Source organism: Eucalyptus grandis, chromosome 10 (assembly GCF_016545825.1).
Source record: "Eucalyptus grandis isolate ANBG69807.140 chromosome 10, ASM1654582v1, whole genome shotgun sequence".
In the NCBI taxonomy this organism is placed as follows: domain Eukaryota; kingdom Viridiplantae; phylum Streptophyta; class Magnoliopsida; order Myrtales; family Myrtaceae; genus Eucalyptus; species Eucalyptus grandis.
In genome coordinates, this window is record NC_052621.1 from 21,119,003 (window position 1) to 21,263,181 (window position 144,179).

Genomic DNA, 144,179 nt, shown 5'->3' on the forward strand with positions numbered 1-144,179 from the left:
CCTCAAACTAATCATATGAATGTCATAGGTTGTAAATGGGTGTTTAAAACTAAGCTAGCCCCTGATGGGAGTCTTGACAGGTTAAAGGTTCAATTAGTAGCTAAAGGGTTTCATCAAGAAGAGGGCGTTGATTTCACAGAAACCTTTAGTCTTGTTATTAAACATGCCACAATTCGCATAGTCCTTTCTGTGGCAAGGATGAAGCATTGGTCAATACATCAACTTGATGTTAAAAATGCATTTCTACATGGAACATTAAATGAGACATTGTATATGGAGCAGCCATCGGGTTTTACACATTCTCAAAAATCTCAATATGCGTGTCTTCTTAAGAAATCCTTATATGGTCTTCGACAAGCACCGCGTGCTTGGTTTGACAAATTTAGCAATTTCCTTCTTGAAAATGGCTTCTTTTGCAACACAACTGATCTTTCACTTTTTGTACTTCATAATGGACCAGATACAGTCCTTTTGCTGCTCTATGTAGATGATATTATGTTAACTGGCAGCTCAGATCAGCTCCTATCTAAATTGATCCAGTCCCTAAGTCTTTACTTTCACATGAAAGACCTTGGATACCTTCACTACTTCTTAGGTATTGAAGCCAAATGTACATCTCAAGATCTGTTTCTATGTCAAACCAAGTATGCTCTTGATCCTCTTACCCGAGCTGACATGAAAGAATGTAAACCTATTTCAACTCCTCTGTCTCCGAGACTAGCTATCATGATCAAAGATGACATACTCTTGACCAATCCACTTGAGTATATAAGTCTAGTTGGTGGTCTTCAATATCTCACCATAACTTGACCTAATCTTGCTTATGCAACAAATCTGTTATGTTAAAAAATGCAGCAGCCAACACTTGGAGATTTTCATAGGCTAAAAAGGCTTCTTCGCTATGTTAAATGAAATGTTAGTCTTGGTCTTTTTATCCATTCTAACACTCTCCGTGAATCTATATGGATTTTCTGATGCTGATTGGGCTAGGTGTATTGCCACCAGGCGATCGACTACTGGTTTCTGCAACTATCTTGGTTCTAACCTCATTTCTTGGTTAGCTAAGAGACAACCTACTGTGTCTCGTTCATCCACAAAAGCTGAGTATCAAGCCCTTGCATCAACTACTGTTGATCTTACATGGATCAGCTTTGTTCTCCGTGACATTGGTATATGTCTGTCTACACAAACAATTATGTTTTGTGACAATAAGTCTACTATTTCTCTTACAGCTAATCCTATTTTACATGCTCGCACTAAACATATTGAAGTGGATTTTCATTTTGTTCGAGAAAAAGTTTCCTTAGGGTCTCTAGCTGTTCATCATGTTCCCAGTACTCATTAGCTCACTGATATCTTCACTAAATCCTTATCCCGTTCAGCACACTCTACTCTTCGCATCAAATTGGGTATGGGGTATCGACGACTTCCCAATTTGTGGGGGGATGTTCAAGATCATGAGGAAACAAAGCTCGTGGAAGTAAAGTCTGCTACAAGAAAGGGAGCAAGCAGTAAGTCGACAGATGTATTACCTACAAGTGCACATGAAGTCACTAGTTCAACTAAGAAGAATGGAGTCAATGGTGTCAGCTCTCAGCTAAGAGTCAGTGGCACAAATAAGAGCCCCACATGTTTAAATATGAATGGAGCTGTATTACTAAAGAACAGTTATTCTGTTTTACAGAACAAAACAGAATAAGCAATAGTTTGTTATTTTTATGTTAGTTCTGTTTTCATTCTTCTTTACGTTTAGATATTGTAATATAAAAGGAGAGAAGAAAGGGAAAAGAGAGTATGAGCTCTCAGATGAATGTTTTCCTTCAACTGATCATTGAATATAGAATACAGAGAATCAAAAACTCTCTCAATTCATCGTCATTCTTCTCCTCTGTTCTTTCCATTTTTCTTCACAAGATTCACCTCCGCAGAATAGTAGCTCCCTTATAGTCCCAGAGAATAGGGCATTGGTGGCATTGGGCAACACAAGCTCAATTTTTTACCTCGAATGGGTGAAATCAAAAACTCGGAATACTCGCAATCCCCAACTATCCCGCCAAGAAGATTGAATAGTGAAGCAAAGTTCTACAAATTGGCCAACTAGGTCTCTCTACCGTCATGTATTGACTAGCAGCTGACCTGGCTGGAGAGCAACGCCCAAGTATGGGTCAGAAAATAATTAAAAAAACAAATTTCCGGGAGCCAGTCTATGAGTTAAAGAGCTTCATACGAGATCAAAGATGGGGGAGGTCACTTGTCCATATCTTCTCCGTCGGCTTCCGTCTCTATATCCGCATTCCTGAGCTGACCACATACATTACACTCCATTGTCCAGCCGTTGCCTTGCTGGTGCACATATACCTGATGAAGAAGTACACATGGAAGAAGTCGTTCTCTTTCTACCATACCCGCCTATGAAATTTTTTGGCCCATTTAAAATCGCGAAAATTCCCCATATAAAAATTCTCAGCCGCACATACACATGCGTGTATCTATGGGCTAAAAAGCTTTCGGACATGCCTCGCTTCAAGGGATTTTTTTTTTTTAATTTTTATTTCAGAACAAAATCCGTATGAATTGGATCGATTGCAACAGTTGGTTATGTGGGTCCTACATGATAGCCGCATACAGATTTCACATTATCAATGATTATGATTCCATTCGCTTCACAAAAACAGTTCCAGGAAAGGATATTTTAGGCGAATCCACTCAGAGGACGGGCAAATCTCTTAGGCCCGTTCAGTCACCTGCTCATGATCAGGTATATCTGAGTGGTGGATAAGCCACTTGTCGATCTGGCCTAATCTGGTCGGAAAGTTCCTTATCAAGAGTTTGACAGGAGTCTTTAGTATCAGAGGATGAAATCCTTTTTTGTGGATTAGCACGTAATTGCTTCTCTTTCTAAGAGAGCCTATACTAATAGTTGGAGGCTGATCTTAGCTTTTAAGGTGAAACGCGCAAAGGTACACTGTCACTTGAGATCCTGCTGCTGCTTTTGGGGGAACACCGTCTCATATAGTGCCAACAACCAAAAAAATCATATAAACTAAAAATCTCCACAAATAACGTGGGCGACAAAGTCATTTACAGCACATGATACGCTTGTAAAACTACATTTACTTTAATGTAACATTGACTTAACCTAGTACAATAATTAGGAAATCACATCTTCATTTGGACAACATTTAAATAGTCTCACATTTACAACTCATTAGCCATTCTACTAAATTGTATCCTTTTCCCCCTTCTTACACACGATATGTGTTCCCTAATGCTAATGAATTTACTTTTTGTCTTGTACCACCCCAGCTTCACAAGGATACTTCTCAGAGAAAAAGTAGTGAACTGCCTTTAATCAGTTATTATTTTTTTGTTAATCAATCTTTGAGCAAGAAGGGAATTTCCTCCAGTTGGTTTATTAAAACTGAATGTGTTCCCTTGGCGAAAGGGACCCGGAATGAAGACATCAATATGCGTAATTAGAACTAGAACTTAATATGGACAACCAATTCATCAAAGTGATGTATTAATCTGATTGGGCGCTGGAATTAGTCATAATATATTTGTGTTTTGAGTTGACTAATTATGGCAGTTATTATAGTCACAATATATTTGTGTTTTGAGTTGACTAATTATGGCAGTTATTATGGATCCAAGTGCTTCTCTATTGGAGCTGAGAAGTTATCATTGATTCGAGCTCTTCTCGATTGGAGCTCATAAATGCTTGCAGCCAAGTGGAAGTATATGAGTTTCACACAACATGGTTACAGCCTATCTATTCCATGTAAAGTTAATTAACAAGAAGTTATATGATTGTCATGAGCTAATTGTGCACACATAATATTAGAGCATCACTATTTGTGGTAATTTTTTTTCTTTTTCCTATGTGCGATGTATGCATGAAAGAAGTGTGTCAAGTATTAAGTATGAGACTCAAGTAAAAGATCAAGAATATTTCAAATATACAATGCAAAAATTATTACCAAATATAAGAAAAAAAGTACCATTCTAAATCTATTGTCACGTCAGGCATGCAAAGTCCGTATCCAAATTAGCATTACATGTATTCAACCTATACACACGATCGGAAGATTACGTGCGTTGCGTACTCGCAATTCGAATCCTCTGGCACAAAACTTTGTCCCCCCAACCCTCTTCACTCTTCCCACCTCTCTCTCCATGTCTCTCCATATATTCACCTTTTCTCTCACTCCATTCAGCTTAAAAAAATAGAACACAAGCCACTCGAAAATAGGAACTTGCGGAACCATGCCACCGCGGGACCCGTGCGAGGCCAACTGGATCGTCCAAGTCAACGAGAGCCTCAAGTGCATGCCCACTGACGAGCGACATAATTTCCCTTTTCTCTCACTTTCATGGCCGCCATCTTCCTCTGCGCCCTCGCTATTATTCAGACCATATATTTCGTGCTCAGAGCCTACTCTTTGCCTCTCTGTACAATAATTTCCCCTTTCCAGTCATGTTCATTTCCCACTTTAAATATACCGAATGATGGACATTTGGCTGTTTATTTATCATTATCATATTATAATTCTCCTGTTTCAGACTTCTTCATTTTTGTCCAATCGTGTGAAGGATGATCAAGTTTTAGGCAAATGGAATCTTCCAACGCACCAATTCTTGATTAAAATTTTAACGAGTTGCAGCGAATTTAAGTGAACAACGAAGATGGCCTTCAAAGACATCTGTCTTCCCCATCGCCTTCAAATTTCAGAGTCATCTATATATTTTCCGGTCATCAAGGAATCAATCATTAACACAGAGAACATACTTTTATGACTGAGAAAAAAATATTTTGAAACTTCCAACATCCTTCCTGAAATAAAAAGAGCTAAAGATATTCAATGTTCTAGACCACCATTATAGAATCCTAGATCGAAATAAGCTGACAGCAAACTGCTAATTATGTTTAAAGAACGTTGAGAATATCTCTCCAGTTAGGGCAGGTTTCCTAAATTGAATGGTTTGAACAGTTGCTTGTCGTTGACACCTAAATTTTTATGACCCAATTTGACATTTATTACATAGAAAAATTAGGGATTGACACCACCCAAAACAAAAATATTACTTAAATTGCATATAGATATTAGAAGCATTTTAATTAAGCCCAAATAATATTGCATTGGAGCTAATGGACTAAAGCAAGGGGGTTTTAAGCCTAATCGAATTATTTGAACTAAGTCCAGGATAACGAAATTAAGTTGATTCAAGTACAAGCACATCTTGATATTCATAATCAAAATATGTGGGAGCTCCAAAAAGTAGTGGCAATGAGAGGTCCATCTAAAATGTTTGTAAAAATAAAGGGGTGAGTTAAAGCTTAGTAAATGAAATCCTTAAGTCTAAATTAAAAAATTATCTTACCACTCAACTTGGTACCGACAAACAACGTGAGTTCAAGATAAGTACAAAATAACCATGTATGACTAATGTAGAAGTAAATGCACTATCTTCCCATCATAATATGCCCATGGAAACCATTAAAAACATTGCATAAGGTTATTCACTCAACTACAAACAAATGGCATATTATTTCATGATGCATAGACACCGTGTACCAGTCATATACATACATACATACATACATACATACATACATACATACATACATACATACATACATACATACATACACATACATATATATATATATATATATATATATATATATATATATAAAAGTGAGTTTCTAACTCCTACTTGTCACTAGCTAGGACCCATTTAATAGAGGATGAAATCATACATACCCATTTGCCACACCTCTTAGCCCATCCATCAAAGTTGTCTTCTATATCAACGGTGATAAATACACAACTGTACATTTGCATAATGATTGTCATTTCATCGTCACCATTAACTCATGGGGGATGAAATCATACATACCCATTTGACACGCCTTTTAGCCCATCCATAACGGGTGTCTTCTATATCGACGATAATAAATATACAACCGTACATGCGCGTGATGATTGCAATTTCTTAACATCATACCATAGGTTATACAAGCCATGTCATCATAGGACTTCATATCCTCTCAACCTTGTAGAACCATCTCAAATAGTAGAATATCTAGCTAACTCCAAAGTCTCATACACATACTCATACAAGAGAATTCACTTTGTGGCGAGTGGGCCAATACAAAGTTCCTTATCATGTGGCATCAATGACATACAAATCATTATAACATAACAATTACCACATGCATATGAATAATTTGTCATTTCTCATTCAATTAATCATTAACAAATAATTATATGCACTTCAACACACATATCCTCATTCTTTTCTTGCTAAGCCATCATCATTTAATCTGAAGCAATAAGTACGTGATCAATAACTTAAGAATCGATACTTGCAAATCGACAACTCGGAATGAACACTTAAGAACCAACAACTTTGAAATTGATGTCTTAATCCACAAATTGACAACCTTAGAACTAGACAATTTTGGTTGATATCGACAGTTTGAAATGGGCAACCTTGGTCAGAAGTCAACTTCTTCTAAATTGACTGCTTGAAGTTTGACACATAGAAATGGATAACTTGGATAAAAGATTAGTTACTTAAAAATCGGTGAGTTGATTAGGAAATCGATTTACCTAGAAAGTTGATTGGATTATCAAAATTGGCAAAAACACTAGAATTGGTGAATTAGTAAGAGAAATGACAATTGGTCAAGAATGGTGATTCTCATGCAGAGGAAGAAGGACAAGATCTTCATGATATTGAAGAAGAGCAAGAGCAAGAAGAGTATTTTTCTCCAACTGAAGGCACTCAAATAGAGGGAGTTGTTGATAAAAGAGGTACTTCTTCACTTGCTTTTACTAGTGATGATGTTAGTCATTCTCTTGCCGATCTAAAGGATGTGTATGCCTCTCAATTTCCTAAAGATGGTAATGAGGCTTCATCTTCAAGTCTGGATCTTCGTGTTGAAGTTCCATCATCAGCCAACACTCCACAATCTAATCATGTTGAAGCTTAGTACTCAAATGACAATTTAGCATACTTTAAAAGAATGCTTGAGCTTCTTCTGGATATCAAAGCTTAGGTTTATGGGTTGGGGTGTGAATTTCAGACCATGTAGAATGCTTTTAAAGCCATTTTAGTTTTTTTTTGCACGACTAAGTACAAGCCCTTCATCTTCAAGTTCAAGCAAATGCAAAGGGTGAGGATATAGAGCAACTGAATGAGGACTTGAGGAAGCTGGAGGAGACTGTCAAGTCTATGGGGGATTTCCAGCTTGTTCACATCCCCAAGCAACCCTGATTTTTATCCAACTTTTTATGTTCTCAACTTTTTGCTGTTGACAAAAAGGGGGAGAAGTTTGATGCAGATTTGACTTTGGTTTGGATTATTTTACCTTTGGACTTATCTTTTGTTTGGTTGTGGATTGGACTTTTTGACTTTAGACTGTTTGATTTGATCTTTTGATGCTTGCAGTAACTTAGGCCGTGATAATGATTATGGAAGGATAGTTATTTTGAAGGACTAACATGTTTTCTATGGTTGCAGAATCGTTACTATCCATGTGCTAATCTACTTATTTATTTATTTTTTTATTATGAGATATCTTGTTTTGTTTAAGTGTTGTTTTGCATGACAAAAGTGTTCAAATTTGCAGGAAAGTTTTGTCACCATAAAAAATGGAGAGATTGTTAGAGAAAACTCCTTAACTGTTTTGAAGTTGACAAAATCTTTCCAAATGTCTAGTCTGAAGACTTGCGAGACTCAAGTGCTATAGTCTAAAGATCTCAAGACTCTTTTGATCGATTAGACTTTATTCTCAAAGTCCGACCTCACTAACAGTTTCTAGACCGATGAAGAGGAGACTTATCCAGATGCGAGTTAATCTTGAAGGATTCGCTTCGTACAGTTTGAAGAATATCTAACGGCTGGAGATAGCACATTGTGATCAATTATTCTTATTGAAATCAATTCGGATAATTAAATCTGTTGATTGACGAAGTATACTTAGAAGGTCCTACTCTAGGTAGCACGGACACTCTCGGGACCCTTCGTGTCGTGTCCGACACTCCAACACGTGTCTGACACGCTCCGACACGCGGTCAACGCGAGTTGGAAAAGTCGACACGCGGTCAACTGTCTCTGACACGCGAGTCGAAATTTCGACACGCGACTCTGACACGGACGGGGTTATTTTTATAAATTTTCAAAACTTTTGAGGTATAAATATAAATATATGAAAATTAAAAATTAAAAAAATAAAATAAAAGGTAAAAGTTCAGTTGACGACTTGATGCACGGGTTCCTTCCGGACTCTTCTCTTCCCTCTTCGGTCGGACTCGCACGCACTTGCAGCAGAGCACTCCAGTTCTCTTCTTTAGCCGTGAGTGTTGCTGATGTTGCTTTGCCGGCTGCGCGCCCACCCCACCGGTCGACGTCGCCGACTCGTCGTAGGCCCCCGCGTCTTAGCCCCACCCGTCGCCGTCGCCTCGACCCCGCCTTCGTCTCTCTCGCAAGCATCGAGCCGTCGTCTCTACCTCTCACAAGCGTTGCCGCGTTGCTCTTCTTCATCTTGCGATTTCGCTCATCTCAGGTTAGCATCTTGGATTTCTTTATAATGCGATTTGGGATTTTTCGGCAAACCCTAGAGTTTGTTGATGTCGAAAAATTGGAGCAGGAACCCTCTGTCTAATATTTTTTCTTTTCTTTTCCGAAGAGGAAGCCCATCGATTCGTTGAGGGCATTGTTTGGCAACAACTACATCTGTCAGTTTCAGGTGAGTGATGATTAGAGACGTGATTGTGGGTTGATTCAGTTATGTTGACTTGATTGACCTTGTTTATGTGGAGATTTTTGTTGGTTTTGGGATGTGTAGCGAGTGTTTTGCCTAAATTGAGGCTATGAATCAATGGAGCTGACTATAATTGGTTACCAACGATGACCTGATGGTGATAAAGTTAATGGCTTTGGTTTTGTGGCTTCTAATAAATCTGTGATAAACGACTTTTCCTTTTAAAAAAGTTGTCTTGACTCTTGAGAATAGAATTGGCTCTCAAATTGGGTCACCTTGAGTTTGTTGTGGCACCATTTGAGTAGATGGATAGGCAGATACTAGTATACTACAAGAAAACTGCTATGACACTTTGATCTCATCTTTTACTGGCAAGAACAGCTTCTGAAGTTCTTCATCTATTTGTTTTGCGCCTATCATATCGCTAGGATTATGTTCAGAATATCATGAGGGAGGACAATCCGCTAGCTAAGTAAATTTTCTAGGTTTGGTTACCTCAATAGTTAATGTTGTTTCCCCTGCTTGGACCTTGGCTATTTTGTTTTTGCATTTTATCAGCTTTTATTCTCCAAATAATTCCTTTTACTATTTTAACGATTTACTGCCATTATTTTGAGTCATCCTTTTTCTTGGTTGTTCATGCTTTCCTGTTGATTGATTAACTGCCGTCGAAAGTTTTTTTATCTTCCTGTTGAAAGGAAGTGTCCTTATGAAGAAGTTAAATGAATGTTTTCCACATTTTTTCTATAATGTTGTTCAGGTTGGTTTAAATAGATATGCGGATCAATGGATCATTGTGTACTGGCATGCAGCTAAGTGTTTAGTCATGTGAGACAGTGAGAGCAACATAATTGGATTGGGTCCAATTATGGGACCAACTCATAATTTACTGCTTTGATGGTTTGACTTCACTTCTTGTTTCTAATTGAGATGCTTTGAATTTAATGTGCTACCCATGAATCAGACACAAAAGAGTTCCCTTTCTATCATCACAATCAATTGTGTTTATATGTGTTAAGTGCACATGTGAGATGTGAATGCATATAACAGTTTCGCACAAGATGCTTGAAGTGAAAAATAAGCAATATAATGCACCCGGTTTAAGCTTTCAATCCTTTTGGATCTCTCCATTATTAAAGTGTTGGACTTCGCTATGAGCACTCTAGCCCTTAATTTGTGGAATGCCTAAAATTGAAGTCTTTCACCAGTTTACAGCTCTAGAACCAAAGCAAACTGAATTGATAATCTGCTCATTCTTGCTGCTATTCTTTGTCATTTGCTGCTATATAGCTGCTGTTCTTTGCACACTAAATTGATAATTTGCTCATTCTTGCTGCTGTTCTCTACCATTTGCTTGCTATAGTTGCTGTATTGCTACTATATTGTTGTTGTTCGCTGTTGTTGGCTATTGTATTACTAAAAACTTTATAGCAATTGATAATAACATGTTTATTTTTATTTATTTATTTATTTTTTTTTTTGCAGAATGTCTTCAAGTTCAAACATGGCTAGTAGTACTTCAAGCACACAACAACCTACCTCTAGCAATGAAGTTGTAAAACAACCATTGAGGTATGTTACTAAGTTAGTTAATCATACCGATGCGGGGGAAATTTGTCTTGGAGATGCAACTTTTGTCAAAAAGATTATAAGAGTTCATACATAAGAGTGAGGGGCCATTTGATGATGATAAGTGGAAAAAGAATTGGAAAGTGTACAAAAGTAGAAAAAAGAAGAAGATCTTTTGGATATGGAAAAATTAGAGGAAGAGGTCCATACTCAATTAATGAGTATTGCAACTAGAAATGTACATTTGCCTCTTGCTAGTTATTCACTTAGTAGTGGTGGTGGTGATAGAATGGATTTATCATTGAACTCCAAAAAAAGGAAAGGTGGAAGTGGGAGTGGAAAATCACTTGAAAATGTATTTAATATGACTCAACGGGAACGTTTGGATTGTGAGATTTTTAGGATGTTTTATTCGGCGGGCTTGCCATTTAATCTAGCAAGGAATCCTTATTTTCAATCCGCTTTCACTTATGCCGCTAATCATAATATTGCGGGTTATGTACCACCAAAATATAATTTGTTGAGGACCACTTTGTTGCAAAAAGAGAAGGCAAATATTGATAGGTTGTGTGCACCTATCAAAATCATGTGGAAGGAGAAAGGTGTAAGTATTGTGAGTGATGGATGGAGCGACTCACAAAGAAGACCGCTTATTAATTTCATAGCGGTATCGTATGGAGAATCGATGTTTATAAAATCAGTTGATTGCTCGGGAGAAACAAAAGATATACATTTCATTTTTAACTTGCTGAAAGGAGTTATCAATGAAATTGGGTATGAGAATGTGGTCCAAGTAATTACGGATAATGCTTCAAATTGTAAAGGTGCGGGACAAGTCATTGAGCAAGAATTTCTATCCATTATGTGGACGCCTTGTGTGGTGCACACTCTTAATCTAACTTAGAAGAATATTTGTGCCGCCAAAAATATGGAGAGCAATTAAATGGTTTATGAGGAATGTAGTTGGATTTCAGATATTGTTAAGGAAGTTATGCAAATCAAACATTTCATCATGAACCATTCTATGGGATTAGCAATATACCATAAGTTTGTTAGCTTGAAGTTGCTTTCTGTAGCGGATAAACGTTTTACTTCAATGATTGTGATGCTTAGAAGATTCAAGTTGATAAAAAGTGGTCTTCAAAGTATGGTGATTTGTGACAAATGGAGTATCTATCGAGATGTTAATCAAGAGAAAGCTAAGTTTGTTAAGGAGAAGGTGTTGGATGATTTTTGGTGGGATTTGATTGATTATATACTTTCCTTCACGGCTCCTATTTATGATATGCTTAGAACTTGTGACACTGATAAGCCTTATCTTCACTTAGTTTATGATATGTGGGGTTCAATGATCGAAAAAGTGAAGAAAGCTATATATGCACATGAAGTGAAGAGGCTAGATGAGAAGTTGACATTTTATGAGGTGATTCACACAATTCTTATAGATAAATGGACAAAGAACAATACTCCACTTCATTGCTTGGCACATGCTTTAAATCCCAGGCAAGTTCTAAAATTATATGAGATTATTACTTTAGTATTTTTTTTTTAACATGATAATATAATACTCTTCTTCTCTATTGTTGTTTTCTAATTTTATTTTATTTTATTAATTAAAGGTACTATAGTGATCAATGGCTTGATGAAGATCCTACTCGAATTTCTCCATATAAGAATAAGGAGATCAACTAAGAAAGACTGAAATGCTTCAAGAAATACTTTCCTAACTTGGATGAGCGCAACAAGGTGAATTTGGAGTATGTAGATTTTGTGAGTAAAAATGGGGATTTTAGAGATTTTGATTCTATTCAAAATCGATATTCTATGAATCCTAAGGCTTGGTGGGTTAATCATGGTGCATGTTCACCGATGCTTTAAAGCATAGCCTTAAAGCTTCTTGCACAACCTTCTTCTTCATCATGTGCTAAGAGAAATTTGAGTACTTATTCATTTGTGCATTCGGTGAGTAGAAATAAGATGACCCCAAAACGTGCAGAAGATTTGGTTTTTATTCATAGCAATCTTCGTCTTCTATAAAAAAAAAAAAAGCTCACAATATGCAGAAGGAGAGACTAAGATGTGGGATATTGGCGGAGATGCATTTGACTCGTTTGAAGATGTTGGGGTGCTTGAAGTTGCAAATCTTTCACTTGATGAGCCGGAGATGGAGTCTTTTTTTTTTTTTTTTTTTCAAAAGAAGTGGATAATGTGAATGAATGACTTTTGTTATATTACTTAATGGAATATTGATTGTTTTTTTGCTTATTGTTAAATTTTAAATTTAATAGTGGAACGTGGATTTCTTGTTTTTTCCTTCAAGTTTTATGGATTATTACAATGAAATGTAGTTGAATTTGTCAAATTAAAAAAATGAATGATATTAACAAGTGTAAGATTAATGTTTTTAGTATAGATTAATTATAGGCTCTTATTATTATTATTATTATTATTATTATTATTATTATTATTATTATTATTATTATTTATTTAATATTTAACGTGTTGGAACGTGTCGGAATTCTCTACTTTTGAGAAATGATGTGTCGCGTGTCGTGTCGTATCGTGTCGCGTGTCGGTGCTACCTAGGTTCTACTTATGGAAACCTAGATCCGATTGTATGGGCGAGCATGATTGATGGGCTATTATCACATTCCTTAAATAACTCGAGATCTCCTTAATTGATTCTATCCAACGGGTAGATTGGAAGAACTTCTTTGGAAAGTGCTAACGATTATAAAGTCATGGAGGAGTACGTAAGGAAGACGCTCAAGTTATTTAAGTGTGTACGTGAAAGAAAAATTCCAAAGTCTGAAGTTCTTAATTCTTTGCTGATTCATTTGTTGAGCTTAAATTGTACTCAAAAGAGAGATTAAATACTTGTGAGACCTTAAGGAAGTGTAGCAGAGTTTCTACACTATGGAGTCAAAGACGTGAAACTGTAAAATCTCTTTTGATTCTTAGTGAAATTCAGCCAATGGGCTGTCAGTGTGGGAGAGTGGACATAGGCTTGGTCTAAGCCGAACCACTATAAACTTTGTGTTTCAATTTTCTTTCCTTGAACTCTTTACTTTAATTCGTAGCTTTATATAATTGTTTATAGTCTTTTACATCTTCAGTCTATTGTCTTCAAAAGACGAGTTAATTTATTAAGTCTTGCAAAACTTCTTTTAACACTTATTCACCCCCTCTAGGTTTTCTTTCTAGCCCTATCACTTTTCAGTTAGAGAGCAATCAAGGGACAATGGCATGCATCTGCTACGATCATACTGGAAAAATGGTAGATGGCTTTACCAGGGGATTTGCGGCCTCGTCGGCATTGCAAACAGAGTTCATGGCGTTTACACTCACCCTCCGCCATTTGCTGGAGCTCGGCAGAGTTCACGATCCATTGATAATAGAATTCGATAGCCTGGTGTTGGTCAAATCCGTTCATGTTTCCACCCCGCCACCGTGGGAGGTCCAAGCTCTCGATGTTGAAGCTGTCGATCTCCTTCTCAAATTATCTCACCTTAGGGTTCAGCATTGCAAACGTGAGGCCAACTACGTAGCTGATTGGGCACAAAGGCCCATAAAAATGGTACCCTACCTCAAAATTGGGCCATTTCGCCTCCTTCCTTATTGCTAGATCTACTATGCTCAAACGCTTTGACCACTGGTTGTACCTATCCTTTATCTTAAACGAATTTCCCTTTTATGACCCCAAAAAAAAAAAAAAAAAATCTGGCCTAATCTAGTCGGAAAGTTCCTTATCAAGAGTTTGACAGGAGTCTTTAGTAGCAAAGGATGAAATTCTTTTTTGTGGATTAGCACATAATTGCTCCTCTTTCTTAGAGAGCCGATACTAATCGTTGGAGGCTAATCTTAGCTTTTAAGGTGAAGTGCACAAAGGTAAACCTCACTTAAGATCCTGCTGATTCTTTTGTGGGAACACCGTCTTGACATAGTGCCAACAACCGAAAATCTCATATGTACTAAAATCTCCACGAATAACATGGGGGACAAAGTCATTTATAACACTTGATAGGCTTGTAAAATTACATTTATTTTAATGTAACATTGACTTAACCTAGTACAATAAGTAAGTAACCACTTCTTCATTTGGACAACATTTAAACAGTCTCACATTTACAACTCATGAGTCATTCTCTTATAATTGTATCTTTTCCCCCTTCTTACACACGGTATGTGTTCCCCAATGCTAATGAATTTACTTTTTATCTTATACCACCCCAGCTTCGCAAGGATACTTCTCAGAGAAGAAGTAGTGAACTGGCTTTAATCAGTTATTATTGTTTTGCTAATCAATCTTTGAGCAAGAAAGGAATGTCCTCTAGTTGGCTTATTAAAACTGAACGTGTTGCCCAGGCGAAAGGGACCCGGAATGAGGATATCAATATGCGTAACCAAGTCATCAAAGTGATGTATTCATCTGATTGGGCGATGGAATTAATCGCTTTCAGGTTAAATTTGCCGTCTCGCTACATTTGTGTTTAGAGTTTACTAATTATAGCAATTATTATGGATCCGAGTGCTTCTTTATTGGAGCTCATAAGCAGTTATAATGGATTCGAGCTCTTCTTAATTGGAGCTCATAAATGCTTGCAAGCAAGTGGAAGTATTTGAGTTTCATACGAGATGGTTACAACCGTCATGTGTGCCATCTAAAGTTAATTAGTAAGAAGTTATATGATTGTCATGAGCTAATCATGCACATATAACATCATAACATCACTATTTGTGGTAATTTTTTTTCTTTTTCCTACGTGTGACTTGTGCATGAAAGAAGTGCGCCGACTACTAAATATAAGACCCAAGCAAGAGCTCAGGAATATCTCGAATATATGACACAAAAATTATTACCAAATATAACAAAAATATTATTATTCTCAATCTATTGTCACGTCAATATGCAAAGTCCGTAACCAAATTGGCGTTACATGTATTCAATCCATACACGCGATCGGAAGATTACGTGCGTTGCGTACGCGCAATTCGAATCCTCTGGCGCAAAACTTCATCCCCCAACCCTCTTCACTCCTCCCATATCTCTCTAAAAGAATCGAACACAAGCCACTCGAAAATAGGAACTTGCGGAACCATGCCACAGCGGGACCCGTACGAGATCAACTGGATCGTCGAAGTCAACGAGAGCCTCTAGTGCATGCCCCCACGGACAAGCGACAGTACTGGAAGAAGCGGTCCATCTACCAGGTCCCGACCTCCGTCACCGACCTCAACCGCAATGCCTTCAACCAGCAGGCTGTCTCCTTCGGCCCCTACCACCACGGTGAGATCCACCTCCGCACCACCACGTACTTCTCCAATCCTCAGACGGTCTGAGAAGCCTCTCAATCCCTTCCTCGAGTCCCTGAGGGGAATGGTGCAGGACCTCGAGCAGAGCTACCATGCACTGGACCTGGAGTAGGAGGAGGTCCGCCGAGAGGGCACAGGGGACCGGTTCCTGAAGCTGATGATCCCTGATGGCTGCTTCATGCTTGATATCCTGAGGACCGCGACACAGGAGGAGGACGACTATGAGCCCGATGACCCCATATTTCACACTAGAAGGATGCTTTACATCATGCCATCATATGGCCAGACATGCTGACGCTGGAGAACCAGCGACCAGTGCTAGTGCTGGATTGGCTAGTCGCCGTCAAGAGCGATGACAAGAAGGTTAGTTTTTTAGATTTTGCTCTGTCATGTTCACCTAGCAGTACATCTTGTTGATGACAGATGGACCTCACATTGGATCCATCAAATCGAATGCTCCAAACCTGTTGGATGCATGGTTCAAAATCAACTGAGAATTTGATTACTATTATCGGAAAGCTTTTCTTTCTTTTTTTAATTTTTTTGCCTTTAATTCGAGTACTATCGATACGACAACAATCTCACATTCAAACGCACTGACTTCACACCAACGACTCAGGATGACGAACAGATCAACAAGCTCATCCTCAATTACACACCGCAAGGATAGGCAAATGCCTGCACTTCCTGGACGTTGTCAGGAAGAGCCTACTTCTCCACGAGAAGCCCAAGCTGGACAAGGCGGGGTGCGAGGACCTTCTGTTAGTCCGGTCTGCCACTGAGCTCATCGAGCATGGGATCCGGCTCAAGAAGAGCGAGACCCGCAGCCTCACGGACATCTCCTTTGCCGCCGGGGTCCTGAGCCTCCCTGAGATCATGGTGGAAGAAGCAACCGATTCCATGTTCCTCGACCTCATTGCATTTGAGCGCTTCCACGTCAGGACCGGGAACGAGGTCACGTCCTACATCTACGTCATGGACTACATCATTGACGATGAGGGCGACGTCACGCTTCTCCACAACTTTGGCATAGTCCTGAATGTCCTGGGGGACGACAAGGAAACCATCGAGATGTTCCCCTTGCTGGCCAAGTACACAACAACTGAACCCAACAACAGTCTCATTGCCGTGTGCAATAAGGTCAACGAGTACTGCAACAAGCCCTGGAACAAGTGGGGGGCTAATCTCCTCCAGACGTACTTCAGGGGTCCTTGGGCTTTATTGTCTTTCATCGCCGCCATCTTCCTTTCCGCACTCACTATAATTCAGACCGTATATACCGTGCTCAGCTCCAACAAATGAACACATCCTTTGCGGAAAAATTACCAAAAAAGTTCTAAATTTATTACATTAATATCAATTCAGTCCTAAATATTTTAATTAAAACAATTCAGTCATAAACCTTTTTTTTTCCATTGACATTAATTCAGTCTATCCGGCCAATTTAGATTAGAAATTGCCGGAAGTGAACACTAACCACGTCCTATGTGGCACGGACGGCTAGCGCTAACGTGGACATTTTTGAATTATTTGTTAAATTTTTTCCTTTTTTCTTATTTTTTATGCTCTTTTCTCTTTGCCCTATGGTTGGTACCAACCATGATCGATGACAAGCCGTAGCCAAGGGCCTGCGAGGGCGTCGCAGCCCTCGTCGAATCTGGCGAGGGTCAAGCCCTCACCCAAGTTGCAAGGGCCATGCCCTCGCCAGCTGGCAAGAGGGACCCTTGCCTGTGGCTGGTTGCGGGCCATGGCCTGTACCAGCCACAAGGCAAAGCGAAAGAATAGAAAAGAAAAAGGAAAATTAAGAAAAAAAAGGGGAAAATTAAAAAAAAAAATGAACAATTAAAAACAAAAAAAAATTAAAAAAATATCCACATCAATGCTCGTTGTGCCACGTAGGATGGCTGGCGTCCACGTCAGTGGTTTCCGCTCTAAATTGGTTGAATGGACTGAACTAGTACTAATGGGAAAATATTTATGACTAAATTGGTCTAATTGAAAAATTTTAAGCTAAATTAATACAAATGCAATAAGTTTATAACTATTTTACTACTTTTCCACATCATTTGCCTCTTTGTACAATAAATTTTCCTTTATAGTCATGTTCATTTCCCTCTTTAAATGTACTAAATGATGGACATTTGGCTGTTTTTTTAATCATTATAAATGGTAATTCTCTCGTTTCAGTCCTCTTCATGTTTGTCCAATTGGGTGAAGGATGATCAAGTTCATGTTTGTCCAATTGGGCGAAGGATGATCAAGTTCATGTATGTCCAATTGGGTGAAGGATGATCAATTTTAGGCAAATGAAATCTTCCATTGCACCATTTTCTTCTTGATTAAAATTTTAACAAGTTGCAGGGAATTTAAGTGAACAACAAATATGGCTTTCAAAGTCATTTCTCTTCCCCATCGGCTTCAAATTGCAAAGTCATCTATATATTTTCCGAATCATTAACACAAAGTAACAAACATACTTTTATGACTGAGAAAGAAATATTTTGAAACTTCCAGCATCCTTCCTGAAATAAATAGAGCTAAAGATATTTATTGTTCTGGACCGCCATTATAGAATCCTAGATCGAAATAAGCTGACAACTAACTATTAATTATGTACACATATTGTTAAGAATATGTCTTCAGTTTGAGTAGGTTTTTTAGTTTGAAAGGATAGAACAATTGCTTATCGTTATCACCTAAATTTTGACAATCCAATTAGGCATTCATTGCATCGAAAAATTAGGGATCAACCCTAATCCCTAAACAAAAATAGTTAAATTGCATATAGTTATTATGAGCATTTTAACTAAGCCAGTATAATATTGCATTTGGACTTAATGGACTAAAGGAGAGAGGTTCTAAGCTTAATTAAATTATCTAAACTAAGCTCGGCATAACGAAATTCAGTCAATTCAAGGACAAGCATGTCTTCATATTCGCAATCAGCATACATGGGAACTCTAAGGTGCAGTGCAGTGGTAGTGGGAGGTCCATCCTACATGATTGTAAAAGTAAAGAGGTGAGCTAAAGCTCAGTACATGAAATTTCTAAGTTTAAGGTAGAAGCTTACCACTCAACTTGGTACCGACTAACAATGTTAGTTCAAAACAAGTGCAATGTCAAAATTAAATGCATTATCTTCCTATCATGATGTGTCAGTAGAAACCATTAACAACATTACATAAGATTATTCATTCAAACACGGATGTTATATTATTTCTTGATGTGTAGATATCACATAGCAGCTCACCAATATAGACATATGTGTTTTTCAACTCCTACTTGTCATTAGCTAGGACCTATCTCGACTCACAAGGCATCTCGACTAACGGTCATTATCACCATCAACTTATGGGAGATGGATTCATGCATACCCATTAGTTACGCTTCTTAGCCCATTCATCATGGATGTTCTATATATTTGCGGTGATAAATACGCTACTGTACATCTGCATGATGATGATTATTTTTTAGCATCGTACTAGAGGCTACACAAGCCATGTCATCATAGAATTTCATGTCCTCTCAACTTTGTAGAGAACCATCTCAAACGGTAGAATAATTGGCTAACTCTAGAGTGTCATACACATACTCATACAAGGGAATTCACTTTATGGTGAATGGGCCATTGCAAAAGTCTTTATCATGTAGCATCAATGGCATATAAATCATCAACTACTATATGCATCTCAATAATTAGTTCTTTCTCAAGCAATTAATGATAAACAAATAATTACAAGCACTTCGCCACATGTATCCTCATTATTTTCTTGCTAAGCCATCATCATTTAATCAAAAGCCATAGGTAGGTATCGGTAGCTTAGGAATCAATACTTACAAATTGACAGCTCGAAATGAACACTTAGGAGGAAATGACTTTGAAACAACATCTTAGTATCTTAGAACTAGATTATTTTGGTTGAAATTGACAATTTGAAATGGCAATTTTTGTTAGAGGTCGACTTCTTCAAAATCGACTACTCAAAGTTTGACACATAGAAATTGATTGCTTGGATAATCGATTAGTTAGTTAACAATCAGTAAGTCAATCAGATACTTGATTTACTTAGGAAGTTGATTGAATGATCAAAATTGGCAAACGACTAAAATCGGTGAACTAGTCAGAGAATTGACGGTTGGCCACGAACGGTGGTTGATGAAAAAAGATGACTTTCAAAATTGGAAATTTGCTCAGGATTCGACTGAATTACCAAAATCGGTAAAATGAATTGTTAGTCATCACTTAATCAAAATCGCGTGAATATTCTTTTTAAGTCCAAATTCCACATTTTACACTTATCTCGCCCAATATACAACAAAGCCTTTTGGGGAGTCGATCACACAATTTCTACGCTTGAAAATAGTTATCAACTTATATTTAGTCAACACAATATTGCCTTTATTGAATCTTGACCACGCTCGGGATTAATATTCAAACTTGGTTAAAAATCATCAACCGATCAAGTCAAAATTACTAAGTAGATCAACATAATTTAGGCATAAAGAGTTTCACTTACCTTGAACAAAGACTTGGACAACTCTGAAAGCTTAACCACCTTTAAGGCAAAATAACAAGAACAAAGATTAACAATTATCAATCTTTTAACAAAACTAGTTCAATAGAAAAGAATAAAGCCCACAAATTTACCTTGTAAACTCTTGAAAGATGGAATTTTGAAGCTTTGATAGCACAAGCATAGAGTCTTTGCTTTTACTCGAAAGATTGAAAAGTGATAATGAAGAGGAAAGTGCTGGGTGGTCTTTTTTTTTCTTTGCAAGAACAAGTTAGAATTTCTTTTAAGCTTAGTTATTTCTAAAGGCTTCATACGATCAAGAGAGGATGTAATTGGAAGACTTATAGGAGTCACAAAGGGATAAGAATGTTAAGGTCAAAAGCAATGATAACATTGGGTTAAAAACACTAGGTTGAAATTGAGTGAGAGGTGCAGAAATTAGCAGAGAAAAATGGCTCAACTATATGGTTCCCAAGTAGATATTTCGATAAATTACTTAGATATCTAGTATTTTTGTACATAAATAAAGAAATCAGTGTCCGTTCTAAATAGCGACAAATCATAAAAATATTTTAAACCCATTAAAATGTTCCACAAAAGTTACCAAATGCCAGGAGAAACTTAATTCAGTAAATTTCTGATCTACTACTTATTCAATGCATTAATCTCATAGCGTGTTAGTCTCCAAAAATAATTATTAGGGCGATACGTGTTTTATAGCTACTCTATATAATCAACCTAAGCACGGATGTTTATCATTTCAACCTTAATCAATTCATTTCCAAAAACCACGGTCACGGAAACATATTTTGAATGTTCTGCGCACCACAATATTTTTAACTGGAATTTTCCACGTGTGACATTTTTTATCTTCTTTTCCTACTATTATTAAATGACATAGAAATTTCTGGATGTCATAATATCTCCTTTCCTCCATAAATCATCGGATCTTAAGTTTTTTTATGATGACATACAGATATTTTGATATTAAATTTGCATGGACAAGTATATTTCAATGAAAAGATTTCTGTCTTTTTAAGCTCATTATGTGCCGATGATTGAAAGGTTTGATTGTATAAATCAAGAATATTCATTGCATTAAAAAAAATTGAGGACAAAATTGAAAATTGTATTAGTAAAAAGACTAAATAGAGGTCATTGTACTGTAAAATATGAATGCGAGATATATCATTCTAAGTCAAGTTTGGAAATTTTCTATTACACTTCAAATTGTGCATGATTTCGATGTAATATTTTGAGTCTGCACTTCGTTTGACCTTTTTATATACGGGAATAAAAAGGTAAGTGGTAGAACAGAAAGAAGTACAGGGAAAATTATAAGAAGAAAATAAAATGGAGGAAAAGTTGCTTTAAGAAAATTTAAAAGTTGTCATACTTTATCTCCCAATACGTCTTATTAATTTCAGAATTTGGACTAGAAGTGCTTCACTCTCGTTCAGAAGTCGATGGGACCACAAAATGTTTGAAAAGAAAAGCCTGGCAACAAGTCGAAAGATGACCCCGCCCAATTTAAGATTTTAATAAAAGCTACGGGTAGTTGAGGTAATCAAGAGCATATACAAGGGTGTCAACCCCTTTCATAATGACATGAATCCTTTATCTAGTACGAGAAAATAGTAGGTAGTGTTAAATCTTTACGTGAATCACGCTCTACCCCACTCATTGATCACTGCATATCTAGATGGGTCACCCACTTTCAATCTCTCGTCTCTCTCTTCTGCACCTTGCATTTCTCCTCTTCTTCTTCGTTTCTTCCTTTTGGCCATTGCCACTGTCAATAGCCGTGCCCGCGGGGCCCCCACCGCCAAACACTGCAACCTCATGTTGGCGTTGCCGGATTGTGACTTGGATTTGTTTTCTTTTTTACCATTGTGGAATTAGGGGAAGGGGTCATCTTGAGCTTCTTCCTATTGGAGTTTTGCTTGTTTTGGTTCTAAATTGATGAGAAAAATATAACTTTTCTCGGGCGTTTAGATGGTTGTGGAATTAAGAATGGAGGTTTTGATGCACATTTTGATTTCTTCATTGGATGGTGATTCCCTTCCCACCAATATTTAGTTTAACTTATAAAATTGACTTTGCCATATTGATTTGACTTTGATTTATCTTTTTGCCAAAATTAATTTTTCCCCATATGAAGCCAAAGGAAGTTTTCAAATTTGACACAAGATGATTTATAACTTGACTTGTGTGCCACCTGAAGTTAATTTATGAGAAATTATATGATTGCCACGGACTAACCAAGTATATATATATTATTGGAACGTCACTCTTTGTGAAATATAGTTATATATATATAAAAGGGGCGTTGAGTACTAAAAAGGAGACCCAAGTAAGAAATTTAGATTATCTCGAAGATAAAAATTATAAATATAATGTCATGTGAAATAGATGAATTCTGTACCCAAATCACAATGCGTGCACTCAATTCAATATGAGCATTTAGTTGAGGCAGACACCTGGGAGATTCATTAAGTCCTAGGGCTCGTACACGATTGTAAGATTATGTGACTGGCAAGCAATGCAATTTAATTCCCATGTTATTCATGGGACATTACCTAAACACTTTTTGTCTTTACCTATTACCTAAACATTTTTTGTCTTTACCTGGGGCACAAAAGGTGACACACTCCTCACTTGGACACCTCCAAACATTCTTCCCATATTGATTTTTCTTTTCTTTTTTTGTTCGGCTTCCCATATTAATTTGATTGGTTCGAATTAGTGGCTTTTGGATTGAGTCAACATCTTTTATGATATTTCTGTGTTTACTGTTAACTAATTACAGCAGTCATAACAGAGCCAAGTACTTATTGATTGAAGCTTGTTGTAAAATTAATGCGAAAACTCCATGCATCTTACGAATCAAATCAACATGAATTTATCTAATAAATAAATAAAGAAAAATAAAAAAATACTGGACATTTACGTGATTCGATTTAAGTATCGGTATACCTACTCCATTAGGAGAGTCAACGATAAATAATCCACTAACCAATCTGACAATTACAGAGTAATAATTGCTCACAAGCTTAAATATTTCTCGATTGATCAATCTTGGATATTTACATAATTGCCACCACTCCAAAGATATTACATAAAGTAAAGTAACAACCCTCATCTTGGTTGAACTCCTACGGATCGACTCCAATAGGTATTCAATCAAGAATTCTAGTCCACCTCATCCAATTCAGGTCGAGTATCATATACAAGCTCAAACTCATACATCTTTTAAGAAAGCTCTTGATTGAAGCTCATAATTGCTCATAGTCAATCATGCTTGGGTGAATATATAATTTTTGCTTAAAGTAATTTTTCTCCATATAAGGAGACCCAAGTAAGAAATTTACATTATCTCAAAGATAAAAATTATAAATATAATATCATGCAAAATAGGGGAATTATGTACCCAAATCACATTGCATGCACTCAATTCAATATGAGCATTTAGTTGAGTCTGACACCTAGGAGATTCATGAAGTCCTAGGGCTCGTACACGATTGTAAGATTATGTGGCTGGCAAGCAATGCAATTTAATTCCCATGTTATTCATGGGACATTACCTAAACACTTTTTGTCTTTACCTATTACCTAAACATTTTTTGTCTTTACCTGGGGCACAAAAGGGGACACACTCCTCACTTGGACATCTCCAAACATTCTTCCCATATTGATTTTCTTTTTCTTTTTTTGTTCGGCTTCCCATATTAATTTGATTGGTTCGAATTAGTGGCTTTTGGATTGAGTCAACATCTTTTATGATATTTCTGTGTTTACTGTTAACTAATTACAGCAGTCGTAACAGAGCCAAGTACTTATTGATTGAAGCTTGGTGTAAAATTAATGCGAAAACTCTATGCATCTTACGATCAAATCAACATGAATTTATCTAATAAATAAATAAAGAACAATAAAAAAAAATACTGGATATTTACGTGGTTTGATTTAAGTATTAGTATACCTACTCTATTAGGAGAGTCAACGATGAATAATCTACTAATCAATTTGACAATTACAAAGTAACAATCGCTCACAAGCTTAAATATTTCTTGATTGAACAATCTTGGATATTTACATAATTGTCACCACTCCAAAGATATTAGATAAAGTAAAGTAACAACCCTCATCTTGGTTGAACTCCTACGAATCGACTCCAATAGGTATTCAATCAAGAATTCTAGTCCACCTCATCCAATTCAGATCGAGTATCATATACAAGCTCAAACTCGAGACATCTTTTAAGAAAGCTCTTGATCGAAGCTCATAATTGCTCATAGTCAATCATGCTCGGGTGAATATATAATTTTTATTAAAAGTAATTTTTCCCTATATAGAATAGGTGGACATTATTGAATTTCACACAAGATGATTACAACTCATCATGTGTACTGGCTGAACTTAATTTATTAGAAGTTATATGATTGTTATGAGTGAACCGTATATTGTAATTATTGGGATATTACTCATTGTGAATTTTTTTTCCCTACAGGCGATGTATATACGGGAGAGGAGCATTGAGTACTAAGAATGAGACCTCAACTAAGAAATCCAACGTATCCCAAACATGCAAGGTAAAAATCATTACCAAATTAAAATATATATATACTATTACAAAACTAGTGTCGCATCAAATATCAAATATGCGAAGTTCATACCTTAATCGGCATTGCATGTACTCATTTCAAACAACCCTTCTAATTTAAGCAAACACTTGTGAGACTCATCAAATTCAAAGGCTCAGACACAGTCGCCAGATGTCGTGCTTCACATGCATGCAATTCATTTACTATGGCTTCCATGGGATAGGCTTAATCACATTTTCTCTTTACCTTTTGCACAAAAAGTGACTTTATACTTAGGCCTGTCAAAATGTGGGGGTTGAGTTGAAAAATGTCCATCTAAAATTGACCTACTTAATCCGTTTTGACCCACTTTTATAAAATACCAATTTAACATCCATACCCAATCCAAGATCTATTTTAGCTTCTTTTTTTTTGTCTTAAATTATGGTTGTCTTTGAAAAATGGACCATCTCTGTGGACTTATACCAAGCCCAAAGCATTTATTACTGATTTTCAAAATCAATCATACTCATAAACTATGACAGCAATGTTGCGTGAAAAATATGAATGTGATGGATTTGGCGCCCAATTGTCCTGCATTGATTGATAACATCAAATTGATTTGATTCTAAGTTCTGAACTACAGCACTTCATGACCCTTGATTGGCTTACTTTTTAAGGAGTGTGCACATGCATGTCGATCAGCGTACATCAAATTCACAGACTATTGGCAGCGAAAATTCCTCTATATGTTCACGGTTACAATTTTTGGCTCGTATTTTATTTGATTTATGATGTTTGTGTGCATTTTGTGAGCTCGGACTTTTGTACAGATAATTCACGAAACACTATCTATATTGGATTTTTTTTTTTTTGTGCTGGAGGAACCGCTTTAGCCGACAGCTGCCACGTAAACCCCCAGGTGTCGCTAGCAGGGAAACCACCACCCCAACGCCATGCTTAAATCATCACACAACGCTTCAGCCTCCCTACTTCGCAGGGGCTTCGAACCTTGGCCTCCTTGATGGAGGACAAAGGATCTACCATCCATGCTGCAACGGCCAGTGGTATCTATATTGGATTTGTTCCTAACAGGTAGTAAGAATAAACGACAATTTTTGTCCCGGAGACTCGAAGACTCTTCACACGTGGGAGGAGGGCCCGCCCAGACTTGTCACGTTCTCAGATCGTCTGTCCCCTTCCCTTATTGCTGGAGCGAGAGGAAGGGGGTCAGATTCGGCCCCGCTTTGTGGTGTACTGTAGTTTCGTGGTTAGGGTAAAACTCATTTAAAATCCATTTTTAATTCGACTTTAGGGCTCAAATTCATAATAATCCATTTATTAAAATTTGACTGACCAGTATGACCCAATTCATTTTATGAGTTAAGAAGTGGGTGAAAGATCCGTCTAGACACCTCTACTTATATTATATATACATCGCCAACATTGGTCTTGGACTACCCCAAACTTCAAACGCTGTTCCCACACGCTCTCTCTCCATGGATTCTCCTCTTCTCTCGGGCAGAACAGAAACTACTGCTATTGAAACTGATTCACAGGCGTTTATCTTGCAAGCCAGTCCGAAGTGGCAGCCAGAGCTGGAGCCACAGTGTTGGAAGAATCCGTGCATCTATAGGGTTCCCGCCTTCATCACCAAACTCAACCCCGAGGACTACCAGCCGCACGTTGTCTCTTTCGGCCCCTACCACCAAGGCGACAACCGCCTCTCCCCAATGGAGGAACACAAGGACCGCGTGTACAGCCGCTTCGCCCACTGGGATGAGTCCCTCGATCCGTTGGGGCCTATTCTGCCAAAACTCAAGGAGAGCTATGACGCGCTGAACCCCGAGTTGAAGGAGGGGAGCGAGTTCCGGAAGCTGATGATCAGGGACGGCTGCTTCATGCTCGAGATCATGAGGGCCTGGGCCGCTGCGATAGAGGAAAGAAATAACAATGAGCAGGATGACCTTATCTTCAGCACCCATTGGCTGGCGTACATGAAGCCGTATATAAGACGGGACATGCTTCTGCTGGAGAATCAGCTGCCGATGCCACTGCTGTATCAGCTGGTTGCCTTCGAGAACAATGGCGACGCGGTGGTTAGTTTCTTAGATTTCACTCCGTAGTTAGAGAGGTTACTGCAAGCACGCCAACCGCCATACTATGTTCACCTAACAGTACATCTTGATGATCTCAAATGGACCTCACGTCTTGTTTCGAGATCAATTAACAATTTCATTATTAAATCTAGCACCTCAATTGGAGACTCCTTTTTCTTCCCTTTTATGCGAGTCGTGTCGACACAACAACACACTCGTATTCGATGCACTGAATTTACTCCAGCAACGCAGGATGAGGTCAACGAGCTCATCCGAAAGTTCTACTTCCCCCCTGGAAAACAAGAGTTCACGGGGTTGGGCCCATGCCTGCATGTCTTGGACGTCTTCAGGAAAGGCCTGCTGATGGGACGTGAGGCTGGCGAGGTGATAATTCTTTTTTTTCCCCCTTTAAGCAAGCAGTATTGACAACAACAACAATCTCGTACTCAATGCATTGACTTTACTCCAACTACGCAGGGTGACGAAAGCTCCGTCGACACGGGCATCATGGGGATGGGGCATGTCGTGGACGTCTTCAGGAAGTGCCTGCCGAAGAAGACCGAGAATGTCCAAAATAAGGAGATAATCCGGTCGGCCACCGAGCTCCATGAGGCCGGGATCCGGTTCGACAAGAACAAGACCTTCAGTCTCAAGGAGATCTCCTTTGCCGGAGGGGTCCTGAAGCTCCCCGTTATCACGGTGGATGACACCGTCAAGTCCATGCTCCTCAACGTCATGACGTTCGAGCGCTTGCACAGCGGGGCTGGGACAGAGGTCACATCCTACGTCATCTTCATGGACAACATCATCAACAACGAGCAGGATGTCGCGCTGCTCCACACCCGTGGCATCATTCAGAATGCCATCGGGAGCAACAAAGCAGTTGCGGAGCTATTCAACTCACTATGCAAGGAAGTGACGCTCGTACGTAACAATAGCCTCGAGGCCGTGCAAAAGGACATGAATGAGTACTGCAATAAGCGCCGGAACAGATGGAGGGCTTATTGCAACCGCACCTACTTCAAGAATCCTTGGACTATATTGTCTCTCACCGCCGCCATCTTCCTCTTCATGCTCACCATAATTCAGACCGTATATGCGTTGCTCAGCTACTATTGAAACCTCCCGTTGCCTCTGCATAATAATTTCCTTTTTCCATCTTTGGGTTTTTCTCCTAATGTCTGATGCTCGATAGTTATCTGTTGATCGGTTGTTGGTGTCATGAATGGTTTTCCTCCTGTTTTCAGTTGTGCTTATTTCCCTCTATAAATGTTGTGAACGATGGACATTTGGCTGTTTATATATCATTATGAGATGATGATTCTCTTATTTCAGTCTTCTTCATTTTTGTTCAGTTTGGATGGATAGGTAATCTGAAGGATGATCAAGTTTTAGGCAAATGTAACCTTCCGTTGCAATGTTTTCTTTTTTATTAAATTTTGTTGAATTGTGGTCCATGAATCCAGAAAAGCCAAGATCCTACTTGTTTCTAGATCTATAGCGAATAGTTGAAGTTTGTGGTTCTAGCTTTGTTGGTGGTAGTTAAAAGTAATGGCTAAAAAACTGTCAAACATGTAAGATGAAGCAAATGTCTCTATTTGTGACACAGATTCTTTGCTGAAGAGTCAAATATGAAGGACTATAAAAAGGCTCCATGCTCGTTCATTCATGCAAAGTTCAACTACAGCTCCGCGAATCCCTCGCACTATACATTTTCATGATACACTAATCTCCTTCCTTGTCCCTTTGCTAAGTAAATAACAAACTTTTTAGAAGTTGCCACGAATTTAAGGGAACAAAAATTATGTACTTCAAAGTCATCTAGTCCCCATCGGCTTCAATAGTCAAATATGTTTTCCAATCGCCAAGCAATCAATCATTACCATCAAAGAATAAACGTACTTTTATGCCTAAATAAGAAATTTTCGAAACTCCCAACATCCTTCCCGATATAAAAGGAACAAACGAGATTCACTGCCGGAAAAACCCCGAAACTAGGTGAAAACTGCGGTTCTCTGGCCAACAAAACTTATATTTTCCGTATGAAGTGCAAATGAACCACATTTTGAAAAGATGGGATTAGTTGCATTAATAAATATTCAGCGGTCGGGAGTGTCCTTCCGGAGGAGCAGCAATAGCTGGGTATCAAGCTTCCCATTGTCTTCCAAATTCCGATTGAGCTCGGCCACCACTAGAAGAGTTTATCAATTTCGCGACATTGTCGGACAAATGATAATTGTAATGTTTGGTAGTTGAAATAGGGAAATGGGAGGCGAAGCAAACATATAATATTATTCTCAGGACGCCTCCAGTAGAAGCCCCGGAGGAAAATGGGCATAGACATTTGCAGCGGTCAAGGACATGAATAGTCCACGCGTTCTTCCCTATCCACGGCAATAAAGAAGTAGCACGCGTAAGTCCACCGAAAGTTGCATGCATGGATCGAAATTTTGAACTTGAACTGTTCATGTTCTTGTAGGCTTTTATGGTATTCCTTAGATCGAGCGCTCAACACGGAGGATGTCGTTTCCACTTTGGAACGACGTGACAAATTAATTGTGCACGAGTCAGTCGACCTTTTTCCTTTTATCGGTTATCGTAATGAGTGCCATAAATTTACTATAGTTCAGTACGAAAGGATTAGATTTTTAATGCTTGGGTGATTGTCGTCGTGTGTGGGGTTTGATGCAAGATCCAAATGGGTTTGCTTGGGACAAAAAATCGCTTCAAGTGTCAAAAATTAGCACAAAGAGATACTTAAGAAACACTTAAGTATCAAAAGTTATAAAAGTGACACTAAGTGTCAAAATCAGAGTAAAATAAATCACTTAAACACTAATTCGACCAAAATGCTTATGTGCACAATTTCCAACAAAGTAAGTGCGAAATTGTGTCATTTTACATGCTGACGTGAATAAATAATGTAAAAACGATGTTGTTTTAGTGTTGACATGGTAAAATAAATTAAATTTAAAACTAAATTTATTTAAAATATTTAAAAATACAAATACAAATATAAAAATATTTTTAAATATTTTAAAAAAAAAAAAAAAAAAAAGTGGGAGGCAGCGAGGGCTCCACCTCAGCCACCTCCTTCCTTTTTTCAATTTTTTTTTTTTTTTTAATTTTTAATTTTAATTTTAAATGTTTTAAATAAATTTAGTTTTAAATTTCATTTAATTAATTTTTACACGTCGTATCAAAACGACACCATTTTGCACTTGCTTCGTTGAAAAATCGCTGCCGCGTCAGCAAATTTCTGATTGGCACTTAAGTGATCCATTTTACTCGATTTTGGCATTTAAATGTCACTTTCATAACTTTTGGCACTTAAATGTTCATTTATGCCAACTTTTGACACTCCAAGGGTCCCAGTGTCGTTTGCTTGGATTCAGAACTTTGCCAAGACATCGGCCATTTCAATTTTTCATTGGCACATTTCGTTCTTGCATATGTTTAAGTTATAACATAAATATAATGATGATTTGGCACCATTGAAAAAGGTAATTTCGACCTACGTAAAGGTATTTGGAGTATCTTTCTATTAGTTGACAAAAAGGTTTTAAATAGGCATATGTGTACATGGATTGTAAAGCCATCAAAAAGGTGGGTCGGTCGATAATGTTCTAACCAAAATCACCTATTTAACCCATTTCGACATATTTATATGCAACATAAATTTAACGATCATTACTCGTACTCGATCCGATTCATATTCTTCCTTATATTAGCATTGCTCTTTCTAATTTTCTTTGCATTTCAATATTTTGTTTAAATTAGAAAAAAATAATGCCTACACAATCAAAATAAATATAATTACGATTGTAGCTAATGATTATGATTATTCTTCAAAACATAAATTTCTTGAGTACCCAGATTATGGTCATCGCATACGTACACAGACTGGCAATCTCACAATTGGGTTCTCTTTTGGAACATAGTTGGCAAGCTCTACTCTTACCCCCTCAAGCCATCTAATCCACCATTTCTACAAGAAAATCCCCTGACTGGCATTTCTTCAAACAACTCGAGGGCAAACTGAACGAATCACAAGAATTTCAATCTCAACACCTCCAAAACACCCCAATCAAAGCAATCTCCGAAGACCATCAGAATCCCAACAGGAACCAAACTTACCTAGAGGAGCCATCGGGACAATTAATGAAGCGTCCAATGTCCCCGGTGTGGTCCTAAGCGTCTAGCAATTCATTTCGCGTAAGCCCATCCACCGAAGCCCAACCTTTCCTTCACCACCCGAGCGACCGACGGCGACACTCCTCCCTCCGAGCCTGACTCCATCGTTGTAGCGGATGGGGACGACGGCGATGTTGAGCTTCTTCAGCTGCATCGCGCGGTCCAGCAAAATCAATGCCTCCCGACCAGCCCCCATTTCTCTATCGCTTCGGAAACGCGCGAAGAGAAAGAATTCGGGATTGTGCGTGGGAGGATCCAGCTTGGTTGGACATGGCCTCCAATATGAGAGTGCAGAGATAGACAGTCAGAAAGACGAACGATATTGTTCAACTCAAGTAAGTGTGTAAAGTGAGTGAACAAGATTGAGCGAGGGCCAGAGAGAATCATAGAGGTGGATTGGATTTTGGTAAATTCTGAATCCATTCAACACTCATATTTTAATGGATTTTGCTATTCTAAACCCATTTATAACTCACTTTCTAAATTTAACAAAGGAAAAAACTATCAAAAATCTTAAACTATGTCCGCTCTAACATATTTACTCTAAATTTTTCTTTGTACTATAAAAATCATAATATTGTACTTGTGTGATATATTTACCCCCATCAAAATCTTGTCAATGAGAACGGTTAAAAATTTGCTTACGTGGACATCAATAAGGAAATAGTGTCGACAAGCACCCACACGACTAAAATGAAATAAAAACACCATTATTTTAACTAAAAAGTCATCTAATGGAATGCAAATGAAGAGTAAATGGGTCACATAAGTTCAAATTTGAGATATTTTTCATTTTACAAGAAAAATTAATGATAAATATGTCACAGTATGCATAATTTAAGGTTTTTTTATGTAAAAAAAAAATTAGGGTAATTATGTCATGCTAAACTAAGTTTGCGATTTTTTGTGACTTTTTCCCTTTAACAAGCTCATATAATAGCTCAACCTATCAAATATGATTTAGGAAATGGATCTATAACCCTTTTTGACAAATCTAATATATTCTTAAGGCATAACATCCAATCCTAACAAAGTTTAGCAACAATTGAGGTTAAATGTTTGATCTCGTGAGATTTAGCGCTTTTAGATAATTTATTTTAGTTATAATTAGATTCTTTTGATTTTAAAAGTACTTAACAATTTTTTTAGCACAAGTTGTGGGTCATAGTTTATTCTAAAGAAAGAACATCCATTTTGAAAAAGTTTGGCTAAAACTGAGTCAGATACTTGATTTTGTGAGGATTAGTGCTTTTAGATCATCTATTTACGTAAATTTAGATTCATCTTGATTCTAGAAGAATTTCTCAAAATTTGGAGGACAAGTTGTGGGTCATGATTTATTCTAAATAAAGAATCTCCAATTCTGAGAAAGTTTTATGCGTTGTATATAAACTTTATTTCGAGAAAAACTACTTAGATAAATTGAGATATATAGAGAGTGCTAGTAATGTTGAAATACACAAATAATTATTTAAAGAGGATAGCACATAGAAAAGTGATGAATAAAGATAGCAAAACAAACTAATATGATGTCAATTGGTTAGTGTATTAACTTTCTAATGGTCAAAACATATACATATAGGAAGAAATCGTTCTTTCATTTAATTGGCATAATTGGGATAATCTTGTTAAGCATACCTACACCATAAGTGTAGCGACCACTTGCAGTACTTAATTTACTTTGATAATTAAATGTAAAAAAAAATAAGTAATGATGAAAAATAGGCTGACTAAACTGAATATTTCAGATACAAATTGATTGAAATACAGTGGAATTTTGTTTTTATATGTTGAAACTTACTTATGCGTCAAACTTCAAATTAACCTAAGAAAAATGGAATTTAGGAAAAAACAATAAAACAAAAAACAATGTGATAAAATGAAAAGGAAAAGGTTTGTCTTTTTTTTTTTGGTAACCCAGGGAACCTCCGCACGCCGCTTCGCGGGGGAGAGTAAACCCTGGGGCGCCGGGGTCCCCACCGCTGACCCCTAGATACGCGGGTAAGTCGCGCGTTATGCATTGAAGCATCGCGTCCACGAAGTTTCGAACTCCTCCCCTCCCGGATAGGGTACTAAGCTCAAACCAGCGCGGCCACCGCGGGCGGTGGTGGAAAAGGTTTGTCTTTGATCTCAGAGAAAAGGAGAAAGTTAATTAGGTGCATCATCTTCTATGATAATTTAATAATAAAAGCAACAAATGGCTAGTGGATTAGAAAGATCGAAGCCCACTTGCTTCAATTCTATACTCCTATACATCCAAAAAAACAAAAGCCACCCTCCTTTCATCTTATTTTATAGATATATGAAACAAAACTTCATTGAAACCTAAGAAAAGTATCGCTTTAGCAAATAAATAAAAGTTGCTAGTTTGATTAACGGAGTTACTCCTATTCCTTTGCATGGTTTGACGTTTAATCACACAGAAATAGAGATAACATTCCCAAAATACTCTTTTACTCTATCTCTTTTTAATAAAGTAATTAAGTGATAACGCCATAAATATGCAATGCCCATACCCTATAATTGAGACTCATTAATCTAATTACCGACGATTGATATTTTCTATATCCATCTGTATTTTAAATAACCGAATATTAGTGTGATATATAATCAAAGGTCTCATTATATAACACTTACAATATATGAATTGCATTTAATATACTCACCATTCCAATTACTAAATAAATCATCCGATCAAAAAAATTACTAATAATTCCTATAATTATCATTAAGTACGATGTATTACATAAACGGATGAGATCTGAGTTTTCACGTCGAGTTATGCAATAAATTTGAGAAGATATAATATGGGAGACAACCCCCTTTTTTAGCTTATGTTGGCACCTTGAAGCCTGTAGCTGTTTCAGTATCATTTTTGACAGACGGAAGGACGAGGTTCCTTCTGTCTCGCCCCGTCATCTTGCTGTCGACAAACATGCCGAGAAACATATAACTGGGACCAAAATCAGTCTCTACACAGGCTCACGACAATGAAAACACGAGAACGAGACATGCAAATAGAATGCCAATCAATGTCTCCTCATACGGGTGAGATCAGGGATATGAGGCGGGATCGTTGAAGTCGGATTGGAGAAACTTGCATCATGCACCGGACGTATCCTTGGCCGTCAAATTAGTTATAGAAGAAGCAATGGAAATTTATCAGCTCATAAGTCTAAACACAACCAGGCTAGTATGGCCCCAAGGATTCTAAAGAAAGAAAAAGACCTGTCCCTTAAGATCCACAAACAGCCTTCAAATTGAATCAAAGCATATATGGCAAGTCTTTCCACCTCCCAACATCATAGGTGGGGAAATCATGTCCTCAGATCAAATCTCTTATCAATAGATTCAACCACCGTTTCTAATGTCAAAGAGCTGCACACTCTGAAGATTGAAAAACAGGAGCAACTTAGTTAACTTCAAGGATCCACAGAACATTCCAGTTTATCAATACACATACACGGTTTCAAGAAGGAACTCATGGTAAAACTTCCCTGCAATTCAGTCATCAGATTTTACGTGATGTCCTCGCTGTAGATAAAGAAAGAAAATTCACCTCCACAGAATAGTAGCTCCCCCTAGTCACAGAGAACATGGCGTTCAGCCTTACAAGCTCAATTTTTTCCTTCAAAATGGGTGACATTAGAAACTCAGAATACTTGCAATCCACAACTTTCGCCCAAAGAAGATTGGATTGTAAAGCAAAGTTCTACAAGCTAGCCAACTAGGTCTCCCTCTGCTGTTAAGTATTGACTAGCAGCTGACTTGGTTAGACAGCAAGGCCAAAGGATGGATCAGAAAGAAAAACAAAATTCCCGGGAGTGAGTCCATGAGGAGAAGAGCTTCTTACACATTACAAATAGGGGGACCTCACTCATCGCTATCCTCTTCTCCGTCGGCTCCCCGCCTCTTCATCCTCCCTCCTGAGCTGACCACATACATTACACTCCATTATATCAGAAGGAGAGCCGTCCGACGGAGGCAAAGGTGCCATTGTCCCGCTGAAGTTTTTCCTGCTGCACATATACCTGACGAAGAAATATGCATAGGGGAAGTCGATCTCATTTGTTCATCCGCGTCCTCATCCATCCCTTCTTCGTCACCATCGTCCTCTTCGCCGATATCATCATGCTCATTCTTGTCATTGGACCAATTGGCCTCGACCATGTGACGATTTGGCTAGACCCAAGCTCACCGAGCCTCGATGACCTCTAGTGAGGCTTGAGCTCATTGGAATCTGGCGATCTCAACCCTGTAGCAGGCAATCGGCCAAAGAAAAAGCAAAAATAAAAAATAAAAATAAAAAGTAATTAAAAATTCAATTAAAAAAGTAAAGAAAAAATGAAAAATAAAAATAAAAATAAAAACAAAACATTATTAAAAGGAGTGCACGAAGGTCCATGCCGAACAATGAAATTTTCTAATTTATTTTCACGTTTCAGCTAAGCGGCTGAAAATATTATTATTCTCCTAGAAAAATAATTTCTGGAGATTCATCACTTTTTATTATTTTATTATTTTTTTAAGTTTATTTTCGGTTTCTAGCCAAACAGGGCCAATGTAACATTGACTTGATCAAGTACAGTAAGTAGGTAATCACTTCTTCATCAGGCAACATTTAAATAGTCTCACAATTACAAATCATGAGTAGTAGATACACTTAAACTAGATAAATCCACAATGCATTTGACTCATGCACCTAAATTTTATCCCTTTTTTCTCCCTACTTGCACACGATATGCGTGCCCTAATGCTAATGAATTTACTTTATATCTTTTTCATCCCAACTTCACCACGATTCTTCGCAAAGCAAAAGTAGTGAACTGCCTTTAACCAGTTCTGTTTTTTAATGTGTCTTTGAGCAAGAAAGGAATGTCCCCCGGTTGGCTTATTTGGGACTAAAATTGAATGTGCTGCCCGTGGGAAAGGGATACGGAAGGAGGTCATCAATATGCGTAATTAGGGCTTAACCATCATCAAAATGACGTATCAATCTGATCGGGTGATGGAATTAATCACTTTCGGATTTAATTGTCGTCCTGCAATATATTTGTGCCTAGTTTACTGATTATAGCAGTTATAAATTTTAATGGATCCAAATGCTTCTCGATTGCAACTCACAAATGCTTGTGGCTGATATGAGCGGAAGCATTTGAGTTTCACACAAGATGTCTAAAACCCATCTTATGTGCCACCTAAAGTCAAATCCACAATGCAACCTCCCCCACGCGCCCCCCGCTCCTTCGTACACACGATATGTGTGCCGTAACGCTAATGAATTTACTTTATATCCTTTTCATCCCAGCTTCACAAGGATTCTTCTCAAAGCAAAAGTAGTGAACTGCCTTTAATCATTTTTTTTTTTTAAACGGTCTTTGAGCAAGAAAGGAATGTCCCCCAATTGGCTTATTTGGGACTAAAAATGTGTTGCCCGCGCAAAAGGGACCCGGAATGAGGTCATCAATGTGCGTAATTAGGGCTTAACCAATTCATCAAAATGACGTATTAATCTGATCAGGTGATGCAATTAGTCACTTTCGGATTTAATCATCGTTCTGCAATATATTTGTGTTTAGAGTTCACTAATTATAGCAGTTATATTGGATCCAAGAGCTTGTCAATTGGAGATCATAAGCAATTATAATGGATTCGAGCTCCTCTCGATTGGAGCTCATAAATGCTTGTGGCCAATTTCATATGAAACAAGGGGATGAAATAAGGGGAAGTATTTGAGTTTCACACAAGATGGTTACAACCTGTCATGAGCTAACCATGCACACATAATATTATTCCATCACTATTTGTGGTGACATTTTTTTTTCTCCTACATGCGATGTATGCACAAAAAAAGCGCATCAAGTACTAAATTTGAGACTCAAGTAAGAGATCTCGGAATATCTCAAATACATAATAAAAAAAATTACAACAAAAAAGAACTATTATTTTAAATCCAGGCTCCGTTCCTTTCGATGAAAATGTAATATTTTTGAAAAATATTTTTCTAAAAGTCATTTTCAAGGAAAATGATAATATTTTTCGGTGTTCGGTAAAAATCTAAAATTGAAGTGGAAAATTTTTCCACTATTCGGTATCTAATTTGATTTTCCTCCATGCACTTCTTTTGATTATTTTTTATGTTCTTTTTTATTTTTAAAAATCTAATTTTAAATTCTTTTTGGTTATTTTATTTTATTTTTAAAAATTCAAATTTTAATTTTTTTTATCCTACATTTCTTTCATTTTCTTTTTTTCTTTTCTTTACTTTTCTTTTCCTCAACTTGTTGCCAACAACGATCGACGAGCACTACCTTAGGCCTTGCCACCGTCCAATGATGCTCGGGAGTTGTCGATTTGCGAGGCTCAAGCCTTGCCAACTCTAGCGACGCTCGGGCGTCACCAATCTAGCAAGCTATAGTCATTGGCCTTCTCCAGAACCGGAGACTAGTCAAAGAAGAAGGAAAAGAAAAGGAATAAAGAATTAATTAAAACTCAATTAAAAAAATAAAAATAATAAAGTAAAAATATATTTGTGAAAGAAAGTGAGGGTGAAAGAATATGTGAAAAATGTTTTCCCTTTTCTCAAAACGTGAAAACATTTTTCCCTCTTTAAGAAGACTTTTTTTCCTATGAAGATAATGTTTTCCATCATTAATTTATTTTCCGTGAAATGAACATCGGAAGATTCGAAATATTTTTTTTTTAAAGTTATTTTTTATGAAATGAATGGAACTCTAGTGTCACGTAAAATATTCAAAGTCGGTGCCCAAATTGGCATTACATGTATTCAATCCATAGGAGCCCTTCAATTAAGAGAGACGCACAGGAGATTCATCGAATTCGAAGGCTAATACGCGATCGGAGGATTCCGGGCATTGCGTGCATTGGGTGCACGAACTTCGAATCCTCATGCACAAGAAGTGAGTCACATGACTCACATGTACATGGCTTGTCCCGTAATTCATCTTGAACTTGAAGCACTAGTTGGGCTTGGGCACCCCCAAACTTTTATCCCCCAACCCTCTTCACCCTTCCATTCTCCCCATGTATTCACCTCTTCTCTCACTCCTTTCAGCTTAAGAAGAAGAAAAAAAAAAAACAAGAGCATAAGACCCTCCAGAACGGAAACTTGTGGAACCTGTGAAACTCGCGGAACTATGTCTCCTGCGAAACCGGACGAGTCCAACTCGATTGCTCCACTTGAAGAGAGCCTCCACTTCATGCTCTCGGACGACGAGGAGCAACGGTACTGGAAGACGCGGTCCATCTACAGGGTCCCTGCCCGCATCACCGCCCTCAACTGCCAGGCCTACAGGCCGCAAGTTGTCTCCTTCGGCCCCTACCACCACGGTGAGGACCACCTCCTTCCCATGGAGGAACACAAGTGCCGCGTGGTCCGCCACTTCCTCAGGCGGTCCGGGAAGTGCCGTGAGCACTTCTTCGAGTCCCTGAGGGAGGTGGCGTGGGACCTCGAGGAGAGCTACAACGCGCTGGACCTGAAGTGGAAGGCAGGCAACGGCGAGGGCGCGGCACCCCTGTTCCTAGAGCTGATGGTAACTGACGGCTGCTTCATGCTTGAGATCCTGAGGTTCGCAGCCGACGAGGTGCACGACTACGCACCCAACGACCCTATCTTCAGCAAACATGGGGAGCTCTACATAATGCCAGACATTCGGCATGATATGCTGATGCTGGAGAATCAGCTTCCGATGCTAGTGCTGGATCGGCTGGTAGCTGTCGAGAGCCATGGTGAGAAGGTTAGGGCGCGTTTAGTAATGATTATGTTCTCGTGAACTGATTCTGACAAGAAATTATTATTTTTGATTATGTTCCCGGGAACTGATTTTGACTAAAAAGAATGTGTTTGGTAACTGTCTAAAATTTCTGATTCGGAATAGAATTGCGTTTGATAACGTGTTCATTGATTATGTTCCAAATTAATTTTTTTCTACTTTTTACTTTCTTTCTTTTCTTTTCTTTTTCCCTTTTTCTCCTATTTTTCTTCTTCTTCTTGTGGCCGGTCGTCGAACCGACGACCAGCCGGACGAGGGCCAGCGACCTCACCAGAGCATCGCCGGCCCTCGGCGAGGCTGGCCCTCATCGACCGAGCCTCACCGGCAGTTGGGCGAGGCTCGCCCAGCCCCGCCAAGCCTCGGCCTCGCCGATGGCCAGGTGAGCCTCGCCGGGGCTGGGCGAGGCCCGCTTGCCACCAGCCGGGCTCGCCTAGCTCCGACCGGTGGCGGGCGAGCCTCGCCCAGCGCCGGCAAGGCTCGCCCGGCCACCGGCCGGGCTTGCCTATCTCGGTCGGTGGCCGGGCGAGCCTCGACCTCGCCGGATCCGGCGAGGCCGAGGCTTGCCGGTGGTTGGGCGTGCCTCTGGCGAGCTCGCCGGACCTCACCCTAGCCAGGCGAGCCTCCAACAATCTCGCCGAACCTTGCCCTGGCCAGGAGAGCCTCTGGCGAGCTCGCGGGACTGATGGCCGGCGGTGGTGGGCGACGGCGGACGGCAGCGGGCGGCGGCGGGCGACGGTTGCGGGATGGCGGAAGGAAAGAAGAAGAGTTTTATTGCGTTGATTCTTTTTTTGATTCTCGGACGCAAAATCAACTTTTTTTTATTCTCAAATCTTCTCCCAAACTGATTCTGGGAACAAATTTGTTCCCGGGAACAAAAATTTTACCAAACGCGATTCTCATCTCAAACTGATTTTGGGAACAAAAAATCAGAATTATGCATTGTTTGGCACGTTGCCAAACAGGGCCTTAGTTTCTTAGATTTGGTCGGTCGTAAGACGAGAAAATATTGCAAGTACGCAAACCGCCGTACTATGTGCACGTGACAGTACATCTTTGTGATCTCACATGAACCCTACGATGGATCCACCGAATCTAATGCTCCAAATGCATTGATTGCCCGGTTCATGATCAACCGATAATTTGATTAGTAAATCTATCACCAAAACTTCATTTTTTTTCCCTTTTACGCAAGTGGTATCAGTACAACCCCAATCTCAGATTCAACGTACTGACTTCACTCGAACAACACAGGACGACGAATCTGTCAACAGGCTCATTTTCAAAAGCTGGTTCCACGGCAAGGACATCACAGGGATGGGCAAATGCCTGCACGTCCTGGACGTCTACAGGAAGCACAAGCTGAAGGAGCCCAAGAAGAAGGACAACGTGGAGAGGAAGTACAGTGAGGAGATTATCCGGTCGCGCCTGCACGTCCTGGACGTCTTCAGGAAGCACATGCGGAAGAAGCCCAAGGACAACGTGGAGATGAAGGACGGTATGAAGCTTATCCGGTCGGCCTCGGCCACTGAGCTCAGCGAGCATGGGATCCAGTTCAAGAATAGCAAGACCCGGAGCCTCAATGACATCTCCTTTGAGGGCGGTGTCCTGAGGCTCCCCACGATCGTAGTGGGTGACAAAATCGAGTCCGTCTTCCTCAACCTCATGGCGTTTGAGCGCTTCCATGTTGGGGCCGGGAACGAGGTCACTTCCTACATCTGCTTCATGGACTACATCATCGACAAAGGGCAGGACGTTGCACTGCTCCGCGCCCAGGGTATCCTCCAGAATGACCTGGAGAGCGATGAGGCAGTAGCCAAGCTGTTCAACTTGCTGGCCAAGGGTGCAACTATGGACTCCGACAGCAGCATCAATGGCGTGCTTACCAAGGTCGAACAGTACTATAGTAACCGCTGGAACATGTGGAGGGTTAATTTCTTCCACACCTACTTCAGGAATCCTTGGGTTACATTGTCTCTCATCGCTGCCGTCTTCCTCTTTGCGCTCACCATAATTCAGACTGTATATTCCATGCTCGGCTACCACAAATGAACCATTTGCCTCTCAGTACAATAATATACTCTTTTTTCCACTTTTTTTGGTTTTTCTCCTGCTGACGGATGCTTGATCATCATCTCTTGATCGGTTTGTTGATTGTTGTTATGAACAATTTTCCTCCTGCTTTCAGTCATGTTCATATCCCTCTTTGAATGTTCTGAATAATGGACATTTTTGCTTAACATTATCAAATGATGATTCTCTAGTTTCAGTCTCCTTTATGTTTGTCCAATTTGAATCGGGTAGGGTGAAGGATGATCAAGTTTTAGGCAAATGAAATCTTCCACTGTACCATTTCTTCTTGATTAAATTTGTTAAGTTGCAATGAATTTAAGTGAGAAAACAAATATGGCCTTCAAAGTCATCTCTAATCACCACTTGCTTCAAACATCCTAAAAGAACAAAGGTGTTTGATTGTTGATCTCAGCATATAATTTGCTGAAATGATTTCCACCATATTAAAGATATTACAAAGCATTACAGTTTATAAGGAAACAATACAGTGATATAAATAATAAAGCTGTCGATCCCTTGATTTTAGTAATTCGAAATCTGCTTGTGATTTTGGTTGACATTTCCATATTCTTCTCTCTTGATTGATAAATCAATACCTTAACTCTCACTCAAATTGGGAATGGAACAATCCCAAATTCTCAATTTGCAATGTAAGTTTCCAAATGTGTTGTTGGAATAATAATTTGTGAAGAGATCAACAATTCAACGCACAAACAGAATATACTTAGTCACAAGAGTTCCACGAGCTACTTTTTCTCACTCATAATGATAATCTAATTCGATATGTTTAGCTTTTGCATATAACACGAGACTAATCAACATATAAATTGCACTAATATTATCACAAAATGATAATAGTGAATTTGAGAGATGAATACCTAAATCTCTTAAAAGGAAAGATATCCAAACAATCTCAACAATTGTTGATGCCATTGCAAGATACTCTACATTGGCATTAGATTGAGCAACCTTTTGTTGCTGCTTAGCACTCCATGATATAGAGTTACTACAGGTACAAAATATCATAATTGATCGTTGAGTCAAGGAACAATTTGCCCAATCTACATCACAACATGTTTATGACTCTATAGTTAACTTGGACAGGATTCGCATTTCTCGATCTATTAGTAGCACATAGCACAAAATGTGCTTCACAATTCGAAAATGAGTCACAGCACACCAATGCATGAATTGACATACAAAATTGACTGCATATGAAATATCCAACCTTGTGATGGTGAGATTAAAAAGCTCTGACAATACATTGATATAGCATGGGATTCGAAAATAATTTCGCATTTGAGAGAATGAATGCGCATGGCTATGTGTGTGGATCCTGGCTTGCAACCCTCCATTTGAGCACACCAAAGAATTGACAAAGCATATTGTGGTTGGCACAAATAAAGACTATCAAAAATATTCTAACCTCCACAACCAAAAAATAATGTAATGGCTCTGTATCCTTCATTGTTTCATTGTAAATTCACTACTCAATGAAGAAATAAATCCATCAAGCAAGTTTGGATCATTATTGATGACAATCATATCATTCACGAATAAAAGTAGAGCTAAAATGCCATGATCTGATTTTTGAATAAACAATGAAGGATCTACAATGCTGCAAAAGAAACCAAATGCTAAAAGAAACAAGCTAAAATGATCAAACCATGCTTTTGATGCTTGCTTGAGGCCACACAAAGCTCTCTCAAGTTTGCAAGCATAAGACAGGTATCTTGCATCCTCAAAACAAGGCAGTTGCTCCATATAAACAGATTGTGACAGAAATAAATATCTATATTAAAAATAAAAATAACAAATGGGGAGTAAATTAAAAAAAAAAAAAAATCAAAGCCCACTTGCATCAATTGTACACTCTCACTACTCTCCCTCTTATGCATACAAAAAGACCCTCTTTCTTCTAATTTATAATATGGAACAAAATTTCAATTGGACCCCCAAAAAAATATGCATCCACGGGAAGAAAAGAACAAATGTTGGTTACCGATGATGCTAATTTTTAATAACTTTTGTAATATCACTAAGTACGATGTATGACATAATGGGATGAGATGCCCATAGTTTTTCAGTTTCTACATTGAGTTATGCAATATCAATTTTGCAGACTTTAATCGTTAAATTGATTTGGAATGCCTGTGTATTCATCTTTGGTGTATTATGACCTATAAACTGTATAATGACTCGTCTGCAGTTGATTCTCACACTCTGTTCAATGCATGTTAAGGCTATTGTTAAACTTGGATTACGATCTTTACCTGTTTTGTCTAATCGTAACACCGGTAATGCACACAGAGTTGGCCGTACAATGTAGGGATTTTGATATTTATTCTTGACATTCCATTACCATTAGCACACATCAAGTGACCCCCATTCTATGCAAGGCAACCCCTTCATCGTTTCATGCCGACTCTTAAAGCCTGTAGTTGTTTCGGAATCATTTTCGACAGACAAGAGGACAAAGGGTCTCCTTCTGTCTCACCCCATCGTTGCTGTTGAAAAACATACTAAGAAACATATATCTGGGACCAAAATCAGTCTCTACACAGACTCGAGACGATGGAAAAAGCAAAAACAGGACACGTGAGTAGAATGCCATTCCTTGTATGGGTGAGATTAGGGACATGAGGCATGTTGAGCTCAGATTAGAGCCACCAGCATCATACACCGGATGTGTCTTTGGCCGTCAAACTAGTTATCGAAGAGGTGGAAAAATTCACCAGCTCACAAGTCAAAACACAACCAGCCTACATAGCCCCCAAGGATGCCAAGAGACTCAAGGAAAAAACCTGTCCCTTAAGAACCACGAGCAGCCTTCAGTCCGTTATTGGCAGCACGTTATTAAGGAAAGAAACCACACGCTGCACTATCGAATCAAAGCAAATATGGCAAGTTTTTCACCTCCCCAACATCATTTGGTTGGGATATCACATGCCCCAATATCAGATCAAATTTTTATCAATAGGTTCAACCACCTTTCCTAATGCCAAATAGCTGCAAAATCTGAAGATTGAAAATATGAGCAGGTTGGTCGACTTGAAGGGATCCACAGAACATGCAAGTTTATCGATAACATACTTGATTTTGTTAAATATAAAGGAACTGAGTCTTCTCAATCATCAGTTACTATAAATTCAGCAGATAGAGAAAGAACACGTGAGGAAAAACAAAAGACAGAAAAGCAACAAAGAGCTGGTGATCAACGAGCTGGTGATCAAGGGTGGAGAACTCGTGGTGAAGACAAACTTGGATTGACATCAATGAAGAAGAAGCCTGAGATGAAGAGTGACATGGATCGCCAAGTTATAACAGATCTAAACTAGCACGTGTGCGGTTATTCAGCTGAAAAGGGGAAAAACAAATGAAGAAACAGTTAGTTGAATTCTATTTTTCTCTTTTATGAGCTGTATTCAGTTTTCCGTTCTTTAAGTAGTCTTCTTCCTCCTCGATGGATGTAGAGAGAAAATATAGAGAGAGAAGAGAGTAGAAATATAGAGAGAGAAAGCTTAGAGAGCTATCATCAATGGATGCTCTGCAATTGTGTAGCTGATACGTGCTGTGATAGAGAGATAGAAACAGGGGATGTAAAACAGAGGATTTTGTATTCAAAAGCTGTCGTTGATCATAGAAGCTTTGTACTACAATCATATTGATATAGAGTAATTCAAAGTATTTCTTTTGTTGATTTCGCTGTATCCTGATCCATTTCTTCATCTTCATCTTCACATGGTATCAGAGCCATAGTATCCTAAAGAAATCATCTTGTTGTTGCGCATTCAACCTTGGATTTCTCATAAGGTTTTCATCTAGCAGGCGATCATATCTGCCAGAGGGATCCATTCAGTAGCTATTCATTAGATCGAGAAAGAAGAAGCTGAAGTTGCAGCAGATTGCAATATCACGGTAATTGTGTTAGTTCTTCATAACACTATTGCTATCTTCCTCTTCAAAGCTGAGAAAATACAACAATGGCAGTAAGAGCACCAAAGTATCCCATTCCTATACATGTGAATATCTCTAACTTTGTCACAATTAAGCTTGCCGAAGACAATTTCCTCTTATGGCAAGCTCAGATCCAAAGGTTTCTGAAAAGCCAAGAACTCTTTGGCTTTATTAATGGTGATATTACATCACCTCCTCGAATGCTGCAAAATGTAGTTGAAGGATGTGAGATTGAAGCTGTAAATCCAGACTATATTGACTGGACAAAAACTGATCAGCTGGTTTCTTCATGGATAAGTGGAGCTGTCTCGGAGAATATACTGAGCTTAATAATTGGTTTAGAAACATCTTATGAAGTGTGGCAGACACTTCTGAGTCGCTTCACACAAAAATCAGTAGCTAGAGAATTCGAATTAAGGGGAAAACTTCAAGCTTGTCAAAAACATGATAGAGCTCTTTCAGTCTATCTTCGAAAATACAAGTACATATGTGATCAGTTAAATGCTATAGGAAAACCTGTGGATGACATAACCAAGCTATTTGGTGTGTTGGAAGGGCTAGGAGCTGAATATGAAAATTTCCGAACAACAATATACTGTCTAAAGCCTCAACCTGAGTATGATGAGGTAATTGCACAATTGGAGAGGTTTGAGTCAAGAATGCAGAACTATTCCAGGACCCAATTTAACTCCAATATGGCTTACTTTGGGCAAAGACACCCTCAAGCACAGCTTAAAGAAACAACTGATGGAGAGTACATATCTCAAAATTCAGGTTTTGTAGCCCAAAGAGGTAATTACGAGGAGGCCGTAGCTATGGTAGGGGACGTTTTCTTAATAACAGGGGCCGAGGATTTAGATACCCTGGAGACAATTTAGGTTATAGATCCAGCAATACCAGCTATATGCAAGAGAATCAGAGAACCAAACCTTATCAAAATTCTTCTTATTCTGGTTTAACCTCAAGATTTCGTCCCTATGCTGGCCCATCACAGAGATATCAAGAAGTGAAGTCTTATCCTTCTAATCTAACTCTTTCCAAGAGTATGCAGGATGAGAAGGCAACTAGTAGCATAAAATTAGAGTGTCAAATCTGCAAGAAACCAGGTTATGATGCTTTACACTGCTGGTATAGATTTGATAACTCGTATCAAGCTGAGGAGATACCAACAGCTCTGGCAGCTATACATCTTGAAGATGCCAAAGGCAGCGAATGGTATCCAGATACTGGTGCAACTGCACATATCACAGCTAATTCTGGTATACTTCATAACTCTTCTAAATATACTGGATATGATACTGTCATGATTGGTGATGGAACACATCTGTCTGTTACATGCACTGGCGATACATTGCTACATACTGGAAAGAGTTTGTTGCCACTAAATGATGTCCTAATTGTCCCTAATATAAAGAAAAATCTTTTGTCAGTATCCAAGTTAACAGATGATTATCCTTGCTCATTTGTTTTTGACAAATTTGGTGTATATATAAAGGACAACTGGACCAACACAACTTTGTTGCTCGGAAGGAAAACTAAAGGACTATATCAAGTGAATTCACAAACAACACAAGCCTTTCTAGCCCAAAGAACAGAGCAATAGAAGAGGACACATGGCATCAAAGATTAGCACACACCAATTTGAATATCTTGAAGTATTTGCAAAATCAAAAACTCATTCAGTGTAGCAGTAGAATGCTGAATGTATGTAGTAGTTGTCAAGTTGCAAAGGCTGTAGCTTTACCATTTCCATCATCCGAATCTGTAACAACTATGCCCCTACAGAAAATTCATTGTGATATATGGGGTCCATCACCTATGACTTCATTTCAGAATTTCAAATACTATGTTCTGTTTATGGATAACTTCTCTCGATTTAGTTGGATATATCCATTGAAATTGAAGTCAAACTTTTATAAGATTTTTGTTCTGTTTCAAAAGCAATTAGAGAACCAATTTGAGTCAAAAATAAAGATCTTTCAGTGTGATGGTGGAGGAGAATTTATTAGTCACAGATTTCAAGCTCACTTACAAGACTGTGGTATCAAACAGAATCTCTCTTGCCCTTACACACCTGCTCAGAATGGCATCTCTGAGCGAAAACATCGACATATTGTTGAATTAGGTCTTGCCATGTTATATCATGGTAAAGTTCCTCTGAAATATTGGGTTGATGCTTTTATTACAGCTAACTATGTCATCAATCTTCTTCCAACACCAAAATTGCAAATGCAATCACCTTACAAAAAGTTGTATCACTAAGAACCAACTTATGATCACCTCAGGGTATTTGGTTGTGCCTGCTATCCATGCTTACGACCCTATGCTCAGCACAAGTTTGATCCAAGATCTCTCACTTGTGTGTTCATTGGCTATAGTGAACACCATAAAGGCTACAGATGTCTTGTACCCTCAACAAGTCGAGTATATATCAGTAGACATGTGAAGTTTGATGAGAAGTTTTTCCCTTTTACTAAGCTGTGTCTAACAAAGTATGCATCTCTCACAACATTATATCAGTTATGGGCAGAAGAAGTACAATTAACAGAGTCAGCAAGCAAGAAAACAGATTCTATTATACCTTCTACTTCTTCTCAGACATGTGCAGCCCATCTGCAGCTCAATGAAGATAATACAGCAATAAATTCACAGTCTTCAACAGAAATTGTTGTACCTTATACTGCTCAATCACTACAACCAGCAATAACACAAGAATATGTCATTTCTACAACAACACCACACAATGAAGTATCTTCACCTATACAATATGAACACATGTCTACTACTAATACAACAATACCCTATAATACAAGTATTGGATCTGAACAAATTATCCCTTCTCATATATCACAAGGGGTCATTTCCAGTCTCTCAACACAGGAGGCAACTTCCAGTCATCCAATGCAGACTTGATTCAAATCTGGAATTATCAAGCCTAATCCCAGGTATGCATGTCTTGCTGTCTATAAGGTACCTTCTGAACCAAAGTCAATTAAATCAGCATTGGCACATGAAGGTTGGCATAAAGCAATGACAGAAGAAATGGATGCATTATATCAAAATAAAACCTGGGACTTAACTCCTCGAACTAAATACATGAATGTAATTGGCTGCAAGTGAGTCTTTAAAACGAAACTTGCCTCTGATGGTAGCCTTGATAGATTGAAAGCTCGCTTAGTTGCTAAAGGCTTTCATCAGGAAGAAGGAATTGACTTCACGAGACTTTCAGTCAAAGAATCAAGCATGCCACCATTAGAATAGTTCTATCTCGTAGCAAAGATGAGACAAAGTGGCCTATTCATCAACTTGATGTTAAGAATGCATTTCTACATGGCACACTTAATGAAACAGTCTACATGGAGCAACCTCCTGGCTTTCAAGATCCACAGAAACCTTCTCATGTATGTTTACTCAGAAAGTCACTTTATGGTCTTCGACAAGCTCCTCGAGCATGGTTTGATAAGTTCAGTGATTTTTTACTGGCATATGGATTCTTTTGCAGCTCCACAGATCCATCTTTATTCATATATCATCATAAACAAGATACCATTCTTCTACTGTTATATGTTGATGACATTGTCTTAACTGGAAGTTCCTTTCAACTACTGGGTTTGATTCATTCTCTCGAGTCTCGAGTTTCACATGAAAGATCTTGGCCCACTACATTACTTCCTTGGCATTTAAGTCAAACAAAATTCTAATCATTTATTCTTGTGTCAAACCAAATATGCTAGTGATCTTCTCACTCAAGCTCAAATGTCTAAATGTAAACCAATTTCCACTCCTCTGCCGCTAAGACCTCTCATTCTGCAAAATGATTCTGCTTCTTTATCCAATCCTACTGAGTACCGCAGTCTAGTTGGTGCTCTTCAGTATCTCACTTTAACACGCCCTGACATTGCCTATGCTACCAATTTACTCTGTCAAAAATTACAGACACCAACTATTGCAGACCTCTATAGACTTAAAAGGGTTCTGCGATATATCAAAGGCACTATCAGTCTTGGCATATTCATTCATTCTCAAAGCTCTCCACATTTGTATGGTTTTTCAGATGCAGACTGGGCTGGATGTATCGAAACTCGAAGATCAACTACAGGTTTCTGTACTTATATTGGCTCCAACCATATTTCTTGGGCAGCCAAGAAGTAGACCACAGTAATTAGATCTTCTACAGAAGCTAAGTATCGTGCTCTTGCTTCAACCTCTGCTGAACTTACCTGGATAAGTTTTGTCTTGCGAGACATAGGATATGCTCTCACTCATCCCACACATCTGTTCTGTGATAATAAGTCAGCCATTGCTCTCACTGCCAATCCTGTGTTACATGCTCGAACAAAACATATCGAAGTGGACTTCCACTTCGTTCGAGAAAAAGTCTCCTCAGGATCCCTTCATGTCCAATATATCCCAAGCAATTCTCAACTTGCTGATATTTTCACCAAGTCTCTCTCACGGTTATCACATTGCCAACTACGTACCAAATTGGGCCTTGGTTTTCCACCCATTCCCAATTTGAGGGGGGATGTTAAATATAAAGGAACTGAGTCTTCTCAATCATCAGTTACTATAAATTCAGCAGATAGAGAAAGAACACGTGAGGAAAAACAAAAGACAGAAAAGCAACAAAGAGCTGGTGATCAACAAGCTGGTGATCAACGGTGGAGAACTCGTGGTGAAGACAAACTTGGATTGACATCAATGAAGAAGAAGCCTGAGATGAAGAGTGACATGGATCGCCAAGTTATAACAGATCTAAACTAGCACGTGTGCGGTTATTTAGCTGAAAAGGGGAAAAACAAATGAAGAAATAGTTAGTTGAATTCTGTTTTTCTCTTTTATGAGCTGTATTCAGTTTTCCGTTCTTTAAGTAGTCTTCTTCCTCCTCGATGGATGTAGAGAGAAAATATAGAGAGAGAAGAGAGTAGAAATATAGAGAGAGAAAGCTTAGAGAGCTATCATCAATGGATGCTCTGCAATTGTGTAGCTGATACGTGCTGTGATAGAGAGATAGAAACAGGGGATGTAAAACAGAGGATTTTGTATTCGAAAGCTGTCGTTGATCATAGAAGCTTTGTACTACAATCATATTGATATAGAGTAATTCGAAGTATTTCTTTTGCTGATTTCGCTGTATCCTGATCCATTTCTTCATCTTCATCTTCATCTTCACAGATTTCACAAAGGAACCCATGGTAAAACTTCCCGGAACTTCACTTATCAGATTCTACGCGATGTCCTATATGTAAATAAAGAAAGAAAAATTCACTTCCAGAGAGTAGTGGCTCGACCACAGTCACAGAGCATATGGCGTTTGGCCCTACAAGGTCAATATTTCCTTAAATTGGGTAACATTAGAAACTCAGAGCACCCGCAATCCACAACCTTCACCAAAAGAAGATTGGATTGTAAAGCTAGCCAACTAGGTCTCTCTCTGCCGTAAGTATTGACTAGCAGCTGACTTGGTTGGATAGCAAGGCCAAAGGATGGATCAGAAAGAAAAACAAAATTCCCAGAGATGAGTACATAAGGAGAAGAGCTTCGTACAACATCGCAAACAGGGGGAGCTCACTCGTCCATATCCTCTTCTCCATCAGCTTCCACCTCTTCATCCTCCCTCCTGAGCTGACCACATACATTACACTCCATTATATCAGAAGGAGCATCATCCGACCACAGAGGCAGAGGAGCCAATGTCCCGCCGCAGTTTTTCCTGTTGCACATATACCTGACGAAGAAATATGCATGGGGGAAGTCCGTCTCTTTCTCCTCTGCAATACCCACCTCCGACCCGCTCATTTGTTCATCGGCATCCTCATCCATCCCTTCACCGTCACCATCATCGTCTTCACCGATATCATCGTGCTCGTTCTCATCATCGGACCAATTGGCCTCGACCTTGCACCGATCGCAGTCACAGGCGAACCGGTAGTCTTCCATCAACCTCTTCTGCCTATTCGCATAATTCAAGTTGACAGGAAGATAACTCAGGCAGATCTCCCTCCCTTGAGGGACATCATGGATCATCCGCACGATTATATCAGTATTGCCATCAGAAGCAGAGTCCACATAGTCAAATCTACAAGCATTTGGATTGCAATCGTGGTTGAAGAAAGAAGGTCTTGGATAAATACCGTAAGCTCTCACCGATCTCTCCCCATCCACCTCGCCCCCACCCCGCGACGAAACCGGCTCCATCAAACCGAAAGCGTTGAGCTTGTCCTTCGACAGCAAGGCCACGATCAATTCAAGAGAAAACCCCTGAGGAAAAGGCGAACCCGGAGGAGGGGCAGGACAAACCGAGGCGAGCAGCGAATGCAGGAACCGGGCGGCCGAGACGGTGTCGTCGGCGTGCGCCTCTCGGCCCTCCTTTTTCTGAGGTCAAAGACAAACTTTTTCCTTTTCATTTTATCACTTTGTTTTTTTTTACCTAAATTCCGTTTTTCTTAAGTTAATTTGAAGTTTGACGCAAAAGTAAATTTCAACATATAAAAACAAATTTTATTAGAGATAACAAAAAAATCGAAGCTCACTTGCGTCAATTCTATATACTCCCACTACTCTCCTTCCTAAAAAAAAAAAAAAAAAAGACCCACCCTCCTTTCATCTTATTTTATAGACTTATGAAACAAAATTTCATTGAAACCTAAGAAAACTATTGCTTTAGCAAATGAATAAAAGTTTATTGTTTGATTAACGGAGTTACTCCTGTCTCTTTGTATGGTTTGACATTCAATCATAGAAAAATAGAGATAACATACCCAAAATACTCTTTTTACACACTCTCTCAATTTCTAATAAGTAACTACACAAAAACACCTTCCGGTTGTGACGGCCATAAGTTATAATCACGACTAAACTAATCAGATTACTGATGATTGATGATTATTATATTAATCTCTATTGTAAGCAATATGACTATTAATATGATACATAATTAGTGGTGTCGTTATATGATTCTTGCAATATACGAATTGCGGTGAATATACTCACCATTCTAATAAATAATAATTCCCATAATTATTATTAAGCATGATGTATATAAAGGGATGAGATTTGAGTTTCCGAGTTATGGAATATCACCCAAAAAATTTGAGAAGACATAATACACAAGGCAACTCCATTTATTAGCTCATGCTGACTCCTTGAAGCGTGTAGCTGTTTCAGTATCATTTTTGACGGATGGAAGGATGATGTTCCTGTTGGTAAAATATGTCTTCGAAATGGGTTGAACAATGAAATCGGATCGAATAAAAACAACTCGGACTTTGAGGCGTGATATCACTTTCTTTAAGGATTTATTTGCCCCACAACGTTGCTAATGGTCACCGGCAAAAATCCTCCAGGATACAACAAAGTCTCGGATGAGAATACCAAATAGCAATTCTAGTATTTCTACAGGGTCTCTCTAAGAAACAATCGAAAAATTGGCTGCAGTTTTTTTCAGAAAGAAGACTCGAAAATGACCACACTTTTCTTTCCGAAAATGACAAGTATTTATATGAAACAGTCTTGCAACTCTTCGTGAAAATTGCGAACAAACACGTCTTTAGAAAATTGTTCGGATAAACAAATGCGACTCTTCGGAAGAAGTCGAAAACCGAACAATTGCAATCCTTCAGAAAATTAAAACCGAATAAGTAATTTTCCAAAGGTTGTCTTGAAAAGACACAAATAAAATTCGGAATAATTATTATTATTTTTTAAAAGAATTTCGAATTTTCATTTATATTTCATTTCCGAAATTCTCAAATTAAAAGGCAACCTTTGAACTAAAATATAAAATAAAATAAAATAAAAATAAATAAATAAAAAGCAAGGGATTAATGCTAATTAAACCGCGCAATTATCCGCGCACCCGCACGCGGGTATGGTGGGTCTAGCCCCACCTAATTACTCCTTTAACTACAAAAGGAAATTCCTCATTAATAAACTAATCCTCCTGCTCCCACCTTTTCTATGTGGGACAAAGTAAAGGCACTTATTTTGTTTTAACAAACAAAATTCCAACAATCCCCACTTTGTTTGTAAAACAAAATTTCAAAATAAAAATTTTAAAACCATACAGCCAAAGTTTCAGTAAGATTAATATACATACATAAAGGTCTCTTTCGAGTTAAACCTTTACTTAGTGCAAGTATATCAAAGCTCTATCAAAGTGACAAGTAGCTCGGCTTTAAACTTGTACTTTTATGTAATAGAACCGGACATACCACACATACACTAACCTCTTGTTTCAGCGAGAATTTCTATATTACTCCGCACTATTATGGCCTTGTGCTTGATCCTCCTGCTCCCACCTTTTCTATGTGGGACAAAGTAAAAGGCACTTATTTTGTTTTAACAAACAAAATTCCAACAGTTCCTTATGTTCTGTCTCACCTCGTCGTCTTGCTGTTGAGAAACATACCGAGAAATATATAACTGGGGACCAAACTCAGTCTCTACACAGGCTCGAGACGATGAAAACACGAAAACAAGATACGCGAATAGGATGCCATTCGATGTCTCCTTATATGGGTGAGATTAGGGACATGAGGGAAGATCGCTGAGCTCGGATTGGAGAAACTAGCATCATACACCGGACGTATCCTTGGCAGTCGAACTAGTGAGGGAAGAAGCAATGGAAACTCACCAGTTCACAAGTCCAAACACAACCAGGCTAGTATGGCCCCAAGGATTCCGAAGAGAAAGAAAAAGACCTGTCCCTTAAGATCCACAAACAACCTTCCAATTGAATCAAAGCGTATATGGCAAGTTTTTCCACCTCCCAACATCATAGGTGGGGAAATCATATCCTCAGATCAAATCTCTTATCAATAGATTCGATCACCATTTCTAATGCCAAAGAGCTGCAAAATCTGAGGATTGACAAATACGAGCAACTTAGTTAACTTAAAGGATCCACAAAACATTCTAGTTAATCAATACACATACTCAATGATTCCAAGAAAGAACTCATGGTAAATCTTCCCGGAACTTCAACTTATTAGATTTCAAATGATATCTTGAAGTAAATAAAGAAAGAAAATTCACCTCCAGAGAATTGCAGCTACACCATCGTCACAGACAGAGCACATGGCATTCGGCATCACAAGATCAATTTTTTCCCACCAAATGGCTGAAATTAGGAACTCAGTACTCGCAACCCACAACTTTCACCACAAGAGGATTGGATTGTAAAGCAAAGTTCTACAAGCTAGCCAACTAGGTCCCTCTACTGTTAAGCATTGACTAACAGCCGATTCGTTTGAAGTGCAAGGCCAAAGGATGGTCTAGAAAAAAAAAACAAAATTCCCAGAAGTGAGTCCATAAGGAGAAGAGCTTCTTACAACATCGCATCTCCGTCGGCTTCCGCCTCTTCATCCTCCCTCCTGAGCTGACCGCATACATTATTACATTCCATTATATCAGAGGGACAGCCATCCGACGGAGGCAAAGGAGCCACTATCCTGCCACAGTTTTTCCTGTTGCGCATATACGTGACGAAGACATACGCATGGGGGAAGTCGGTCTCTTTCTCCTCCGTGATACCCACCTCTGACCTGCCCATTTGTTCATCGGGTGTCCTCATCCATCCCTTCATTGTCACCATTGTCGTCTTCGTTGCTATCATGGTTCTCATTTTGGTCATCGGACCAATTGGCCCCGACCTTGTGCTGATGTGGCTAGACTCGAGCTCACTGAGCGTTGCTGACCTCCGGTGAGGCTTGAGCTCACTGGAATCTAGTGAGATTAACCTTGCCTGTTGCAGGCGATCGGCCAAAGAAGAGGCAAAAAAAAAAAAAAAAAAAAAAAAGTAATTGAAAATTCGATTTTAAAAGTAAATAAAATTAAAAATTAAAAATAAAACAATATCAAAGGAGTGGACGAAGGTTGGTACCAAGCGGTTGAAAATATTTTCTAATTCATTATCTCATTTCAGTTAAACACCTAAAATATTATTATTCTCCTAGAAAAACTATTTACTGGAAAAAAATTTGGATGCATCACATTTTTATTATTTTATTATTTTTTTTAAGTTTATTTTTGGGTTTCAGCCAAATGGGGCCAATGTAACATTGAACATGATCTAGTACAGTAGGTAGGTAATCACTTCTTCATCTGTTCAACATTTAAATAGTCTCACAATTATAACTCATGAGTGGTAGATACACTTAACATAGACAAATTCACCATGCATTCGATTCATGCTCCTAAATTTTATCTTTTTTCCTCCCCTTCTTGCACACGATGCGTGTGCCCTAACGGTAGTGAATTTATTTTGTAAGGATTCTTCTCAAAGCAAAAGTAGTGAAATGCCTTTAATCAGTTCTTTTTTTTTTAATCAATCTTTGAGCAAGAAAGGAATGTCCCCCAGTTGGCTTATTTGGGAAAAAAAAACCAAATGTGTTGCCCGCACGAAAGGGACCTGGAATGAGGTCATCAATATGCGTAATTAGGGCTTAACCAATTTATCAAAATGACGTACTAATCTGATCGGGTGAGGGTCTGGCAATATATTTGTGTTCAGAGTTTACTAATGATAGCAGTTATAATGGATCCAAGTGCTTCTCGATTGGAGCTCAAAAGCAATTATAATGGGTTGGAGCTCTTCTTGATTAGAGGTTATAAATGCTTGTAGCCGATTCCGTATGAAACAGGTGGAAGTATTTGAGTTTCACACAAGATAGTTATTACTAGTCTTATGTGCCATCTAAGTTATTTAACATGAAGTTATATGATTGTCGTGAACAAACCCTGCACACATAATATCATTACATCACTATTTGTGGCAACGTTTTTTTCTTTTATATATGTGCAGCGTATGCATGAAAAAAGTGCATTGAATACTAAATTTGAGACTTGAAAGAGACCTAGAATATCACAAATATATAATGAAAAAATGACAACAAAAAAGAAGTATAATTTTAAATCTAGTGTCACGTCAAATACGTAAAGTTGGTGTCCAAATTGGCACTGCAAGTATTCAATCCATAGGAGCCCTTTGATTGAGAGGGACACACGGGAGATTCATCGAATTCACAGGCTAATGCACGATCCGGGGATTACGGGCGTTGCGTGCATGAAATTCGAATCCTGGTGCAGGAGAAGTGAATCACATGTACATGGCTTGTCCCGTAACTCATATTGAAGTATTAGTTGGGCCTGGGCACCCCCAAAGTTTCATCCCCCAGCCCTCTTCACTCTTCCATTCTCTCCCTCTCCCCATATATTCACCTCTTCTCTCACTCCTTACAGCTTGAAGAAAAAAAAACAAAAAACATAAAACAAGAGCAAAAGACCCTCCAGAACAGAAACTTGTGGAACCTGTGAAACTTGTGGAACTACGTCTCCTATGGAACCGCACAAGTTCGACTCGATTGCCCCACTTGATGAGAGCCTCCAGTTCATTACCTCCGATGACGAGGAGCAACGACACTGGAAGATGCAGTCCATCTACAGGGTCCCCGCACGTATCACCACCCTCAACGGCGAGGCCTACCAGCCACAAGTTGTCTCCATCGGCCCCTACCACCACGGGGAGGCCCACCTCCTCCCCATGGAAGAACACAAGCTTTGCGCGGTCCGCCACTTCCTTAAGCGGTCCGAGAAGCCTATGGAGAGCTTCTTCGAGTCCCTGAGGGAGGTGGCGTGGGACCTCGAGGAGAGCTACGACGCTCTGGACCCGAAGTGGAAGGCAGGCAGCGGCGAGGGCGTGTTACCCCAGTTCCTGAAGCTGATGATAACTGACGGCTGCTTCATGCTGGAGCTCCTGACGACTACGTGTTGAACGACCCCATCTTCAGCTACCACGGGTTTCTCTACATGATGAATGACATTTGGAAGGATATGTCGATGCTGGAGAATCAGCTTCCGATGCTAGTGCTGGAGCGGCTGGTGGCTGTGGAGAGCGATGGCAAGGAGGTTACTTTCTTAGATTTCAGTCGGTCGTAAGATAAGAAAATATTGCAAGCACGCAAACCACTATACTATGTGCACCTAACAGTACATCTTTGTGATATCACATGAACCCTACGATGGATCCACCGAATCTAATGCTCCAGATGCATTGATTACACAGTTCACAATCAACCGATAATTTGATTGAAACTTCATTTTTTTCCCTTTATCGCAAGTAGTATCAATACGACCACAATCTCAGATTCAATGTGCTGACTTCACTCCAACAACACAGGACGACCAATTCGTCAGCATGCTCATCCTCAAGTTGTGGTACTCCAAAAAGGCCATCAAAAGGATGGGCAAATGCCTGCACTTCCTGGACGTTATCAGGAAGGGCACGCTGATGGAGCGCAAGAAGGACGAGGAGGAGGTTACTTTCTTAGATTTCACTCTGTCGGAAGATGTTATTGCAAGTATGCTAGCCACCGTACTATAGGCACCAAACAGTACATCTTGGTCAACTCACCCTACGAAGGATTTACTGAATCTAATGCTCCAAATGCACTGGATGCACGATTCCAGATCAACTGACAATTTGATGATTAAATCTATCACCGCCATAGGAAACTTTATTTCTTCCCCCTTTTACTCAGATGCATTGATTACACAGTTCACAATCAACCGATAATTTGATTGAAACTTCATTTTTTTCCCTTTATCGCAAGTAGTATCAATACGACCACAATCTCAGATTCAATGTGCTGACTTCACTCCAACAACACAGGACGACCAATTCGTCAGCATGCTCATCCTCAAGTTGTGGTACTCCAAAAAAGGCCATCAAAAGGATGGGCAAATGCCTGCACTTCCTGGACGTTATCAGGAAGGGCACGCTGATGGAGCGCAAGAAGGACGAGGAGGAGGTTACTTTCTTAGATTTCACTCTGTCGGAAGATGTTATTGCAAGTATGCTAGCCACCGTACTATAGGCACCAAACAGTACATCTTGGTCAACTCACCCTACGAAGGATTTACTGAATCTAATGCTCCAAATGCACTGGATGCACGATTCCAGATCAACTGACAATTTGATGATTAAATCTATCACCGCCATAGGAAACTTTATTTCTTCCCCCTTTTACTCAAGTTGTATCGATCCCACCACAATCTTGGATTCAATGTACTGACTTTACTTCAACAACACAAGGGGACAAATCCGTCAACAGGCTCATCCTCAACTTCTGCTCCCCCAGTAAGGGCATCGCGAGGATGGGCAAATACCTGCACGTCCCAGACTTCTTCAGGAAGTGCATGCTGTTGGACCCCAAGAAGAAGGACGACGTGGACAGGCTGAACTTTCTGACGACTATCCAATTGGCCACCGAGCTCGACGAGCATGGGATCTGGTTCAAGATTAACAAGACCGACAGCATCAAGGACATTTCCTTTGCAGACGGCGTCCTGATGCTCCCCTACATCCAAATGATGGAGGTCACCATGTCCTGCATCCTCAACATCATGGCGTTCGAGCGCCTCCATGTCAGGGCTGGGAACGAGGTCACATCCTGCATCTACTGCATGGGGCACATAATTACCAAGGGGTGGGACGTCACACTGCTCCGCGCCCAGGGCATCATCGTGCATTTCCTGGCAAGCGATGAAGCAGTAGCCAAGACGTTCAACTTGCTGACGTGCTCGAGGAGGTCAACAAGTACTACGATAAGCGCTGGAACATGTGGAAGGCTAATCTCATCCACACCTACTTCAGGAATCCTTGGGTTGCATTGTCTCTCATTGCTGCCGTCTTCGTCTTTGCGCTCACCATAATTCAGACTGTATATTCCGTGCTCGACTTCCACAAATGAACCCTTCGCCTCTCAGAACAATAATATACTCTCTTTCTTCCATTTTTCTTGGTTTTTCTTCTGTTGAAGGATGCTTGATCATCATCTCGTGATCGGTTTGTCGAATGTTGTTATGAATGATCTTCCTCCTGTTTTTCAGTCACGTTTATATCCCTCTTTAAATGTTTTGAATAATGAACATTTTTACTTAACATTGTCAAATGATAATTCTCTTGTTTGAGTCTCCTTCGTATTTGTCCAGTTTGAATCGGGTAGGGTGAAGGATGATCAAGTTCTAGGCAAATGAAATTTTCATCGCACCATTTATTCTCGATTAAATTTGTGAAGTTGCAGTGAATTTAAGGGGGGAAACAAATACGGCCTTCAAAGACATCTCTAATCACCATTTGCTTTTAACATCCTCAAAGAATAAAGGTGTTTGATTGTTGATCTCATGTTGAAATGATTTCTACTATATTAAAGATATTACAAAGCATTACCCTTTATAAGAAAACAATACAATAATATAAATAATAAAACTGTCAATCCCTTGTTTTATTATATTCGAGAATCTGCTCGTGATTTTGATTCACATTTCCATATTCTTCTTTTCTCTTGATTGATAAATCAGTGCCTTAACTCCCCCACAAATTGGGAATGGGACAATCCCAAATTCTCAATTTGCAACGTAAGTTTCCAAATGTGCCATTTTTTCTTGCACATACTGATAATCTAATTCCATATGTTTAATTCTTGCATATAACATGAGATTAATCAACATATAAATTGCATTGATATTATCACAAAATAATATTGGTGGACTTTAGAGATAAATACCTAAACCTCTAAAAAGGGAAGATATCCAAACAATCTCAACAATGATTGACGCCATTACATGATACTCTAAATTGGCACTAGATCGAGCAACCGTTCATTGCTTCTTAACACTCCATGATATACAATCACTACAGGTACAAAATATCGCAGTCAATCGTCGAGTCAAGCAACAATTTGCCCAATCTTCTATAGTTAACTTGGACAGGATTCACATTTCTTGATCTATTGTGCTACTTATATAGCGAAAAATGTGCTTCACAATTTGAAAATGAGTCATAATAGGCCAATGCATGAATTGACATATAAAATTGACTGCACATGGAATATCCAGTTGTGTGATGATGAGATATTAAAGAGCTCTGACAATACTTTGATATAGCGTAGGTGTGGCATCCTAAAATTTCATGACAACCCCTGGATATACCATGAACCATGAATAGGTGATGGAAGCGCCATCGGACTATGTTATGGTCATTGGCTAATAGATTACAATTTAACAAGGCCGAGCAATGAATGGACAATTATTTTGTTGGAAATTATACCCCATGTCCATGAGTGATCAATGATTGTACTAAGGGACAAATTGATAAGGGAAATTTTTATTCTTGGCCATGCGCTTTATAAGTTGGATTTTATTGATTTATGTTACAAAGTTTTATGGCCATATAAATTTGCAATTATGTATTTATATAAGTGAGGATTAAATGGAAAAATATGAGAAGGTTTGGGCCGATTTTCTTAAGGCCAAACCAGCCCAAAAACCAGCCCACAGCCCACCGCTTCCCCCCATTTCGTTGACCAAGCCTGGCCCAAATGAGGCCCATTAGCCTTGCATGAAGATCAACAAGTGGTGTGAAGGGTGCTACAAGTGGCAAGAGGAACTTACCAAGTGTCCATTGCCATGCAAACCTCATGATTACTAGTTAATCATGAGGGTGAAAGGAAGAAAAGGGAGAGAGAAGGGGTGGATTGCACAAGGGGAATGATCGTGCGAGAGAGGGAGAATTCGAGAGAGAAGTAGAGAAAGAGAGAAAGCTGAGGGAGAGAGAGAGGGTTCGTGGGTGCTTTGGCGAGGGAAGAGGAAGACCAAGCCCCGCCGTGCGTGTGCCTAGCTTCGCCGTCGACCGTGCTGTGTTCGAAGTCCCCGGGTCGCCATTACTTGCTTGATTTCATCGGATCTAAGGCAAGTAGAGTCCATTGATCTACACTTTGTTTGCTGTGATTGTGTGTGATGTATGGTGAATTTCGGAGGTGGTGGAGGTGAAAATTTTCGAAGTTATGGAAGTAGTGCCTTAGTCTAGTAATCTGTTTTCTGGAAAAACAGTCCGACCTTTGGTGATTTCGTGAGCTGCATGCAATTTTCTAGTTGGAATATCACTTCAACTTCTTGATGAAAGTTGTAGAGGACTTCTTGCAGATTACATAATAAAATTTGAGATGAAACGGACAAGTATTGGATGGTGAAACCATTTTTCTTCAAAGATACTAGATCTGGAAAACTGATATGTTGATCCCTTGCAGTTCTGTGAATTTTGTGAAATTATTCAGTCCGAATTTGATCTCTTGTCCTTAATAAGAGTTGTATAAAACATCTTGAGGAGCAACATACTGAAATTTGAGAATAAACGGACAAGTATTGATCGGGGAAATGATTTTTCTTTGAAGTGTTAAATCTGGAAATCGTTACCGAGGGTTAGGGAGCGTTTTGGTGAATGTAGCTCATGATATATAACGAATCTGACTTCGAGTTCTTCAGGGAAATTTTACCTCTAGGTCTTGGCTATGACATATATATTTTTCAGAATTTTCTGAGTTGATTTAGGTTTATACCAAATTTATAAATAAAACTGTGCAATGGTGATGTTCCGAAACTTTAAGTTGTGATGCATGGACTGTAAGTGAGCTGTACGAAGCTCTTTTGACATGGTGTTCTTCATAAAAAAATTTCTCTAGATCTTTTTTATAACATGTTAAATTTTCATAATTTATTGAGATCGTTTACTAATTTTTCCAGAATTTTTATTTAAGGAGTGCATTCTGCTTTGTCCGAAAATTTGCTCCATTTTCAAGAACAAATGAATTGCTTTATGAAGTGTGATATCTTGGGTGTTATTTGTATTGCATATATGGTGACATTTGGCATATCGATATCAAAAAGGCTGGTTTAAACCTCCGACATTGTTGCATCAAATGTTAAATTGAAAATGAGATATATATATATATATATATATATATATGGGAATATGCATTGTGATTATAATAATACCATTGGAGGTGTGAGCTGACGATACCCCGGGAGTGTCGGGATGCCCGGAGTGTGTGTGCCGGATGCCTGGAGGTGTGTGCCAGATGTCCTCGGGAGTTTCGGGATGCCCGGTGGTATATCGGTACGTAATTATAGGAAATGCCTAGTGGTATGTGGGTACGTAATTCCGGAAGGCAGGGGTAACCATTTTCATGGCAAGCCCCGGCGATTCCTCGTGATGCCAAATGGGATGCGAGATGCCCGGAGGTGTGTGCCGGAGGTTCCTCGCGATGCCAAGTTGGGTGCGAGCGATATATGAGAGATGCAAACACTAGTCCCTAGGAGAAAGATGAGATCCTTTTGAATATCAAAATGGGAATTGAATCATGAACGTGTGTGTGTGCATATGACATGGGATATAATTGCCTATGAAATTAAGTTGATACTATATGGCATTGAGAATGCAATCATGAAAGCATTGAATGGATCTCATGAGGATATATATACATACATATATATATATATATATATATATATATATATGATTGTATGGGTGATATGGATCATGCGCATGTATGTGTATATGGCATGGGATATAATTGTCTATGAAATTGAAATTGAGTTGATACTATATGACATTGAGAATGCGATCATAAAAGGCATTGAATGGATCTCATGAGAATATATATATATATATATTGCCTTAATGAATGCATCTCATAGAGATATAAGCATGATTACATGGATGATATGTGCATTTCACATGAAATTGTGATTGTCTTGCTTGTTGCATTGTGTAGTTTAATGGATCTTTACTGCCAAGTGGTTGTACTCACCTTGTTTGGGGACTAACATTTCAGACTAGATAAGATACCTTTGCTACCGGTAGATGGATTCGCGTGGTTGGATATAACCACGAGGAGGAGGATAGCAAAGGAATGAACTTTTAGATGTCAACATTGAACGATAGACCTTTAAGTATATGACTGTTGGAAAAGATATCGGTCATCTTTTGAAGTATAACCAAGTATATAAGACATTGGCATTTTTTATGTATCGGCTAATGATGTCCATCAAGTTATGTAAATAAAGGTGTTTAGCTTTAACTTATATAAAATGTTTAGTTGGTGTGCACTATTTTCTGAATATAGGGAAGGGAGTTGATGGATGTGCTTTTGCCATATAAATTGCGCATGGACCGATCTAAAATATATAAACCCCCAAGATTGATAGGCCTTCAGGTCAAGTAAGAAAGGTAAGCAAACTGTGGCGATCCCAACAGATCGGGGGCCATCGAGGGGTGCCATAGTAGGATCCAAAAATAATTTCACATTTGAGAGAATGAGTGCAAGTGGCTATAGGCATGGATCCTAGCTTGCAAGCCTCCATTTGAGCACAATCAAGAATTGACAAAACATATTGCGGTTGGCACAAATAAAGGCTATCAAAAAATATCCTAATCTCCACAACCATGAAGTAATGTAATGGCTCTGTATCCTTCATCATAAATTCACTACTCAATGAAGAAATAAATCCATCGAGCAAGTTTGGATCATTACTGATGCCAATCATATCGTCCACAAATAAAAGTAGACCTAGAATGCCATGATCTGATTTTTGAACGAAAAACGAAGGACCAAAATGCTGCAAAAGAAACCCAATGGTAAAAGAAAGAAGCTAAAATGATCAAACCATGCTCTTGATGCTTGCTTGAGGCCACACAAAGCTCTCTCAATTTGCAAATATAAGACAGGTATATTTCGTCCTCAAAAGAAGGGGGTTGCTCCATATAAACATATTGTGGTAGAAATAAATATCTATATTAAAAAAAAATTAATGGGGAGTAGGTTAAAAAAAAATAAAATTCAAAGCCCACTTGCATCAATCCTACACTTTCACTACTCTCCCTCCTATACATCCAAAAAGTCCCTCTTTTCATCTAATTTATAGATATATGACACAAATTTTTGAGGAAAATTGTCCAAAAAGTCCTAAACCTATTACACTTTTGCCAATTCAGTCTTAAACTAATTTTGCCAATTGAATCCTAAACCTTTTCATTTCTTGCCTATTCAGCTCATCTGGCCAATTTTGGCCAGAAAATGTTGATGTGGATGCTGGCGGTGCCACGTAGGACTACTAGCACGACGTGGATAATTTTTAATAACATTTTAATATTTTTAAATATTTTTTTTGAATTTTGAATTTTGAAATTTTTTTTTTTTTTTGGCTTTTTCCTTGGCCTTTTCCGGTGGCTGGCCAAGGAAAAAGAAAGGGTGAAAAGTGTTGGTTGTAAAACAAACATGCCTCTTTTCCTTGTCCACGTGAAAAAGTTGGGAGGACATAAACTATTTTATAAGTATGAACTTCTTCTAATTTACTTAAAAGAAAAGAATGAGTTGTAGGTTAGATTCACAATATTCACTTGCAGGTGCGTGAATATTAGGTGTAGTGACATATGCACCCGCGGTATAGTTAGCACTATTTTTTTAAAAAATTTATTTTATACAATTTTCTTATTAATATTTATTTGTTGAAATGTTATGTTTATTCATTTAGTATTTTTGGAAATTGTGAAATTCATAATTTTATTACAAAAATTAATAATCTGTTAATTATTCTTTTTCTGAATTTTTATGTCTTTTCAAGATAACATTTGAAAATATACTCGTTCATTTTGTAACTTTGAAAATTAATTAAATATGTTAGTTTTGGCATGAATGTGTATGGAATATTTTCGATTTGTTCTTCCATAACTACAATCATCATTTCAATTATTTCCTTTAAGAGATCGTGGAGCAATATCGGAATTGTTATATAGTATTCTTAATCGAGACTTTGTTGTATTCTGAAAAATATTTGCCGTGGGGCCTCTTTACCATTATGTATAAATGGGCTATAAAAAAGGTGATATCACGTTTTAAAATCTGATTTTATTATTCTATTCAATTTGAAGCCATGTTTTCGAACATAGTGTCCTTGTTCCTTGGTGCTTCAACCCTGCACCTCGCTGTAACTCGTTTGACACATTTTCTGGCCACCGCCCAACGAGGACGTTGGATTTGCAAGCATTCGGACCTGCTCCACTTCGTTGCTCCACCCCTGCAATCTACGTTTGCTAAGCCACCATTGTTGCACTAAGCCAAGCTTCCGACAAGGCTTGCTGATTTGCCATCTATCCTGCTGTTGCTCTTGTTCCCTGGCTCGACGACGTTGCTGAGTTCCTTGCCCAAGGTCGATGTTGCTGTTCCCTGCTCTTTCGACGCCTGCTTCGTCCAACAAGGCTGCCGTTCTGCTTAGCTTGTTACAGCTGTTTCTGTTAGGTATGAAGAAGTTCTCGCCAATGTTCGGCCAAGTTTCTACCCCTATCCGTGACCTCACTTCCAGCCAAGAGTCGTCGCTGGGCTCTCTTGCTCGCTGTGATCCCACTGATCCGAAGCAGGCCTCTTCACCGAGACGCCCATGGGCGTCATTGGCCGTACCGAGAGCCCCCATCGAGCTCACTCCTTGCCACTCAAGTCCGCCATGCACCACCGTGAACCGGTCGTGAAGCCGCCCACCATTCGTCACTCACTGCGATTCCTCGCGTTGGTCACGTCCATGAGGAGCCTAGTCGATCGTCACCCGCTGGTCTGATTGGGAGTTTGCATATTCAAGTTAGTCTAATCCAATCTTAGACTTGATATTTTATTTCCTAATTTGAACTAATGTGATTTTCCGCATTAAGATTTTTTTGATTATGTTTGTTTTTATCATTAATTAGTGCTCTATCAAGATCGCAATATAATCATTAATATGAGCTGTGAGTGGACGGGTCATTTTTTTGTTATGTTTGAGTGCCCTATCAAGATTGCAATATCCATTAGTTTAAGATGCAATATGATGACTTATTTTTATTGATATCATAATCTTTTATTTGAATCTTGATGGATATCCTAAGTGATTTTTGCTATGTTTGAAATTTTGATTAGATAATATTGCCCAGTTTAAATTGGATTGCATGTTATGATTTTTTTTTTTTTTTTTTTAACTTAGAGTATATTCTAGATATGAATTGTCTTTACGGATTTTAGATAATGTCTGCATATTCATATAATGTTGCATGATTATAATGGTTTTCTAAAATAGGATATGGTTTAGGTCAAATTATTCCCTAATCTAGACTGGATGACTTTTTATTTTAGACAGTTTAATTTGGGCATTTACCAATTTCGAATTTTAATAAAAACACCAAAATATTGCATGCATGTCCTATGCCATGTTATATTGCTATGCCATTTGTGTGTCCCATAGTGTGTATGTTAGGTTCATTTAATTAAAACTTGCACATCATTAGAGCTAGGTCATGTAATTAAAATTGCATGTCATACAAACTATTTTATTTTCAAGATAAAAGAAAACCAAAAAATAATTGCTTGCCATGGTGTTTAATTTCCTACAATTTATTACTTTGATTATTGAGTGTTTTGATAATGTTTGTGCACTTGCAAAATTACTCCATTGTGTGTTAATGATTTAGGCTAAAATCAATATCCAAGCTACCTATAAATTTTTTTTTGAAAATAAAAGAGAATTGTGTTAGAATAATTTAGCGTAACCAAATCTTTGAACTCACATTCTCTAGCTTGTAGGAGTGAATTACAATTCCCAATACTTTACTTGGGTATCTAATTAACTCATAAAAAACTAATTAGTGACAACAGCTGTATAAAAATTATTTGCATGTTAAATGACTTTAACCTAAGTTGTGAAGAGTTTAGGAGAGCTCGAGCTAAATTGAACTCATTAATTCCTTAGCCAACCTTAAGTGGTGCACCCACTTGGGGAAGCTCGCAACATATCTTTGCATGTTCTCGAGTTTTTTCGTCAATTAAATTCTAGCACAATTTGTGCATGTGTTGTCATGAAGGTGGCTATACTTTCAAGCTTTGTCGTCGATTAAATTCCAACTAGATTTGTACAGCATTTTGGTTTGAAATTTGAAGTATAAGTTTGCGGTTATTTATTATTTGCCTAGATATTCATATTCGGAATCATCAGAAAACATGTCTCTTATCCTAATAACCCACATTTTATTGGATTTTATTACTTGAACTCATTTTAACTCATTCAGTAAAATTAAGCTAACTCATATATGACCCAACTCATCATATATGAGTTGATAAATAAGTTTTCAACCTATTTTGACACCTCTACATATGACTAGACGTGTGCCCTATTGCTGATGAATCTACTTCATATCTTATACTTTCCCAGCTTCACAAGGATTCTTTAAAAATAGCGAACTTTCTTTAATCAGTTCTTTTTTAAATCATTCTTTGAGCAAGAAAGAAATGTCCTCTAGTTGGCTTATTTGGGACTTAAACTGAATGTGTTGCTCGGGCTAAAGGGACCTGGAATGAGGTTGTCAATTTGCATAATTAGAACTTAATGTAGAAAACCGATTCATCAACATGATGGATTAGTCGGGTGATGGAATTAGTTGCTTTTGGATTAAATTGATGTTTCGCAAGATATTTATGTTCTGAGTTTACTAATTATGGTAGTTATTATGGATCCAACTGCTTTTGGATTGGAGCTCTTTAGCAGTTATAATGGATTCAAGCTCTTATCGATTGGAGCTCATAAATGATTGCAACCGATTGTACAAAACAAGGGAAGTATTTGAATTGCACACAAGATTATTACAACCTATTTCATGTGCCATGTGAAGTTAATTTACGAGAAGTTAAATGATTGTCATAAGCTAACTGTACACACATAATATCATTGCATCACTGTTTGCGATGACTTTTTTTCTTCTTCCTACATGCAATGTATGCACAAGGGAAGTGCATTGAGTACTAGATATGATACTCAAGTAAGATAACTTGAATATGTCAAACATACAAAATAAATATTTATCACCAGATATAAAGAAAAAGAAGTCTTATTTTAAATCTAGTGTCACATCAAATATATAAAGTCGGTACCCAAATTAGCATTATGTGTATTCAATCCATATGAGCCCTTCAATTTAAAGTAGCACTTGTGAAATTCATCGAATTCGAAGGCTAATACACTGATCGGGAGATCGCGGGCGTTGCGTGCGTGCAATTCGAATCCTCGGACCCAAAATGTGACTTGCGCATCCATGGCTAGTTCCGTAGGACTTCTCCATCCTGAAGCATTGGGCTTGGGCAACCCCGAACACTATTCCCATCTCTCTCTCTCTCTCTCTCTCTCTCTCTCTCTCTAAATTCACCTCCGCTCTCTCTCCATTCAGCTCAATACAAACACCAAGAACATAAGGCACTCCATAACAGAAACTTGCGGAACCATGGCTCTGCCCTCGAACGAGACCAACTGATCGTCCAATTCAACGAGCAACAGTCCTGGGAGAAGTGGTCCATCTACAGGGTCCCCACCCACGTCACCGACCACAACCGCGTGGCCTACCAGCCGCTGGCTGTCTCCTTCGGCCCCTACCACTACGGCGAGGAACACCTCCTCCCCATGGAGGAACACAAGCACCGTGCACGCTACCGCTTCTTCATGCCGTCGGGGAAGCCCCTCGAGCGCTTCCTTGAGTCCCCAAAGGGGGTGGAGGGGGACCTCATGGCAAGCTACGTCGCGCTGGACCCAAAGTGGAAGGAGGGCAGCGAGGGCACCGTGCGCAGGTTCCTGGAGCTGATGATCACTGATGGCTGCTTCATGCTCAAGATCCTGAGGTACGCGACCGACAAGGGCAATGACTAAGGGCCCAACGACCCCATTTTCAGCAACTACGGTATGGTCTACATAATGAAGCACATTAGGCGGGACATGCTCGTGCTGGAGAATCAGCTTCCGACGCAATTGCTGGATCGGCTGGTTGCTGTCGAGAGCAATGGCCAGCAGGTTACTTTCTTAGATTTCGCTCCGTCATAAGAGGTTATTGCACGCATGGAAACCAGGTACCATGTGCACCTAACGGCACATCCCGGTGATCTTATATGAATACCGTGTGGGATCCATCGACTCTAATGCTCCCAACTTGTTGGACGCACAATTAATAATTGCATTATTCAATCTATCACTGCTATCGAAAACTTATTTTTTCTTTCCTGTTTAAAGCTAGTACTAATCGATATGACAGCAATCTCATATTCAACGCACTGACATTACTCCAACAATGCGGGATGAAAAATTCATTAATAGGCTCATCCTCGAGTTCTGCTCTCCCGGCACGCACATCCCGAGGATGGGCAAATGCCTGCACATCCTGGACGTCTTCAGAAAGAGCTTGCTGCACCATGTGGAGAAGCCCAATATCCCGCATGAGTAGGACGAGGGCGGCAAAAAGATAATCCAACCGGCCGTCGAGCTCAACTCTGCCAAGATTCGGTTCAAGAAGAGCAAGACCAACAGTCTCAGGGACATCTCCTACGCCAGGGGGGATCCTGAGGCTCCTCGTGATCGAGGTGGATGACACTACCGAGTCTGTGTTCCTCAACTTCATCGCACTCGAGCGCTTCCACATTGGGGTGGGTACAAGGTCACGACCTACATCTCCTTCATGGACGACATCATCGCCAACGAGCGGGTCGTCCAGCTACTCCAAACCCATGGTATCATCCACAATGCCATCAGGAGCGAAAAAGCGGTCACCGAGCTGTTCCGCTCCCTGTCCAAGGATGTGGTGCTCGACCCTGAAAGCAGCCTCGACGCTGTGCGCAAGAGGCTCAAAAGGTACTGCCAGAAACCCTGGATCATGTGGAGGGCTAATCTCATCCGCACCTACTTCAGTAATCCTTGGCTTGTATGGTCTCTTATGGCCGCCATCTTCGCCTTGGTGCTCAGCATAATTCAGACCGCGTACACCGTGCTCACCTACAACCCGAATTCTCAGTTTCCCACTCTAAAATAATCTTTTTTTTCCATATTCTGGTTTTTCTCCTAATGGCTGATGCTCAATAATTATCTTTTCATTGGTTGGCGATTGTAGTTATAAATGATTTCCACCGTCTTTAGTCATGTTCATTTCCCTCTTAAAATGTTTTGAACGATGGACATTTCGCTGATTATTTATCATTATCAAGTGACGATTTCAGTCTTTTTCATGTTTGCCCAATTTGGATAGGTAATGTGAAGGATGATCAAGTTTTAGACAAATGAAATCTTCCATTGCCACATTTTCTTCTTGAATAAATTCGTGAGGTTGTCGTGAACTCAAGTGAAAAACAAGTATGGCCTTCTAAGTCATCTCTAATACTCAAATTTCAAAGATTTGGACTAGTGTCCCCAGAAAATTTTAAACCACATCTTAAACAATAATGTGAAATCTTTTCATGATTTTTGGAGCACAATTAGGCGTCCGAAATGCTCGTTCTCGAATTGTTGAATCCTGGAAATTTACTATGTTTTGACCTGAAGTATATAAAATTATTAGGACCTCGTACAAGCTCAAACAGGTCTTGAATTCTCCATGAAAAACATTCTTTGGAGACTCGTCCACATTGTGTTAAATTTTTGTGATTTTTAGAACTGATTTGCTTTGCAAATGCCCTTGATTTCTACATATGGGCGAGCTGCCCTTTTTCTGTCGATTTTGGCTAAAACTCCCTTTTGTTACCCGTCCTTTTGAACTAGTACTGCCAACTTAATGTTTGTATCACTTCTCTGGTTTACAAAGGATAGTTGAGGGTGGACATTGAACTATTCCCATACATTAACTCAGTGGATGGCATGTTTAAATTGAAATATTGAATTGTTGCACTATGAGATGAGTGTGTGATTTGGGAATGGTGTTGGTCCTTAGGACGACGATGCCTCAGGAGGGTAATAGGGATGCATGGAGGGATAACTAATTTCCTCCAAATGCTTGGGGTATTGATATTGCTAGTACGAGTACCTAGAGGGGGGTGAATAGGTTTATAAAAATTTTCTTGAAGATTGCACAATACTTAGACAGATGAAGGATTTGCAATAATTAAAAAATCAATCGTAAGACTGAGTAAAGGAAAGAGAGAATTGAACACGCAATTTATAGTGGTTCGGCTTGATTCAAGCCTACGTCCACTCTTTCGCACTGACAGCCGATTGGCTGGATTCCACTATGAACAAAGAGATGTTACAGTGTTGATCTTCCTTGATTTCTAGGTGTAGATGATCTACTACACTCGCTCAAGGTATCACCAAGTATAAACACTCTCTGTGTATACAATTTCGCTCGAACTGTATCGACTAACAATCAAGGTTCTTCGACTGGAATTTTTCTATCAATCACACCCTTAAAACAACTAGAACGTCTTCCTTTTATACTCCTTTATGCCATCATAGCCGTTGGCACTTACCAAAGGAATTCCTCCAATCTACCCGTTGGATGGAATCAATTAAGAAGATCATCCGAGCTATTTAAGGAATCGATGATAGCCCATCAATCTGTTCGCCCATACAATCAGGATTTTGGTTTCCAAGAATAGAACATTCCAAGAATGTTTCGTCGATCATCGGATCTTCAAATGATCTTAGATAAGAATCAAAGAATCCGAAATGATTATCCAACCAAGGGATCTTTTCCAGAGGATAGGATCGAATCCTCAACCATATACTTCGGCTTTGGATTTCCTTCGTCACTTTGGATTAGAAAGACTGTCGGTGAGAATAGTCTTGAGTCTTGAGTCTTGAGTCTTGAGATTACAAAGTCTTGAGACTTTAAACCGTCGATATCCGGACTAGACCGATAGAAATGTTTTGTCGCTTCAAAATATTCTGGAAAGATTTCTCCAACAGGTATAACACAATTTTCCCAGATATCCTCACGATGCTAGATGAGTGTGAGATGCCTGGGGGTAATGGGGTTTCCTAGAAGATGATGGCAGCTAATTCATAGCAAATATGATCATTGACATTTTCAGATTTCATTTGAGCTTTATTGGTTTACTATTTTTAAAGGAAATGTTTTTCACCTACTATTATAATTTTGAAAAAGGTTCTCCGTCAATTTGATTTCAAACTGATCTTCTATATTTTATTCTAAACTTTCTTGTATGTGCCAAAATTAACATATGTAGTATGGATTGGTTGGTAGTTTGTTTGTTGAGTTTATACTCACTATTGGTGGATTATTATTTTTCAAATGAGTAGACATGCCACCATTACCAGCATCCCCCATGACCTCTACGATGCTTTGATAAATTTCACATGGCACCAAACTAAGCTGCATGACCCCAACTTTCCTAATGTCACCTTCATCCATGTCATTGCGTTATCGACAGTCGATGTCGGTCTACCATCGGGCCCAAGGCTAATTGGATTCGTCCTCGTCTACGCTTGGATCGATGGGTGATGGAGATAGCGGGGTCGAATATGACAAGGATCGAAGGATGAGGATAGCATTTTTGGAAGACTAGGCAGTTTGGATGAGTTAGGTAATCTTGTAGATATACGGTGTCATGGTCGGAGTGGTACAGTTGATGGAATTTTCATATAGTCCAAAGTAGGAATATTTGGTAAATCCCCAATTTACCTGACCTAGGTTGCCCAAAAGTATCTAAAACTAAAGGAAATGAAATTATCTTGGTTTATAGTCCTACGCGCATTCCTTGAATTTCGTATGTCCTGGGTGATTATTGGTTTATATATGTTTCCGCATGCCTAAAAAGTGGAAAGATTTGGATAGGCACGTTAGCCGTGACGTGCTGGAGACGTCACAATGTGTCTATATGATGGTCAAAGGATAGCTACAAAAGTTATCTTTCTCCAACGCAACGGCATGGAAATTACCAAGCAAAACGCTGATATTTCTCCCTCTCATGGAAAACGTGTGGCAAGGTTCACCATCTACTTTTCAATTTAATGGTACGGTTAGCCAAACATAGTAGAGCGGGAATAAAATAGGAGGGAAGGATACGATTGTGCAAGTCAAATGCACATAATGTTATAATAGACATGTAACTAGCGTTAAGCACGCCCTATGCGTGAACGCAAAGTTAAATAGGTTTATAAGAAGAAGACTAATAGACCGAAAGTTAACTCTAAAAAGTAAAAAATAGAAGGCATTTTTTTCTAGAAGAGGAAATGGGTGAAGACTGAGATAATTGTCATTTAGTGGGGCCAGTGAGCGCATAAATGGTGGATGTGGATAAAATGAAGGCAGTTAACTTTTTCTTATTAAGGATGGTTTTGGAAGGAATTAAAAGCGAGATAAAACAAGTGTAATGCTTAGCCAACCGTACCGTTAGCTGGAAAAAGGGACGGTGAATCCTCATCCACACGTCTTGGATGAGAGAGAGGGAGACTTGTCTCTTGCTTGAAATTTCCTAGCGCTTGTGTAAAGGAAATATCCTTTGACTGTCACACCGTCTCACGGTGATGCTAGCACCACTCATAAAACAATATTTTGACTTAAATGTCTTTTGTGAATATTAAGCTCAAATCTCTATTGTCAAGTATTGACTAGCAGATAACTTAGCTGGAAAGCAATGCGCAAAGGATGGCGGAGCCCACTTGTCCATATCCTCTCTATCGGGAAAATTGTCTAAAAAATCTTAAACTTATTACATTTTTATTAATTCAGTCTCAAACTTTTTAATTTTATTATTGAGTCCTAATTTTTTATATGATTTTACAATTGAATCAATCCCACCAATTTAGTTGGAAATCCTTGATATGGACATTGAACATTTTATGTGACACAGCTGACGCTAAAGTGAATAATTTTTAATAATATTTTAATTTTTTTCAAATATTTTTCTTTTTCCTTTTTTTTTTTTTTTTTAAACCTCGCCTAGTGACCGGCCACAAGTGTCACCCTTTGACTGGCAAGGGATGTGATGCCCTTGTATCACCCAAGCGAAGTGAGGGCATTGCGGTCCTAGCTTAGACCAGGCAAGGGCATTGCGGCCTTGGCCGACCAAGGGCAAGGGTCGTGACCCTCCCTTGGATCTAGGTGAGGGCCAACGTCCTCACATGTGGCTAGTGAGGGCCTGGAGGCCCTTGCCCGTGACTAGCTAGGGCAACAACGCCCTCGCCTAGGGAGGGCTAGCCTACGGTTATTAAAAGAATAATAATTTGAAAAATATAAAATATTATAAAAAATTATCAACGTTAATGTCGGTCGTGCCATATAAGATGTTTGCATTCACATTAGTGATTTTTTTATTAAAATTGGCCTAAATGAACTCAATTGACAAAACGTGAAAAAAAATTTAGATCTTCATTGACAAAATTGAAAGACTTATGATTAAATTAATAAAAATATAATAAATTTAGAACTTTTTGGACAATTTTCCTTTATCTATCAGCTTCTGCCTCTATAATTGCATTCCACATACATCACTCCATTACATCACAAGGATGCGCCGTCTGATGGGGCATTGTTCCACTACTGTTTTGTTGTTGCACATATTCCTGACGAAGAAATACACATGGGGGAAGTCATTCTCTTTTTGCCATACCTGCCTTTGGAATTTTTTGGCCAGTCTAATATCATTAAAATTCTCCATACAAAAATTCTTGACTACACATATGCATTTGTGTATCTAGGGGCATAGAATTTCGGACATGCCTTGCTTCGGGGGAATTTTTCTTTTTTTTAAGAGCCAAATTTATATGGATCTGATCAATTGCAATAGTTGGTCATGTGGATCCTGCATGACGTCTATATATATATCACATAATCAACTATTATGATTGCATTTGGTTCACAAAAACGGTTCTAGGGAAGGATATTTTTAGGCAAAAGATGGGCGAATCTCTTTGGCTCGTTCGATCAATAGCCCATGATCAGGGATATCTAAGTGGTGGGTAAATCTATTGTCAATCTGGCCGAATCTGGTCAGAAGGTTCCTTAAGAGTTTGACAGGACTCCTTCGCATCTTTAGTATCAGACGATGAATTTTTTTTTTTAATGATTAGCACATAATTGCTCCTCTTTCTTAGGGAGCTGATACTAATCGTCGGAGGCTAATCTTGGCTTTTGAGGTGAAGCGCAAAATGGTCCGTGCCCGATGTGCATCCTTCACTTAAAATCCTGCAGCTTCTTCTAGGGTTACATTGTGTTGATACAGTGCCGACAACCAAAAAAATCATTTACACTAAAAACTTCATGGATAACGTAATGGACAAAGTCATTTATAACATGATAGGCTTGTAAAATTACATTATTTTAATCGTAACATTGACTTAATCTAGTACAATGAATTTGGTAATGACTTCATCTGGACAACATTTAAATAGTCTCACTTTTAAATCTCATGAAAGATCCATGATGACTTTGACTCGTGCTCCCAAATTTTTGTGCCTTAATGCTAATGGATATACTTCATAACTTATACTTCCCCAGCTTCACAAGGATTCTTCTCAGAGTAATAGTAGCGTACTGCTTCAGTCAGCTCTTCTTCTTTTTTTAATCAGTCTTTGGTCAAGCCATTCGGCTTATTTGGACCAAAACTGAACGTGTTGCCCGGGCGAAAGGGACCCGGTATGAGGTCATCAATATGCGTAATTAGAACTTAACGTGGAAAACGGATTCATCAAAATGATGTATTCATTTGCGACTAAAAAAAATGATGTATTCATCTGTTCGGTTGATGGAATTAGTCACTATTGGATTAAATCCACGTTCCACAAGAAATATGTATTTAGAGTTTACTAATTATAGCAGTTATAATGGATCCATGTTCTTCTTGATTGGAGCTCAGAAATGCCAGTAGTCGATTGTGTGAAACAAGTGAAAGTATTTGAGTTTCACACAAGAGGGTTACAACCTGTCTTGTGTACTATCTGAAGTTAATGAATGAGAAGTTTTATGATTGTCATTAGCTAACTGTGCACACATAAAAACATAGCATCACTATTCGTGGTCATTTTTTTTGTTTTTCCTACATGTGATGTATACACGAAAGAAGTGCGAGTACTAAATATGTAACTCCAGTATTGCCAAATATAACAAAAAAGTACTATTTTAATTCTAGTGTCGCATGAAATATGCAAAGTCCGTACCCAAATCGGCATCCAATGTATTCAATGCATACAAGCCCTTTGATTTAGAGAGACCCTGGTGAAATTCATCAAATTCAAAGGCTAATACACGGTCGGGAGATTACGTGCCTTGCGGGCTCTGAATTCGAATCATCTCGCACGAAACGTGAGTTACAAGTGCATGGCTTGTCCCCAAATACCTCTTCGCTCTTCCCATCTGTCTCCATAAATTTTCCTCTTCTCACACTCCTTTCAGCTTAAGAAAATAGAACGTAAGACACTCCAAAACAGGAACCATGCCGCCGCGGACCGGTACGAGACCAACTGGATCGTCGAAGTTAACGAGAGCCTCAAGTGCATGCCCCCCGACGAGCAACGGCACTGGAAGAAGCGGTCCATCTACAGGGTTCCTGCCTGTGTCACTGACCTCAACCGCAAGGCCTTCCAGCCACAGGCTGTCTCCTTTGGCCCCTACCACCACGGCGAGATCCACCTCCACACCATGGAGGACCACAAGCACCGCGCGCTTCTCCACTTCCTCAGGCGGTCTGGGAAGCCTCTCGATCCCTTCCTCGAGTCCCTGAGGGAAGTGGCACGGGACCTCGAGGAGAGCTACGACGCACTGGACCTGGAGTGGAAGGAGTGCGGTGGTGAGGGCGCAGCAAACCGGTTCCTGAAGCTGATGATAATTGATGGATGCTTCATGCTTGAGATCCTGAGGAGCGCAACACAGGCAGCGGATGACTATGCGCCTGACAACCCTATGTTTTAGACCCACTCTATGCTTTCCATAATGCCATACATATGGCCAGACATGCTGATGCTGGAGAATCAGCTGCCGATGCTAGTGCTGGATCGGCTGGTCGCCGTGGAGTGTGATGGCAAGGAGGTTAGTTTCTTAGATTTTGCTTTGTCAGATTCACTAACAGTACATCTTGGTGATCATAGATGGGCTATGTGGACCTCACATGGGATCCATCAAATCAAATACTCCAAACCTGTTGGATGCATGATTCGATCAACTGAGAACATGATTACTAAATCTATCACCACTATTGGAAACTTCTTCTTCTTCTTCTTCTTCTTTTCACTTTAACTCAAGTACAACTGATACGACAACGATCTCACATTCAAATGCACTGACTTCACACCGACAACTCAGGATGACGAATACATCAACAGGCTCATCCTCAATTACTGCTCCCCTGGCAAGAACACGGTGAGGATAGGCAAATGCCTGCACGTCCTGGACGTTGTCAGGAAGAGCCTACTACTCCATGAGAAGCCCAAGCTGGACAAGGTGGGGTGTGAGGGCCTTCTGTTAGTCCGGTCAGCCACTGAGCTCAATAAGCATGGGATCCGGCTCAAGAAGAGCAAGACCCACAGCCTCATGGCCATCTCCTTTGCTGGCGGGGTTCTGAGTCTCCCTGAAATCGTGGTGGAAGAAGCAACCGAGTCCATGTTCCTCAACCTCATCTCATTTGAGCGCTTCCATGTCGGGACCGGGAACGAGGTCACATCCTACATCTACTTCATGGACTACATCATCGCCAATGAGTGCGATGTCACGCTTCTCCACACCTTGGGCATAGTCCTGAATGTCCTGGGGAGCGACAAGGAGACCACCGGGCTGTTTCGCTTGCTGGCCAAGTACACAACTATTGAACCCAACAGCGGTCTCATTTCTGTGTGCAATAAGGTCAATGAGTACTGCAACAAGCCCTGGAACAAGTGGAGGGCTAATCTCCTTCAGACCTACTTCAGGAGTCCTTGGGCTTTATTGTCTCTCGTTGCGGCTATCTTCCTCTTTGCACTCACTATAATTCAGACCGTATATGCCATGCTCAGCGATTGAACCCACAATTTGCCTCTCTGTACAATAATTTTCCCTTTCCAGTCATGTTCATTTCCCACTTTAAATGTACCGAATGATGGACATTTGGCTGTTCGTTTATCATTATCAAATGATGATTCTCTTATTTTAGTCTTCTTCATATTTGTCCATGTTGAAAATTGTGATCCATTTTCCAAATTCTATAGATCTCTCCTCAACTATGTCAAGAATGGCGGTGGCTGAAGAAAAAAATTAACGTGGGAATGCAAGCAAGCATCAGCTAAAGAAATAGTAAGCAGAAGCCAAGTTGGAGAAGACTTAGGTGGGAAAAATTTTAAAAAAGTCAAAAGAGTTGAGGCATCCCCGTGAAGAAGGAAGTTGCCTTACACGTGTCAAGAAAGGTCGGTCGATTATTTTAAAGAGCCTATAAATAGAGCCTACGTATGCTAGGTCGCGTGTGGGGTTTAGCCCTCCACCAAGTCTGTGGAGGAGTAAGCTCAATATACATATCCTATACTCCTCCCCCGACAACTCCTTCAACTATATTTGTAATACCATTTTCATAAACTAATGAAACTATTCTTGTCCCCTAAACTTTGTTTATAACCTATCTTTGTCCATTCCTCTGCATCAACTAGACCATACACGTATGCATTGGAACACACGCTTCCACTAATACTAGTAGTCCAATTATGTGAAGTATGGTCTAGTTTTAGGCAAATGAAATCTTCAATTGCACCATATTCTTCCTGATTAAATTTTAGCAGATTTCAATGAATTTAAGTGAACAACAAATTTGGCCATCAAAGTCATTTCTCTTCCCCCATCAGCTTCAAATTTCAAAGTCATCTATATATTTTCCGGTTGTCAAGCACACTTTTATACTGAAAAAGAAATATTTTGAAACTTCCGACATCCTTCCCAAGATAGAATAAGGGAAAGATATAACAGTTCTAAATCGCCATTATAGAATCCTACATCAAAATAAGATAACAACAAACCGTTAATTATCCAACCAAGAAAAAAAATTGTTAATTATGTATGTAGAATGTTAAGATTATGTCTCCAGTTTCGGCAGGTTTCCCAGTTTGAAGGGTCTGAACAATCGCTTGTTATTGATCCTTAAATCTTGACGACACAATTAAACATTTATCGTATAGAAAAATTAAAGATCAAACCAACTCAAAAACAAAAATATTAATTAAATTGCATATAAGTATTAAGAACATTTTAATTAAGCCCATATAATATTGCATTAATGGACTAAAGCAAGGGGGTTTTGAGCTTAATTAAATTATTTGAACTAAGCCTGGGACAATAAGCATATCTTGATATTCACAATCAAAATACATGGGAGCTCCAAAAAGCAATGACAGTGGGAGGTCCATCTTACATGTATTTAAAAATAAACGAGCAAGCCAAAACCTAATAAGAGCCAAAACTAATAAATGAAATCTTTAAATTTAAGGCAAAACATCATCTTACTACTCAATTACATGAGAGACAAGCACAAAAAAAAAAAAAAAAAAAAAAAACATGTGTGACAAAAGTAGGAGTAAATGCACTATCTTCTTATCAACAGTTAGAAAAATTTACTCCTTCATTTGTCATACATGGTTATTTACTCCATTTGTTTAAGGTAAGTGATCATCTTATTGCTCAGCATCTGAAATGACCCACAAGTCAATTTAGCGGTTGGAAAAATTAACACGCATGTTAGGGAATCAAGAACTTCATAATTTGCCAACTACAGAAGTGCACGACATGTCCCGTGTGATAGCAACTGAACTACTCCTCAAATGGTGAAACCTGTCATATTGTTCCTACAGGAGTGATAATGACGTTTCCGCTGATCTGATCTAATTGTTGTCCATGAAATAATATCGTTTTGAATGAAATTAAAGGAATATGTAATGTTTTTATGAATAATGTTTGATATGTGAATATTTTGTTCAATTAACTAGGAGCACTTTGAAAGATTGTTTTTCTCAATTCAATGAAAGTGTTCCATAAGCTCTATTTCGTTGGTATAATAAATAGAGGGCATTGTAATTTAAAACATGAATGAGAGACATATCATTCTAAGTCGAGTTCAATGCATATATTCCATTATGCTTTGAATTTTGCATGATTTCAATCTTATCGTTCGAGTTCACACTTCCTTTGATCTTTTTGTATATGGGAATAGAAAGTTAGGGAGAAGAACATAAAGAAGTATAGTGGAGGAGGAGGAGGATGCTTTGAATTTTGCACGATTTCAAAGTTATCTTTCGAGTTCACACTTCCTTCGATCTTTTTGTATATGGGAATAGAAAGTTAGGGAGAAGAACATAAATAAGTATAGTGGGGGAGGAGGAGGAGGATGCTTTGAATTTTGCATGATTTCAATGTTATCTTTCGAGTTCACACTTCCTTCGATCTTTTTGTATGTGGGAATAGAAAGTTAGGGAGAAGAACATAAATAAGTACAGTGGAGGGGGGGAGAGATTTTTTTGTCGAAAGAAAAGGGAAGATTAAAAAAAAAATGGAGAAAAAGTTGCTCTGAGAAAAGTTTAAAAACTGTCATACTTCTTATCACCAAAAATGTCTTAAAATTTTTGAAATTTTGGCTAGAACCTCTTCACTCTCGGTAAGAAGTAGGTAGGAAGGAGATATAGGTTGAAGATGAAAATTTGATTACGGGACGAAAGGTGGGCCAACCCAATTTAAGTTTTAATAATAGCTAGTTAGGGTGATTATGGTAATCGAGAGTAGTTTAGATAGGCAGTTTAGATAGGCTTGTCAAGTTATTTTGAAATGACATAAATCACTAATTTAGTAGAAGAAAATATTGGTTAGAGTTGGATCTTCACGTGAGTCACTCTCTACTCCAGTCATTGATCACCGCATGCTCAAATGGCAGCCCACTTTCAGTGTATTTGACAAATCTTTATGCTATGTCTCTCTCTTGTGACAAATGTTTATGCTATGTCTAAGGAGAATTCAAATCCTGCATAAACTGAATATTTTTCGAGCCAGACTCTACTTGGAAAGAAATGTTGCATTCTACCTCCTTTAAGTAGGGTGCATTTGCCTGTGAGATACTTAGCCCCGCCATTAGTTTCAGGCAAGCTTTAACGTTGATGATTGCAAAGTGCTTACTAATAAGGCATTTGAATATTGCAGATTTAAATCAGTAACGGTCAGTTTGGTTGCGATAATGGAATAAGATTGTAATGTAATAGCGTGGAGAATGCCCATTTCCCACCTAATGTAATAAAGACATTTTAGCAACACTTTCTACAGATGGTTAGAAACCGCACACGCCTTGCAATTATATCGAGCACATATGGCACATTTTTCACCTCCCAGCACCATTTGGTTGGGAAATCAACCACCTTCTCTAATGCCAAAGAGCTGCAAAATCTGAAGATTGAAAAATGGGAGCAACTTGGTTAACTTCAATGATCCACAAATTATTCAACTTTATCGATATACATATTTGATTACATATAGGAACTCGTGGTAAATCTTCCACGTAATTCATTTATCAGATTTCACGCGATGTATTAAATGTCAATAAAAAGAGAAAATTCACCTCCACAGGATAGTAGCTCCCTTATAGTCACAGAGAACAGGGTATTCGGCAATACAAGTTCAATTTTTTCTCTCGAATGGGTGAAATGAGAAACTCAGAATACTTGCAATCCACGACTTTCACCACAAGAAGATTGAATTGCGAAGTAAAGTTCCGCAAATTAGCCAACTAGGTCCCTCTACTGTCAAGTATCGACTAACAGCTAACTTGGCTGGAGAGCAAGGCACAAGGATGGATTAGAAAATAAAAAACAAATTCCTGGAAGTGAGTCTATGCATAGAAGAGCTTCGTACATGACCAAAGATGGGGGAGCTCACTCGTCCATATCCTCTACTTCATTGGCTTCCGGCTCTATATCCGCATGCCTGAGCCGACCACATACATTACACTCCATTGTCCCGCCGCTGTTTTGCTGGTGCACATATAACTGATGAAGAAATACACATGGGAAACGTCGTTCTCTTTCTGCCATACCCGCCTTTGGAATTTTTTGGCCCATCTAAAATCATGAAAATTCCCCATATAAAAATTCTCGACCGCTTATACACATGCGTGTATCTATGGGCCTAGAAGCTTTTGAACATGCCTCGCTGCAGGGGATCTTTTTTTCTTTCGGAGCGAAGTCCATATGGATTGGACCAATTGCAACATTTGGTCATGTGGGTCCCACGTCACATCCACATACATATTTCCCATGATTAACTATTATTATTCACCACCCGTTGTAGTGGCTCAGCTGGGTAGGCGCTCCTTCTCCTGGTGAGAGGTCGAGCGTTTGAAGCCCCTGCGAAGCAGGGAGGCTGGCAGAGACACTAAGTGACTTACCTGGTGGCACGTGTGTGGTGGCTAGCACGTGTCACCCGGGAGGTTTACGGCGCACCGTCGGCGTAAGCTGGTTCCTCCCTGTCCAAAAAAAAAAAAAAAAAAAAAAAACTATTATAATTCTATTTGCTTTACAAAAACGGTTCTAGGAAAGGACATTTTTAGGCAAATCCACTCAGAGGATGGGCAAATCTCTCAGGGAAAAGGTTAGCATAACTGTCCTTTGGAAAGTGACGGTCTCAGGGTCAAAGGGAAGCCATAACATATTTCGAGGAAACCGGGAGACTTCTTCAACCGGTTCCAATATTTGACCGTATGTTTCCTATTTTTCTTCTCTTTTTACTTTAAAGTTTCCTTTTTACAAGCTCAATTAAGAGACAAAATCACAAAAAGACCCACGGAATCAATTTTTTTAATATAAAGAAATAAAACAATAAAATAGTTACCGTAATATGAATCATGTTCCATGGTGTCATGACACTTTCATCACTATCATCTTCGTTTGCATTGTTCATCTCATCTTCATCACTACCATTATTTTCATTAGTGAAGTTACCTTTAGTTCAAACTCTATCCATCTGAATGAAATTAGAAGAAAAACTCAAGCATTATATGTCTAAAATATATAGATTAAACTAAAATTCAATGACAATGAATACCCCTTGCTTTCTTGCAATCAAGAAGCATAATTAACGAACCTTTATCCATAGTTATGATTATTATATAATAAAAATGGGGAAAATACTGAGATAACCATGCCATTAGTTTTGAATAGGAGCGGCCATACCTCAGCCATACATTTTCCATCTTCAAAATTGGAGAATTACTTAACAGATTTCCCCTTTTTTATTATATAGAAATGCATTTTCCAAAGTAGGTCATGATCAAATTTGTTGAGGAAATATTCAAACAAGATTCTGATTATCTAGAATCATTAAAGAAACAAATCAAAGTAATAATATTTAAACAATAAGAAATATATGAAGAACTCGGTTGCTACTTTTGAAATAGTGGATATTATTCTCTAGCCAAAGAATAAGATTATAGTTCCCAAATAAAATTGTTGACACCTAATTTTTGCCCAAATTATTGCATATAGATTAATTAATTAAAAAAAGATTACAAAAAGTTTTTAAAAAAAAAAAAAAAAAAGGTTGATTTAGGACGTGCGACCTATGGATGGAAAGATATTTGAGTGAAGTTTCACTCTCTAGTTGAAGGTTTTGGCTAATTTTGGCCGAAGGGTTGTGAAAATCTCACTTTTCTCTCAAAAGGTTGATCTGGAATTTCTGGGTTTGCTTTTCTGGAGTTGCTTTTGAGTGCCTCTTTGGGGAACGGTTCCGAGCTCTCTCCTCTCTCCCTCGTCTCTTTTTTTTCATCCCTTGAAAGACCTTGCTTCAGTGATCTTATCCCATGAATTGAGGGATTTTTGGTCAGCTTTTTGCCCCCCTACCGAGCCTGCCAACTGAGCTAGTCCACCCACTCTCCTGACTTAGCCAATTTTTTTTAATTCTGCAGCTGTTGAGTGTGCGGGTTTTGCTGCGATTTTCCGGTGCTGTCAAAAGCTTATCCCTGGCCAATTTTCGTCCACTTGCACTACTATATACGGTCTTCCATCACGTGCAAAGATCGGGCTAGTTGGGCAGCTGAGGAGGATATGGTGGGGCCACCAAATTGCTTACTCAGCAACTCCGGTTTAAGACCAACTCGTGGACTGAGTTTTGGCTACTGATTTGAGTGCTTTAATCCACTAATTTGGCTGCGTTTTTTGATCAATTAGAAAGCTCATGTCTAGTAGTTTAAGATCTTGACCATTTTTCGCAATTATCTCCACCCAATTTTGCAAGAGAGTCCCTCAAAGTTGGCCATTTTCTTGCCCGAAAATGTCAAATTCAATGCAATTAGGTCCTTTTGCCCGATTCAATTAATTAGACCTGACCCAAGTTCAATTTCAACTTAATTGGGGGCTAAGATGATGATTTAAGGGCCCGGGTGAAATTTTGCAAAATTTGCGAATTAGTCCCTCAACTTTTGGAAATTGCATTTTTGCCCCAATTTGCCATTTTAATTCGAATTTGACCTCCTGGGCTTGGCTAGTCACATTTATATCATTGGCCACAACTTTTTTTCTTTTTTTTTTTTTAAAACTTTTTTTAATCTTTTTTAATTAATTAATCTATATGCAATAATTTGGGCAAAAAATTAAGTGTCAACAAAAATAAAATAACTAAATAAAAAATAGGCATGTAATTATCCTATATAATTTGAACTCCCGATTATTGTATGATTTTGTAATCTAAAAAAGCATAACTATGGATAAAGGTTCGTTAATTCTACTTCTCGATTGTAAGAAAGCAAGAGGTATTCATTATCATCGAATTTTACTTTGTGTCTATATATTTTAAACATTTAACGCTTAAGTTTTTCTTCTAATTTCATTCAAATGGATGGACTTCATATTAAAAGTAACTTCACTAATGAAAATAATGGTAGTGATGAAGATGAGATGAACAATGCAAACAAAGATGATAGTGATGAAAGTGTCACGACACCATGGAATATGAAGTTTTTTTTTTGTTTATCTTTTAAATTTAATAGATCTATATAATGACATTGACAATTTCTCTTTAGTAAATAATGATAATATGCTGCTTGTAATTATTCATATTGCAGTAGCTATTTTATTTTTTATTTCTTCATATTAAAAAAAAAAAAAAAAATTGATTCCATGGGTCCTCTTGTGATTTTTTCTCTCAATTGAGCTTGTAAAAAGGAAAATTAAAAGTAAAAAGAGAAAAGAAAAATAGGAAACATACGGTCATAAATTGGAACCGGTTGAGGAAGTCTCCCGGTTTCCTCGAAATATGTTTATGGCTTCCCTTTGACCGTGAGACCGTCACTTTGCAGAGGACGGTTATGCTAGCCTTTTCCAATCTCTTAGCCCGTTCGGTCACCAGCTCATGATCAAGTATATTGAGTGGTGGATAAACCACTTGTCAATTTGGCCTGATCTAGTCGGAAGTTCCTTACCAAGAGTTTGACAGGAGTCTTTAGTCTCAGAGGATGAAATTCTTTTTGTCGATTAGCACATAATTGTTCCTCTTTCTTAGAGAGCCGATACTAATCGTTGGAGGCTAATCTTTGCTTTTAAGGTGAAACGCACAACGGTACACCTCAGCTAAGATCCTTCTGCTTCTTTTGGGGGAACACCGTCTTGACATAGTGCCAACAACCAAAAATCTCATATGTACTAAAATCTCTACGAATAATGTGGGGGACAAAGTCATTTATAAAACATGATAGGCTTGTAAAATTACATTTATTTTAATGTAACATTGACTTAACCTAGTACAATAAGTAGGTAACGACTTCTTCACTTGGACAAAATTTAAATAGTCTCACATTTACAACTCATGAGTCATTCTCCTAAGTTGTATCATTTTCCCCCTTCTTACACACGATTTGTGTTCCCTAACGCTAATGAATTTACTTTTTATCTTATACCGCCCCAGCTTCACCAGGATACTTCTCAGAGAAAAGGTAGTGAACTGCTTTTGATCAGTTATTATTCTTTTGTTAATCAATCTTTGAGCAAGATGGGAATGTCCTCCAGTTGGCTTACTAAAACTGAAAGTGTTGCCCTGACGAAAGGGACCCGCAATGAGGAAATCAATATGCATAACCAATTCATCGAAGTGATATATTAATCTGACTTGGCGATGGAATTAGTCACTTTCGGATTAAATCTTTGTCTCGCAAATATTTTGTGTTTAGAGTTTACTAATTATAATAGTTATTATGGATCCAAGTGCTTCTCTATTGGAGCTCATAATGGATTCGAGCTCTTTTCGATTAGAGCTTATAAATGCTTGCAACCAAGTGGAAGTATTTGAGTTTCGCACGATGGTTATAACCCGTTTTGTGTGCCATAGCGAGAAGTTATATAATTGTCATGAGCTAATCGTGCACATATAACATCATAGCGTCACTATTTGTGGTAATTTCTTTTTCTTTTTCCTACATGCAATGTATGCATGAAAGAAGTGCATCGAATACTAAATATAAGACTTAAGCAATAAATCGGGAATATCTCGAATATATGACAAAAAAAGATTATCAAATATAACAAAAAAAACTGTACTATTCTAAATCTATTGTCACGTCAGATAAGCAAAGTCCGTACCCAAATTGGCATTGCATGTATTTAATCCATACAGACGATCGGAGAATTACGTGCGTTGCGTACACGCAATACGAATCCTCTGGCACAAAACTTTATCCCCCAACCCTCTTCACTCTTCCCATCTCTCTCTCCATGTCTCTCCATATTTTCACCATTTCTCTCCATATTTTCACCATTTCTCTTACTCCTTTCAGCTTAAAAGAATAGAACACAAGCCACTCGAAAATAGGAACTTGCGGAACCATGCCACAGCGGGACCCGTACGAGACCAACTGGATCGTCGAAATCAACGAGAGCCTCGAGTGCATGCCCACCGACGAGCGACAGTACTGGAAGAAGCAGTCCATCTACCAGGTCCCGACCTCCGTCCCCGACCTCAACCACAATGCCTTCAACCCGCAGGCTGTCTCCTTCGGCCCCTACCACCACGGCAAGATCCACCTCGGTCTGAGAAGCCTCTCAATCCCTTCCTCGAGTCCCTGAGGGAAGTGGCGCGGGACCACGGGGAGAGCTACTACGTACTGGACCTGGAGTAGAAGGAGGTCGAACGAGAGGGCATAGGGGACTGGTTCCTGAAGCTGATGATCCCTGATGACTGCCTCATGCTTGAGATCCTGAGGACCGCGACACAGGAGGAGGACGACTATGAGCTGGATGACCCCATATTTCACACCCGCAGGATGCTTTACATCATGCCATACATATGGCCAGACATGCTGATGCTGGAGAACCAGCAGCCAGTGCTAGTGCTGGATCGGCTAGTGGTTCTTATTATTTTTTTTTTCACGCTAGCACAAGCTGAGCTCCACTTATTATTATTTTTTTTTTAAGTGTACAGGACATTAAAAAATTAGTGGTTCTTCTTGCTCCGTCGCTTCATTAAAAGTGATGGAGTCGTCATTTTGGCATTTCTCAAAAAAGATATCATGTTGAACCGACACCCTGAAAAATGGAAATGAAAGCGAACGCACACACGGAAATTTAAAAAAAAAAAAAAAAAAAAAAAAAAAAAAAAAAAGGACAAGTACATGTATTGAAGATATCCAGCTTGAGGCCCCAAAGAATGGAAAGAAGGATCCAGGACCAAAAACAATAGAGAAGAGAGAGAGAGAGAGAGATGGGATGAATCTACCGAACTGAGAGAAACTGGGGATGTCTCATAAAAGACATACTAAGGATGGACGCTTTCTTTGGATTTTCTTTCCTTCCTTTCGGGAAGATATCTTGCCTTCTTATGTCATGCCTTCTTGCCGTCGAGAATGATGGCAAGAAGGTTAGTGTTTTAGATTTTGCTATCATGTTCACCTAACAGTACATCTTGTTGATGACAAATGGACCTCACATGGGATCCATCGAATGCTCCAATCCTGTCGGACGCATGGTTCAAGATCAACCGAGAATTTAATTACTATTATCGGAAATTTCTTCTTTTTCCTTTTACTCAAGTACTATCGATACGACAACAATCTCACATTCAAACGCAGTGACTTCACACCAACAACTCAGGATGACGAATACATCAGCAAGCTCATCCTCAATTACTGCTCCGCTAGCAAGGACACAGCAAATAAAGGCAAATGCCTGCATGTCCTGGACGTTGTCAGGAAGAGCCTACTTCTCCATGAGAAGCCGAAGCTGGACAAGGTGGGGTGCGAGGGCCTTCTGTTAGTCTGGTCGGCCACTGAGCTCATCAAGCATGGGATCTGGTTCAAGAAGAGCAAGACCGGCAGCCTCACGGACATCTCCTTTGCTGGCGGGGTCCTGAGCTTCGCCGAGATCGTGGTGGAAGAAGCAACTGAGTCCATGTTCCTCAACCTCATTGCATTTGAGCGCTTCCACGTCAGGACCAGGAACGAGGTCACGTCCTACATCTACTTCATGGACTACATCATCGACAATGAGTGTGACGTCGCACTTCTTTACAACTTGGGCATAGTCCTGACTGTCCTGGGGGACGACAAGGAACCATGGAGCTGTACCACTTGCTGGCCAAGTACACAACAATTGAACCCAACAACAGTCTCATTGCCGTCTGCAATAAGCCCTGGAATAAGTGGAGGGCTAATTTCATCGAGACCTATTTCAGAGGTCCTTGGGCTTTATGGTCTTTCATGGCCGCCATCTTCCTCTGCGCACTCCCTATAATTCAGACCATATATTTCGTGCTCAGAACCCACTCTTTGCCTCTCTGTACAATAATTTTCCCTTTCCAGTCATGTTCATTTCCCACTTTAAATATACCGAATGATGGACATTTGGCTGTTTATTTATCATTATCATATTATAATTCTGTTGTTTCAAACTTCTTCATTTTTGTCCAATCGTGTGAAGGATGATCAAGTTTTAGGCAAATGGAATCTTCCAACGCACCAATGCTTGATTAAAATTTTAACGAGTTGCAGCAAATTTAAGAGAACAACAAAGATGGCCTTCAAAGACATCTCTCTTCCCATCGGCTTCAAATTTCAGAGTCATCTATATATTTTCCGGTCATCAAGCAATCAATCATTAACACAGAGAACATACTTTCATGACTGAGAAAAAAGTATTTTGAAACTTCCAACATCCTTCCTGAAATAAAAAGAGCTAAAGATATTCAATGTTCTAGACAGCCATTATAGAATCCTAGATCGAAATAAGTTGACAGCAAACTGCTAATTATGTTTAAAGAACGTTGAGAATATCCCTCCAATTAGGGTAGGTTTCCTAAGTTGAAGGGTGTTGGAGAAATCTTCTTGGAGTATTTTGAAGCTGACAAAACGTTTCCATCAGTCTAGTTTGAAAATTTGCAGACTCTACTATTTAAAGTCTGAAGACCTCCTGCACGCTGACTCAAGATTCAAAGTCTATTCTCATTGACGGTTTCCAATCCGTCGAAGAAGGGCTATTCAGGACTGGATGTTTTGTTAAGGATTTGACCTTATTGACTAGAGAAGATCTCTTGGCTGAATATGACATAACGGAATCCTTTATTGACTCAAAGATTGAGGATTCGATGATTAGCGAAGTATACTTGGAAGGTTCTACTTATGGAAACCGAGATCCTGATTGTATGGGCAAGCAAGATTGATGGGCTATCGACATGTTCCTTAAATAGCTCGAATAATCTTCCTAATTGATTCTGTCCAACGGGAAGATTGGAAAAATTCCTTTGGTAAGTGCCAACGGGTATGATGGCATAAAGGAGTATATAAGGAAAACGTTCTAGTTGTTCGAGTGTGTGCGCGATAGAAGAATTCCAAAGTCTGAAGCTCTTTGTTCTTAGTCAATTCATTTTCTGAGCGAAATCTTGTACGCAAAAGAGAGTTCATATTCTTGAGAAACCTTGAGGAAGTGTGGTAGAGTATCTACACTATGGAATCAAGGGAGAGCCTTGCTGTAACAACTCTTTTGTTCATAGTGAAATCTAGGCGGTGGGCTGTCAGTGCGGAAGAGTGGACGTAGGCTTGGAATAAGCCAAACCACTATAATTTCTGTGTTCATTTTCTCTTCCCTACTCGCTTTACTTTGATCATAATTCGCTTTGTTAATGAAAAGATAACTTCCTTTCTATTGTGCTTAGTATTGCTCTCTTTATCTCGAGAAAATATTTTTACACCTATTCACTCCCCTCTAGGTGCTTATACTAGCTATCTCAATTGGTATCAGAGCATGTGTACTCACTTTGTTTGAAGTGTTTTACTTCAGAGTTAAAGATTCATGACTAGTATGTTAGCTCCAGGGCTGGTAGAAGGGCAAAGCAATACTAGACCGCCTTACTTTGATAGAAATGAATACAACATATGGAAAAACAAGATGAAGGCGTTCCTAAGATTAAAGGATCCTCTGGAATGGGACGTTGTAGACAAAGGAATCATTCCTAAAGCTGCACCTGTCTCAGAGAGAGGAAAAGAAACTGTTGAGTCTAGTGAAATGACTCGGGAAGAGATAACCAAGAGACAAGCTCTTGATGCAAAAGCAATTTATTCTTTATATTGTGCTTTGTCACCTACTGAATATAACTGAATATCTTCTTGTGTTACAGGGAAAGAAGTTTGGGATAGATTACATATCACCTATTAAGGAATCGATCGAGTGAAAGAAACCATAATCAACATTCTCCTCGGTCAATACGAAGCCTTCAAAATGAAATCAGGAGAATCTATAACTGACATGTTTAGTTGTTTTACAGAAATCATGAATGGTCTTGAAAATCAAGGTCAACCAATTTCTGATCCCATGAAAGTAAACAAGCTACTGCGTGGACTCTCCAAGGATTGGAATCACATAAAGACTTCAATAAGGGAGACACAAAGAATTATGCCACTATCTGTCGATGAGTTGGTTGGGACTCTTCAGTCTTATGAAGTGGAACGAATTAATGAAGACGAAGATCCTAAAGGTAAAAAACCCATTGCATTAAAATCCAATGATGATTATGATGTTACGATTCCGAAGACAATATGGATGATGAGGAGCTTGCTCTCATGATAAGAAGATTCAGAAAGCTGAACAGAAAATGAAGAAGATTCAATCCAAAGAAACAAAGTTTTCAAAAGCAGCAGACTAAGTCTGTTGAGGATGATGAATCAAATAGAGATATAGTATGCTTTGAATGTAAGAAAAAGGGACACATCAGACCCAACTGTCCTCTTCTAAGGAAGAAGAAAGGAAAAGCTGAAAAGTATCGAAAGGCTCTTAAAGAAGAAACCTGGAGTGATATAGAATGTGAAGAAAGTGATGATGATTATGCCAATATATGTCTGATGGCACAATCGGATTCAGATTCAAACTCTGAGACAGACTCAGATTCAGACAGTGAATTTGAGGTGAGTAACTCTAAAATCCCTATTAAAGTTTCTAAATACATTGATGAGTTGTGTTTTAGTCTTAAGACCTCTCTTAAAAGGATTTCCTAACTTAAAAAGGAAAATTCTACACTTAAACAACAGGAAAATGTTTTGAAAGAAAATGTCAAATGTTTAGACATGAATGTTTCTACTCTTAAAGAAAGAGAAGACAATCTTTCGAAAGAAAATGTATTTTTAAAAAATGACATATCAAATATTTCCAAAAGATTTTCAATAGGATCTGAGAAACTTGAGAAAATTCTTTCAGCACAAAGACCTTATTTCAATAAATCTGGTTTGAGAATGACCGTGGAAACCATTCATTTAATTGATTTTCCTAAAGTGAAGGAAAGAATTAAGCAAAAACCACAAGAGATCCTTACAAAAATCATTTTAAAAATGTCTTTGTAAAACTAGTAGGTCGCAATACTCTCAGATGTTCAAAGTGCAATAGTTCAAATTATTTTGAGAAAGAATGTCCTATGGTTTGGAAAGCTGTTAAGAAAGTATGGGCAAAAACCGCATATTATACTAATACCAATGGACCCAAGAAAATATGGGTACCAAAGAAAGTTTGAGTCTCTTTTTTAAATGCAGGTCACTATCAAGAAGAAGGTAAAATGGTATCTGGATAGTGGATGCTCAAGACATATGATAGGAGATTCAAATTGCTTCATAAAGCTCATTCAAGTAAATAGTGGAAAAGTCTCATTTGAAGGAAACAGCAAAGGAAGAATTGTGGGATTCGGAACTGTAAAGATTGGAAACCTCACAATCAGCAATGTTTCCTTAGTGGAAGGACTCAACTACAATCTGCTCAATATCAGTCAGCTGTGCGATACCGGTTTCAAAATCAACTTTCAAGAATGAATATGTTTAGGAACCAGTAAAGATTCTACTCAGTCATTCATGGGTCGAAGACATGGAAATATCTACCTCTTGGACGTGAAACCAGATGAATCGCAATGTCTAATCTCAATTCAAGACGAAGTGAACTTGTGGCACAGAAAACTTTGGCACATCAATATGAAGCAAATAGCCAAAATTTCAACAAAGAAGCCAGTTCGTGGTCTACCCAATCTGTCATACCAAAAGTCTGATCTATGTACACCATGTGTATTGGGAAAGCAGGTAAGAAATTCCTTTAAACCAATAAATTAAGTTTCCACTATTCGTGTACTGCAGCTTATGCATATGGATCTTTTTGGACCAACTAGAACTCAGAGCATTGGAGGTAAGAAATATTGCCTAGTAATTGTGGATGACTACTCACGATTTACTTGGGTATATTTCCTAACAAGTAAATCTGAAACATTTTCTTACTTTAAAAAGTTTGCTAAAAAGATTCGAAATGAAAAGGGTATGTTATTTCAAGTATAAGAACAGACTATAGAGGTGAATTTGAAAATCAAGATTTTACAAAATTATGTGATGAATCTGGTTTTCAGCATGTGTTCTCCTCTCCATATACTCCAGAGCAAAACGGAGTTGTGGAAAGAAAGAATAGGTCGCTTCAAGAAATGGTTAGAACTCTTTTAATTGAAAGTAACATCTCTTCACGTTTTTGGGCTGAAACAGTTTCTACAGCATGTTATATTATTAATAGAGTTTTTCTAAGACTTATTCTGGAAAAAAAAAACCCCCTATGAGTTATTCAAAGAAAAGAAGTATATTGTTTCATATTTTCATGTGTTTGGATGTAAATGCTTTATATTGAAAAATGCAAATGATCGAGTTGGCAAGTTTGAAGAAAAATCAGACGAAGGCATCTTCCTTGGATATTCTACCTCAAGCAAAGCCTACGAGTCTACAATAAGAAGACTCAATCTGTGGAGGAATCAATGAATGTCAAATTCCAAGATTCTATGCAAAATGAATCTATTCAGACTCATCTTGAAGAATCTGAACCTGCTCCAGACTCTACAAAGTCTAAATCTTAAGAAGCAGCTCAGACTTCGAAAGACCAGCATCAAATGATTGTTGAAGATTCAAATGAAGAAAGTGATCATCAACCTGACAATTTAACCGGTAACTGGAAGCATAAGTCCAGTCATCCCAAAGATCTCATTATAGGCGACATTAATGAAGGAATTCGCACAAGATCCAAAAGGCGCGAAGAGTCTAGTGTTGTGGCTCTTATTTCTGAAATAGAACCCAAAAGCATAGAAGAAGCTTTATCTGATGAAAGTTGGATTGAAGCTATGCAAGAAGAACTAAGGCAATTCAGTATTAATGATGTTTGGGAATTGACTCCTAAACCGAAAGGTAAATCTATTATTGGAGCTAAATGGGTTTTCAGGAACAAGATGGACGAGAAAGGAAATGTCGTAAGAAACAAAACAAGACTCGTGGCCAAGGGATATACGCAAGAAGAAGGGATAGACTATGATGAGACTTACGCACCAGTAGCGAGGTTAGAAGCAATTAGATTATTACTTGCTTTTGCTTGTTATAAGAATTTCAGGTTATTCCAAATGGACGTCAAGTGCTTTCCTAAATGGGTTTATCCATGAGGAAGTCTATGTAGAACAACCACCTGGGTTTGAAGACCCAAGGAAACCGGACTCGGTATTCGACCGAAAAAGGCCTTATATGGTTTAAAGCAAGCACCTCGAGCTTGGTACGACAGCTGAGTAAATTTTTAATTCAAAATGGTTTTGTCAAAGGTAAAGTAGACACTACTCTGTTTATCAAAAAAGAAAGCAAAAGTTTTCTACTTGTTCAAATATATGTTGATATTATTTTTGGATCCTCTAGTCAAAGTCTGTGCAAGAAATTCTCTAAGTCTATGCAGGATGAATTTGAAATGAGCATGATGGGTGAACTAACCTTCTTTCTTGGACTTCAAGTGAAACAATTGAAGGAAGGAACCTTTATTCATCAAGAAAAATATGCTAATAATCTTGTCAAAAAGTTTGGACTGGAAAAATGTAAAAAGACTGATATACCAATGTCAAGTTCTTTGAAGATAGACAAAGATGAAGGAGGAAATAAAGTTGACTAGAAGCTATACAGGAGTATCATTGGTTCACTTCTTTATCTTACTGCTTCTTGACCTGACATTTTGTTTAGTGTTTGCATTTGTGCTAGATTTCAAGCAGACCCTAAAGAATCTCATCTAAGTGCTGCAAACCGTATTATTAAATACATTGCATCAACTTCAAGCCTTGGTCTTTGGTATCCTAAAAAGGGAGACTTTACTCTTCTTGGATACTCAGACGCAGATCTAGCCGGATGCAGAGTTGATAGAAAGAGTACCTCGGGTACCTGTCAACTACGTGGAAGCAGGACAGTGTCTTGGTTTTCAAGGAAGCAAAATACAGTGGCTCTTTCTACAGCAGAAGCAGAATTCATGCACGGAGATTAACTGTGACAACACCAGTGCAATCAATCTCACCAAGAATCCAATTCTTCACTCAAGAGCAAAGCATATAGAGATTTGACGTCACTTCATTAGAGATCATGTTCAGAATGGAGAAGTTTTGATTCAGTTTGTTGACTCAAAGAAGCAACTGGATGATATATTTACAAAGCCTTCGTTCGTTGCGAGACTCAACATCTTAAGGTTTGAAGAAGTAAAAGTCTAGAGACTCTCGAGACTCAAACAATCAAGATCTTTGATTGTAAGTTATTTTATTCTCTCTCAGATTAAATCTTGAAAATGTACGATCATCTGTCCATAATTGATTTTTGCTACTTTCAATTTCCATGATTAATGCAATCTTTCTTTTTCGAAAATGGAGTTAATTTTTAAATGGCAGTTATCTAATTTTTTGAAAAAAAAAGGCAGTTATTTTTTAAAAGGGCATCTTTTACTTTCCATTACGACGTTTTGTATGCCTCTCTTCAACTGACCTATATACTGTCGGTTCCTCTTTGTTTAACTAAAAAAAAAACCCTAAAAAGCATCGATCTTCCACTTCTGTCTTCTTCTCTTGTTTAATCTTCGAAAAGTTGTCATCTTTCTTGGGAAAGTCAAGTTTGGAATCTTTCAAAGACTGTGAAAGATGTCGTCTCAAAGGAAGTCTTTGAGGATTGCAAATAGGGGACCGCAGCAAATGCGTGAGGGGCCTACGCACTTTGATCTCACCGAGGAAGAAGAGTTTCCTAGTCAGCAGCAGAGCCCACAACATTCTCAGCAGCGTCCATCTTCTCCATCTAGACCACAAGATTTTGCTCGTCGAGAAGAGGAAGAAATAATCAAAGATGCAGAACCCATAAGAACTCTTAAGCCCTCTTTTACCTACAAGCTTTATCGTGCTTTGAAAAGAGGTGGAACTCTTTTGAACTACATTGACGAATTTTTGAAAGACAAAGGATACAAAAATGAAACCTTCTTTTTACGCACAATGGAACGGTTAGGAAGTGCCCCTGCTGGGTCGGCAGAAGAGGCAATGGCAAATATTCCAATCGATCCACGTGTTGGAGGGCTGAATCAGCTAGATGGGAATGATGATGACAAGTTGTACGGTCAGTTTCAACCGAGAATGGGTGTTGCAGCAAAAATTAAGAGCAAAAGGACAGACTTGTTTCGATCGGAGGAACACAAGCATCTATACTCTAAGTTGTTGAAGCGTGGGGTCATAAACCCTAGAAGTGTGGATTTTGATTTCCTTAACGCGGTGAACGTTAATTTGAGGGAAAAATTCAGTATTCTTCAACTTGAACAGTTCTGTTCTGAATCTACAGAAGCCTATGCTGAACTCACTGCATACTTCTATTCAAATCTCAGTTTCTTAAATGTGAATAGATTCTCTTTTAGTGTCCGAGATCAGGACTATGTGGTGGATATAGATATGTTGGCTGATGTGATTGGGGTTGAGAGAGGGAGATATCAACCTATCAATGTCTCTATTGCTCGTACTATGTTAGAACTTGTTAAGGATAGAAGGACAGAGGAAAAGGTTTCCTACTCGAGGATGAGTGCGTTCAACATTCTACTTCACAAGATTGTGATCAATTGCCTCAGACCAAAATCTACTTCAAAGACTAATGTTTCAAACTCAGAGGCAAAGCTGATGTATGCCATCAATGCCGGGAAAAAGTTCTCTCTTCCTCACACTATTATATTCCACATGTATAGAGCAGTGGTGAAGGACAAGGGTCAACTTCCTTATCCAACTCTTGTGACAAAGTTATTCAGACATTTGAATGTTCAGCCTCCCTGGATTCTATGTGTTCGAACTTGTGATCAAATGGTAGTGGGACTGAAAATGGTGTCTAAAATGCGTCTGAAGGAACTCAACAAGGCGTTGGAGAAATTCAATGAGAAAACCCCTGTCAAATCTCATCAAATCTCTTCGGCAGCAAAAAGAAAAGGGAAGGAGCCCATGGTTGCTCCATCCAAGAAAAGAAGAGCTCTCATTGTTGATGATAAAGAAGATGAGGAAGACATCACCATTACTGCAATGGCATTGAAGAACTTGAGTCATTTTGTTCCAGAATCAACGGAATGACAAGAGAAAGACACAGAACAGAGGACTGGAGAAAGAGAAGATTTGGAAGCAGAAGAGAAAGAAATAGAGGAGAGAGAAGCTGAAGAAAGAGATGCAGAGGAGGAAAGAATTGAAGAAGAAGAAGAAGAAGAAGAAGAGGAAAGAGGAGATCAAGAGGAAGGAGAGCATGAGGAACACTCTTCTCCACCTGAAGGCATGGAAACAGGGGGAGATCGTGAGAAAAGAGGAATGTCCTCATATCCTCGCTACCAGTGAAGGAGTCGCCGCTCTCCAAAGCCAAATCCAGAGGACATCTATGCCTCTCAATTTCCGAGGAGGGACATGATGTTTCATCGCCCAATCTGTGTGGCTATGCTGATTTGCCATCGTCCGCCTTTACTCCATCTCGATCGTGCGAGAAGCACGATGCGCGATAATTCGGTAGATTTTTCGCAGAATTCTTGATGTTCTCTTAGAAATGCGGGGTCATATATATGCTCTGAGATGTGAAGTACAAAATTTGCATAATGCAAGTCAAGCTTCTTCAGTTTCTTTGAATGATCATATCCAAGCATTTGCTCTTTAGATTCAAGCAAATGCTAAGGGTGAAGAGTTGGCTCAACTGAAGGAAGAGTTGACAAAGCTGGAAGACATTATCCGGTCAATGGGAGATTTCCAGCTTGTTCGTGTTCTCAAGCATTTTTTATTTCATCTCAACCTTTTTTATGATGACAAAAAGGGGGAGAAATGTGATTTGTACTTTGAACCTTGAACTTTTTTGAACTAGAACTTGAACTTTTGATTTGTTCTTTGACTTGACTTTTGTGTCTGGCTGTGAACTGGATTTTGGATTTTGGATTGACTGCTTATATTAAGTACTATTGATATCTTATGGATGGCTTTACTCATATGCAAGACTAACTTATTTTCTGTGGCTGCAGATTCTAGTGTTATTAATAAGCCATTTATCTTTATAAGATATCCATATTTGCTTGAATAATGTTTTGCAGGTCAAAGTTATCCAAATCTGTAGGAAAGTTTTGTCACCATCAAAAAGGGGGAAATTGTTGGAGAAATCTTCCTGGAGTATTTTGAAACTGACAAAATGTTTCCATTAGTCTAGTCTGAAGATTTGCAAACTTTACTATTTAAAGTCTAAAGACCTCCAGACTGCCAGACTCAAGACTCAAAGTCTATTCTCATTGACAGTTTCTAATCCGTCGAAAAAGGGCTATTCAGGACTGGATGTTTCGTTAAGGATTTGACCTTATCGACTGGAGAATATCTCTTGGCTGGATATGACATAATGGAATCCTTTATTGATTCAAAGATTGAGGATCTTATGATTGGCGAAGTATACTTGGAAGGTTCTACTTATGGAAATCAAGATTCTGATTGTATGGGCAAGCAGGATTGATGGACTATCGACATGTTCCTTAAATAGCTCGAATGATCTTCCTAATTGATTCTGTCCAACGGGAAGATTGGAAGAATTCCTTTGGTAAGTGCCAACGGTATGATGGCATAAATGAGTATATAAGGAAGACGTTCCAGTTGTTCGAGAGTGCGCGATAGAAGAATTCCAAAGTCTGAAACTCTTTGTTCTTAGTCAATTCATTTTCTGAGTGAAATCTTGTACGCAAAAGAGAGTTCATATTCTTGAGAAACCTTGAGGAAGTGTGGTAGAGTATCTACATTATGGAATCAAGGGAGAGCCTTGCTGTAACAACTCTTTTGTTCATAGTGAAATCCAGCCGGTAAGCTGTCAGTGCGGAAGAGTGGACGTAGGCTTGGAATAAGCCGAACCACTATAATTTCTGTGTTCATTTTCTCTTCCCTACTCTCTGCTTTACTTTGATCATAATTCGCTTTGTTAACGAAAAGAGAACTTCATTTCTATTGTCTGCTTAGTATTGCTCTCTTATCTCAAGAAAATATTTTTTTACACCTATTAACTCCCCTCTAGGTACTTATACTAGCTATCTCAAAGGGTTTGAACAGTTGCTTGTCGTTGACACCTAAATTTTGACGACCTAATTTGATATTCATTACATAGAAAAATTAGGAATCGACACCACTCCAAAACAAAAATATTACTTAAATTGCATATAGATATTAGAAGCATTTTAATTAAGCCCAAATAATATTGCATTGGAGTTAATGGACTAAAGCAAGGGGGTTTTAAGCCTAACTGAATTATTTGAACTAAGTCTGAGATAACGAAATTCAAATGATTCAAGTACAAGCACATCTTGATATTCATAATCAAAATACATGGGAGCTCCAAAAAGTAGTGGCAATGAGAGGTCCGTCTAAAATGTTTGTAAAATAAAGGGGTGAGTTAAAGCTCAGTAAATAAAATCCTTAAGTCTAAATTAAAAAATTATCTTACCACTCAACTTGGTATTGACAAACAATGTGAGTTCAAGATAAGTACAAAATAACCATGTATGACTAATGTAGAAGTAAACGCACTATCTTTCCATCATAATATGCTCATGGAAACCATTAGAAACATTGCATAAGGTTATTCACTCAACTACAAACAAATGGCATATTATTTCATGATCTTAGATATTGTGTGTGTGTGTATATATATATATTTATATACTCCTACTTGTCACTAGCTAGGACCCATTTCATAGAGGATGAAATCATACATACCCATTTGCCACACCTCTTATCCCATCCATCAAAGGTGTCTTCTATATCAATGGTGATAAATACACAACTGTACATTTGCATAATGATTGTCATTTCATCGTCACATTAACTCATGGGGGATGAAATCATACATACCCATTTCACACACCTCTTAGCCCATCCATAAGGGGTGTCTTCTATATCGATGATAATAAATATACAACCGCACATGTGCGTGATGATTGCCATTTATTAACATCATACCAAAGGTTATACAAGCCATGTCATCATAGGACTTCATATCCTCTCAACCTTGTAGAACCATCTCAAACAGTAGGATATTTAGCTAACTCCAAAGTCTCATACACATACTCATACAAGAGAATTCACTTTGTGGCGAGTGGGCCGATACAAAGTTCTTTATCATGTGGCATCAATGACATACAAATCATTATAACATAACAATTACCACATGCATATGAATAATTTGTCATTTCTCATTCAATTAATCATTAACAAATAATTATATGCACTTCAACACACGTATCCTCATTCTTTTTCTTGCTAAGCCATCATCATTTAATCTGAAGCAATAAGTACGTGATCAGTAACTTAAAAATCGATACTTGCAAATTGACGACTCAAAATGAACACTTCAGAACCAACAACTTTGAAACTGATGTCTTAATCCACAAATTGACAACCTTAGAACTAGACAATTTTGGTTGAAATCAACAATTTGAAATGGGCAACCTTGGTCGGAAGTCAACTTCTTCTAAATTGACTGCTTGAAGTTTGACACATAGAAATGGATAACTTGGATAATAGATTAGTTACTTAACAATCGGTGAGTTGATCACGAAATCGATTTACCTAGAAAGTTGATTGGATTATCAAAATCGGCAAAAACACTAGAATTGGTGAATTAGTAAGAGAACTGACAATTGGTCAAGAATGGTGATTTATCAAAAACCAATGACTTTCAAAATTGAAATTTTGCTCAGAAATCAATTGAATGACCAAAACTGGTAAAATGACTTGTCAATTGACACTTAATCAAAATCAAAATCTCGTGAATATTTTTTCAAGTCCAAATTCCAAATGTTTACACTTATCTCACCCAAAATACAGCCAAGGCTTTTGGGGAGTCGATCACACACTTTCTTTGCCGAAAAGAGTTATCAATTTATGTCAAGTAAACATAATATTTCAATATGCCTTTATCAAATCTTGATCGCACTCGGGATTAACATTAGAACTCTGTTAACAATCATCAAACAACCAAATCAAAAGTAATAAATATATTGACCTAACTTAAGCGTTAGAGTTTCACTTACCTTGAACAAAGACTTGGACAACTCAAAGCCTTAATCAACTTCAAGGTAAAATAAACAAAAACAAAGATTAATAGTTCTCAATCTTTTAACAAAACTAGTTTAATAGAAGAGAATAAAGCCCAAGAATTCACCTTGTGAACTCTTGAAAGAAAAAAAAAACTCTTGAAAGATGAATTTTGAAGCAACAATAACACAAGTATAGAATTTTTTTCTTTTACTCAAAAGATTTGAAAGTGATAATAGAAGAGAAGAGTGACGGATGATCTTTCTCTCTAAGCAAGAACAAGTTGGGATTCTTTTGAAGCTCAGTTATTCCTACAAGGCTTCATACAATCAAGAGAGGATGTACTTTGAAGACTTACATGAGTTACGAAGGGATAAAAATGTTTAACTAAGGTTAAAAGCAGTGATAACATTGGATTAAAAACACTAGGTTGAAATTGAGCAAGAGCTGTTCAAATTAGAAAGAGACAAATGGCTCAATTATATGATTTCAAAGTAGACATTGCAATGGGTTACTAAGACATTTAGTATTTCAGTACATAAATAAGGAAATCAGTGTCCATTATAAAGACTAGTCAGAAAAAATATTTTGAATCCACTGAAACTTTTCGTGAAAGTTACCAAATGCAGGGAGAAACTCAACTCAGTAGATTTCTAACTTGCTACTTTAACAATACGTAATCTTGGAGTGTATGAATCTCCAACAATAATTATTACGGTGATACATGTTTCATAGCCATTATATATAATCAACTGTAAATGTTTATTAATTTGTTCTTAATTGAATTATTTTCCTAAAACCACTATAACGGAAAGTATATTTTGAATGTTCCGAGTACTACAACATTTTTTAATCCAACTGGAATTTTTCACATCTTGTCCTACATATCAGTAATTGATGTAGGAATTTCTTAATGGCATATTCTCTCTCTCTCTCTCTCTCTCTCTCTCTCTCTCTCTCTCTCTCTCTCTCTCTCTCTCTCTCTCTCTCTCTCTCTCTCTCTCTCTCAAAGTTTTTTTATATGTCATCGGATCTTAAACATTTTTATGGTGGCATACAGATATTTTGATATTAAATCTGCATGGACAAGTATATTTCAGAGAAAAGATTCCTTTTTTTTCTCTTAAAAGCTCACCATATGTTGATGATGGAAAGGTTTGATTATATAAATCAAGCATATTAGGGGACTTAATTGCATCGAAAAAATTGAGAAGCGGAATTGATAAACTCTATAAGTAAAAAGACTAAATTAGTCATTACGTAATATGATTTTGGAAAACAGTGGGAGTTGAATTTGTTAAAGCTCTTCGAGCACTTTTTTTGGTAATTGATGTTATGTAGATACAGAAGGAAAAAAGTGAAAATATCAAAGCGGACCATCTGATGGGCCTACAAAGTTTTCCGAGGTTTAACTTGTACTCTAGCAGCCCAACCCTTTTTAAGAACCAAAACTGGCTCGGGTTATTGAGGTAATCAGGAGGCACGTTTGGGCAAGCTCGTTTAATTCTTTCGAAATGACATGAATGCCTTGTCACGTACGATGCTCCCCTTAATATCTTAATAAATCTCGTTGTTGATCTATACAAATAAGGGATATGTCAATGCTGAAACTCCAAGAGTAACACTATAGGCATAAAAGATTTTACCTGTTTTGAAATTCTCTGGCCTTTCTAAAATCGTGGAAACTCTTTATTGCAGCTCCTGAGATCAATCATGGGTTATTTAACCGATTGCTAGAAGGGCGCATATAATTCTCTGATGAGATAGCCACATAACGGGCTCTCCCAAATCTTATCGACCTAACTTGATTTCTCATTTATGGGATAAGGATCTCATGAGTATCATAACTTTCCTACACTTAAGTACTATAACTTGCATGTCATGACTTCTATTAATATTCTATCGAGTGTCATACTTTTTAATTAATTGGTTGAGTGTCATAAACATTTTAAAAAATTTCATCACAATCATCTTGTCACATCGGATTTTCAATTCTTGTAGTGAACATCAAAAAATTATGAGATTATCACTTCCTCTAAACCCAAAAGCAACCTCGAATTACATTATTAATTGTTAGGAACATCATTCAGCTATCATAAGCCCCAAGAAAATGGAAGCATGACATATGACAACAATTATTAGATGAGCTCATCCTGTGCTCAGTATCGAAATGATCCACATGTCAATTTTCAGTGGTTGGAATTAAGGACTTCATAATCTGCCAGCTATAGAAGGGTACGACCATCTCCTGTATGCTTGCGACTGAACTGCTCCTCAGAATGGTAAAACATGCCAGAGCCTTCCTACAAGAGCGATTCTGATGTTTCCGCTGATAATTATCTCCTACCAAACAATGTCGTTCTAAATGAAATTAAAGAAATCTATAATGTTTGATATGTGAAAATTACGTTCAATTAAATAGGGACACTTTAAAAGTTGATTTTTCTCATTTATATATATTATAAGTACATGCCATTGGCATGTAATATATGAATGAGAGACGTATCATTCTAAGTCGAGTTCAATGCAGATATTCTGTCATACTTCGAATTGTGCACAAATTCAATGTGATCTTTCGAGTATACACTTCATTTGATCTTTTTATATATGGGAATAAAAGATGACGAGAAAGAACATAAAGAAGTACAGCAGATGAGGGAGGGAGAGAGAGAGAGATTTGTTGAAACAAATCTGAAAATTAAAAAGGAGAAAAAAAATGGAGAAAAAAAATTTTAAGAAAAATTTAAAAGTTGTCATACTTCATTATCTCCAAATATGTCTTATTAATTTCAGAATTTGGACTAGAATCACTTCCCTCTCGTTAAGTAGATAACGAGTTGAAGAGAAAAATCTAGTAACGAATCAAAAGGAGACTCGACCCAATTTAGGATTTAATAAAAGCTAGCTGGGGGCGGTTGAGGCAATTAAGAGCATATAAAGATAGGCTTGTCAGGTACTTTTAAAATGACGTGAATTCTTTATCTATTTAGTACCACAAAATATTAGGTGGTGTTAATAACCATGTCCACAGTGGCCGCACCACCAACCACAGCAAGCTCACGATGGCCTTGCCCAATTGTGAATTGGATTTGTTTTTTTTTTTTTCCCCTTGTAGAGTTTCTTTTTCTTTTTCTTTTTCTTTTGGGGGGGTTGTGGTTTCTCATCTTGAATTTCTTACTAAAGGGGTTTTGCTTGTTCTGGTTTTGAATTGATGTGCATTTTGATTACTTCCTTTGATGTTGATTCTCTCCCCAACAGCACGAATATTTACTTTAACTTATAAAATTGAATCCGTCATAGTAGTTTGATTTTGATTTGAGTTTTAATATATCGTTTTGCTAGAATCAAATTTTCTCCATATGAAGCTGATAAAAGCTTTTGAATTTGACACAAGATGAGTATGACTTGTCTTGTGCATCACCAGAAATCGATTTATGAGAAATTCTATGATTGCCATGAGCTAATTAAGCATATATATATATTATTGAAAAATCACTCTTTGTAAAATATTATCCTTTTTTTTTTTTGCTATATGAGATGTACATACGGAAGAAGGGCATTTGAGCGTTTAAAAGGAGATCTCAAGTAAGAAATATGGATTATCCCAAAAGTAAAACTTATAGATCTATCATCACATCAAATATGTGAAGTGCGTACCAAAAACACATTAAATGCACTCAATTCAATATGTAGATGGTAACCATGCAATTCAATTCCCACGTTTTTCACAGCACATACCTAAACACTTTTTGTCATCTTGAGTTTCTTACTATAGGGGTTTTGCTTGTTCTAGTTTTGAATTGGCGAGAAAAATCTGACTTTTCTTATGCAGTTTAGAAGGTTATGGAATTAAAAAGGGAGGTTTCGATGTGAATTTTGATTTCTTCCTCTTCTGATGGTGACTCTCTCCCCAACAACACGAATATTTACATTAACTTATAAAATTGACTCCATCGTACTAGTTTGATTTTGATTTGAATTTTAATATATCGTTTTGCTAGAATCAAATTTTCTCCATATGAAGCTGATAAAAGCTTTTGAATTTGACACAAGATGAGTATAACTTGTCTGTGCACCACCAGAAATCGATTTATGAGAAATTCTATGATTGCCATGAGCTAACGAGCATATATATACTATTGGAAAATCACTCTTTGTGAAATATTATCATTTTATTTATTTTTGCTATATGAGATGTATATACGGAAGAAGGGCGTTGAGTATTAAAAAGGAGATCTCAAGTAAGAAATATGGATTATCCCAAAAGTAAAACTTGTAGATCTATCATCACGTCAAATATGTGAAGTGCGTACCAAAAACACATTAAATGCACTCAATTCAATATGTAGATGGTAACCATGCAATTCAATTCCCACGTTTTTCACAGCACATACCTAAACACTTTTGTCATCTTGAGTTTCTTACTATAGGGTTTTGCTTGTTCTAGTTTTGAATTGGCGAAAAATCTGACTTTTCTTATGCAGTTTAGAAGGTTATGGAATTAAAAAGGGAGGTTTCGATGTGAATTTTGATTTCTTCCTCTTCTGATGGTGACTCTCTCCCCAACAACACGAATATTTACATTAACTTATAAAATTGACTCCATCGTACTAGTTTGATTTTGATTTGAATTTTAATATATCGTTTTGCTAGAATCAAATTTTCTCCATATGAAGCTGATAAAAGCTTTTGAATTTGACACAAGATGAGTATAACTTGTCCTGTGCACCACCAGAAATCGATTTATGAGAAATTCTATGATTGCCATGAGCTAACTGAGCATATATATACTATTGGAAAATCACTCTTTGTGAAATATTATCATTTTATTTATTTTTGCTATATGAGATGTATATACGGAAGAAGGGCGTTGAGTATTAAAAAGGAGATCTCAAGTAAGAAATATGGATTATCCCAAAAGTAAAACTTATAGATCTATCATCACGTCAAATATGTGAAGTGCGTACCAAAAACACATTAAATGCACTCAATTCAATATGTAGATGGTAACCATGCAATTCAATTCCCACGTTTTTCACAGCACATACCTAAACACTTTTTGTCATCTTGAGTTTCTTACTATAGGGGTTTTGCTTGTTCTAGTTTTGAATTGGCGAGAAAAATCTGACTTTTCTTATGCATTTTAGAAGGTTATGGAATTAAAAAGTGAGGTTTCGATGTGAATTTTGATTTCTTCCTCTTCTGATGGTGACTCTCTCCCCAACAACACGAATATTTACATTAACTTATAAAATTGACTCCATCGTACTAGTTTGATTTTGATTTGAATTTTAATATATCGTTTTGCTAGAATCAAATTTTCTCCATATGAAGCTGATAAAAGCTTTTGAATTTGACACAAGATGAGTATAACTTGTCCTGTGCACCACCAGAAATCGATTTATGAGAAATTCTATGATTGCCATGAGCTAACTGAGCATATATATACTATTGGAAAATCACTCTTTGTGAAATATTATCCTTTTATTTATTTTTGCTATATGAGATGTACATACGGAAGAAGGGCGTTGAGTATTAAAAAGGAGATCTCAAGTAAGAAATTTGGATTATGCCAAAAGTAAAACTTATATATCTAGCATCACGTCAAATATGTGAAATGTGTACTAAAAACACAGTAAATGCACTCAATTCAATATGTGGATGGCAACCTTGCAATTCAATTCCCACGTTTTTCATGGCACATACCTAAACACTTTTTGTCTTTACCTGGCGCACAAACAAGCGACACACTCCTTACTTGGGCACCTCCCAAACACTCTTCCCCCATTAATTTGATTGGTTTGAATTAGTTGCCTTCGATTAAGTCAACATTTTTTACGAGATTTTTGTGAATATATTTAAGTACTTATCGATTGAAGTTTTTTGTAATATTAAAGCGAAAACTCATTAAATCTACTAGCAAATCAACACGAAATCACTAATAAATAAACGAAGAATAAAAAATAAAAAATAAAACACTAGATTTTTATGTAGTTCAGTCTAAGTATCGGTATTTGCTCCACTGGAAGAGTCAAGAGCAAATAGTAGTCTTGTGACTAATCTAAAAATTATAGAGTAACAACCACTTACAAGCTCAAATATTTTTCATACCTAAATCACACACGAGCCCACAAAGTTCATGAATAACATAACTTGATCCTTCTTTCTTTCTTACTTGTTCGTCCTCGAATGGAAGACTTTCTATATCTTTTCTGCATCTTAAAATCATGAAAAAATTTAAACCATTTTCTTGATACGGCCAACCAACGGTGGCGCCACTTGTACGGCCTTCAGAGAAGTCAATCTCTTTTTTGATCAATCTTGGATACTTACACAGTTGCCACTGCTCCAAAGAAAATAAAAAGTAAAATAACAACCTTATCTTGTTCGAACTCCTAGGACATGGCTCCAATAGGTATTCAGTTAAGAATTCTGGTCCATCTCACCCATTTTGGATTGGGTCTCACGCACTAGCTCAAATTCGAGATATCATTTAAAAGAGCTCATAAATTCTCATAGTTAATTATGCTTAAGTGTTCAAATCCCCACATTCTCATGGGGATGGGGTGGGAACGTGTAAGGTTCAAGAGTAGATTTCGACTCCCACGCCCTGCACGAGGCGCGACAAAAGTCTAAGAGTGAGTGTAGAGTAGGAATAGAATAGGACCGACAAAAAAAAATTATGCTTAAGTGATTTGAAACTAAAGAAATTAAAAAAATAAAACCCACACTAATATTTAGTTTCATATAGAAACTTAACTTTGATTTGAGTTCTAATATATCTTTTTGTTTAAATTAATTTGATTTTTAAATTTCACACAAGATGCTTACAACTTATCTTATGTGTCATTTGAAGTTAAATATATGATAAACTATATAATTGTCATGAGCTAACCATTCGGGGATATCACTAGAACATTTTACTCATTATGAAATTCTTTCCCCACAAGTGAAATATATATATATATATATATATATATATATATATCAAGTACTAAAAATGACATCTCAAATAAGAAATTCCGCATGTCCCAAACATAGGAGGTACAAATTATTATCAAATGCCACAACAAATATCAAATATACGAAGTTTATGCCTCAATTAGCGTGCCCGCCGACAGGCAACAGTACTGGAAGAATCCGTCCATCTACAGGGTGCCCGCCTTCATCACCAACCTCAACTGGAAGGCCTACCAGCCGCAGGTTGTCTCTTTCGGCCCCTACCACTATGGTGAGGTCCACCTCGGCCAAATGCAGGAACACAAGCACCGCGTGCTCCTCCACTTCCTCGAGCGGTCGGGGAAGACCCTCAAGCGCTTCCTTAGCTCCTTGAGAAAGGTGGCGCGGGACCTTGAGGAGATGTACGACACGCTAGACCCGAAGTGGATGGAGGGCGGAGGGGGCCGGTTCCTGGAGCTGATGATGATGGACGGTTGCTTCATGCTCGAGATCATGAGAACCACGATAGAGGAGAAGCATGGCTACTCGCCCAACGACCCTATCTTCAGCACCTCCAGGCTGGCATACTTAAAGCCGTACATAAGACGAGACATGCTGATGCTGGAGAATCAGCTGCCGATGCTAGTGCTGTATGAGCTGGTCGCCATCGAGAGCGATTACACGATGGTTAGTTTCTTAGATTTCGCTCCCTTGTTAGAGAGGTTATTGCATGCACGCAAACCGCCGTACTATGTTCACCTAATAGTACATCTTGGTGATCTCACATCAACCTCACGTAGAATCCACCAAATTTAATGCTCCAAAAATGTTGGATGTTCGAGATCACTCAACAATTTCATTATTAAATCTATCAATAAGAGAAAAAAGGAAAAGGGAAAATTCTACCAAATGTCTCTTAACTAATTATAAAAATATATCAAGTATTGCGCTAACTAATAAATCCTAACTAATGATGTTTGATATGTCAAATATTAAACAAATAGGAAAAAAACTTTTAGCAAATCTTCTCTAGTACTCCCTCTCAAGTAGGTGCATGGAGGTCACAAATGCCCCACGTGCTAACGAGAAATGTATACCAATTTTGACTCAATGTCTTGGTTAAAATGTTTGCCAATTACAGTCTAGTGGGTACGTGCTCAATTTTAATGGCCCTGGACTGTGTTCTCTAGAACAAAGTGGCCATCAATCCCAATATGCATTATTCAATTGTGAAATACCGGGTTTGCTGCAATGTGTGAGGCGGCATGGCTATCGCAATAAAGACCCATCGGTTTGTCGTACAATAATTTAAGGGAGGCAAGTAAGTGTGTAACCAAATCAATTCACTAGTGGTAGTTGCCATATTCAACTTCAGCAGAATATCAAGAAACGGTGATGTGCTTCTTGGTTCTCCAAGACACTGGACAACCACTGAGCATGACAAAGTAACAAGTCATCGAATGCCGAGTGATCGGGCAACTCGCCCAATCAAAATCACTAAAGGCAGCCAAGCGAAATGAAGTCGAGAATGGTAACAAAATCTCTTGTCCTGGGTTTTTCTTGAGATATTTAAAAACTTGTGTAGCGGAATTCCAATGTACTCCTTCGGATGTTGCATCAACTGAAAAAACTACGTGGACGAAATAACATAATTTAGGTCGAGTGCTATGATAAAAATTAACAAAGATTTTGTAAATCTCTAATTTTTCCTTCATCAAATAGATCCAAATTGCTCGACTATAATTATCGTCGGCACAAATTTTACACAAGGCATTGCTTAACGGAAAAGGAAAAGGGAAAAGGGAAAATTTACCAAATATTATTTAACTAATTATACGAGAAATGTTATGCTAACTTATAAATCCTTGCTAACGATAACAGATACACTGTAAGGAAAGTAAGTCTTTAGCCAATCTTTTCTAATAATCACCTCTATGGGAGACTTCTGTTTTTCCTTTTAAGCAAGTAGTATCGACGCGACAACAATCTTGTATCCAATGCTCTGACTTTACTGGAACAACACAGGACGACGAATACGTCAACAAGCTCGTCCTCAAGTTCTGTTCCCCCAGCATGCGCATCACAAGGATGGGCATGGGCAAATGCCTGCATGTCGTGGACGTCTTCAGGAAGGGCCAGCTGACGGACACCGCGAAGGTCCGGTACGAGCCAGAACATGTGGAGCTTGAGGCTGCTGCGGAGACTGAGCAGATAGTCCGATCGGCCACCGAGCTCAACGAGACCGGGATCCAGTTCAAGAAGAGCCGGACCAACAGTCTCAAGGACATCTCCTTTGCCAGAGGGGTCCTGAGCCTCCCCGTTATCAAGGTGACTGACACCACCGAGTCCGTGTTCCTCAACCTCATGACTTTCGAGCGCTTGCACATCGAGGCTGGGAACGAGATCACAGCCTACATCACCTTCATGGACAACATCATCAACAGTGAACAGGATGTTGCGCTGCTTCATGCCCAAGGCATCATCCAGAATGGCGTTGGAAGTGACAAGGCAGTCGCCAAGCTAATCAACTCTCTGTGCAAGGAAGTGCCGCTCACATCCAACAAAAGCCTTGATGTTGTGCAAAAGAACATCAGTAAGTACTGCGCGAAGCGCTGGCACAAGTGGAGGGCTAATCTCAACCATACCTACTTCAAGAGTCCTTGGACTATTTTGTCTCTCATCGCCGCCTTCTTCCTCTTCGCGCTCACTGCAGTGCAGACAGTATATTCCGTGCTCAGCTACAATTGAACCCTCCCGTTGCCTAATAATTTATTTTTTCCATTTTTAAGTTTTTCTCCTAATGGCTGATGCTTGATGATTATCTCTCGATTGGTTGTTGATTGTTGTCGTGAATGATTTTCCTCCTATTTCCAGTCGTGCTTATTTCCCTCTCTATATGTTTCAAACGATGGACATTTGGCTGTTTATATATCATTATCCGATGATGATTCTCTTGTTTCAGTCTTCTTCATTTTTGTCCAATTTGGATAGGTATTCTGACGGATGATCAAGTTTTAGGCAAATGAAATCTTCCATTAAAACATTTTCTTCTTGATTAAATTTTGTTGAAGTTGTTCCAGAAAAACCAAGACTCTGCAAGTTTCTAGATCTATTTTAAGTAGTTAAAGTATGTGGTTCTAGCTTAGTTGGTGGTAGTTAGAAGTAATGGCTAAAAATTTGTCCAACATGAAATATAAAGCAAATTTCTCTGTTTGTGACGGAGATTCTTAGCAGAAGAGTCAATTAGGAAGGACTATAAAAAGGCTTCATGCTCGTTCATTCATGTCCAGATCGACTACAGCTCCACAAATCCCTTGTACCAAACATTTTGATAATACAAACATCTCCAAAAGCTCCTTCCCTTGTTCCTTTGTTGAGTAAATCCCACAGACATACACACTTGCTCATTAACACCAAAAGCTAACAGTGGTATTAAAGACTCGTTCAGTTGCTATTGGACATGAGTCCTATCTACCAATAAGGTCGCAGATGCGCTAAGTTAGAAGTCATCAATTGTGCAAATGATGGTTCAAGAGCAGACTCTACTCGAAGGAGTTTGAGATTTGAATTTCAAGTTTGAAATAAGCCACCTTTCAAGTCTTTTGGCTATCCTCAGAATTGAATTGGAAGTGCAGGTGAAGATTAAGACGTTGCAATCGTCAGACCTTGAAATCTAGAAGATTCTACAAGAAGACACAGAAAAGAGGAAAACGGATATTCAAGTAACTGAGGATGTAATATTAAAGTTTTGTGGACGATTGTGCGTTCCCAATAATGTGGAGCTTAGGGAAGAAATCTTGTTGGAAGCCCATCGTAGTGGTTATAATATTCATTTAGGCAGCACAAAGATGTTTCAGAATCTATGCCAATACTATTGGTAGAACGGTATAAAGGTAGATATCACCAAGCTTATCGCCAATTGTTTAACGTGTCAGCAAGTGAAGGCACAACATTGCAAGCTTGGCGAACTTTTGCAACCTCTGGAGATTGCCAAATGGAAATGGAAACATATTACGATAGATTTTGTGATAAGATTGCCGAGAAGTCAGTGGGGTAACAATTCCATCTGGGTCACGGTTAAGAGGTTGACAAAGTTTGCACAATTCATCACCATACGAAAGGACTTTGCCTTAGACATATATGATGAATTGTACGTGCAATAGATAGTTTATCTTCATAGAGTACTAGTAATGATCACGTCAGATCGAGATCCTAAGTTTACGGTGGCTTTTTGGAAAAGTCTGCAAAATGCCTTAGGAATGAAGTTACAGTACGACACAGCCTATCATCTGCATATGAATGGCCAATCTAAAAGGACTATTCAGACGCTCAAGGATATGCTGCGAGCTTGCGTATTAAACTTTAAGGGAAATTAGGAGAAACAACTTCATCTGGTTGAGTTCACCTACAACAATAGCCATCAGCAGAGCATCAAGATGGCAACATTTGAAGTGTTGTATGACAAGGTTTGCAGAACTCCTATCTGTTAGGACAAAGTTGAAGAACGCAAGGTTACGAGTCCTGAGTTAGTTCAGTAGTTAGTGGACGCCGTCAAAGTCATTCAAGAAAGGCTTAGGATAGCCCAAAGCCATCAAAAGAGTTATGCAGATAAACGACATAGGCTTTTAGAGTTTCAAGTAGGCAAACACGTTGTTCTCAAAGTGTCACCGATGCCAGGAACTTCACGTTTTGGCAAAAAGGAAAAGCTAAGTCCAAGGTACGTTGGTCCCTTCGAGATTTTGGAGCGAATTGAGACTTTAGCTTATCATCTCACCTTGCCATTGAGACTCGCTCAAGTATATGATGTTTTTCACGTGTCGATATTGAAGAGGTATGAACCTTATCCAACCCACGTGCTAAATTTTGAAAAATAGACTTGGATGAAAGGGTATCGTACATGGAGAGGCCAATTCGGATAGTGGATCAAAAGGAGCAAATGCTATGCAACAAGACGATTCCCTTAGTCAAGGTGGTCTAGCAACACAGCAGAACGGAGGGAGTCATGTGGGAAAGCGAAGAGATGATGAGGTATTAGCATCCCCACCTTTTTGAGGAAGTCTTGTAATATTTCAAATTTCGAGGACAAAATTTTTGTAAGAGGGAAAGAGTTGTGATATTCCGAAATTTGACCATTTTCGAAATATATGAAGTTGTTATTTCATCAATGCGCTGAAGGTTAATTTACTTTGAACTGATCATTTATGAAATAACTAATCTATTAGATGAGGCCGTAAATAGTTAAAACACGAAAGAGTAGAAAATTCAGTTAAAGATCGACCACTCAATCATAAGGATCGACAATGGTCAATATTACACTGTTATAAATCAATTAGCGAATGGATCAATGGAAGTACGTAGACAGTTTGCGAGTGGTTCCACACAATTACAATACTCGCGTTGAACGACGATAAATCGATTTTCTATTGACCTTGTACTCACGATACATAGTTGAACTCTCGTGATTACATGACAACCAAAGGTCATCCACGATTCGAAGTGAGGTACAAAGGTAGATCGAAAATTATCGATCACAAGTCAACTACGCAAAAACCTCTAAAAGCCATCTGATAATTTATGTCGTACTAAAGTCGCATTTGATCGATTTTAACCATAAAATTTAATTCAATTTTGGGAATTGAACTTTTGAGGATTTCCAAACCCATACATTGGACATCCCCTCTTTTGTTTGTCAAATTTTCGGCAAGTTCAAAATTTTCGGAAAAAGAATTATAAGACAAAAATTGGAAATCGGAAAGGGAACCAGGCCTAAGGGAAATATTATAAAGTTTGGACAAAAAGTAAATGAAATGTCCAAAGAAAAAGAAATAAAGGAAATGAGGAGAGGATTTTAGGGATTTTGTTGGATTTATCAATGATAAAAATTTTGGAAAAATCTTGAGAAATCTCCTCTCTCTCCCCCCCATTTCCCCTTGGACGGCTGAACCTCCTTCCTCCTCCTCTCTCTCTCATTTTGCTTCTCCTTCTTCACCATCATCTTCTTTATTCTTCGTTGGGTGACCACCACCACCGCCCTCATCACCACCGTCCACCACCACCTCCATCTCCACTGCCCAAGCCAAGCCCAAGCTTGGTCGTACGTTTTGAGGAGTTACCGCCGCCGCGCCATCTTCGTTGTCACTTGTCCACGCCATCACTGTTCCTCACGTTGTCGCTCACTGACCTCACCACCGCCACAAGCCACCACCAAACACTCCTCCCTCCTTAGCCAAGCCGTGGGTCTCAAGTGTCGAGCTACCACCATTCGTGTCTCCACTCAAGCCATGAGACCCGAGTTCTCGTCGCCGTCGCACCGCCGTTGTCGCGAGCTCCCCGTCGCTAGAAAACTCATGAGTTAAGTCCTAATCCTTGATTAGGAAGTTAATTGCCTTTATAGGTAGATTTAGTTTAGGGCTAATGGTAGTAGTGGCCTTTAATGATGATTTAGCCCTAACTAAGGTTAATGATGGATTAGATTAAGGTTAATAAAGGTTACTCTTAACTAAGGATGGTTAGTTTAATTAATCATGTTCAGGTTAATTAAGTGTGGTTAGTTTAATTAATTATAATTACCTAAATTAATATTAAGTATTTAATTAATTGTGATTAGTCTAATTAAATGTAATTAGTTTAATTAATTGCAATCAATATTAGTTAATCACTATTAGACTAATTAAAAACGATTAGTATTAATTAATATAGTTAGTTAATTAACTGCAGTTCATCGTAATTAATCATGATTAGTGTAATTAATAGCTATTAGCTTAATTAATCGCATTTAACGCTAATTAATCATGATAGTGGAAATTAATGATGGATTAGTCGTTAAGTAGAATTTTACGCTTGTTTTACTGGATGAATATGTGCTTAATTCAGCTTGTCTAAGCTTTTTATGCCATGATGTTGATTGCCCAAATCATGAGTTTAATGTTTATTTGAAAAGAAAATGACAAATTTTGAGGTGTCGTGTTTGGACCTCATGTTTTATATGTTAAATGGGACAATGGGATTTTAAAATAAAAGCGTGCAAATTTTGGTGAGTTAATTTTAAGTACAAGAGCACGTTCAATTATTTTACTGAAATTTTAAATGTAAAGATTTTCAGAGGTTTGTTATCTAAGTGCGAACTCTACGGTAGATTAAAATTGGCTTGAATCTTGGCATGCTTGTGTGGTCATTTAATTGAACTCGTCGGTGTACTTGTGTGGTCACTTAATTGAACTTGTCACCCAATGGGAGTTTGAGGACAATGCCTAATGTTTATTGGATGCCCAACGGGGGTCTGGATGCTGAGTTGCAGTTGAGGCCGGACCAATGCTCATTTATGAAATTCCATCTAGGCGGGGATTTTAGACGATGCCGTTCCCGATAGGGCAGGACGTTCCCGATCATGCTAGAAGACCGTTAACTCATGTGTTTGTGGCATTGTGCTTGATTATGAGGTAAAACTATGAGGCACGGTATGGGACAAACCAGAACAGGTTTTACCTTATAATTGGGACCTGTGTAGATGCATGGTGCATGAGAGTTATGTGTTCTAGTTATTAATTATACTTGTTGAATGATAATGTCATATGTGATGTACTAATATGCAGGAGTGTGCCAAGGCGAGACATGATTGTATATCGTTGTATGTTTAGACTGCCTCCGAAACGAATTTGCATCCTAATCAGGGCTTAGGCTGGTAAATCGCTGAAATTTATATCTTACCCCATTATTATTAATTATTTTTCAGGCTCATAGTATGGAGAACCATCATATTAGGTTCAAGGTCCCTATGGAGATGAAAAGTTGGCATCTCATTAGAGAAGGTTAAGTTAACTTTAGACCCCTACAGGTTTTTGTAATGGTTTGTAAAAATGAAACTTCCCGAGTTAAACAAACATATAAAACAAAGTAGCATTTTGGAAGTGTCACTATTGTACTGCTTTACTGTCCCTATTCTTTACTGATTGAATGTTGTTTATATAAATTGCTTCTGCATGGGTTTTAATTAAAAGAGAAAAAGGATGGATCGGCGACATGTCTTGGAATGTTGCACTTTAATCGATAGTTGAGGAACGTTCACGCACTCGGGAGTTCGAGGTGTGACAATAGGAGTCTAGTTAATGTGCAACTGGAATAAGATTACAACAACCAAATAGGATAAGTGTGCTGAGCTTTAATCCAATAAATTCGGTTTAACAAATCGATCTCGTCCTCTAATCAGATTAGTTTCGTATACTTGATCGAATTGTTTTTGTTTGTGGCTGAAACTCATACTATAATTTGACAACATACTAAAAGAAGAGTTTATGACGCAACAAAGGCACGCATCATTAGACTTCAATCTCTTCAAAATGCTAAAATAAACAATTATGAGACCCTCAAACAATAATGTGGAAGATTAAGAGGACAATTAAATTACATAAGGGCTTAAGGAGATGATACCAGGGTAGAAGAAAAATTATTTGTGACACTTATTAGAGAGTAGAATATCATTGTCGACTCTGTAGAAGAACTGATCTCGTCCTCTAATCAGATTAGTTTCGTATACTTGATCGAATTGTTTTTGTTTGTGGCTAAAACTCATACTATAATTTGTCAACATACTAAAAGAAGAGTTTATGACGCAACAAAGGCACGCATCATTAGACTTCAATCTCTTCAAAATGCTAAATAAACAATTATGAGACCCTCAATCAATAATGTGGAAGATTAAGAGGACAATTAAATTACATAAGGGCTTAAGGAGATGATACCAGGGTAGAAGAAAAATTATTTGTGACACTTATTAGAGAGTAGAATATCATTGTCGACTCTGTAGAAGAACCGATCTCGTCCTCTAATCAGATTAGTTTCGTATACTTGATCGAATTGTTTTTGTTTGTGGCTGAAACTCATACTATAATTTGTCAACATACTAATAGAAGAGTTTATGACGCAACAAAGGCACGCATCATTAGACTTCAATCTCTTCAAAATGCTAAATAAACAATTATGAGACCCTCAAACAATAATGTGGAAGATTAAGAGGACAATTAAATTACATAAGGGCTTAAGGAGATGATACCAGGGTAGAAGAAAAATTATTTGTGACACTTATTAGAGAGTAGAATATCATTGTCGACTCTGTAGAAGAATTGAAGGATTTAAAAACCATGTTTGTGAGTGAATTAATTGACTCTTTAGGGGCGTATAAAAAAAAAAACTAATGCTACGAGATGAAGATTGTAGCCAAAACAGAGCACAATAAAGCATATACACGAATCTCACGAAAAAACTCTCTCTCAAGGATTTTTTTAGTTCAATCGTCAGTGATCCTTCTCCATCGCTCCTCAGATGTTGTCACCACCATCGATTGACCACGTCCGTTGCTTCCAAGTCTTGTCCGCCGCGCCTCTCTTCTCCCTCCCTTCTTTAATGTGAGTGTTCAAAGCTCCTTATGCTTGCTCGGTCCTTCTTTGCCGGCACCAATTACGCTTGATGTTTTGCTTCGAACCACGATACCTTTCCAACATGAAGTACTCAAGAACAAGGCTACCCTTCAAGCCATGACATCTGCTTCCAAACTGTCGAACAAAGCTTGAATGAGAGAGAGAGAACAATAGAGGAAGAGAGATAAAATTGCTTTAAAGCGGCAGCATTTTGTGATTAAAGAACAACTCATCATCACATGGATTTCTTAAAATGAAAAAAATACTTAAGCATTAACTTTTAGGGTCCATTCATTTCGTGAAAAATATCATATTTTTGGAAAATATTTTGTAGGAAGTCATTTTTCAAGAAAATAACTATATTTTTGGTGTTCAATTGAAACCTGAAATTTAAGTGAAAAATATTTTTCATTGTCCGTTATCTAATTTGATTTTTTAAGATAAAGTACCCAAAAAAACTAAATTTCAATATTTTTAATTGACCAAAAAATTTAATTTTAATTTATATATATTTAAAAAAATTAATTTTAATTTTTTTAAATCAAATTTTTATTTTCTTTTTCTTTTTTTTTCTTTCTTTTCTTTTTCTTCCCTCCTTCTTCCTCCTCCTTCCTATGCCACTGCATGCCTCGACGTGGCCAACTACTCAGCGGCCAACCAAGACATAATCGCTAGATCCAACAAGCTCGAGGCTCGGCCGATCCAAGTGAGCCGTGAGCTTGCCGGCCAATGGATAGGGCTCGCCTGGATTGGCCGAGCCTCAAGCTCGCCAGCCTCAACAGAGCTTGAGGTTACTTGGATCGAGTGAGCCGCAAGCTCGCCAACCCAATACAGGGAAGCCCAAGCTCGCAAGGCTAGCAAGCCCATGGCTTGCCAAATTCGATGAGCTCGAGCTTTCCCTCACGGATCCGCCTTGGGCAAGGCCTGGAGTTGGCCCGTGGCCCGCAATCGGCCAAGGAAAAAGAAAAGAAAAGGGAAGAAAAAGAAAAATAATTAAAAACTCAATTTTAAAAAAGAAATAAAGAAGAGGAAAAACAAAAAATAATTCAAAATAATTCAAAAAAAAAAAAAAGGAGGAGGAGAAGGAAGAAGTGAGGGCTTATAGGGATGTGAGTTTTTCTTAGTTTAGAAGACTATTTTCCTTTTATGGAAAATTTTTCCTTAAGTAATTCATTTTCCAAGAAAGAAACATTGAAAAATTCGGAAAACGTTTTTCAGAAGTTATTTTATATAAAATGAATGGAGTCTTTATGAAAAAGCCATGTTATATTTTTTGTTGGAATTTCCGTCGATTGGCACTTTAAGATTTCGTTTTCTTTTTTTTTTTTTTTCTCTCAATTCCACACTTAAGTGAACCGACAAAATTTTTTAGAAATGAAGTGAGTACCGTACAAAACTTTTAGCACTTTTAATATCTTATGCCTCCATAATTTAGTTTGATGCAATTGTTCTCCCGCAATAGATTCAGGAAAATCCGTGGGGGTTTACACCGTGGACATACAAAGTATCAAAACACAGACCACCCTCTTGTGATTCTTGAACAAAACAAAGTACTTACATAAATTACTGTGGTGTTTACTCTTTCGTGATGTGATTCGTTTCTTTTTGCCTCCATGTATGGAACTATTTTATTATCCTCCCTCTTTAGTCGTGCTCCAGGAAAGGCGGTCCACAGAATTAACGTGGACCCCCAGAAATGGTTGCAAACTCGATTACTCCTAGAAGATTAAGATCTAAAGGGTTGTCTTAATGACACAGAATTATGTACTGGGTCAATTGATGTGTTGTGCTTGTTTACGAGTATATACCCAGAATCCTAAAATGAGCCTTCTGGGCTTGTCCAAGATGGGCTTTATCCTTCAGCATTTGCAACAAAAGGGCTCAACAAAAAGCCTTTTGATCTTCCTTTCCTTGAGGAACGGTTGACCCTGACCATGACCAACAAAAGGGCTCAACAGCTAATGCCTATGATCGTGTACTATAAAGCTGTCTTTGGTGGGATTTTTTTGTCGAATAAAATAATGGTCGAATAAGATATTGATGGGATTTGTTATATGGTATCTATTCTTTCGTAAATATCCGGATATAACATAGATAATAAGAGAACTGCTCTATTGACGAAGAAATCTGCTGCTCTAAAGCACTGTTAACGAAAACTTCGCCTTCATGCCGCACAGCGAAGACATCCCCCAGATCAGGGGCCCCGCGACTTCCGCGACAGTTCTCCGTGGAGTCCAAGAAGCAGTCGCGAGAGAGGAAAAAATGATAAAAGATTGAAAAAAGGGATCTTTCAGGGGAAGGTGGCTCGGTTCTTCTCCCTCGATCCACCATTGCCATACGTCACTGCAACTTCAAATTTCACCGAGCCTTGCCTTATTGTCATCACTACAACACCGTCATATTCCTTTTCCCCCACTTTTTTTAAATGACTTTCATCGACAATGCCAAAATTTGTCAACTCAACACCAAACAAGCCAGAAAGTCACGCATACCTCCATCCTCATATACCTTCATTTCTTTCCCCTTTGTTTTCTCTCTAATCCACTTTCTTTTTCCTTATGTGTATGTTGTCCTTATGGATATATTATGTATTCATCATCACTACAATATTCACAATCTATGTCTTTATGCAGACAAAGCATCTAAAAAATCTCCCACATCTAGACAACACATGGTTACAGTTATGATGAATGGTTTTGACTCAACCAATATTAATTAAAAAAAAAAAAACTGGATATATGTTGATGGATAATCTAAATGAAAGAAACCAGTGCGATTAACTATATCATTAGATGTAGATAATCCCATATTTATGTCGTTAATCCACAAGGTTTTGGCTTTCTCCTTTATATGATTACTTAATAAATATTACAATTTATTTTGGGTTTGATAATAATAGAACTCGACTAGTTGAAATTTATTTACTTAAAGTGGATCCTCTCAAAAAGGTAAAAAAAAAAAAAAAAAAAAAATACATCGCGACCAGAAAAATGGCCATGGTTATATTGGAAGCAAAAGACAGATGTGATTATTTAGATGTTGATGCAATCCGAAACCGAACATTTCTCGCTTCTCCACCCGCCACAAAAATAAATGAATAATCAACAAAAAATTTTAATAAAGAGAACAAAATGAAATGAGACCATCTTTTTCTTTTTCTTCAAATTATGATTTCACTGTTGCCGGAGCTAGAAAATTCGACTTAACTGCATGAAGAATAATTCAGTCGATTAAATTTACTGCTAGTCAAATCAAACAGAAGAAACTATCATTAAAGTGATTTAATTTTAGTTGAGGAAGTTTTCTTCTTCTTCTTTTTCTTCTTTTCCGTTTGGACACGTGATTATGAATTGTCATTCTCATCGACTCCACGGTGGTTTAGAGGGAAAAAGCACATCAAGAATGGAATCCCCTCCTTACCATGTGCGGTCGGATGGAACCAAATCTACATTAGTTGGTCCGCCTGCAATTTCCCCCTGTTATAGGTGGTCGTCAGTGCGAAATATGAGACCACAATACAAAAGAAAATTATATTCATCCATGGCAGTTGCGAGGCAGTATGCTTTTTGAGCACGTGGCTAAAAATAATTTAATATGAATTGCCACATCATGTTAAACAACTCAATTGAAATGCATTTGAATCTTTATTAGGCTTGTTTATATCAGCTGTCAATATTCTCTCTTATTCGATTCCTCGTACAAATTGTCGGATTTTCCATTGTACATGTGCATCATGAACATAAAATCCCATAGAAATGGAGATGGGCCGCCACCACCCCCGAGACAACCGCGAGAATCTCTCATTTGTTTAGGAAGAAAGAAGACTAAGCAGCCCAGACATGCGAAGGACTCGAAAATATGATCTGCATCCTTTGAGAAAGAGACAGAAAGTTGGTGCTCTTCTTCTTGTTTTGTAAGTCGTATGATACCGTTCTCTAGGCGTCATAAACTCGCGTGCATTATGATATGTTTACTGATCTGCAATTAAGTACGAATTGCATTGGTTAGATAATTGATCTTTGTACTTTGAGAAAGAGACGAAATGGCGGTGCTTGTCTACTTTTTTGTGAGCTGTATGACAATCAATCTCTAGCTGTCATAAACTCGCGTGTATTATGATAAAATAAGACCGGTAGTTGACTTGATATTATGGTCTTTGTCCTTTGAGAAAGAGATCTAAAGGGAGTTGAATTTGTGTTGTACCCACGGAAGCAAAAGCGTTTATCCTAGATTCAGTTAAATAATCTTCAGCCCTCTGTGCATAATCTTCATTAGATTTTAATGAATCACACTCCATTTGATTAAATAATTGTGAAAAACACATCCTTAATATTTGAAAAGCATAAGCTACCATGACGTATTTTAGTCAGTATTATCTAAGACCTTACCAGCCATCTAAATTTACACATTTCACAGATTATCATCATATTAAAGAAATCTACCAAACTTTTGGATAGTTACCAAAATCATTTGAATGGTATGTACTAATGCATATCTGCAATTACCAATGTCATATAAATATCTATCAATCTTTTATAATCTTGAAGTCCTAATGTCCGATGTTGATAAGCATAAATCAAAATCAACGGCTAACTCTCCTACAAAATACATACAAACATGAAACTTACTGCCCTAACTTGAACTTATGAGCATGTCTCAATAGGTGAACTATTACATACTTCGTTTGAATATGTATCAACTCAGTTTCAAAGCCGTGCATGTTTGTTTGGCTTTAAGAGAAGGTAAAAACTTTTCTTTACTTTTCCGCCATAATTTAGAATATTGTTTAAATTTCAAAAACTTATGAAAAAATATATGTGAGTCTACGTGCTGGCATTTGAGTACTTTCAGGAGTTCAAGATTTAAAAAGAAGTTAAAATGCTTAAACTGTAATTATTTAAGTTAAGCAAAAAAATAAAAAAATAAAAAAAATAAAAAGTTGTTCCGAACATACTAGTGACTAATGGAAACATGTCAATATAGGGGAGGAGCAACTTGGTCTTTTCTAAATAGGGTTTTGCTTAGAGGTGTGCGAATAGTATTGCATATATAAAGCTTTTAAGGAGTTATTGGGTCAACAGTGGAGAAGGATCCAATATGATATAAATATAAGCACCTTTTTACAAAATTTAACAACAAACACGCCAATTTTATAAAAGAAATGATGCAACAAACTTTGATTAACTACTTGAGCTTGTGAGTCATGTCTAAATACTTAAGAAAGATGTATCACATGATTTACAACTCGATTTCAGAAACTAGTTTTATATTGAAATACCGTTGAGTGAGGACAGGAAACGTACATGCACTGGCCTGTGTAATTAAAGGAAACTTTTTTTTCCTCTCTTTTCTTTGGAAGGAATAAAAAATGACCATCGGGAATAAGTATGTTTAGATGTTAGGGTTTATATATGGCCGTCATGCCCTTGACATCAATAATGCACATTGGGAAGGTGAAATCGGAGGGTTTCCCAAGCCACTAAATCCGGGTCAAACAAAGAAGTGATGGCTCCACACGTCTTTTTATTTAAGCAAAAAGACATTCATTATTACATTGAAAGCAAGAGGGAGGAGATTCTAATAAGCATACCCTTTTCCGTTATTGCACTCACTCTACATGCACTTACTTGTAAATTTCCTCTTCAAGGCTTCCTCAACATGTTTCCAAAGTATTGTTTTCTTGATGCATATAAACTCTCTTCATGGATGGTTGAGCGGATACTTGAGATAAAATAAAAGAGAGAACATCTTTCTATTTCTCTCCAAATTATCATTTCACTGTTGCTGGAGCTAAAAAGTCGATTTAACTGCATAAAGAATAATTTAGTTGGATAAATTTACTGCTAGTCAATCAAACAGAAGAAACTATCATTAAAATGATTCAGCTCAAAAAACATTGTATGACTGATTTAATTTTAGTTGAGGAAGTTTTCATTTCTTTTGTTGGGGTATGAAAAAGCACCACAAGAATGGAATCCCCTCCTTACCTTGTGTGGTCAGATGGATTAACCGACGCCGACATGGATAATTTTTAATATTTTTTTTTTTATTTTTATCGATTTTTTATTTTTTTCTTTTCTTCCTTCCTTCCTTCCTTCTTTGTTTCCCATTGTGGCCAACAAGCTATGGCCAAAGGGTCGTCGGCTTGCCGGCCACTAGGCGAGGGCCTCGGACCACAAAGCCCTCATTGGTCGCTAGCAAGAGTCACGGCCCTCACTTGGCCTCGCTAGCTACAAACACAAGCAGCCTCACCCATGGTTGGAAAGTACATGGCCTCCTTTGCCTGTGGCCAGCGAGGCTATTCTCACCCCCACAAACCCAAGGCACTCATGTTCTTCAGTAGCGTAGAAGAAAAATAGAACCAAACAAAAAGTGGAGGTATAGATTTTTTACCATTAATTATGCCCAAGAGCATAAGTCCAGTGAAGTAACACAAACCGACCACGGGCAAGGCCACCTTCACTTGCTGCTAATGAGGCCATCTGAGGCTAGCCTCGCCCAAATCTAGGCTAAGCCGTCTTACCTGCAGCCCCCAAGCCTCGACCCTCACTGGCCATAGCTCGCCGGCCATAGTCGAAAACAAAAAAGGAAGGAAGGAAGCAAAGGAAAAGGAAAATAATAATAATAAATTTGAAAAAATATTTATTATTAAAAATTACCCATGACAGCGACCGAACGGCCGGAGTCCATGTCAACACTAGCCAACCAATATTGGTTGTATACGCTGAATTGGCACAAATATAAAAGGCTTAGAACTCAATGAAAAAAATGTTTAAAATTAAATTAGCACACTTACAATAGATTTAGAATTTTTTTGATAATTTTTCCGCTCGTCACGTCATTTTAAATGAGTCAATTGAAACGCATTCGAATCTTTCATAGATTTGTTGACATCGGCTATTAATATTCTTTATCTTATTCGATTCCTCGTACAAATTATCGGAATTCCATTGTATATCTGCATTGGGAACATAAACCCCCGTGGAAATGGAGACGGGCCACCACTACCCCCCAGACAACCTCGAGAATCTCTCATTTGTTTAGGAGGAAAAAGATTGAATAGTCCAAGCATGAGAAAGCTATGTGCTCTCAATAATATGACCTTTGTCCTTTGAGAAAGAGACGGAATGATAGTGCTTGTCTTCTTATTTTGTCGACTGTATGACATCGGTCTCTAGGCATCATAAACTCGGTGCACTGTGATTAGCCTATTGATCTATAATTAAGTACGAATTGGATGGACCATAACCAATGAGGTTAAGGCTTCGGACATGGATTATTGTGATAAAATAACACGGGTAGTTGACTTAATAATATGGTCTTTCTCCTTTAAGAAAGTGACCTAAAGGGATTGGATTTGTGTTGCATACACATAATCAAAACCGTTATCCCAGATTCAGATAAGAAATCTTCCTTTCTTTGTGTATAATCTCCATTAGATTTTAATGAATCACACGCCATTTAATCAACTGTAATAGCGAAAAACACAACCTTTTGAAAGGCATAAGTTACCATGACATATTGTAGTCAATATTGATTGAGATCTTACTAACTCTCTAATTATACACAGTTCAAAGATTATCATCATATTAATGAAATTTGCCACACTTTTGGATAGTTACTAAAGTTATTTGAATGGTATCTACTAATGCATATCTGCAATTACCAAGGTGATATAAATTTCCATCATTCTTTTATAATCTTGAAGTCCTAATGTACAATGTCGATTGATAGTTTATCATTATAAATCGAAATCAACAACTAATTGTCCTGCAGAATGCATATAAAAGTGAAACTTATTGCCCTAACTTTAACTAATGAACCTGTCATGCAAAGGTGAAATGTAACATGCTTTGTTTGAACATTTATCGACTCGGTTTCAAAGCCGTGCATGTTTGTTTTGATTTAAAATAAAGTAAAAAGTTTTCTTTACTTTTCCGCCAGAATTTATAATATTGTTTAAACTTCAAAAAATTATTAAAACAATACATGTAAGTTTATACGTTAGTATTTGAGTACTATGCAAGTTTCAGAAGTTTAGGATTTAAAAAGAAGTTAAAATGCTTAAACTGTGAAATTCAAATTAAGCAAAAAATTAAAAAAATAAAAGTCGTTCCAGACACACTAATGATAAAGGAGACATATCAATGTAGATTTAGAACTTCTTATTAGTTATCCAGTACAATACACAAATTCAAAGTTAACCACCCAAAATACTTATAACCAACAAATACTCAGACCACCCAAACCTTAAACAAGATGGAAAATAAGTTTGTAAGGAGGAGCAACTTGGTCTTTTTAAGCACCATTTGCTTAGAGGTATATGAATAGTATTTGCATAAATAAAGATTTTAAGGAGTTATTGGGTCAACAGAAGAGAATGATCCAATACGATATCAATATAAGCACCGTTTTACAAAATTGAACAACAAACACGCTGATTTTATAGAAGAAATGATGCAACAAACTTTGATTAACTACTTGAGTTTGTGAGTCATGTTTAAATACTTAATAAAGACGTGTCACATGAATTACAACTGAATTTCACAAACCAGTTTTATATTTGAAATACTATTAATTAAGGAAAGGAAACGGACATGCACTGGCCTGTGTAAGGAAAGGAAACGTTTTTTTTTTCCCTCTTTTCTTTTGAAGGAATGAAAAAATGACTATGGGGAATAACTTTTTTGTATGTTAGGGTTTACATATGGCCGTCATGCCCTTGACATCAATAATGCACACTGGGGAGGTGAAATCGGAGCGTTTCACAAACCACTAGATCCGGGTCAAACGAGGAAGAAGCGTTGGCTCTATTTGTCTTTTTATTTAAGCAAAAAGCCATTCATTATTACTTGAGAGCAAAGGGGGAGGAGATGCTTATAATATACCCTTTGTTATTACACTCTACATGCACTTACTTGTAAATTTCCTCCTCGAAGCTTCCTCATAATGTCTGCAAAGTACTGTTTTCTTGATGAATATAAACCCGATGGATTGTTTTTCTTTTTTTTTTGGTCGATCACTTGATGCATGGTTGAGTGGATAGTTGAGCCGCAACCAAGATTATGACTTATTGGAGTGATAAAATTCAAACTAAGTAAAAATATGACATTTAGCTCCATTCCAAATTTGTGGAACTAATGGAACTTCTGAGATAGCTAGTATAATCACCTAGAGGGGGGTGAATAGGTGCACAAACAATTTATCGAGATACGGAAGCGATTCTTGGCAAACGATAGAAAGGAAATTCTCTATTGATTAACAAAATAAAATACGATCAAGATAAAGAGAGTAAGGAAGAGAAAATTGAACACAGGATTTATAGTGGTTCGGCTTAATCCAAGCCTACGTCCACTCTTCCGCACTGACAGCCCACCGGCTGGATTTCACTATGATCAAAAGAGAAGTTACAGCACAGCTTTGCCTTGATTCCACAATGTAGATGTTCTACCACACCTCCTCAAGGTTTCTCACAAATATAGACTCTCTTTTGTATACAAGTATTTGCTCAAAGTGATTGTCTAAACAACAAGGAGCTTCAGACTTTGGAATTCTTCTATCGCGCACACCTCGAACAACTAAGAACGTCTTCCTTATATACTCCTTTATGCCATCATACCCGTTGGCACTTACCAAATGAATTCCTCTAATCTACCCATTGGACGGAATCAATTAGGAAGATTGTTTTAGCTATTAAAGGAACGTGTCGATAGCCCATCAATCCTGTTCGTCCATACAATCAGGATCTCAGTTTCCATAAGTAGAACCTTCCAAGAATATTTAGGCAATCATCGAATCTTCAATCATCGAATCAATCTCGATCAATCAAAGGATTCTGTTACATCTTTTCCAGCCACGAGATCTTCTCCAGTTGATAAGGTTGAATCCTTAACGAAACATCCAGTTCTGGATAACCTTTCTTCAACATATTAGAGACTGTCAATGAGGATAGACTTTGAGTCTTGAGTCCGGCTGTCCGGAGGTCTTCGGACTTTAAATATCGAGTCCGCAAACCTTCGACTAGATCGATGGAAACGTTTTGTCGCTTCAAAACACTTCAAGAAGATTTCTCCAACAATCTCCCCCTTTTTGATGGTGACAAAACTTTCCGCAGATTTGGACAACTTTGACCCGCAAAACATTTCTCAAACACATATGCATATCTTAAATGGCTAAATGAATAACACTAGAATCTGCAACCACAGAAAATAGGTTAGTCTAGTATACGATAAAGCCTTCCATAAGATATCAATAGTAATTAATAGAAGCAGTCAAGTCCAAGTCTAGTTCAGTTCTCATCCAGACACAAAACAAAGTCAAACAGAGTTCAAACAAACAAACCACACAATTAAAAGTTTAACAATTGAAAGTTTGATCAAATCTTGCATCTCTCCCCCTTTTTGTCAGCATTAAAAAGGTTGAGATGAAAATAGAATGAAGTCAAGATTGCTTGGGAATGCGGACAAGCTGGAAATCTCCCATAGATCGAACGATGCCTTCCAGCCTTTTCAAGTCTTCCTTCAGATGTGCAATCTCCTCACCCTTGGCATTGGCCTGAATCTGAACAGAGAGGGCTTGGATCTTATCATTCAATGAACATGAAGAAACTTGACCCGCATTCTTCAAGTTTTGAACATCGCATCCCAAGGCATAAATTTGACATTGCATCTCCAAGAGAATATCCATGATTCTGCGAAAATCTGCTGCATTATCAGTTTGAGTACTTGCTTCGGCCCGATCTGATGGAGTAAATGCAGACGATGGTAGATCAAAGCATAATCTCGCAGGTTTGGCGATGAAACTTCATGACCTTCTTCGGAAGCGAGAGGCATAGACATCCCTGGGTCCGGTGAGCGATCGACTCCTTCACTTGCATCAGGATATGAAGATTTCCTTCCTTTTTCTTGATCTCCCCCTGTTTCCATGCTTGCAGGTGGAAAAGAGTGTTCCTCAGGTTCTCCTTCTTCTCTTCTATCTTCTTCAGGTATTTCCTCATCTGCTTCTTTTTCAGCTTCTCTTTCTTCTTTTTCCTTCTCCTCTACTTCCTTCTCCTCTGCTTCTTTCGTCATTTGTTCCGATTCTTTCTGTGAAACAAGACGACTTAAATTCTTCAAAGCCATTGCAGAGATGGTAATATCCTCCTCATCATCTTCATCCTCTACGAGGAGAGCTCTTCTTCTCTTGGATGGAGTAACCATGGGCTCCTTTCCTTTTCTTTTAGCTGCAGAAGAGATTTGATGAGTTTTGGCAGGAGTCTTCTCCTTGAATTTCTCCAACTCCTTGCTCAGTTCCTTCAGACGCATTTTGGTCACCATTTTCAGTCCTACCACCATATGATCGCATGGTCGAACACAAAAGATTTGCGGAGGCTGAATGTTCAGATGTCCGAATAACTTCGTAACAAGGCTTGGGTAAAGGAGTTGACCTTTGTCCTTCATCATTGCTCTATACATGTGAAACATAACAAGTGTGAGGGAGAGAAAACTTTTTCCCAAAGAGAATGGCATACATCAACTTTGCCTCTGAACTTGAAACATCAGTTTTGAAAGTTGATTTCAGTCGGAGGCAATTGATCACAATCTTGTGAAGCAAGATGTTGAATGCACTCATCCTTAAGTAGGTGATCTTCTCATCTGTTCTCTTGTCCTTCACCAGTTCCAGTGTGGCCCGAGCAATGGAAACTTTGATTGGTTGATATCTTCCCCTTTCAACTCCTAACACATCTCGCCAAAGATATTCATATCCACAACATAGTCTTGGTCTTTGACGCTGAAAGAGAATCTATTCGCATCCAAAAAGCTAAGATTTGAATAGAAATATGCAGTTAATCCAGCATAGGCCTCTGTAGTGTCAGAGCAGAACTTTTCAAGTTGAAGATAACTGAACTTTTCTCTTAAGTTCACATTTACAGCATCCAGAAAATCAAAATCCACACTCCTAGGGTTTATTACCCCACGCTTCAGCAATTTCGAGTACAGATCCTTTTGTTCCTTTGATCTGAACAAATCTCCACTTTTTCCTTGATTTTCAACTGCAATACCCATTTTCGGTTGAAATTGGCTGTACAATTTGTCATCATCATTCCCATCTATAGGATTCGGCCCCCAAATCCACGAGGATCACTTGGGATATTCGCAAGGGTTTCCTCACCACCCTTTACGAGCAATTCCCAAACTTTCCATTTTTCGCGAAAGATATATTCGTTCTTATATCCTTTGTCTTTAAGAAAATCATCAACATAGTTCAAAGGAGTACAAGTTCCTTTTAAGGCACGATATAGCTTGTAAATATAAGCGGGCTTTTGAACTCTTACGTGGTCTCGCATCCTCAATGATTTCTTCCCGTTGTTGATGATCAACGCCTTGAGGACTAGATGGAGGAGAATGACGCTGCGAGAATGTTGTGGGCTCGGTTGCTGTTCCGGGAGACACTTCTTCTTCAGTAAGATCGAAGTGCGTAGGCCCCTCACTCATTCGCCGTGGTCCCCTGCTTGCGATTCTCGAAGACTTTCTTGAAGATGACATCTTTCTCAGTTTTTGGAAGATTCCTTGCTTAACTTTCCCAAGAAAGATGACAACTTTTTTGAAGATTAAACAGAGAAGACAAACGGGAATGGAGGATCGATGCTTTCTAGGGTTTTTGAGAGTAAAGTGAAGAGGAATCAACGGTGCACGATCGGTTAAAAGGAGAAACGAACCGTCACAAAGGAAATAAAAAGATGCATTTTCAAAATAACTGTCTTTTTCCGTGAAAATAGTCATTTTAAAAATAACTTCTTTTTGGAAAAGGAAACGATGCAAAAATTACGCCGATTAAAGATAGCAATAAAACACGGTTACCAATCGTACCTTTTTAAGATAAGATTTGAGAGAGAGAGAGAGAGACTAACTTACAGTCTGACGGTCGTACCAAGACTAACTCAAAGTCTTGTATGACTGAGTTTGAAAGTCTTTAGACTTTGATCTCCTCGTACCTTAAAATGTTGAGTCTGGAACGGATGGTTTCGAACTGATTTTTCTCCAACGGCTTTGTGAATATATCCGCCAGTTGGTTCTTTGAGTCAACAAATTGAATTGAAACATCTCCATTTTGAACATAATCTCTAATAAAGTGATGTTGAATCTCTATATGCTTCGCTCTTGAGTGTAGAATTGGATTTTTGGTGAGGTTGATAGCGCTGGTGTTGTCGCAATTAATCTCTGTGCATGAGTCTTTAATTCCAAAGTCTCTTAGCTATTGTTTTATCCATAGAATTTGCGAATAGCAACTTCCAAGAACTACATACTCTGCTTCTGTTGTTGAAATAGCCACGGTGCTTTGTTTCCTTGAAAACCAAGACACTGTCCTGTTTCCAAGCAACTGGCAAGTTCCCGAAGTGCTTTTTCTATCAACTCTGCAACCGACCAGATCCGCGTCTGAATATCCCATAAGATTAAGGTCTCCCTTCTTAGGATACCAAAGACCGATGCTTGAAGTTGATGAAACATATTTAATAATACGCTTCACAGCATTCAAATGAGATTATTTTGGATCTGATTGAAATCTGGCACAGATGCAAACACTAAACAAAATGTCAGGTCTAGAAGCAGTAAGATAAAGAAGAGATCCGATGATACTCCTGTACAGCTTTTGATCGACTTTCTTCCCTTCTTCATCTTTGTCTATCTTCAAGGAACTTGACATTGGTATGTCAGCCTTTTTGCAATTGTCCCAGACCAAACTTTTTGACAAGATCATTTGCATACTTTTCTTGATGAATAAAAGTTCATTCCTCCAATTGTTTTATTTGAAGTCCAAGAAAAAAGGTTAACTCACCCATCATGCTCATTTCAAATTCTTCTTGCATAGACTTAGAAAATTTCTTGCACAGACTTTCATTAGAGGATCCAAACATAATATCATCGACATATATTTGAACAAGCAGAAAACTTTTGTTTTCTCTTTTAATAAAAAGAGTAGTGTTCACTTTACCTTTAACAAATCCGTTTTGAATTAAAAACTTACTTAATCTGTCATACCAAGCTCGAGGTGCTTGCTTTAAGCCATATAAGGCCTTTTTGAGTCGAATACGAGTCCGGTTTCCTTGGGTCTTCAAACCTTGGTGGTTGTTCCACATAGACTTCCTCATGGATGAATTCATTTAGGAAAGCACTTTTGACGTCCATTTGAAATAACCTGAAATTTTTATAACAAGCAAATGCAAGTAATAAACGAATTGCTTCTAACCTTGCTACCGGTGCATAAGTCTCGTCATAGTCGATCACTTCTTCTTGTGTGTATCCTTTGGCCACGAGTCTAGCCTTGTTTCTTACGACTTTACCTTTCTCGTCCATCTTGTTCCTGAAAACCCTTTTAGCTCCAACAACTGATTTACCTTTAGGTTTTGGAGTTAATTCCCAGACATCATTAATTTTGAATTGTCTGAGTTCTTCTTGCATAGCTTCAATCCAGCTTTCATCGGATAAAGCTTCTTCTATGCTCTTGGGTTCTATTTCAAAAATAAGTGCCACGGCACTAGACTCTTCTCGCCTTTTGGATCTTGTGCGAATTCCTTCATAGATGTCGCCAATAATAAGATCTTTGGGATGACTGGACTTATGTTTCCAGTTGCTGGTTAATTTATCAGATTGATGATCACTTCCTTCACTTGAATCTTCAACAGTCACTTGTTGCTGATCCTTCAAAGTCTGAACTGCTTCTTGAGATTTAGACTTTGTAGAGTCTGGAGCAGATTCAGTCTCTTTAAGATGAGTCTGAATGAATTCACTTTGTGTAGAATCTTGAAATTTGACATTCATTGATTCTTCCACAGTTTGAGTCTTCTTGTTGTAGACTATGTACGCTTTGCTTGTGGTTGAATATCCAAGGAAGATGCCTTCATCTGACTTTTCTTCAAACTTACCAACTCGATCATTTGCATTTTTCAATATGAAACATTTGCATCCGAATACATGAAAATACGAAACAATGGGCTTCTTTTCTTTGAAAAGTTCATAGGGGTTTTTTCTAGAATAGGTCTTAGAAAGACTCTATTGATAATATAACATGATGTTGAAACTGCTTCAGCCCAAAAACGTAAAGAGATATTACTTTCAATTAAAAGAGTTCTAGCCATTTCTTGAAGAGATCTATTCTTTCTTTCCACGACTCCGTTTTGCTCTGGAGTATATGGAGAGGAGAACAAATGTTGAAAACCAGATTCATCACAAAATTTTGCAAAGTCTTGATTTTCAAATTCACCTCCATGGTCTGTTTTTAAACTTGAAATGACATACCATTTTTCATTTTGAACCTTCTTAGCAAATTTTTCAAAGTAAGAGAAAGTTTCAGACTTACTTGCTAAGAAATATACCCAAGTAAATCGTGAGTAGTCATCCACAATTACTAGGCAATATTTCTTTCCTCCAATGCTCTGCGTTCTTGTTGGTCCGAAGAGATCCATATGCAAGAGCTGCAGTACACGGTTAGTGGAAACTTGATTTATTGGTTTAAAGGAATTTCTTACCTGTTTTCCCAATATACATGGTGTACATAGATCGGACTTTTGATATGATAGATTGGGTAGACCACGAACAAGCTTCTTTGCTGAGATTTTGGCTATCTGCTTCATGTTGATATGCCCAAGCTTTTTGTGCCATAAGTTCGCTTCGTCTTGGATTGAGATTAGACATTACGATTCATCTGGTTTCACGTCCAAGAGGTAGATATTCCCATGTCTTCGACCCATGAATGACTGAGTAGAGTCTTTACTGGTTCCTGAACAAATACCCTCTTGAAAGTTGATTCTAAAACCAGCATCACAAAGCTGACTAATACTAAGCAGATTGTAATTGAGCCCTTCAACTAAAGAAACATTGATTATTGTGAGGTTCCCAATTTTTACTGTTCCAAATCCTACTATTTTTCCTTTGCTGTTTCCTCCAAATGAGACTTTTCCACCATTCATTTGGGTGAGCTTTATGAAGTAATTTGAATCCCTGTCATGTGTCTCGAGCATCCACTATCCAGATACCATTTCACTTTTTTCTTGATAGTGACCTGCATTCAAAAAGAAACTCAAGCTTTCTTTGGTATCCATATTTTCTTGGGTCTTTTTGAGTTAGTCTGATATATGGTTTTTGCCTAGACTTTATTGTGGTCTCCACACCATAGGACATTCTTTCTCAAAATGATCTGTACTATTGCATTTTGAACATCTAAGAGCATTGCGGCCTACTGGTTTTACAAAGTTCCTTTCAAAATGATTTTTGTAAGCATTTCTTATGGGTCTTTGTTTGATTCTTTCCTTTACTTTAGGAAAATCAATTAAAGGAATGGTTTCAGCAGTCGTTCCCAAACCAGATTTATTGAAATAAGGTCTTTGAACATAAAGTATTTTCTCCAGTTTTTCAGAACCTAGAGAAAATCTTTTGGAAATATTTGAAATATCCTTTTTTAAGAATGCATTTTCTTTTAAAAGATTATTTTCACTTTCTTTGAGAGAAGAAACGTTCTGGTCTAAGCATTTCACTTTTTCCTCCAAAGCATTCTCATGTTGTTTTAAAGCAGAATTTTCTTTTTTGAGTTCGGAAATTCTTTTAAGAGAAGTCTTAAGACTAAAACATAATTCATCAATGTATTTTGAAACTTTAATAGGGATTTTGAAGTTACTTACCTCGAATTCACTTTCTGAATCTGAATTAGTCTCGGAGTTTGATTCTGAATCCGATTGTGCCATTAGACATATGTTGGCATAATCATCATCACTATCTTCACACTCCGTATCACTTCAGGTTTCAACTTTGAGAGCTTTTCGATATTTTTCAGTTTTTCCTTTCTTCATTTTCAAAAGAGGACAGTTGGGTCTGATGTGTCCCTTTTTCTTGCATTCAAAGCAGACTACATCTTTGTTTGATTCATCATCTTCAGCAGACTTTGTCTGTTGCTTCTGAAAACTTTGTTTCCTTGAATTGAATCTTCTTCCTTTTCTGTTTAACTTTCTGAATCTTCTTATCATAAGAGCAAGTTCTTCATCATCCATGTCGTCTTCAGAATCTGTTGCATCAGAATCATCATTAGATCTTAATGCAATAGATTTCTTACCTTTAGGGTCTTCGTCTTCATTGATTCGTTCCACTTCATAAGACTGAAGGGTCCCAACCAACTCATCGACAGACAGTGGCATGATTCTTTGGGTCTCTCTGATTGATGTCTTTATATGATTCCACTCTTTGGAGAGTCCACGCAGTAGCTTGTTCACTTTCATGGGATCAGAAATTGGTTGGCCTTGATTTTCAAGACCATTCACGATATCTGTAAAACGACTAAACATGTCAGTTATAGATTCTCCTAGTTTCATTATGAAGGCTTCGTATTGACCGAGAAGAATGTTGATTCTTGTCTCTTTCACTCGATCGGTTCCTTCATAAGTAATGTGTAATCTATCCCAAACTTCTTTGGCTGTATCACAAGAAGATATTCTGTTATATTCAGTAGGTGATAAAGCACAATATAAGAATAAATTGCTTTTGCATCAAGAGCTTGTCTCTTGATTATCTCTTCCTGAGTCATTTCGCTAGACTCAACAGAGTCTTTTCCTCTTTCTGAGACAGGAGCAGCTTTGGGAACAATTCCTTTTTCTACAACGTCCCATTCCAGATGATCCTTTGATCTTAAGAACGCCTTCATCTTGTTTTTCCATATGTTGTAGTCCTTTCCATCAAAATAAGGTGGTATGGTGTTGCTTTGCCCTTCTACCAGCCCTAGAGCCAACATACTAGCCATGGATCTTTAACTCTGAAGTAAAATACTTCAAACAAAGTGAGTACACAGGCTCTGATACCAATTGAGATAGCTAGTATAATCACCTAGAGGGGGGTGAATAGGTGCACAAACAATTTATCGAGATATGGAAGCGATTCTTGGCAAACGATAGAAAGGAAATTCTCTCTTGATTAACAAAATAAAATATGATCAAGATAAAGAGAGTAAGGAAGAGAAAATTGAACACGGGATTTATAGTGGTTCGGCTTAATTCAAGCCTACGTCCACTCTTCCGCACTGACAGCCCACCGGCTGGATTTCACTATGATCAAAAGAGAAGTTACAGCACAGCTTTGCCTTGATTCCACAGTGTAGATGTTCTACCACACCTCCTCAAGGTTTCTCACAAATATAGACTCTCTTTTGTATACAAGTATTCGCTCAAAGTGATTGTCTAAACAACAAGGAGCTTCGGACTTTGGAATTCTTATATCGCGCACACCTCGAACAACTAAGAACGTCTTCCTTATATACTCCTTTATGCCATCATACCCGTTGGCACTTACCAAAGGAATTCCTCCAATCTACCCGTTGGACGGAATCAATTAGGAAGATTGTTCGAGCTATTAAAGGAACGTGTCGATAGCCCATCAATCATGTTCGCCCATACAATCGGGATCTCGGTTTCATAAGTAGAACCTTCTAAGAATATTTAGGCAATCATCGAATCTTCAATCATCGAATCAATCTCGATCAATCAAAGGATTCCATTACATCTTTTCCAGCCACGAGATCTTCTCCAGTTGATAAGGTTGAATCCTTAACGAAACATCCAGTTCTGGATAACCTTTCTTCAACGGATTAGAGACTGTCAATGAGGATAGACTTTGAGTCTTGAGTCTGGCTGTCCGGAGGTCTTCAGACTTTAAATATCAGAGTCTGCAAACCTTCAGACTAGACTGATGGAAACGTTTTGTCAGCTTCAAAACACTTCAAGAAGATTTCTCCAACAACTTCAAGGCTTTGTTAATTGAGCCTCTTGTTTTAGGTCTTTCTCATTCTGTTTGCATCCCTAAGAAAGAAAATAGTGAACCACCACATCGTTTTCCTCTTATGGTCGGCCTATGTGATGGCTGATTGGATAGAAGCATTCGCAATCAAGCTCATCTCTCACAACCGAGGCAATTCATGCACTTATGCAGCTGAAGTAGACGACACACTTCGGGCTTTTTGAGCCTCATTTCTCTTATTACATTTTGGTGATTCAGACGCCACTACCTTCTCTATTAGGGGTAGTTTTCTTTGGCGACAGCTCTCGCTTAGTCTCATCTTCCAAATCAATGCCTCTATCTATGTTTTTGTGTAGATATTTCCTAACAACAAGTGTTGTTAATCTCAACGATGCTGGTGAAGTTGTGAGCTTAATTGAATCTTTAAATAAGCCTGCAAGCCTCATGAAGTATGGCCAAGCCCTAATTCCCTCATGATGGCCAAAAATTGCATGTGCTATGCACATGGATATTCTAAACTTGGAAAGATTTCATTATTTAATCAAATTTGGGGGAAATAAGAATGTTATCCTTGAGAATTTTAATTGCATGAAACTAAGAAGTGAAGATACATTCTCTTGGGTTTAGGCAGGTAAGGAAAGTGATATCTTGAAAAAAAAGGCTAAACGTAAACCTATATAAACACATTGGTTCACGAGAAGGGGCTTGGACACAATACACGCAATAATGTCCTGTGGTTGGTCTATTTGGGATTAAAATAGAATGTATTTCTCCGGTAATAGGGATTTGAAATGGGTCATCAATATTTGTAATTACAACTTGAGGATTTAGATGCATGTCATGTAATTCATTTTGAAAGAGTGAATTATAAGAATCGCCTGATATAAAAAGTCACTGCACATAAGAATTCGGACATTTTAAATAAGAGTATCGAGTCCAAGTCATGTTAGGGATACTAATACTGACATGCAAAATTTATCCACGAGATGATGCATTAATTTTTCTATGAAATTAGTCGTTTGTGGATTAAATCAACATTTTTTCTTGAGATATTTATATTTACTGTTTACTAATTATAGCAATTATGGTAGATTCAAGTACTTCTTGATTGGAGCTTATAAGCTGTTATAATGGACCGAGACCCTTGGAGTGCCAAAAGTTGGCACAAAGGAACATTTAAGTGCCAAAAGTTATGAAACTGATACTTAAGTGCCAAAATCATAGCAAAATGGATCACTTAAGTGCCAATTCGGTCAAAATGTTGATGTAGCGATTTTCCGGCGAAGCAAGTACAAAATGGTATCATTTTGGTGTTAATGTGATAAAAAAATTAATATAAAAATTAATTAAATTAAATTTAAAATTAAATTTTTAAAATATTTAAAAATATAGATAACTTTAAAAAAAAAAAAAAAAAACTTCCCGCTTTGCCGGGAAGGGGGGCGATGAAGGGGGAAGATCGGCCAAGGTGGCCGGGCCATGGCCGAGGGCCGGCGACCCTAGCCGCGGCCGACGAGGGCCCGCGAGCCCTCACCCCGATATGGGGGAGGATCGCGGCCCTCACCCAAATCCGACAAGGGTCAATGGCCCTCGCCGCCGGGCCAAGGGCCGCCGCCCGCCGGGGGTCGCCTCGGTGAGCGGCGGCCCTTGGCCCGATTGGGCGAGGGCCGTAAGCCTCACCCCGAGATCGCCCGGCCCTCACCAAATCGAGCGAGGGCTCACGACCCTCGGCTGCCGGTCGGCGGGGTCGCCGACCCCTAGCCAAGGCCCAAGCAACCCCGGCCGACCTTCCCCCTCCGTCGCCGACCCTTCCCAACGGTGGCGGGAGGCGAGGCAATAAGGGCTCGGCCCTCAATCGCCTCCCTCTTCTTTTTTTTAAATATATTTTTTAATTTTTAATTTTTTAATTTTAATTTTTAAATGTTTTAAAAATTTTAGTTTTAAATTTAATTTAATTAATTTTTATATTAATTTTTCGCCGGAAATTGCGCATGTCAACATTTTGGCCGGATTTTGCCAAATTGATACTTAAGTGATCCATTTTGCTTCGATTTTGATACTGTGTCACTTTCATAACTTTTGACATTTTAGTATTCCTCTGTACTAACTTTTGGCACTTAAAGCATATTTTTGCCCGGAAAAAACCTATCCCTTAAGAACCACGAAAAGCCTTCAGTCTGTTATTAGGAGTACCTTATTAAGGAAAGAAACTGCACACGCTGCACCATCGAATCAAAGCAAATATGGCAAGTTTTTCACCTCCCCAACATCATTTGGTTGGGAAATCACATGCCCCAATATCAGATCAAAATATCATCAACAGGTTCAACAACCTTTCCTAATGTCAAAGGGCTGCAAAATCCGTAGATTGAAAATATAAGCAGCCTGGTCGACTTGAAGGGATCCACAGAACATGCAAGTTTATTGATACGCATACTTGATTTCGCGAAGGAACTCATGGTAAAACTTCCCGGAACTTCACTTATCAGATTCTATGCAACGTCCTATATGTAAATAAAGAAAGAAAATTTTACCTCCAGAGAGTAGTGCTTGAGCACAATCATAGAGTACATGGCGTTCGGCCCTACAAGGTCAATTTTTTCCCTCAAATTGGGTAACATTAGAAACTCAGAGCACTCGCAATCCACAACCTTCACCAAAAGAAGATTGGATTGTAAAGCAAAGTTATACAAGCTAGCCAACTAGGTCTCTCTCTGCTGTTAAGTATTGACTGGCAGCTGACTTGGTCGGAGAGCAAGGCCAAAGGATGTATTAGAAAGAAAACCAAAATTCCCGGAAGTGAGTCCAAGAGGAGGAGTTTCTTACAACATCACAAATGCGGAGAGCTCACTCGTCCATATCCTCTTCTTCGTCGGCTTCCGCCTCTTCATCCTCCCTCCCTCCTGAGCTGACCCCATACATTACACTCCATTATATCGGAAGGACGGACGGAGGCAGAGGAGCCATTGTCCCGCCGCAGTTTTTCCTGTTGCACATATACCTAATGAGGAAATACGCATGGGGGAAGTCGGTCTCTTTATCCTCTGCAATACGCACCTCCCACCTGCTCATTTGTTCATCGGCATCCTCATCCATCCTTCATCGTCACCATTGTTGTCTTCGACTCTTCGCTGCTATCATGGTTCTCATTCTGGTCATCGGAGCAATTGGCCTGACCTTGTGCCGATCTAGCCAAATTCAAGCTCACCGAGCCTTGTTGACCTCTAGCGAAGGTTCAGCTAATTGGAATCTGGCGAGCTCAACCTTGCCGTAGAAAGGGCGATCGCTCGAAAGAGAAGCAAAAAGAAAAATAAAAATAAAAAGTAATTAAAATTTTCAATTTAAGAAAAGAAAAAAATAAAAATAAAAATAAAAAATTATTAAAAGAAGTGCACTAAGGTCCATATCAAACGGTGGAAAATGTTTTCTAGATCTTTTTAACGTTTCAGCCAAACACTGGAAAATATTGTTATTCTTCTAAAAAAAATAACTTCTTAAAAAACACTTTTTAGATATGTCAAAAAAAAATTAAGTTTATTTTTGGATTTTAGCCAAACGGAGCCAATGTAACATTGACTCAATCTATTACAATAAGTAGGTAATCACTTCTTCATTTGGACAACATTTAAATGGTCTCACAATTACAACTCATGAGTGGTAGATACACTTAAAATAGATAAATCTACAATGCATTGACTCGTGCTCTAACATTGACTCAATGAGAGGTTTAGACTTTTGCGGCAGCTTCCTGGTATTGATGCTGAGATGCCATAATGTCAAATCCAGTGCACCTTCACCACCCGCATGATGATTTAATTGTTTTTTTGGTTTTTTGGGTCCTTTTATACTTTTACTACCTCACTGGGGACGTTTCAACCGATCGTGGAGGAAAATGTTTTCTGCCAACATGGGCTCTTATGTCAGCCATGACGACCGGTGGGGTCCACCAAAAGCTAATGAACACATTCAAAATTTTTCAGATTCAAACCTACTCCGCCCCGCCCCCGCCCCCCCGGGGCGCGAAGTCGTCGACCCCGAGTCAATGCAAAGCAAGACCTTCAAAAACCTCACTCCCCTCCTTCCCAAACCTCCGATTCCGGAGCTCTTCCGATCCTCGATCATCGTCCTCGCCGTGTTGAATTAGGTTCCGATAGACGAATCGAGCGTGGCCTGGTTGGTCTACAGCTCCGCGTCTCCGATGATTTGAGCTCCGGGCTTGAGGGCGTCAGAACTGTCGAGGCCTCGGGTCACGATCACTCTCGGTCGTTCTGGTCAGGTATGTGCCGCTTTAGCTCCTTGGCGTCCTCGTATGAGATCTTTGGATCAACTGACGTTTGTTTCAGCTGGACTCATTGGTTTGCGGATTCCGCGGTAGCTTCAGTTTCGTTGTTCGGGCCTGTATCGACTGCGATGATATGGTTTTGTTCGATCGGTTATGATTAGGCGTAAGGTTGATACGTGCTCTGCTTTTCTGGAGAAATATGTCTGATTACGTGATCAGTTGAACCCCGAGGGAGGCTCTACCGTCGGATAACTGAGCTTGTTCTTTGCAATTTTAGCAGCGGTTCCATCACCTGGCCGTGGGATTGGGCCTGTCACGGTCGAACAGAAACTTGTGGAACCTGTGAAACTTGCGGAACCATGCCTCCTATGGAACTGGACGAGTCCGACTCGATTGCCCCACTTGACGAGAGCCTCCAGTTCATGCCCTCCGACGACGAGGAGCAATGGCGCTGGAAGAAACGGTCCATCTACAGGGTCCCCGCACGCATGACGGCCCTCAACCACAAGGTCTACCAGCCGCAAGTTGTCTCCTTCGGCCCCTACCACCACGGCAATAAACGCTTCCTCCCCATGGAGGAACACAAGCACCGCGCGGTCCGACACTTCCTCAAGCGGTCCAAGAAGCCTAAAGAGTGCTTCTTTGAGTCCCTGAGGGAGGTGGCATGGGACCTCGAGGAGAGCTATGATGCGCTGGACCCGAAGTGGAAGGCAAGCAGCGGCGAGGGTGTGGCACGCCTGTTCCTGGAGCTGATGATAACTGACGGCTGCTTCATGCTTGAGATCCTGAGGTTCGCAGCCCACAAGGTAGACGACTACGCGCCCAACGACCCCATCTTCAGTGACCACAGGACCATCCACATAATGTCAGACATTGGCAAGGATATGCTGATGCTGGAGAATCAGCTTCCGATGCTAGTGCTGGATCGGCTGGTGGCTGTGGAGAGCGATGGCAAAAAGGTTACTTTCTTAGATTTCGGTCGGTTGTAAGACGAGAAAACATTGCAAGTACGCAAACTGCCATACTATGTGCACCTAACGGTACATCTTTGTGATCTCACGTGAACCCTACGATGGATCTGTTAGTAGTATGCCCTAAATTAACTTATTAATAAATAATTTTAAAAAAATAATAATAATAAAGCTTCATGCATGTGCACGAATTCGTGCACATGCACGAAGCGTAATGGTCAGCGGTTGCTGACCATTATGCACATAGCATTGATGGTCAGCAACCGCTGACCACCATGCCACAATCGTGCATGAGCGGTTGCTCATGCATGATGGTCGTGCATGAGCAACCGCTCATGCACGATCGTCCACTATGGACGATCAGCAACGGTTGCTGATCGTCCATTGATCAGCAACCGTTGCTGGTCATTTTTTTTTTATAAAATGAGTGAGGGACGAGTGTAAAAGAGCTGCTGAAAAATTGAAAAAGACTTCCTGTGTATTGTCTTCTTGTTCCGGATCCGCTCTTCACCATGAACAAATATTTAGAGTTCTCTAGTTGCTGAATATTGAGAAAAAGTGTGCGTGTGTTCTTGTGTCTTTGAGACACGAGGAAGAGAAACAATTCTCTCGTTCGGGCCGTGACTATTATACATCAAGAATACGATGGATTCTTTCCACGTGATTGCTAGCACGATCGAAGTTGTGGATATTCGAAAGTTCTCTCCTCCGTTCGACGTTCGTTGTTGGTGTGTCTGAACTAGAGGTCCGACGCTTGTGGGACTCAAATTGTAGAACAACCGAACCGACTCGTTTCAAAGTGCACTTCGAGAGATATTTCGTTTAACTCCCTTTTATGTTTAGATTTTGATTAAAACGCACGAACAACGCCTTAGGAGAATCATGTGTAAAAGATATATTTGTTTCCGCTGCGTACTTTATGTTAATATTTCTTATACATGATTAAGAAACCCCAACATTGGTATCAGAGCCAACCTAAGGCGTTTTCGTGCGTTTAATTGATTTATAGTTCAAATATGTTTTTGCGTTCTAATGGCCAATTTATTTTTGTTAAGAGAATCGGTTCTCTTGCTCTTATGTGGCCTATAGAAGTTGATTGATTTATGTGATAAATTTAATCAACTAAGCAAAAAAATTAGAACTAAATCAATTTTGAATCAAAAATCCATAACTTGTTGTACTTGATGTTTATATTTTGCAAATGATATGCAGAATTATGCATGTCTTCAGAGCTTTAAATTTTGAATTTATGGCTCGTAAGGAAGGGTGGTGATCATGGAAAAATCCTAATTGTTGTGATTGTTGTATGGATGAATGTATGATGATTACAGGTATTCTTTTTGGGGATGTAATTATTAAATGGAGGCTGCGCCCTTCCTTTTATTTTACTTTAATTTTTCTTGATATGTAATTTTTAGTATAGTTTAGTATTTCAATTGTTGATGTAAATACTACAATAGAGAAGGAGCCATTGGAGGAGCCATTAAACCGGTGAGCTCTTTGGGCCCGGTCTTTGAAGAGTTCAAAGATTGAAGAAAAAGTGAAGAGCAGGTCCATATTATTAAAACATTAAAATGGCTAAATGGGTCTCTTTGGCTCGAGACCCATTGAACCATAATTCCATGATCACCACATAGGATAGATATTATGTGATATCTATTTATTTATTGTGTTTATGGTATCGTGCATGTTAAACTGGTTAATGTGCAAAGTGAGACCGTTAATAACGACCTAAATCTCCTTACAAAGAATATTAAGTCGAAACGGGTTTCGGACTCGTGGCCTTCCATCGTCGTGGTTTTGATCCAATATTATAGTGGTTAATTAACCGGTTATGGATACATAGGGGTTAATTACCATTTATAATATTGGACCACTCATTATGCATATGATGCTGTGGGGTTGGAGCCAAATGATTTCCAATAACTGTTAGGTGAGGGAATTATTTGTGTTTTCAATACTTGCATGAGACGATGGGCTAGACTTAACTATGATCATAATGCCAATAACTGTTAGGTGAGGCTTTCATGGTCTAGAGGCTGAAGTTATGATTGGGACTCGCATATGATGCGTTGAACAAGCTGGTTCACTCACTAAGTTCATAGGACACCAATAACTGTTAGGTGAGGTGGACTTTGGGCTAGTGGGACTCCAATCCCCACTAGTAATCTTTACCCAACGAAGATTACCGCTTCTCATCTTAAGGAGTATGAGATTCGAATATAAATTTAGTGGGAGGATCTATTTCATTTAAAGACCAAAATGAAATAGTTATTATGAAAAGTGCAACGGCTAACAATTTATTTTCTGCAACAGATATATATTATTACTCTGAAAATGGTGACCACAAACCCACTCGCTTCTATACTTGACAAGAATTGTTTGACTGGACCCAATTTCACTGACTGGGTGAGGAATTTGAGAATTGTTCTCAATTCAGAAAAAATTGGGTATGTGCTTGATGAAAAGATGCCAACCTCCTTTCCGAGGTGGGACCCAAGGAGCGTGTCACTTATGATAAGTGGCGTGATGATGACTTAAAAGTTAGGTCATATATGCTTGCTTCTATGAATAATGAATTACAAAAGAAGTATGAATCTATGGAAGATGCTGCGTCGATCATTTTGCACTTAAAGGAATACTTTGATGAGAATGGTCGAACCTCTAGATATGAGATATCTAAGGCATTGTACCGTATAAGGATGGCTGAAGGATCATCTGTTAATGATCATGCTTTGAAAATGATGGCACATTGAAGAATTGGCTAGGCTGAATCTCGTTATGGACAATGAGTTAGCTGTGGATTTGATCCTCCAATCTTTACCCGATTCCTTCTCTGGTTTTGTCCAAAACTTCCACATGCATAAGATGGAGAAAACTCTTGCTGAGTTACATAGCATGCTGGTAGTTTATGAGAAGGAAATGCATAACACGAGGCCAAATGTAGTGGCTATGGCTAAGGCTTCTTCTTCAAAGGGTAAGACCGTTTTAAAGAAGAATAAATGGAAGAGGCCTGCCAAACCTGTTGTGCAACCAAAACCCATGATTGATAAAGGGAAATGTCATTCTTTTGTGGTGTCAAAGGGCCTTTGGAGGAGGAAGCGTAAGAGGTACCTCGCGAGCTTGAAGGTCAAGCCCAAGAACCGACCTTATGAAGGTATGGTGTCTATGCTTATTGAAACCAATCTTATGGTTAGTCCTGAATCCAGCTCATGGGTTCTAGATTCTGCTGCAACTTCACATATTTGTATGTCTTTGCAGAATCTGGAAATAAGCGGGATGCTAGGGCGAAATGAGATTGTCGACGTTTGCCAATGGAGCAAGAGTTGCTGCATTAGCTATAGGGACTTTTCGTTTATGTTTTCCTTCCGGACATGTAATGGTATTAAAGAACTGTTTGCATTATAAGAATGCTGTTAGGAACATCATCTCGTACCTCGTTTGGGTAAAGAGAATTATGAATTTTCTTTTGTTGATGATGTATGTTCTATTTATCATAATAGAATATGTGTTGGTTCTAGCATATTAACCAACAAT

At 38.4% G+C, this 144,179-nt stretch overlaps 7 protein-coding genes across 8 annotated transcripts; 6 read left to right on the forward strand and 1 right to left on the reverse strand.

Annotated features, from left to right (window-relative positions):
- The first annotated feature begins 16,007 nt into the window (after window positions 1–16,007).
- On the forward strand, window positions 16,008–16,957 carry LOC120288749 (UPF0481 protein At3g47200-like). The gene is made up of 2 exons (XM_039302890.1): window positions 16,008–16,018; window positions 16,357–16,957. Exons 1-2 carry the CDS (start codon window positions 16,008–16,010, stop codon window positions 16,955–16,957), a joined length of 612 nt encoding a protein of 203 aa, XP_039158824.1.
- A 9,273-nt stretch (window positions 16,958–26,230) lies between these two features.
- On the forward strand, window positions 26,231–28,174 carry LOC104423754 (UPF0481 protein At3g47200). Its single transcript, XM_010036205.3, has 3 exons — window positions 26,231–26,851; window positions 27,104–27,235; window positions 27,329–28,174. The coding sequence occupies exons 1-3, from the start codon at window positions 26,252–26,254 to the stop codon at window positions 27,968–27,970; spliced, it is 1,374 nt and encodes a 457-aa protein (XP_010034507.1). The 5' UTR covers window positions 26,231–26,251; the 3' UTR covers window positions 27,971–28,174.
- Window positions 28,175–38,202: 10,028 nt separating this feature from the next.
- On the forward strand, window positions 38,203–40,887 carry LOC104423755 (UPF0481 protein At3g47200). Its single transcript, XM_010036206.3, has 2 exons — window positions 38,203–38,802; window positions 40,090–40,887. Exons 1-2 carry the CDS (start codon window positions 38,203–38,205, stop codon window positions 40,885–40,887), a joined length of 1,398 nt encoding a protein of 465 aa, XP_010034508.3.
- Window positions 40,888–50,420: 9,533 nt separating this feature from the next.
- Window positions 50,421–51,246, reverse strand: LOC120288750 (histone-lysine N-methyltransferase ASHR2-like; the record flags this gene model as incomplete). Its single annotated transcript, XM_039302891.1, has 1 exon — window positions 50,421–51,246. A coding segment is annotated over one exon (813 nt), but the record flags the coding sequence as incomplete, so codon positions are not given.
- A 4,957-nt stretch (window positions 51,247–56,203) lies between these two features.
- Window positions 56,204–58,578, forward strand: LOC120288751 (UPF0481 protein At3g47200-like). The gene is made up of 6 exons (XM_039302892.1): window positions 56,204–56,549; window positions 56,618–56,772; window positions 57,044–57,224; window positions 57,480–57,573; window positions 57,635–57,717; window positions 57,959–58,578. The coding sequence occupies exons 1-6, from the start codon at window positions 56,204–56,206 to the stop codon at window positions 58,576–58,578; spliced, it is 1,479 nt and encodes a 492-aa protein (XP_039158826.1).
- Window positions 58,579–76,432: 17,854 nt separating this feature from the next.
- Window positions 76,433–77,476, forward strand: LOC104423752 (UPF0481 protein At3g47200). Its single transcript, XM_018863736.2, has 2 exons — window positions 76,433–76,510; window positions 76,784–77,476. Exons 1-2 carry the CDS (start codon window positions 76,436–76,438, stop codon window positions 77,474–77,476), a joined length of 768 nt encoding a protein of 255 aa, XP_018719281.2. The 5' UTR covers window positions 76,433–76,435.
- A 61,932-nt stretch (window positions 77,477–139,408) lies between these two features.
- LOC120288894 (UPF0481 protein At3g47200-like) lies at window positions 139,409–140,700 on the forward strand. 2 transcript variants are annotated; one of them, XM_039303129.1, is made up of 2 exons: window positions 139,409–139,665; window positions 139,949–140,700. In XM_039303129.1, exon 2 carries the CDS (start codon window positions 140,031–140,033, stop codon window positions 140,658–140,660), a length of 630 nt encoding a protein of 209 aa, XP_039159063.1. In that variant the 5' UTR covers window positions 139,409–139,665; window positions 139,949–140,030; the 3' UTR covers window positions 140,661–140,700. The 2 variants fall into 2 exon arrangements, with proteins under 2 accessions (XP_039159063.1, XP_039159064.1); XM_039303130.1 differs by having other exon boundaries at window positions 139,952–140,700.
- The last annotated feature ends 3,479 nt before the right edge of the window (window positions 140,701–144,179 follow it).

Excerpts from the sequence above, each read along its gene's own strand:
- LOC104423754 (XM_010036205.3), top strand. The coding sequence starts at position 26,252 with ATGGATTCTCCTCTTCTCTCGGGCAGAACAGAAACTACTGCTATTGAA. Across the intron at positions 26,852-27,103 it reads AGAACAATGGCGACGCGGTG|GATGAGGTCAACGAGCTCAT; the intron begins GTTAGTTTCTTA and ends CCAGCAACGCAG. Across the intron at positions 27,236-27,328 it reads TGGGACGTGAGGCTGGCGAG|GGTGACGAAAGCTCCGTCGA; the intron begins GTGATAATTCTT and ends CCAACTACGCAG.
- LOC104423755 (XM_010036206.3), top strand. The coding sequence starts at position 38,203 with ATGTCTCCTGCGAAACCGGACGAGTCCAACTCGATTGCTCCACTTGAA. Across the intron at positions 38,803-40,089 it reads TCGAGAGCCATGGTGAGAAG|GACGACGAATCTGTCAACAG; the intron begins GTTAGGGCGCGT and ends CGAACAACACAG.
- LOC120288751 (XM_039302892.1), top strand. The coding sequence starts at position 56,204 with ATGGAACCGCACAAGTTCGACTCGATTGCCCCACTTGATGAGAGCCTC. Across the intron at positions 57,574-57,634 it reads ATGCTCATCCTCAAGTTGTG|GAAGGGCACGCTGATGGAGC; the intron begins GTACTCCAAAAA and ends GGACGTTATCAG. Across the intron at positions 57,718-57,958 it reads GTCGGAAGATGTTATTGCAA|GGGACAAATCCGTCAACAGG; the intron begins GTATGCTAGCCA and ends CAACAACACAAG.
- LOC104423752 (XM_018863736.2), top strand. The coding sequence starts at position 76,436 with ATGCTGATGCTGGAGAATCAGCTGCCGATGCTAGTGCTGGATCGGCTG. Across the intron at positions 76,511-76,783 it reads TGGAGTGTGATGGCAAGGAG|GATGACGAATACATCAACAG; the intron begins GTTAGTTTCTTA and ends CCGACAACTCAG.
- LOC120288894 (XM_039303129.1), top strand. The coding sequence starts at position 140,031 with ATGCCTCCTATGGAACTGGACGAGTCCGACTCGATTGCCCCACTTGAC.